The 128,868-nt window shown below is 43.4% G+C and overlaps 1 protein-coding gene and 1 long non-coding RNA gene across 3 annotated transcripts; both read right to left on the bottom strand.

Moving 5' to 3' along the window:
• Positions 1 to 8,030: 8,030 nt before the first annotated feature.
• Positions 8,031 to 30,977, bottom strand: LOC124051084. 2 transcript variants are annotated; one of them, XR_006841744.1, is made up of 6 exons: positions 30,787 to 30,977; positions 19,169 to 19,341; positions 17,702 to 17,814; positions 17,524 to 17,570; positions 16,393 to 16,454; positions 8,031 to 9,745 (listed from the first exon to the last, which is right to left on the bottom strand). It is a non-coding gene; the product is annotated as an uncharacterized LOC124051084 (long non-coding RNA). The 2 variants fall into 2 exon arrangements; XR_006841743.1 differs by having other exon boundaries at positions 19,169 to 19,275.
• Positions 30,978 to 41,617: 10,640 nt separating this feature from the next.
• On the bottom strand, positions 41,618 to 128,655 carry fut8b (fucosyltransferase 8b (alpha (1,6) fucosyltransferase)). Its single transcript, XM_046372286.1, has 10 exons — positions 128,448 to 128,655; positions 84,437 to 85,063; positions 69,142 to 69,260; positions 67,842 to 68,004; positions 64,227 to 64,341; positions 59,396 to 59,633; positions 51,785 to 52,031; positions 44,612 to 44,788; positions 44,355 to 44,505; positions 41,618 to 43,434 (listed from the first exon to the last, which is right to left on the bottom strand). The coding sequence occupies exons 2-10, from the start codon at positions 84,637 to 84,639 to the stop codon at positions 43,096 to 43,098; spliced, it is 1,752 nt and encodes a 583-aa protein (XP_046228242.1). The 5' UTR covers positions 84,640 to 85,063; positions 128,448 to 128,655; the 3' UTR covers positions 41,618 to 43,095.
• Between the last annotated feature and the right edge of the window lie 213 nt (positions 128,656 to 128,868).

Here is a 128,868-nt window from a genome sequence, read left to right as displayed (position 1 = left end):
TCGGTGATGAGTGAGGAGGGGGCATAAGAGGGGGGAAAGCAGGGAAAGTAAATGTAAGAGAAAGCAGCTCAGTCCTGATACAACTGTCCACATTTAAACAATGAGTGATAACCCAGCCCCTGTTTAGAAAGAGAGAGCGAGTGAACAAGACGTATTATAACCAGAGTAGGACAGCACTCTGTGGACTGCCTCAGTCTCGTAATTCACGAAAGGCAGCCACGCTTAAGAAAACAAGAAATGAGAGAAAGTAGGACTTGATTTACTGTCTTAGGGCAGAGTTTAAGCCACTCTAAAAGGCTTAGTCCTCCCCGATCACACCTTAATAATGGGCTGCCACTTGTCCAGAGTCACAGGCTAATGGTCAAATCACCATATGAATGCAGCTGCTGTGGTTTGCGCCTTTAGCTGTGGAACATTTTCATCATCACTCCAGTGTGAGGATCACTGCATGGGTTAACAGGGACCGACGCGATTTTATAGTAAAGTACCACTAGCGGCCAGCAGGTGTCAGTGCAACCCTCAACCCCGACTGCAGACGCCTGAAATGGGGATCAAACCTTGAGTGGAGTACTGAGGGGAGAGGCCTGCCTGCAGTGGACTGGCCAGCCAGAGCCGCACTGCATCAAACACAAGGTGGGTAAATTGCTGTTAATAAGCAAGAGCAGGCTCGGCTGGGCAGTGTGACATGGCCTAGTCCAGGATTTATGGATCCTCTGGCCCGCAAATACCTTATAACTCATGCGGTATAACTCATTTTTAACCATCAGCAAGTGTCGGGTACCCAGAACATAAATTTGTCCCACACTTTGTTGCAAGTAAGTGAGACTGTCAGTGTGTGTATGTGTGTGAGGAGACAAAGAAAGACCTATTTGGACTTGGAAGTCATAAAACACTTCTCTCTCCCTTCTTCGGAAAAATGGAACCAGTGCAGCAAGGGGAGGATGATGGTGACACTGTTTCAGGTATCAGGTTCAACCACCTGATTTGAGTTTTATTACACTGTTAAGCTCCTGTCTCTTCCTGCAGGTTATACTCCACTTGCAGACATTTAATTGCTCTTGTGGGGACTTTGTTTCCAGTGGCTACACAAAGACAGAAGTGTCTGCTTAACCGGATAAGTCAAGTAATCGAGTTAAAGATAAGGCTCAGTGCTAGTAAAAGCCACACACTGGTCAGAACAAAGAGCTTGTGTAAGAGACAAAACTGAAAGCATTACCGTTTTTTTTGCACAGTTAGTTACAAACTCCTGAAAGCACAATTTTCATTGTTGATGAAATCTGCACGTTATTTTCTGAATGAATTGATTAATTGCTTAGTGAACTGTTTAAAATGTCAAAAATGTAAATAATAATAATAATCATAATAAAACGCACATGACAAGTTCCCAGAGACCACGTGGCATTTTCACTTGCCTGCTCTGTCAAACCAACTGCCCAAAACTCAAAGGCCAATGACTGCCTGTTTCCTGTTCAGCTGTTTCCTGTTCACCAGTCCAGCTGTTGGCTGTAGCTTCATATTTAGCAGAAAGCCACGAGAAGTGGTATTGATCTTCTCATTTTACCGTCAGCAATGCAAGTAGACTTTCCAAAATTTCTTCAGCAGTGACCACCAACTTTGTGGCATTTTGGCTATTTGAACGGTTATCTAAATTTTTGCTGATTAATTTTCCACTTTGTAAATCCATACATTCACCTCAACTTCAAAGGTTAACTTCCACTGTCTACAAAAAAAGCTTTTTAATGCAGATCTTTATAACCAAATCGATTTAAAATATTGCCACATACACACGATCGACCTACAGTAAAATCTGTTGGCTGCACCCACAACACTTCTGAGCCAGTACTCTGGGTAATGGGCAGTGACAGGAGAATTAACCTAACATACATGATTTTGATGGTGGGGGAAACCAGAGCACCTGAAGGAAACCCACACAAACACAGAAATAACATGCAAACCACGCACAGAAAGGCGCCAGGTGCCAGGAGACATTTCATGGGTAGCGCAAGGAATCAGTAACCATGAGAAAAACATCTGCTTTCAACATTAATTTTAGGAATTTCAACAGAAATGCACAATGCTGAATATTAAATGTTCATGTAACTAGCCTATAAACACACCATAACCTCAATATGGCCAAGAGCTCGTTCTCTGTGCCTGTAAACCAGTGACAAGAAAATGCCACTGTCATACATCCATGCATTCACCATGGCAACAAGTCTCTTTCCATCCCGCGGATCAACATATGGGTGTGTATTGTTTCGGCTCTTGCGTGAGTCTGTCTTGTTTATGAGCGCTGCACCGAATGTGCCGGCATGTAAGGCTGTGCTTTCAGTCTCACTCTGCATGTCCACGTTTCATTGTGAACTGTGTTAACTACACCTCTCTGAAAGCTCACTTTGCACAAAGCTGGAAGAGCAGAATGAGAGCAGCGAGATAAGCACCTCTTTTGAATACCAGTGTATGAAAAGCACAGTTTCCACCACAAAATGAGCAGTCAGTCAGGAGCAGACAATGGTCAGGCGGAGAGAGAGAAAAAAAAAACAGATAGAGGGGAAGACAAAGAGACTGGAGATCACTCATATAAAAAGGTTGACAGAGGGAGTGGAAGAAAAGGGAGAGAGAGACGCCAAGCGCAAATATTATCTGGAGGTGGAGAGAGACAGAGGGAGGCAGGAGAGGAAAGAGCAATTAGCAAGAGATAAAAAGCATGGCAGGGAGGGTAAGACAACCTCCTATTACTCCAATTAATCCAATTTGAAAGAAAAAAAAAAGGAAATAAAGGACTTTGCGCACCAGAAAGGCAGATCCATTTCCCTGACAACAGTAAGCGTTAGAGGGTCATGAGTGGGCAGCCAGAGCAGGCCTCCTGCCAGGCTGAGCAGAAAACAGCATGCTGGCATTTCAGCCGGGCGGAGGGGAGCGCACGCCCTGTCAGTGGGCACATTAACACTAATTCAACATGACTTGTTGATATATTTCCATGGCGGTAATGATGTTAATGGCAGTATTTTAATGCCCGTGTGCATGGATATCAGAGGGAATATTAATGCCACCGGCCGCTGAGGGTGGAGCGCATTAATATGTATCAAGCAGGCCCATGTGCATTCGTGTATGGGTGTGTGTGTGTGTGTGATGTGACTAATACCACTCCAGTCTTATCTGCCACTGAATTAAACAAACCTTTTCGATGAAATAGTCATCAATTATCTGGCTCTTGGTTTGTTAAGTGGAACCTGTAGACAACAGCCTCAGTCTGGGGTATGCGTGGTACCAGCAGTGTGAACGGTCTACTTTGAGGGAGTTTGATCTTTCGTGGACATGAAAGTATTTGCTGTGGCAACCTGCCACCACAAAGTCCTTTACTGACCCAATTAAGGTGTTTCCTTGGCCACAAGTAGGCGGAGTAGTGTCCACTACAGACGAAAGATCTGCGCCACTAATTAACTCAGAAGCTCTGACACGTCTGTGATCTGCCTCACGGTCCTGCTCTTTTGAAAGCTCAGGTCGTAATGGGATTCAACCAAGAATCACGACAAATACCACCTGCTGGAAACTGACATCACTTATGCAGAAACTTGCAGGCCAAATTTGGTTACTTTTACTCACGTTTGGGTTTCTTTTGTCTCAAACACATGCAGAAAAGCAATTTATTTCAGTTTTCAGGCTGCGACTTCATTAGTCTTATCTGCAGCAGTTGTTTCAAGATGGGTAAGATTATGTTCACGTCCAGACACTTGCCATCAAAATACTATTTTCTCCACTAAACATGGTCTGAGTAATCCCTCAAATAATCGGCTCCATTTGTGATCAGATTACTGTGGTATTTCTTCCAATGGCAGTAATTGATTAGACCTGCATGCGATAGCACAGTGGAACAGATTGCTGCCCTCTGTGTAATCTACTGAGTCTTCATCCAGTCCATTTGACAGCTGTGTTGTTTGAAAAATAGCAAGAACTGAGGCTGCTGTGAAATCCCACCCTGTAGGGGCTTTTTAAGCCGTTCACTGCCTTCACAGCTGCACCAGTCTCAGCGATGGGAGTGTGGCTCTCGCTTTTCTCCCCAGCATCAACAATGAGCTATTTAGTGCTGTTGACATTTGGGGCCACATTGTTGTTTTGGCACCCCATTATCGAGTCTCCCCCTTCAGTAAGCACTCACACTGCTGGCACTTATCACGGTCGGCGTTGGGCTGTTACACACAAGCTGTAGCTTCCACCACAAAGTATAGATCTTGTTCATACATTTGAAACTTGCTAAATGTAGATACAGTATGTTAGTATGTCTCTGCATTTAAAAAGTTGTCTTACACTGCCCTGAATTAAACTGTTTCACACTGAAGCAATGCTTCCAAACCTTTCTGGTTTCTTATCCTTTCCAGCCAAACAATGTTTAATCACAGGCCCAACTGACAGGTAAGAGCATGTTGTCGTCTGCTCAGCTTCATTTGAATGGTTTTTAGAGTCCTTCAGAAGTGAAAATGTCCAGCATCTCCAAAAAACACAAAGATAAAAAAAATATTTTGTGTAGCAGAAATATTTTCCTGTTCTTTTCAATCCTGCTTTTCAGATTTATGTAATGACCTCTCGGGGAGTCCTGTGACCCTTAAGTTGGGATTTTGAAGGGAAATTTATGGGTGTTGACATACCGCGCACGCCAAGTTTATTACTGGGATCTGGGAACACACAACTTCTCTATAAAGAATAATAAATTTTGCAGCCTGTGCATACAACCACAGTCAGTTACAAATATAGAGCTGCCCTCCTCAGTGTAGCCTTACAGAATACAACAAATAAAACGTCGATGGACATCACTGCAGGTGCAACATGCCACATAAATGAAATAACCTGCCCCTTTAAATGCATAGTATGTATTTTCTGCCGCCAGAAAACAAAAGATGTAGTCTGATGACATTGTGAAATAGCGTGGGATCCTGGCATATCCATGACAAATCATTGGATGTTTCCCGGAAGACATAGCCACAGGCGACTAAATGAAACCCACTGTTACTCTGAATAGAAGAAAGAAAAGAAGAAAGAAATGTGTAGTCGTTTTTAGACATTTCACGGTGGAAATGTTACTTATTCTATCTTTAGGAGCAAAATACAGCATCACCAAGGCAGACAACACAGAGATGTATACACAACATAAGATCCACAGCAGCTGAAGCCTACGAATACAACTAAAAGTAAAAGACGGCCTGATTAGTTTTTGTACACGTTGTACAGTGCACACACACACACACACACACACACACACACACATACACACACACTCTTTACAAAGCAACACTACACTGCTGTTCTCATCTGGAGAGAGAGTTAGATCCATCTTTTTGAGTTTGTTGTTGCATCAGTCTGTCCTTCACAATTCGCTCTGGGTTCTTTACTCATTCATTCTCAACACAAAACAACCACTTCACTCGACTCCTTTTGTCCCGCTTCGCTCCTCAAAGTTTTCAGACGTAGAGAAGCTGTTGAGTGGGAAAAAAAAAAAAAAATGTTCGACTGAGCACACTTCACCGAAGGTAGAAATTACAATATTGTAGAAGTCATCACTGGATGGTATAGCATAGCATAACCTATCTATAACCCGCTATATAACCCACACAATGACAGCATCCTTAAATTTGTTTCATTGCTGAGCATTTTTTGTACCGTCCACACATGGCCCAGTCAGCGTACGACTGCACGCCTTTCACTCTGGACACTACACTGTATACCACTATAGAACGTCGGCAGAATCGGCGGCGTTATAGAAATGAGGTCAGGCTTGTCCGACTCCTTGCAAACGCGGCTTTAGTGGACATGCAATGCAGCATTTTCACACTCCCCGTCTTGGCTTCTGCATTGCTCCACATCTATAATCTACAGGTGCTCACAGGGCATACAAGCCTATTGCATTACATTTTTCCTTTTTCCACACAAGAGACTATGCACTGGGCACCTGTAAACACATCTTCTCAAATATTTTACACTGTAAAGTCACAAATGCAGCAAACTGCTTATTATAACCATCCTTTAAATGACCCTGTACAATGAAAACCTCTTGACATTTTAATATATACGCATATCATTTTCACACATCACATTGTGATGTTTGTGCAGGACCTCCTCTCTTCTTATTTTGACATTTTCTCCAGTAAGCAGATTAGATAGCTTGCCTGTCATAGTAGAGTTTGCTTGCGCACCTGGACAGGTCGCTCAGGAGGGGGAGGTTGATGTTTGGCAGTTTCCTTTCAGTTGACGGCAAGCGGCAGCAGCAATGCTGGTGATAATTTTATATGTTCCAGTGTTGTACTGAACCATGTGATGTAAGGGTTTCCATTTATTACCCTCTGATTTACTCAGACAGATTTTTTTTTATTATTTCTCTTTATATCTGTACGGTTCTTTCTACTTGACCACCGGACTGGATGTGATAAGCTTGAATTCCAAGCTTTCTGCAATGTGTCTGAACTCATCACCAGCATGCTGAGAATCCATTATCCGAGTTGACAACATCAGGAATAGCATGCCTTGAAACACTGCTTTCACGGCAATACTGGTGCTGTATCTGGTGGTGGAGAAATCTCTGAACACTGAAAAGTAGTCCATGCTCAACAGAAACTCAGAGGAGCCACTCTGCCCTGCTACTGTCCTCATTAAAAATGACACACTGAGATACCATCTCCTCAGTATTAGAAGACGTGTTTGACGAATTAAGAATGTCTTTGGCTCTTTCTTTACTGTTAACAACTGTCAAGTGTAACTCACTGACGTTGTTAATCATTTCTTCTCTCAGCTGAAGTGGAACGCTGAGCTTGAACATCACCCAGATGTGTGATGTGATTTCATTGCCGAATGGCCAATATGGCTGTGCTGTGGTTCTCCTGAAATTGTACAGTTTTTAAATCTGATTCTCCTTCATTTCTTCCCCCAGCAGATCTTTCTGCTCTTTCTCACCTTAATGCATCTGCGATTTGAAATGTAATTCATCAATCATTCCTTGCAAGACCAGTAGTGTGAACACTGGAGTCGAGCAGGTTAATCTGTTCAAAACTTCCTTTTGTGCTTCCTTCAAGTAGCACTCTAGTACGAACTACGAAGATATTGAACCATTTTCATGAACCTCAACACTTGCTCTGTGGCAGTGCTAGCTAGGTCACTGCTCTCACTTTGTCCTCATCCAGTCAGGCCAGTCAGGCCAGCGGCTCTGAGGGTGTCCGGTGCATTTGATCAACAATGATCCTTACAACACCATCGAGACCTCCAATAGTCTGTGTGATGGCCCCCTGAAACACCACCAGTGCTGATGAAATTGAAAATGGCAAGTGTGGGAATCTTCACTCTTAAAGGCACACAGCTTTAAGCTTTCAGCATCAAGTTGTATCTTGATGTATCTATTGTAATTAACATCTAGCACAGAAAAGCAGACTATTTGCATTTGGCATACAGGAAACTATGTCCTCAAAAGTAATGGAGAGTGCTCCTGTTTGATAGCTCGGTTCAAGTATTTTGGATTCATGCAAATACCGATTTGGTGTGTGAAAACAAGCATTATACCGTTAACCCACTCTGTTGACTCAGTCTGCTGCCATGCACTAAAGCCCCTTAACTACTCTGTCAGTGCTACTGGGATCCTCCTGTGACCATGCACAGCGAGTGTAGTAGTGTGGTCAGTCTGTATGTGGTGCAGCCCAGGTAAGCAGCCTAGTCTAACCAGAGATCATTATGTTATATCAAGATCATGCACCCTTTTCACAAAGCCTTGTTTCAGATAAGTGTCTCACATAGTATAGCCAAAATATACTGCGGAGTGATTTCAAAACTAGTGTTGCGCTTTTGCACCTTGTACTCACATGTTAGCTCATCTTATGACCAGACATGGCAACAATGTCATTTGCATAGTGTGTAGCTTGGCTTTGCGCTTCACTAAACTTTCAGTACAATCTGCAGATCACAGACTTTTAGGCACCTTTGAATGCAGGACTTTTACTTTTAACAGTATTTTTACAGTATGGTACCATTACTTTTAAGTCGATGTTCTGTGGACTGACTGCCCATGTATTGTTGTATATTGCCAATATGTCAGCGATCACTTTGGTGAGCACAATATTATAGTAAGCAGCCACAGAAACTGAAATTTTCTTTCAGAACTCTTCAGTTCTGTCAAGTGAGATTTCTTTTCCTTGGTCCTAATCCAGTGGTACTTAATTATGTAACACTATATTCTCTCCGAGCAGTAAAATACAATCATATTCAAAAATCATTGTGACAACTCGGGGTGTACAGCCAGAGGGAGATTACAGGACCTGGGCTCTGAAACAGCGCAGAGCACTCGGCACGGAGCCAGAGCATGTAAGGGTTTGAGCTTGAGGAGGAAGAGGGGCTGTTCAGGCCTTGAGAGGGCTTAGAGACAAGCATGCGGATAAAATTCAGGCAAACGAGACACGCTCACAGGTGGGATATGTAAAATAGACTGGCCTCTACGAGGAAAAACATCAGAAGTGTCTTTACCCACAAGTCCTTTTCATTCCAGGTGTGTGTCAGCCTCCACAACAGAGCCTCAGCTTGACGCACACAATTGCTTTTTGCCAAGTGAAGCAGCAAAATCCCCAGGCCCTGCTGACATGTAATGACAAATGTGTGAACACTGGCTGGGAAACCGGCTGCGATTTCTGAAACATTGTCTGAAATAATGGCGGCAGAGGGAGGGGAGAGCGCAAGAGAGTGCAAATTACAGCAAAGGCAATGGGCTGGAAAAAAGAACAGCCTTGTTGATGACAACACTCTGTGCTTTTGTGACAGAAGCCCTCACTTTAGCATCCATCTCTCAACTTATTCCATAAAACACTTCGTCAGCTCGAAGGGGAAATGGGCCGCTGAATGGCAGAACACCATAACAATTCCGGACTGAGATCTGAGGAGATACGTCTTGTAAGTTTTGTGTTGTAAATGTGTAAAAATGGGCTCTGTTGTTCCCTCCCAACAATCTGATGTGGCACTGGATTGAAATATATGTAAATAATATCTCGAGGTTAAGTGCAAGCTGTTTGCCTTAAATGTGCAGTTTAAGTGAAGCTTCCCTGAACTTCTCAGTGAGTGTTGCCCTTGTGCCACACTTTCTGTACAAAATAAACATGAAAATTAATTCCTGACGAGTTTTAAGTTGCAGCCCGGCCTTTCTCACAAAACTAATGGGCCAAGAGTGAATTATTGATGAGTGTTGATCAAGGAGAGAGCGGAAAATAGGTTACCTATTTGCTCTCACTCAAACACAGTGACATGCTTGAATATTTCATCATAAAGGGCAAATAGGCATGTGATATGGCAATAATATTCCAAGACTTTCCTTCTAATCGCTAATTTGAGAAATAATATGAACCCTGGCGTTGCTATTGACTTGTGTTCTCTTCAATTCACGAGACCTCATTCGACTGCTCCCTGCTCGGCACCAGTCTTATCTCTCTTTCCTTAACTCCTGCATCCCTCGCTCTTTCCTTTTCCCTGTTTGCTGTGGGAAGCGATGGCACAAGAGTGATGCGAGTGACCTTGGCCTGGTTCTCTGGGCTCCAGAGGACGGCCACGTCTCACAGCGATCCGTTCCTCCCCACCAATCCCGATTAGCAGGCGGGCAGCAGGCAACGGACGGGAACAAAGTGTCGCAGTGCAGAGAGGGCTGCCGAGGAGCTGGAGGCTGGATCTCTGGCCCAGAAGATGTGTAAGGAGGGGAGGTGGAGCGCTGCTGGGACAGGGGAACAACAGCCTGTGGGGTGGAGTGTGCGCATGTGAGGGGAGGGTTCTGCAGGAGGAGGATAATGGAGGCATAGTTCAACAGCAGGTCAAGGAAGACAAAGAGTCACAACTGATCTCAGTGGGCAAAGAGATGAGAAGGTGTAAAGGTCTGGAAGGAGGCCACAATCTGGCCTGTGCTGCTGGCTGTTTTACTGCTCTTCAGAGTCATCACTGCACACTGGGGTGACACACAAAAACCACTTGAAACAAACTAGTTCATACTAAATGTTATCTGACCACGTCTAAAGTTGTAAGTGTTTACCTCTTCCAAATAGCCACGTGAAGGAGGGGCAAAAACCTGCAGTCACAGACAGAGATGACAGGCAGGGGCTGGATGCTGTACTCAGCTGTACAGATGCGGAAAAGAAACTGTTTCAGCAATAAACTGCTAGGGCAGACTTTCTCTCTCGTGCAATTTTTTTGCTCACATTAGAGTTTGAATTCTAAAGATACAGAGTTACAGTTGTCCTTAGAGTGAAGTTTATTTGCTAAGAAGAAGAAGATTTTTCTCAAAAAGAGAGGAAACTTTTTGGCCATTTTGAGAGGCGTAAAACAAGCTGTGAACATGGCATTGACAGATCATCGCCTTTTAAGTAGTTTTGGCGAAACTGTTAGCAAACAGTTGGCTATTTGCACATGCAACAGATAAGAAGCTGCATTAGCATTTGTCTTATCTCTGATCACCTGATCAAGTCTGGATTATTGTACAGTGAGCAGATCATTACTGAGGTGAAGCAGAATTGATTGGATCACACTGTCTGGGATTTTCTTTTGAATAATAACCCGCTTGCACTACATTAATATGCACATTACACAGCTATTTATTGACAAAATATCATATTTTATTGGTTTAAACACAGGTTAATTGCTTCTGCTAATAAAAACAGTCTGTTAGCTGGAGCTGCGTCCATAAGAACATACACTGCATAGCCTTCTTACATAGCGTTATAATTCACATGTCCATTAAGCTAAAGTTGAAAATGTTAACTGATGAATGTTGAATGGTGAAGTGAGACAGATGCTTAAAATGACCACAGCATCTGATTGAGGTGTTCTGCTCCTTATTGTCCACGTCTGTTGAAATCTTCTTTTCAATTAGCCAGTCTTTAAGTGCTGCAATTTCGTTTAGTGTTTACTTCATGTCTGTCTTTTTCAGTTTTGTTGATTTATTTGTCTTTTGTTTTTCTGCCCTGTCTTTTGTTTTAAATATCACACTGAAGCCTTGTTTTAACCTTAAAGATTTTCATTGGTGATTGCAGCTAACTGACTGCCTGTTTTGCTCAAGCCCTGAGGCAAACTTTATGCTTTGCCCCCCTCAGCCTTCTCCATGCAACCTTTCATCGCAACACACACACACACACACACACACACTACATATGTAATGTATACACACACACACACCCAGCAGATGGGCTCATGCTATGACAGCCACCTTTCCAGTGTCCTTGACTCCGTCTTCATACTCCCCTCCTCCCCTTCCTGTAATTCTGTCCTCTGCTGTAACTCTTTCCTTCTGATTCAAATCAATTTCAGGGCGCTTCACTCGTGCAACCGCCGACAAACTGGAAGTTTTCCATCTCTCTCCCTGCCTTCTTTCAGCCCTGTCCATTTCGTCCACCCTCCTCCCATCTTCCCCTCCCATTATACACTTCTCTTACATGAAGCCCAGGCAATCGACCCCAGTGATAATCCAGTCTTTCATATTGGCAGATTAATATTGACTCAGAGCCCTGGAGCTGATGCTCAGCCCATCCTCCAGGTGCTGGAGCATGCAGAGTATGAGAGATGGAGCTTAATATACATTCAGCTAGTCCCTCTCAGTCTAGCACAGCTGCATGAGAAACATTGTTAAGAGTGAGGGCGTGATTGTGGTTTGCCAGCATTTCAGCTACACTGCATGCATGTCTTAAAATAAGACGTATTCCCTGGCATACATGAATGCTGATATGCATGCATGTGTGCACAACTGGACATGCTTATCTTTTAAACCCCTAGGCTGCACTGAGGCCAGGAATATACATACCGTGAATGACTAATAAAGGAAAGGCTACGCCACAAGGTTTATTTAAATATTCATCCATTTACTCAGTGCACCAAAGTGTGTGCAGGCGGCTGCGTCTACTTTTCCGGTGGAGTAACCCTGATGAACACTCATTGAGACAGTTTCATGGTGATTAATGAAGATTTGATGAGGGCAAATCAATGGCGTTCATTAAATAGAAATCAGTGAGAGACATTAAATCGAACGCTCCCCAACATGAGATAAAAATAACATGTGAATATGATACAAATGAAGAGTAAATCGAGTCCACGGCAGGGTGACATTTGAATCCACAGCCATGGATTTATTGACAAACTCGCAAATGTAAATGTGGAAAGAAAGAACAAAATGAATAATTGGTGTGTCAAGAATAGTGGTTGGTGAAAACTCATGACAGGCTTTTAGTTGTGTAGGCAATAACCTGCCTTATCCAACAGGCCACACACTCCTCAGTCATGAAGAAAGAACAGTTAGATAAGCCCTCCCTCCTTAGTTACTGCTGCTACGCTTTTCATACTAAAATGGTGCAGTTTACACATGACAACAACGTCAAATTTCCTACTCAAAATTAATGAAATAATGTCATTTTTGAAACTTGTTCCTCCTCAAGTTCTCTGAAGTGCTAAGTGAAACCATTATCTAGTCCCAGCTTCCACCCACTAAAAGAATACTGCTCTGCATACGTGATCCTCCGCTCAACCCTGACCTCCACCCTTTTTGGGACTTGCACTGGAGGTATACATTCAAGCCAGGTTCTTCTCTTTCACATGCACAACCTGTACCTTCTGTGTCGAGACGTGCCAAAATGGTCGTATCTGATGCCACGGGAATGAAAATACGTACATAACATGCTAACTCACTGCTGTAACGATACAAAAACACTGAAGCTATCGGAGATTACAAGTCCAAGGTAAAAAGTACAAGCATCTTCACCAGATGATGATGGATGTTGAAGGCAAGGAAATAAAAGGGTTGTATTGTATTTCACGGAAAAATATCAAAATCATACGTGATTCTAACCTCATCACATACGCCTCTGCACAAGGCCTAACCGAACAATTTGGTGTACAGGAAAGGATCCCATGGAGTGATTGTGTGTGTAGCTTGCTAATGTTATGCTGTGACCTTGGCTTTGCAAATAATTGTCGGTTAACTACTTTTGGGAGTCAGAGATGCTAAATTTAGCAGCTTAGCTTAAAGCAGACAAAATCACAGACGGAAGTTTGCTCTCATGGAACAGCCAAAAAAACCACCAACAACAACAAAAAACCCCCTCAAAATAATAATAATAACAATAATGACAGCACCCTTCAAACTCTGTTAACAAGCTTGTATTACTGTCCATGTTTACCATTTCTGCATGCTGACAAGACAGCATGAAACACCTGTAGAGATAAATTATGGTTGCTAAACTATTGCTGGACTGTTGCCATATATAGGAGGGGTATAGCGAAAAGTCATTTACACTCCTCAAGCCAAAGGCATTTCTGATGTATCAGCAAAGCACATGTTCTCCATTAAGCTGTTATCAAGCAATTAAATACTCGCCATGACTCCAGTTTTTAGGAGCAGCCCAGAATGCTTAATGGATTGCAGTTATTATTATTTATTTTTTTATTTTATACACAAAAAGAAAAAGAGATAAAATTCAAAACGTCACAGCACACATCTGATTAGTAAACAATGCGTGGCACTTGCACCCCTCCACCTCTGCCTGACCCCTCATCACAATCCCGATAAGCAAACACAAGCGAGCGACGGCACAGAGTTGAGTGATCTCACCTGGTGATCACTTTTACACCCTTGTCCTCAGAATTTATCACATCCAACCTGAAGTGCTGAATGACATAAATCTGACAGCAACGGGACCATTAAAACCAACCAGATTTCAGTGTTAACAACCTCCTGGCCATTACACCTCTGCCACTCAGAAATAATAACAGCAATAACAACCTGACAAAGCGAATGAGGAGCTTCTGGCAGTGATGTATGACTGATGTTTGTGTGACTGTGTTATTTTACCACTGAACATACGGTCGAAGTTCAAGTTGGAGCTGTTGGTAGCTTATCCAGTGTGTGGGCGCTACTTGGGAATTTTACAGTGGATAATGCACAGTCGTGTTGACATTATGATTGTACACAGCTGCACGGGGACAGTTTCTGTCCAGGGCTTCAATTTATTATCTGAAATTGTGACACAGATCTGCAGAGATGATTCATAGCTGAAAGAAAAACAGCTTTCTGTTTTGACAGGAGAGACGTGATTGGGAAAGGGGAGACAACGAAAACAAAATGTTCGGCCGTGTTTGAGAAATGGCTGACAAAGGGGGACCAGTCAAACTGACAACCAAAGTGTTCTTATCCTGGCTGACTTTTTGTCTCCGTGCTGATTCACAGCTTTTGACTTTCAGCACAAGTCTGAGTACTGCCGAGTGTCATGAAATTATAAGCTTGTGTCTATGTAGTTCCATCTGTGTTTGGAGTAGTTTTTTTTAAGTATCGAGCATTTCGGTTGATGCCATTTATCATTTCAACTGAGCAATGAGCCATGAGAGTCTGTTTTACTGCAGCTTAAGAACAGCTGAGATTGAATTAGGCATCACATAAAGTGAAGAAATATCCCTTTGAGCGGCAACTAAATAACACATTTGCTACAAACACACTTGCACCATAACGTGGTGATTTTCCGTCCTTGTGTTACTTGTGAAAACGGACAGTTGTAGCCATCAAAAGGTTTGCATTTATATGCTATTTTACATCTCTGTAGCTCATCCAATAAAAACTGAGGGCTTAAACTATCGGATTAATAGAGGCATCTTACAGAAATTAACTGTTTTTATGAAGACAATACAAACCTCATACAAATTATAAGGCCCTTTTTACTATTTGTTATTAAATCCAAATTGTCAGATGCAGCTTCGTGCTCTTAAAATTAAAAACCTTCTGTTTCTACACCACAGACTCCTACTTTTTATTTCTGACCAAAAGCATAACCAGGAGGCTGTTTTATTGGAGTACGGCACTAAAATCGGGACTTTGCATGGCACTGCGTCACTCAGGGATCTTTGTTTCAAGGTCCAGGATCGACAGAGAACATACTTAGTGTAATGATCCATTGGCTGTGTGCGTCTAATGAAGAAATAAATTATATGTGCATGTCTGCTCACTTCATTGGCTTGTTAATGAGCATATTTGTTTGCATGTATGTGGGAGTCCGCATGGTAGCGTGTGTGCTCAATATATAGCATGGGGAGCCTGCAGTGTAGCCAGCCTGAGGAGGAGGGGTTAATGAGCCAATCACAGTCCATCAGGGAAGCTATCAAGTGCCCAGACGAATCCACTGGTCATTCACTCTGTCTAGTTCTTCCTTTTACTCTTTCCCCAAACTCCTTTTCACTCTCTTGCCATACCTCCCTTTCTCTTTCTCGCTCTCGAACAACCTCCCTCCTTTTCCTCTTCTCCCACACTCCCCGCAGTTTAGTGCTAACGAGGATATTAGCCATGGCACTACACGCAGTCCCTTTCTCTGATCCATTTGGCAGTGAAGAGGTGAAAGGAGGATGGGTCTCACTTTTTGCTCTCTTTTCAAACCCTCATGGCTTCTGAGGTGAGCACTAGAGAGGAATACAAAGTGTGTGTATAGACTTCGGTGTGGAAAAGACAAAGGCAGAGGAGAGTGTGTCGCTACTGTAGGAGATCACTTTGGCACCAGTTCACATTCGAGGTCATGTAATTTCATCCATCTGACTGGAGAAAAGTAAAAACCTTTCATCAAAGCCAGCACTCACCAGGCCAAAATACTCAGGCTACTTGTTTGCAAGGAAACCCACTCCACTATCTTGCCATTTGGCATTCTTTGGTGCACCCTAACCCCCGCTGCAATATTTTCTGCTCTGAAACATGAACCTCATCCCAGTTTGGTTTATTTATAAGGTTTGCTTCCACGGGAGGAACTGACCATCTCCATCTGTAGACAGCTATACCTTTCCTCTGTGAGTGCTGGAGTGGTTTAACGAGCACTTCGGGTTCACCTTTGTACTCCCCAAAACACACACACATGCTGTAACACACAATGGGATGCAGTGTGTTAGTGTGGTGAAAACACTGTGGGGAGGTCGCTTTGATAGAGGGGTTTATGTCCCTCCCAGAGGGCCTGGACCAGTGCTCACAGCACAGCCACAGATCAATACTGTGCACATCTGTCAGGGTGAGACTACATTCTCCCAGTCCCATGACATCCCCCCATCCCATACAAATAGACTGCATGAATGTACACAAATGCATTTAAACACAGTCTTGGAGGGGGGCAGATGAGAAAAAGGAAATGTGAGAAGGAGTTCAAGGCCTGAGAAAAGGTTAGCACAAAGTGTTACGTTTTAGCCCAAGGAACAAAAGTCTGTGAGTGTGTGTGCCCTCGAAGGCACAATTTCACATCCGAACAGAAACTTATAGGCTGTTTTCTCTTTTGGAGACTCTGTTGTAAGGCTTCAAGTGACACTTTGACTTTTGCCTCCAGGGTATGTGCAACTTGACTACAATTTTAGGGCTTTGGTGGCGCAAAAGAGACAAAGACTGACCTAAATAGATGGTTGTGTGGATTGCTCTTTTCGGACACAATGAACTGCCACAGCTGAAGTACCTGAGGACATGCAGGAAAGAAATTCATCAAAAAGCAATCATCAGCACTAGGTGGTGACTGATCTAGCGTGGCATCCATTCATTATGTAAATCTCACAACCTAGCTTTCTTTATCATCAAAGACCCTCATTCTGAAAAATTAGCCACTCTCCATCTGTGGAAAAACAACAGAACACTAAAAGTGGACTGTTGCTATGGAAACTATGTGGGAGAAACCATTTTAGGGAGAGCGGGCGGCAGCGGTGTGTGTATGTGTGTATGCGTGCGTATGCGTGTGTGTGTGTGTGTCCCATCAGGCAGGTGCATGTGGAGAACATTGTTAGCAATCAACAGGTGTACTGGCAACAGCAATATCTGGGCCCCAAATGGAATGGTAAATTAGATTTAGGATGCCGTGACATCGGACAGTGGATTAGTCTGGCAATATGATGCCGTCTGTGTGAACCAAGATTGAGTATTAAAGTGAAGGTGCTGTACTCATTGTCACTGCTGCAGATGGACCTCATTATTAGGAGATTAGTCCGCGACTGCATAAAAAATAATCCGATTCACTGATGTCTATCAACATTGCAGAGCTGCAAGGAAGGCACGAGCTCGCACAGCCATTTGAAGCAAATGTGGATTCCTATTGAGAATGGATGAAAAAACTAAAATAATACAGCTGGGTATGAATATTGCAGGATATGAAAAACACCCCCCCCCCTCCCAACTCACAGCATCACACTTACTTTTAGCCAACTGCAACTAACATGGACTTGATAAAAGATTCAAAGGAGAGAGAGATAGAGACTACCTTCAAGGGCACATCAAACCCTGAACGATCATTTACATTCATGAATCAATAATCCTTGTCGGATGAAAGGGGGAGATAAAGGGTTGTCTCATCTTTGGTGTCATTTCTGCGTTGAGGGGCCTAATTTTCATTACTTGGGATGAAACGCACCAAAGCACAGGATACCTCCATCCGTCCAAACATCGGTCATCTCTGATGGCGCCTTGCCTTTTCATTTTAGAATTTATGAGGAGTTTTTATCCCCCCCCTCCCTCCCCCTCCCTTAGCCATAACTTACCAAGGTTTGACAGCAAACAATGTTCTTCATGCTGGCATCTGGGATGTCTGTGTGTGGAATACAAAACGTGATCTGTAGCGTCAGCCCATGTGTTCACAATCAGATAGGAAAGTGTTTAACACATTGACATCGTATGGGAAGATCAAAGTCTGGCCAAGCAGTTTGTCTTCCTCTGTACCTTTGGATCACTCAGTCTGTGGTTAGAGCCGGCTTCATCCAGGATTTGTTCTCAGGCCGTGAGGGATTATCAGCACGGGGAGTTTCTCAGTAGTGTTATGCTGCTTCTGTTGACTGACAAGGATACACACACAAGCATGCACATAAATACCAAGTGTCAGAAATGCATTGGAATATCAGCTTCAGAAAGCCAAAGGAGTTATATTCTGGGAGTCCAGGGTTGTAGGATAGAAGTTACATTCATTTCCTACAAAATATTAGCTGGCCGTTGATTGGTTGGAGAAACAGTCAGTCAAACAATCAGAATGTATTAAACCTAACTTAAGAAGGTCAACAGCTCTTATACTGACATTTTTTTGAATGTTTTTTTTGAATGATGTGAAAATGTTAAGGTCCTAACAATGGCTACCACAGCTTTCTTAAGTGAAAATTATGTTCATTTAGAAATGTTAAATATGTGGTGAAGGCACAGCTCACCCCCAAATCAAAAATACACATTTCCTCTTACCTGTAGTGCTATTTATCCATCTCAATATTGACGTATTAGTTGTAGATGTTTGAGGATACAGAAACGTCTACCTTCCCTCCAGTGTAACGGAATGGGATTGCACTTCGCTTATTAACTTCTTCTCACAGTGATGTCAGTGGATTAAGTTGATAAGGGTGCCCGGAGGGCCAAAACTGCAGCTAAATGTTGGGTCATGAACTAAAAGCATATTGTTCATACTGTGAATGTTGTCTTGATTTACATATACATCTTGCTGCACTTTGCTACTTTTGGCACTGGTTAGATGCTAAACTGCATTTCCTTGTCTCAGTACTCTGTGCAATGACAGTAAAGCCAAATCAAATCTAATATTTAAAACTCTGCCATTGTTACATTAATCTGGAGACTCGTATGCAGGTATGTTGGGAAACACTGAAATTAAAATTTACAGAAATCTTTCAAATGCTAATTTAAAGTGCAGAAACATACTTCTGGGACAAGTGTGTTCTCCCACTTTGCTACTCTCTATTTGTATACACGTGCAGCACAGCAGGTCAAACTCTGCAGCAAACCTCCAGATATCTGTCTCAATCCACCACCGTGTAATAAATCACTCTGTTGTGAAATGATTTGCTAAAACATCCAGATTTCATTGTAATATTCTTCCTGATTCATGTGCCATAAACCAGCACCATGAGCCTAATCTACCAGCCACCTGTGAGTCTGGTGGGTTGTGACAGGATAAGAGGGAGGGGGAAAGCAATATGTGTGGTGCACTTCAGATGATTGGGTGAGGAAGGCAATGAAGTGGATGTGTGCTCGTGTGTTTTGTGTGTATGTATGTAAGGGCAACAGATGAATGACAGATAGTGCTCTGTCACCTGTTCAGGCCCCACAACAATGTCATCATAAGCCAGCGCCTGAGCACCTGTCACACGCGATAGATGGAAGGCAGCCAAGCGGAAATACCTGTGTGTATACCTGAGAAGTGAACATTGCGGTCCTTTCAGCTCCTGATAAGTGTGGGAGTTAACAGCTCACTCCCAGCTTTTGCTGCTGCAGCTGGAGCCTCTTTCCTTCTCAGCCACCTCCACAGGGGGAAATACAGACATGCAGCGAGTTAACAAGGGGTGAGGAAGTACTCTGATCCTTTCCTTGGGTAAAAGTAGACACATCCCATTACAAGAAACACCTTGCAATGAGTTTTTTCTTTTTTTTCTTGCAATAAATTTTACACAAGCATTTGTCTGTAATTTCAATCCTTCATTGGAAGGATGTTTTGTAAAATTTGGATCAGGTCTGAACTCCGAATATGTCCCAGCCAGCACAGTGTTCAAGGTGATCTTATGAAGGATATTACGGTTTTGGGTCTCACTATAGAGCTCTTTGCTGGATAGCTTGGTGATCCAGAACACAAGGTAAACATTTCTCAGGGATCTGCTGTGGAAGGACTCCACTATAGAGCTCTTTGGATAGCTTGATGATCCAGAACACAAGGTAAACATTTCTCAGGGATCTGCTGTGGAAGGACTCCAGCTTTTTTCATATAAGCCTTGACAACTCTCCAACTTTCAGATCCATATAGAAAATAACAGATTTCACGTTTCTGACTGCAGGAAAGAACCTTGAAACAACTTTTAGAAGGTGAAAAGTGTTTTAAAACATGTTTTAATATAACAATCAAATATGAGTAAATCACAGTCTTGACAGATGCTCTTACAAATCTGTTCCTTGTGATTTAATAAAATTGTATTATATAATAAAAAGTCTGTTCACATTTAAGTCACAAGCCATTCTGAATTAGATTTTATTGCATTTCTATTTTTTGTGCAGACTCTATACTATCAAATATAATTTGATGATAACTGCTTCCTCAGCTGCAATGATGTCCTAAATATAAAAGTCTAGATGTGGCTTCATCCCCTCCTGTGGGTTTCAGGTGAGTGACACCATGAGGAGCATGGGATGATGGGTACAATGACATAAATACACTCTAAACTTCCACTTCCACTTAAAACTTGATTTTAATACTGTAAAATAACGATAATAATGTGGAAGCACATTGCCTCTTCTGTTCAACTACCCCTGACCATGTGCAAACACAAGCACTGATAATATCACTTACGTTTATTTGTGGAGCCCTTAATTATAGATGCAGGCTTCTGACTTCACAAAAAAAACCCACAAAAAATGAATAAAAGTAGTAGGGAGAACAGATAAACACAAATACCTATTTTTTTGCTGTGACTAATAAGAAGGCAGAAGAGGACTGAATTAAAGCAAAGGGACCATACAGCAGCACCATATGGTGTCTGAAAACTTCTTCACATTTTAGTCAAGACAGCATCAATTTTTTTTGCAATAATAAAACATTTGTCCTGCCGTATGGCTCTACTCGTGTGTTACTCCAGCACAAGTTTGCACACGATTTCCTCTGAGCTCACAATCCCCCTGGCAGAGATCCACAGCAGTTAAATGGATATGAACTCTTGTTGAATAGACAAACATGCTGAATTCACATAAATCTAAATCCTAATACACGAGGAGGTTGAGGGACTTAAACTGCTAGGAAGCAGGCAGTGGTGGAAGTAAAAAGGATGCAGTGCTGAGCTCTGGAGTATGTAGGAAAAGAAGAATCAAATCTGTTTATGTGGACTGCCTGCTTTTTCACTGGGGTTGTAGTTATATAAGACTGGAAGGTGCATGGAGCATGCAAGTTTAAAGCAACCTCTATGCTGGCAGGCTCCGTGGATGACTGCACTAAATATCTGGTGCATTTCAGGCAAGAAGTGGCAATTTCATGCTAATGTGACTTTAGTGATAACTATGACTTGACCTTTAGCCTTCACACCATTATTGTGTTTGTTACCACCCTCACTCTCATGAGGATATCTAAAAGTCCATTTGCCTTAAACCATTGCTTCACAGCTTTCCTTACACCAATAGTTTCCCTTAAAGTGATACAAAAATGTAATCTTCCCTTGTGAGATTGTTTTATTTGAATAGTTTTTAGAAGCCTCAACCTTCAAAACTATTCATTTATCGTTATTAAAGCAAAGTTTAAATTACAGAAAATTATTTATTTTATTTTATTTTATGATTTATTTTGTGACCCTCTAGAGGTGGGGTTCACCATCTTTTTCAACCTGTTTTGACAGTTGCGATCCTTTGTTGCAGAGGGTATCTGTCGCTGAGCTGTGCACATCTTAACCAACCACTTTAGACTGAAGATTTTTCATTCTGGGACAGCTTCATTTGAATGATAAGCAAGCTGCAACAGGTAAAACTAATCTGTGGAGCCTTCTTTCCCTTTCTGGTGCTCTTGTGAACTCTTGGACTATCCTTAGAGGGCCTCAGACCACAGGCTGTGAGCCATAGCTTTAATGGGCCTCAAAGTTGGGTGTATGGGTCCTGCCGGAAAGACTTAAAACACTTGGCCATTACACTTAGGTAGTCCCCTTAGGAGCTTGTAGCCCCTAGTCAATAACAGTGTGCCAGGTGTGGTCTGACTATAGGCTAAAATCAGTGGCTGCTTCTCTGTCCTGCATGTAAGGAACTGCAGTGGTTTAACCCAATTAAACTAATTCTGTAAAAGTGAAAAATAATTTGTACATCTGCCCCATGATTTGGATCTAATCCAAAATTTAATAGATTTTTTTTTATTTTTTATTTTATTTTATTTTTTTTGCAGGCCCATGCTTTGCTATTCCACCAAGTTTCATAAAAATCAGGCTGGTAGTTTTGATGTAATCCTGCTGACAAAAAGACAAACCAGAGCAAAAATATGAACTCCATGATGGAGGGAAATAATTGGAAGTTAAGTGTGAGTTTACCCACCCTAAGAGGTACAACAAAGCTAACAGGTGACACAAGATAAAGGGCCGATCAATGACGCATCTGCACCATCAGGAAATAAAGGTCTAATAAGTCACAGTCAGTGAAAACAGAAGTGCTGGTGAGCCATGATAAGCATCGTCACAACACTAGCAAATGTTCCTCAGGTGGTTTTGAAGTTTAGGGACCTGACTGCAATGAGACATTATCATCATCTGTTTTCATAGAGGTTACAATTTCCAGGAAGGTCCCGTCTGTGGATTTAAACTTGCTCTCTGCCTTGTACTCGGCTTATCTTTCTACGAGATATGGTCATACAAAGTCAAATACTTTCACTACACAAAAGAAAAAATGACAGAAATCAGAGAGAGAGAGAAAAGAGTTTAACAGCCTTAGCAGGGAAACGCTGCTGATTTAAGGCAAGGGAAAGACAGGTAGATAAAAACAGCCAAATGAGGAGATGGTGTGTTTCACACCAGCCTCAGCAGATTAATATTGATAACACACTATTCTGGAAAATAACCTTTCATTACATCTTTCATAAACACAAGCATTTTACCTCAGTGCAATTTCCAAACTCTTGTACGGGAAACTGTTAACAGGCAGATAACTGGTAATATGATGACCTATGCAGTAACCTTCAATAAAATCCATGATTCATATAACACTGTAGTGTGCTAACCACACCTGTTCACATATGGGTGTGATATTTGTTCAGAGGAGTGCAATTTTGAGTCATTTTCTCTTCCGTATTGACTTTGTAGGTTGGATTTCGTTGTATTGTACTAGTCCCATTTATGAAAGCCATCTGTGAAGCCCTAAACAGATGGAGACCTTTACAAAGAAACACACACACGTACTTCTGCACATGAGGGGTTGCTCCCCGAGTCATCCAACTTTAAACCAGCCCAGCCAACAAAAGCATGCCCTTGAACAAGTGAGACATGGTCCTTATTTTCCAAAAATGTCCTCACTTTGAAGGTCTTAAATTATTCACTGTCACACGCATATTAAAAGTTCTATTTGAATATATCAGTACATTCAAGTATATAGAGGTTAAATATTTAAAGAGGTTATGCATATATGTGCACACACACCTTAGCAAAAACATTGTAATGGCCTTTCCAGGAGGATTATGTTAACCTTAAACAGAACCTCTTCATGATTACACCAGTCTGAACCTGAAACTAAGTCTTAAACCTAAAATTCAACAAATAATCTTATCTTAACAATAGATAGGTCATTTTGTAGTGCCTTCCAAAGCTATTTTTATGCCTATTAAGAGAAGTATACAATTCAAAGATCATCTACTATATGGTTTTCTGATTTACTACCTCTAAGATTTAGTTTGGACAACTAAAAATGGTTCTGTTAAATCTGCTCTGGTCAATAGTGGGTGAAATTACCCTGTAGGGTGTGAAAATGGTCTTCTGTAGTGACAAATAAACAGAAATTAATCACCATCTTCATGCTCCTCTGCTCATTGGAGCGATTTGGCATCTTTCAGCTCATTGTTGTCCTTTTCTGGTCCTCAGCTTTGCTCGTCTGGCTCAGCATCACCACATTAAGTTGGTGACTAACTGGTGAAAATAGTGAAGCATTTATCGGCTAAAGAGCCAGATATTTCTCACAGGAGCTGGTGGAGACCAAAATAGAGCTACAGCAGAAGGAGAGCGACTGACTTGAAATTCATCAGTTGGTTAGAAACAACTCATTATAAACACTAATGTTGCTCCGTGTCCACCTGACTTGTATACATCGAAGTGTTTGCTAACATCATCACTATATCAATTTAAAAACATAGACTATATAACAAAATTTGGTGTGCTGCCTCCAAGTGGCCAAATCAAGTAAGTATATTGGTGTAGATTTAAATGTAGGGAAAAATCACAGGTAAAAGAAGCCGGTGTCAAGACTAAGAGGTTTGAAATTATTAATACAACCACAACAACATGACACAATGATGCTTGTAAAGTAAAGAAACATTAAGCATTTAAACAAAAAAAATGATGCTGGTTTTCTGGTAGTTAACCATAAAGCTTTGGGTTCCTGCATTGGAATCGACTCTCCTTAACGTGACTGTGAGAGCAGATTTCTTGTCCTTATGAAGCAGTTAATAAAGAGTCCTCAGTAGATGGACTCCCTTGTGTCCCCAGGCCTGGGGACCCAGCAGACGCCGAGCCTCTCTGTGAAGTCAGCACTTTAGTGTCAGATCAAATAACTGGATTCCCATTTGTCAGCAGAATACACGTGTACCCCCTCACTCAGCAGATCCCGGGAAGGGGGGGGGTTCAGGAGGGGCTTTTTTAATTCTTCTAACAACTAATGATTTGCCAAACAGGGAGATAGTGTCACTATAAGTTTTTTTTTTCCATTGTAATACATCATTCCCTGCTAAAGAACATGCTACTCAAGCATAGTTTTACAAATGGTTTGGAAACACTTTCAAAGTAGAGCCCTGCGGTGCTGTCACTGACACTGGTCTAGTTGTAGTTGCAAGTAGATGCTGGTAGGGCCAGCAGTTGCGATAGATCATTATTTTCCTTTCCCTGTAGGGAGGGAGAAAATCCAATATTGAAAATCTGAAAATTTAAATGACTCAGTGATCCCTTAAGGCTAAAGGGGGAAATGTTGTCTAGAAACCGTGAAAAAGACAAAGACAAGCGCATGACATGTGGGAAAACCGCACCGGATTGCTGCACATCATCCATACTGAGGGTATGAGCTCGATTAAAGAGTTCACACTGTTCACAATAACCTGTTCTCCTTAAAAACCTGGGTTTACATGATTTAGTTGCTTGATGTCATTTCCACACCTTCCTGAAGCCAGGCTGCAGTGGCTATCAAACAGCTAAATGCGTATCTCCATCGGCACCTCAGCACTCAGCAGCTAATGGCAGGTAGAACACTGGACCAAAGGTTCAGTCAACTTAAACTCTGACTCGGTGCGTCACAGTGTGACCGATGACCTCACAGAGAGGGATGTGAGTGGGAGATAAAGATAGACAGAGAAATACAGGCTTTATGCTTGTTTGATTCCCTGCAGGGCCTATGAATTTTACTCGGATCCTTTAAAAACAGTGATTAAAAAGTGATACTGATGATATTGTTACGGAGCTGTCAGGTTTGCCCATTCATCTGAGGCTAAATAATTTGGAAATTTTACCAGTCCATTAAAAAGAGTAACAATTTCTCGTTATTCTATCATTTTACCCTCTCCTCAGTTTGTAATTCTGTCTGGACTAACACTTATCTAAACTGCGACTTATCTTCAGGCAGCAGAAACACGCAATAAAATATAATTAATCTGCAAAACCAAGATACGGACATTACTTCTGTTCCATAAAATGGCTTATTAAATGTTTACCAAGTCACATGCGAGTAGCTCAGTTCATCCACAGCTCACTCAATAAAAACTTTCTTATTTTTACTCCTGATAATCTTGCTCATAAATACACTGTCAGATATGGTTTTGATTTCCTCAGATATACAACCACTGTTGAAGACCCTAAGATGGAAATTTTGACGAGTTATAGAGATTTTAATCAACCAATTTTTCATCAGTTCCTTAAGCCATCATTTCACACGTTTCCAGAGTGGAATACACTGTATAGAGAAAAATATTGGAGCATCTGACCAATACACCAACAGGGTCTTTAATGATATTGCAACTACACATACATCTTTGCAGCTATGACAGCTTCCACTCTTCTGTGAAGGCTTTTGGAGTGTTTCTGTGTGTTGGATGGGGTTGAGGTCAGGACTCTGTGTGGGCCAGTCAAGTTCTTCCACACCAAACTCAACCATGTCTTTATGGAGCTTTGCTTTGTGCACTGGGGCACAGTCATGCTGGAATAGAAAAGGGCCTTCAACAAACTGTTGTCACAAAGTTGGAAGCTTAGCATTGTCCAAAATGTCTTGGTATGCTGAAGCATTAAGATTAGCAGAAGTAAAGGGTCTAAAGAAACTCCTGAAAAACAGCCCCATAACAAGGTGTATCTGGATACTTTTGTCTATATCGTGTTTCTCAACAACAACTTCCTGCACATTCAATACAACTCAGCCTAAGTACCTTTGAGACAGACAAAGAGCCACTTTAAACTGATGAAAGTTGAGTCAAACTTGACATCGTGGAGCCGTGTGAACAAAGCCTTTAATTTACCAAACAGCCTTTCCTCCAGTGGCACCCCCAAGCCAAAATCTAGATTTTTTTTTGACCCACTAGTGGTAACGATCAAAATCCATTTTTCATCCACATAACAATTCTGTTTTCCATAGTCTGTAATGAGCATTGCAGCCTCATGGAATCATCAACAAGGTTAGTGGCTGTTGAGCTTTGTTTTTCCCAACATTTTAATTTGCTTCGATTGCTACATTTTATCGACCACATACTTGTGTTTATCTTCACCTGCACATGTTTGTGTGCTCTGCTGCCATATATGGCAGAGCAGACTAGTGCAGGTGATTCATGTGATACGTTTTGGCACAGATCTTGCATTAAAATCTCTTGTTACCTTTTTTTTTTCTCCATCATTTCTCCTGCTCATCTTTTGAGTTTAGTCTAGATATGAAAATAAAACAAACCAAGCATGTTCTCAACAGACTTGAATCCCAGCAGAATTTGTAGTGTAGAACGACTGCTGCAGGGTTCAAACACTACACTGTGTTATTAGCATTACGTATGATCATTTTTCATGTGCACCAAGAAAAAAAAACTTCAACTTTAGTGATGGGGATAAGAAGAGACACTTTATTTGTTGCCTTATGGCAACAGTGCATGAATATTGACTATGTAACCAAATTCTGTTCTACTCTAATATTGCTTTTGCTCATAAATATTTTACTTGATATATTTCTGAGCAGAGTTATCATTTATTAAAAAAAAAGAGTAGCTCTCTAAAGTATGCTGCCATACCATAGAACTCATATCTATACTTCTTATCTCTACTTGAAATAAATAAGACCTTAAAGAAATGGGCACGCAAATTACTATAAAATTCACATTTGAAGACTTTTAAATTGCAAGTGACAGAAAAACTTTAATTTCTCCAAAGCTTAGAAGCTTGGAAAATGCACCATTACAGTGCATGAATGGACTGCATTTCAGAGGAAATGGTTTCAAGCTTAAAAAAAAAAAAAAGTGAAATATTCTAGGAATGTTTTGATGAAAAATGCATCCTAACCAAGGCAGGTTTGTGTTGATGACAGAAGAAAAATGAGAAGTAAAATTCTTAATGTGAATGTGGATGTTTTTTCCAACATAAATCTCATAAACCCAGAAATAAATCTGCTTTTGTTACATGCTAATGTCCGAGAGGCACAGGGAGGCCTGGAGAACACGAAGCCCATTCGTTTTAGATGATGTCTGTGAAATGAGGATGGACACCACTGGATGTCCAACTCTGCAGGTAAAACTTGCATTAAAAGATGATCCATCAGATTCCGCTGTGTGTGAGACAAATGCTGTGTTTGACAGATATCATGAGCAGCCTCACAACAAACTGGCAGTGCTGTGATGTTGGCCGCGTCACTCGGCAGCCATTCTGCGACCTGAGAATTTGGACTAAAAGGCAAAATCCTGAGAAATCCTGAGGTTGGATGACAAATGACTTCTGTGTCGTCAACAGGATTTGGTGCTTCCTCAGCACAAGTTTCTCAAACAGATGGGGAAGTCATGTTTTCATCCAGCAGCAGGGCTTCCTTCTGTCTCAGTCTTGTTTTTTCACTGGTTTTCTTTCCATTGGGATTACTTAGTGCCACTATGCCTACAAGAAATTGTTTGTTAAAGGAATATTTGGCCATTTTGGGGATTGCACTCGTTTGCTGTCTTGCAGAGAGTTAGATAAGGAGGTTGCTGCACTCCCATGACTCTTCACTAAGTAAGTGGCCAGAGCCAGCAGGTGGTTGGATTAGGTCAGCCTAAAGACCGAAGTGCTAAAGTGCTACTGTCCAAAAGTAATAAAATCTCCCTGTATGTTTAATCCTTACACAAACAGAATTGTCAAAACAGTTTCTGGTTTTACCCTAAGATTCATTCTGTAATTATTTCTTGCAGTGACGTTTGGGGCTTCAGAGATGCTATTAGGCAGATTTTTATACCGTCTGACTGAGCCAGACTAACCGTTTTCCCCTGCTGCAGTATTTATGTTAAGCTAAACTAACCACATGCTCGCTGGTGTCATATTTAAGACCTTGGAAGTCTACAGTTACTGCAAAAGTAGATGGAAATGAATGGTCCAGCAAATATTTAAAATGAGGATTACGCAGACTTAACTCAAAATTATGTCCGTAATTGATGTAAATGTATTATTAATTCAACATAATCCGCTTGCTCACAATGTATCCATGATGATACATGAGATATTGGTTCACTTAAACATGTCAAACAGGATTTCCTGCAGGGTCAGGCCTCTACAGGGTCCGGCCGATATCTCACTGTATGTGTGAGAACGGTCTTAACACCTGGATCCATGTTTTGTAGTCATGTCCAAAAGGTCACAACCTGCGGTTAGAAATAAACTTGCTGTTGGTCAAGACAGCCCAAGTCGATATGTGTTAGATGACCTGCAATTGCCTAAGGGCCTCCTTGTGCCTTGAGTGCACTGGATATCTATATTACAGTATATGGAGTAAAAAGCCCCCCCATTTATTTGATTTTACTTTGTCTAAGTTTTTCATGTTGATATTCTCATACAAAACTGACAATAGAATATAATAAGTCAGAGCACCCTTTGGAGTTATTTTCTGCTTGTGTTCCATTCATTCTACTTTTGCAATGAATAATGCAGAAGTAGAAGTATACGCACTTGGTTGCTGCTGAAGAACACAGAATTAGCAACATGTTTGTTATCACAGATATTCTTCAGTAATTATATTAAGTCCTGATTTTGGCATTTAAATCTGCTATCTGCCTTGTCACTAGCACATCTCAGGTTGGATTCCGACAGATTTAAAAACACAACTTGGTCCCATTCTGCACACTCTGTTAAAACAGGTGATTCAAGGCTTTTTTATGAGCACCCAGTGCAAATTATGCTCATGCATGATCGCCTCAGCACTCTGTATTCCAGATCCACACCGGTTAAGCCAAATGAGTCAAAATGAATTCCATGATGAAATATAAATGTTCATTAACCAGTTATGAATCATGCAGTAATGGCAGTGGGGTAAGAACTGCATGCTGCCATGTCCCAGCTCAGTCTTCCACCCTCACTACTTTGTCTGCGAGTCTCCAGGGATACCAGAGAACTCATCTATCTGTAAGGAGCGAGAACAAGGTTTTTGATTTTATTTTTGGCGTGTATAAATTATTCAGAGTGCATCCCCCTGCATTTATCTCCGATGGAGGCTGGCTGTTCAGTCGTTGTCGAACTCTCTCCACCTAACTCTTACTCCATCTGTCTTTCTCCCGCTCAGTCGTTCCATCTCACAAACCCTAACTCCTCCTTTCAAACACACACGCACACACAGACACACAGCAGATAAGATCTGTCTTTACCTCATCTCAGAGGGGCCTTGGCAGGCACTCTCAGGAATATTGATTATGACACCCATGTGTGGCAGGCCTAGTCTGCAGCGGTGACACACAGCAGATAGAGCAGGAACAGCTAGACTGGGATTTTGGCTGCATGTTGTGAGGTCTGAGTGAGCTCGGGGCCCACAAGGCACAGCAGGAAAAGCCTTTACATGGAGGTACCACCATACTGTGGGACTCTCAGGGGCTTGGATTAGTCGTGGAGACTGTGAATGGTGTCACTGCATTATTAATCTAGAAGGAGGCTGAGGCTTACTTTCTGTCTTGTCCTACCCCACAGGCTAGACAAACCATTCTTGGCTCCCTCAGACCAGCTGGAATAAAACCTGTCAGAGAAAGAACAAGACTCCGCCTCACTGCGCTAAATGCTGCTGAGGTACTTTTGAGCAACAAATTTGGCGCCGATTTGTCCAAATAAAGCTGCTCAGAATCCGACAGTGGAACACAGTTGTAGCGCTGGGCAGGTCCCAGGTGGGAATCTCGTGTACGTGAAGTAGAGCAGAGCTAAAAAAGAACCAAGTATGCAAAAGAATATGTGTGCTCAGCAAAAGAAGAAATCCCTTGATGAAAAAAGGCTCAACTAAGTTCGTCCCGTGACAACCTCAAGACACAGTTCTGCACATTACTGCTTTGCATCTCATTGTTCAAGTTGAACTTTCGCATACAACATACCTGCTTACTGTCACCAGTGGGGTAGTGCAGGGTACAAGGCCTGTTTATTTTTCTGTCTGCACTGCATCATCCTGCTTAACAAGTACGTTTTTTTGAAGGAAAATTTTTAATGCAGGACATTTGCTTGCAACACTGCAGTACTGACACGTGTACTTAAGTAAAGTATTTCAGTACCTGTTCTACCGGTGACACTCTGTTCTATAAAGTGGGAAAGTGAAGTGAACCTAAAGCACATTGTCCTGTTTTTGAAGAAGCATGACACAAGCAGAAAGCTGCACACAGTTATGGGAAATTTAGCTCCTTAAACCTCACCTGCAGGTGGGTTAGTCTTCATTAACTCATGCTGTGCAGCCAAAGTTTGTGTATATGATGCATGAAGCAGCTGCAATGTTTGGCTCTTTGTTTTGAGGATTTCACGCGATGTGAGACGATGATACTGTCAGTGTGGAATAACATGGATTTCCAAATTTAAAGCTACTAAAAGGTAAAAAGGGAAAACTGCGTGTTAAGGGGTAGTTAAAGTGTCCAAGTAACAAAAACAAAACTTGTTCTGACTCACCACTGGTGGAATCGAACCTGCCACGGAGCTTGGTGTCAGCTGTTTTCTTAGTAGTAGAAAGTAGTTTCGATGAAAACAGTGAAGTGTATGTGGATTATCCAGGGACATTTCTGTATTGTTATCCTAAGCCTCTCACAGTTTTGCTCCATTCACAAAACTCTCCACTAGCACCACAAAATCTCCCATTTCAGTTTAATGAACACCACCTGTTCAGGAGTCATTAGCATAATCAACGCCCCCAAACTGCTATATAAGGCTGCCTGCTCTGCTCCCCCTGTGGGCAGGTTTTATTCACAAAAAAGCTCTGCCAAGAGTCAAGAAAAGAACTTAACACAGTGGAACTTGAAGTGCTGTTATCGCAAATCAGCATATGAGAAAAAGGGCTTAACACATTTAGCGCTGTCAGTCCTAATATGGAGACTAAGAGAAGAGAATATTGTGAGAGCTGTCAGCACTTGTCACCACAGAGCTGCGCGATGACAGAAGTAAAGAACCAATTGTTTGACATCAAGTCAAAGTAAAGCAAAATGGTCTGTAACCGAGATGGGAGATGACAGTCCTCAGTATCTCTGAACGGAGACCCTGAGGCAGTTACTGGAGTGTAAGAATTTTCCTAGCTAGTATAGTAAGTGTTGCAATGACGAAACACAACCTCGTTAAGTTTTCTTTTTATCTTAGCTGCTCTAAATCGAGTAAAATTTAATTGATTAAATTAATAGATTAATTCAAAATAAAAATAACTGGTGAAGTGTACAAGCCCTCTCACATCACTTGTGGGTGCAACAGATATATGAGCAGTCATTGCATGAGGCTCTGTGCTTCTGGAAGGATACACTGGCACTGAATTTTTCACTGCTGTGAGCACTGCAGTCAAAACTGCATTCGCCTCATTGTGTCCCGGTGGTGAAGAAAACAAAAAACAGGACAAAGACCCCATGTGTAGGTCAAGACAGTCAAGACAATCAAGACAAGACAGTTATCCTGTGATATTTTTCAGCTATCCTATGATATTTTTTCATACAGAGCAAATCCAGACTCAAGTCACAGACACATAACATTCCCATATGTGCAAGCAGTTGGTAACAGTAGCAAGGAAAAATATGTCTCGACAGCACCGGAGGTAAGAGTAAAACTGTGATTTTCTTATTTGTGTGAACTGTCCCTTTGAAGAGCTTAGCTAAAAAGGTGTTTGCAGATTGCAGTTTGTTACACTCACACTCATTACTGAACCTCCGCTGTGTGCCCCTTTGGCTGGCTGACATTAGAATTATGTCATATTGCATGGAAACTGGCGGCGTTGGAGTCAGCCTCTCAGTGAGTAACCTGTGATTAGCCGCTGAGCTTGTTTGCTTTGGGGTATTGCATATGTTATGGATGTTAAGTAAATTGGCAAACATCTGGGATGATATGAATAACCTGAATTTTCCACTAAACTTGGGAAATGAAATAACCCCCACTGTGTGGCTGATGAACAGCGTGCTCAGGCATCCTAATAAATACTTGCTCATAATTTCAACTTGCTGTCATGCTGAGAGAGGGCGACAGGGGCGGCAGGCGAGGTCTCACCGCTTTGAATGGGGCCATGAGAATAAAAACACCATGAACACAAAATGTGAGTGTCGGGTTAATTTGCTGTCTATGGCTTCAGTTCAGAGCGCAAATGGAAGCTGCAGTCAATAAAGTAATATTATTCAATGGTTAATTAACTGATAGAACTTCTTCTCTTTTTTTTGAACGTTTAGATTTATGAGGAACACAGACTGGCTGAAATGTGATTTGACCCTGATTGTAGTGTTAGTCAAGAGCAGAATTACAGAACGGTGACAACAAAACACAAATTTATATGCTGTATGTCCTTTCAGGAGAGTCCACAAAGGGGAGCACAAGTGCGCATCAATCTTGAGAACAATGTCACCAAGGCCAGAGGGAAATACGAGCTAATGCACCAACTGCAGCGCGAACAATGGAGACCTTGGAGGGAGACGGCAGATCGGATGAAAGACAGCAATAAAATGAAGCAATATGGCATTTTTCCAGGTTTTAAAAACAGAAAATAAACCCTCTAAATTGGACAAGATCTGATCTATGTGTTGCAGACGCCTTCCGCATTCAGCAAACATGTCCATCTTTACACACGTACACGCATTCACAGACCGCAGCCAGCGGCCTTAACTATTCCCGAGACGACGGTGGCTGCGATCACAGAGGAGCAGGTAAGTGTCGGGTCAAGGGCGAGGCCATCATCACAGGGAGACTGGAGCTGGAGGCAGTAATCTAACAGCATGTCTAATCGAAGCTTCAGACTTCACCCATCTACATGTTGGGTGGGGAATTATAAAACCTTCACCAGGCCGAGCATCAAAGGCCAGAACTACATGCTCGCATCTCACAGGAGAACATTCCTCACAAACTGACTTTAGAGGGACAGAGAGGCTGGAGACAAGACAGAATATTCTGCTTTAAAAGATAACAAAACAAGCTTAGATATCAGGTTTTTAGTTATCTGCCAAAATCAAAGAGTTATAGCCTGTAAACTGCTGAAAGCACTCTCCTTTAATCCCCTCGAAAAAGAGAAACAAAACTAAATGATGGAGAAAATATCCTCTGTAGAATTGCTCTGATGACTAACAGGGATAGGAACGCTAGGGCTTATTCATAATAAGACTTATAGGTAATACCTTTCATCTAAGGCTCATTTAAACACCTGCTTCCTTTAATATTAACTGGATAATTGTAGGTTGATGTCAGATACATGTGCCTGAATTAACATATGATTAAACTATGCATAATCAAACTGACACTGGTGCCTTTTTTGGAATTCAGGCCATTTAAGGTTGATTTTTTTTTTTTTGGTGCGTCTATTTAAAACAAATCTGACAGTAAATTTATCATAGCCGGAGAAATTTATGAACCAGTCCTCAGAGAGCACATACCTCTGCCAAGGCCAATACTCCACTCTACTATGATATGCAAATGCATAACCATAACCACTATACATGTCTTGATTAATTTCCAAAATGATAGGAATTATGTAAGTGTGGTCGTGTCTCGCTGAGGTCACATCATCTCAGCTGTGCATTTAGTATGTACGTCTAAAGTTGAAATCTTTCACAAACATACATCATTGGAAAGGTTTCATTATCATGTACATAAGCGGGCGGCACAGTGGTGCAGCACTGTCGCCTCATAGCAAGAGGGTTCCAGGTTCGAATCCCGGTCTGGGCCCTTCTATGTGGAGTTTGCATGTTCTCCCTGTGCCTTTGTGGGTTTTCTCCGGGTTCTCCGGCTTCCTCCCACAATATCAAAAACATGCACATTAGGTTAATTGGCTACTCTACATTGCCCCTAGGTGTGAGTGTGAGAGTGTGTGGTTGTCTGTCTTTGTGTGTTGGCCCTGCGATTGACTGGCGACCAGTCCAGGGTGAACCCCGCCTCTCGCCCGTAGTCACCTGGGATAGGCTCCAGTCCCCCCGCGACCCTGACAGATAAGCGGTATGGAAAATGGATGGATGGATGGATGGATGTACATACGCACAAGATTATTTTCATCCACCGCCCAGTTCTCTTGAATGCCACTGTTCTGTCAAGTCGAGGAAGAGGAGGAGGAAGAGGAGGTGTCAATCTGCTCATTCTTCAAAAGCAAGAAATAGTTTGTGTATCTGCCCTGTGATTGGGATCCACTCCAAAATGTAATGGGTCCTTTCTTGGCTAATGCTACACCTGTCCACCAAGTCTCATGAAAATCGGACCTGTAGTTCTTCTCTAATCTGATGGAAAAACAAACAAGTCAACTGGACTGAAAACATAAGCACTTCGGTGGAGGTCTTCAGCTGGTTGGGTGCCAGCTGGCAAAAGTGGCTGCTTTTCCATTGAAAGCACAGTCCATCACTTCACTGGTGTCAGTAGAAGAGATTTTTTTTTTAGAGCACTTCAATTATCTGTTCAATTAAAATTTTGCTTTTCTGCATTATTCATTTGAGACAGAGACAAATGTACAGTAGATGTGAAGTGGGGGCAGCCAAAATTAGCTCAGGCAGGGACGGACACGTTCGGTCGGCTGCTGCAGGGACTGGAGCTGTGAGCTGGTGATGCTGCATGAGAGATGGCTGTGTCATTTGGTCAGCTGGCCCACGACTTTGGTCCATACTGAAATATTACAACAATTATTCAGAGGACTGTAATGAAATTTTGCAGAAACATTCAGAGGATGACTGGATTTGCTGATCCCTGAATTTCCCTCCATTTTTTTTTTTTTTTTTGTTGTTGTTTTTTAGTGAAAAATCTCAACATGGATTGCCTGAGACGGGATGTAAATGTCCGTGGTTCCCACAGGATGAATCCCAGGGACTTCGGTCATCCTCTGACCTTTCATCTAGTGCTGCTTAAAGGTCAAAATATTCACATCTATTAGATAAGAGGTGAAACACCTTTAAGAACCTAAAGCAAGTTCAGCTGCCCATCACTTCAGCACCTCTGCAGGCCTATATACCCTTACCTGGTGAGAATTTTCACAGTGAAAGTTTGAACTTATCAAGGGAATTATTCAGACTATCCAATGATTGGCTCAGGACAAAATTTAGTGCAGACACATTCCTGGTTTCCAGTCAATGAATCCTACGTCTTCTCCTGCAGCTCCACAATGAGGTTTACATTTGTGGTTTAAATGTCTTATAGTCCAATGTGTAGGATTTGAGGGCGGGGGGTTAGGGGTAGAAATGGAATATAATATTGATAGAAAGGGAGAATTTGTGAAAATGGTCGTTATTAGCATGCTGACAGGTTCAAGCATCGCTGCACTTAAGCACAGCCTCACAGAGCAGCTAGCATCCAGTCTGGTCACAGCGGTCAAACATAATTAAACCAGGTCTTTCAATTCTTCTAATTTACTTCCCACAGAGATGAAAGCATAGTTTTCACCTCAGCTCTGCCAATGGCAACATGCACTCAAGACTTGGACCATAATCTGCCATCAGGAGAAACGTATTAACCTGTGCAATGCGGCTAATTGCACAGGCGCTCTTTAATTGTGCTTGGTCATCAGGTTTGGATGGGACAAAGGCTAAAGGGAGTAAGGGGAGAAGGAGGTCTGAGAGGCAGAAGAAAGAGAAGGACATAGAGGAAAAAAAGCCAGATGGACAGAGAGAACAAGGGCTCGCTCTTCTCTCAGCATATGTCCAATCACAAAAGAACTTTCTGTCCTTCAGCTGCTGCCAGGGCTATTCTGCCGTCGCACAGTGACACCATAATTACAGAGTAGGGACCACAGGAAGACAGCCACTGCCCACTTAGTCTCCACAGTGGGAAAATGGGAAAGCAAGCAGGGGCAATTATACAACTCCTGTTCCACATCTGAATTTAACCATCTCTGTCTTTACTTCAAATCTCCTCTGGATTGTCAGTGTGTTTTCCTTAAGATAGCAGACGTTTCCTCACATATGCACATCCAAGAAGGATAAAGCAATCCCTTTTCTTGCTGGAGGCTGCCAAATATGTTACAGCATTAAGATTTAATCACCGGTCTATAGACATGCCAAAGCCTTTCGAGCAATCAGTAGGAACAATATTTCTGTCATTGTCGTTGCCCCGCTCAGAGGTAGAAAGCACTCAATGACATATAATGTTTTTTTTGTTTTGTTTATTGTTCTGTAGAGGAATGATAGCGTCTCCAGAGCTTTTATTAGTGCACCTACTGTGATTAGTGTTTGACATTGTGCATGAATGGTTGATGTACTGCAGCCCAGGCGATTATTATCCCCACCACATTCATCTCGCCAAGTCCATTGATTTGCAATTAGGCCAGGGGTGATGTTACACATTCAGGTCTCCTTTTTTACAACCAGGTACAGTATCTTTTGTGTGCTGCGCTCAGCTATTGTTGTTGGGTCCCACTGTGTCGCCCCAGGCTCTAAGTCAGCATGGATAAAGTATTCAGCCGCTGTGGTGCTGTCGACTTGCACCGGGATCCTATGAATTGCTGCGTATAAGTATGCAGGCTGAGTGTATGTCCTCAGTCTCCCGCTCCTCCCCTTTTGTGAGGTACGCAGGCGGTTTTATCAAACCCTGACTGGGAAGACAGATGGCTTTGAATAGGGGAGCCTAATGTAAAAGTGTGTGGAGTATGGCGGAGAGGGAGATAAGCAGCAGCCGGCCATTTCTCTCTGGCTGCGTTGAGGTACAGGGCCTTAAATCACCTGTTATCTCCTGCAGCCTCAGCCAGACGCTAATGGTCATCACAGCGGGCTGAACCCTGCAGGCAGCAGCAGGGGGAGGCGCGGTGGTGAGGGGCGGGGTGGGTCTGGAGCTGGAGCCGTGGAGTTTCCTCTCCACCGCTGCTGCAGCAGGCTTCACAGAGGGGTGGAGGATTTTACAGCAGCAACATTAGTCTTGGTGCTGTACGTCCCATCGACACGAAGCCCATTAGGCTACAGTAAAGTGTGACATCACTATCAGTGCTGAGTTATGGGATCAAAGACTGCCTTTTCTAGGAATGCTGTGGTTTCTTACAATTGGATCTTATTTTTTGAGCTTTGAGCATCATTTGGAGAACATTTTAATCACTAAAGTAATTGGGAAAACAGCAACAGTGTGACAGCAAAGTCCAGCGGGGCAGGAAACACGGGACATGCTGACAGATTGTGAATAAAACCAGCAACAGCGTCGGTTGCTAATTACAAAGAGAGTAATTGTCCACACTAGACAATTAAGTTAGTCAGGGGGTCTCATTAGTTTATTTTTGGCTTCGCACACACAAATCATGTAAGTTTTAGGTCAGGTGTGATCTCCCCTTGTTTATCCTCCCGACACACTATCCTTAAGATAGAAAATTACAAGAGAGAATAGAGACTGCATGAGAGAAGGAGTGAATGAGCATGGAAATTAAAACAAAAAATGGAAACCTCATCTGGTCTGTCTGGGTAAGCCTTGCTGCAACTACACAGAGAGTGGTGCTGCATTAAATAAGTGATTAATTAACATAGATACTTCTTCTAACATGCTGAGGTACAGTAATGCTACCTATAACCCACATAATGACAGCATCCTTAGTTTTAACTGAGCACAAACTGGTAGGCCTGGTAGTTTTAGATATTTTAAAATGGAATTATTCCATATATTGAAAACATGGATAATCTGTCTGATTGCTCGTGTTTCTTCCCTGTCTGACACGTTCCCCGATCTCAACAATTACTGATACGAATGATGACCAAAACTATGAAAATAAGACCTACATTTCGTAAATGTACCACAATTATCCTTCAAGACGTTGTCGTGTGCTGTCACGATGTTACATCCTCTGCCGTCTTTACCACGAATGAACATGCACTGTTATGACATCATTGTCAGAGTGCTAATGATATGCCTGGTCTTCATCAGGCTGGTAATACAAAGCGCTCTGTCTGTTGTACAACAAAGGAAGCTGCAGAGAGTCGAGTGACTGCAGCTCCATTATCTGTGTGGCATCGCAGAGCTCTCAGACCGGCTGTGGTCTTCATCAAACTGTCAGCAGCTCAACTCTTGCAACTCATGAAACATGAAACTGAGCACAGCACTCTCTACCTGAATTAAATCTGCCCTTAATTAGTAGCTCAAAATGTAATTTAATTTAATTGTCCGCTGTTATGCAAGCAGGATAGTAGCAATATGAAAGTGTTGTGGACTGCTGTTAAATAAATACATGACAGATTGGATTCTCATCCTTTTTGTCTTTGAGTAAAAATAATCTAGGCACAAAGCATGCCAAGTGTGTACAAGTGAAAAATATGATCAATCAGTCAAAGCAGCCTGGCTGTCTGACAGCATAATAAATCTTTGCAATCTTTACCTTCAAATTAACTACAAGGGTCAAACAATTGAATTTTAATCCGGACGGACCCCCACCTCCGCGTTAAAGAAGAAAATGCAAGTTCCTAAATTCATTCATAAACACAGGGAATGTGGTAGCAAAATGTTTTTGCATTGTTTGAAGAGATGTCTGTTTTCCCGGTAACGAAGCAGCTCTCCAGTGTGTCAGCACTCCATTACAAACACTGATTTACTGGATTCACAGCAGGGATCACAGTTAAGTGCATTACGTGTGCCAAACCAAATGCCTTTGTTGCTCATGTGTGATGATGCACTCCTCACTGACTTACACTGGCCCTGCTCTGTGCCAAGAATCAGGGTTATAGAATCAAGCATCGAGACAACAGGTGGAATTAAAAAATACAAAGTCGAAGCGCAACCGATTGCTGAGTTGATTTAAGGTGAGGAGGAGACAGACTGACACCCTACAATCTTCTCTGGCTCGGGAAAACCTGACAGTCTCCTGTTCCTCAGCTTTGATGTGGGCCAGGTACCGTAGGGCAGACTTCACTCGTTACCGCTGTGCCAACAGAATACTGACTGGAGCCGGCCAAGACTACAATAATCATTTCCATTTCCTCTCCCTTTTTCATGAGTCAGTCAGAATTAATTCAGCTGCCCTTTACAAGATTAGAATTCCACAAGGCGATGGCGCACCCACTTATCTCTATATAATGTGAATTCCATCAGAGTTGCACAGCCACATTGAAATCTTGGCCCGTGTTCACTAAAGGACAAGTTCACAGTTTTTCTAGTTTGTCTTAAAACGCTTATTTAGTCACCGTCCCTGGCCATGATGTGACTCCTTCCTGAGGTGATCACAGCGTAAGAGCTGCTGGACAAAATCCAAAGGTGTACCCAAAACTTTCAGATTCAACAGAACCAAATTTAGAGAGGCTTCAGCAGTCTGATTTACTCAAACCGAGCGTGTATCTTCCAGAGTCTGTTCAGCCAGTCTTTCTGCACAGCATTGTGCAAGTCAGTCCTGAAACGTCTCAATAATTATGACATGGATGGCTGTGAAATTTCATAGACACTCAGGGGGCCTGGAAGAGGGATCCCAATAGCTTTATCATCGGGGCCACCATGAGGCTGACATTTGTGGTTCAGAGTGAAATATTTCAACTACTGGATCGATGACTATGACATTTGCTAAAGATATTCAAGGTCCAAAGAGGATAACTTCTAATGACTCGGAGATGACACTCATTTTTTGTTGAAGTTCCAGACGTTAGCGCGTGAACAGTTTTCCATCCGTCACCACTCGAGCAGCACTGCATCGTTCAGTCGGCGTCGGGTTTAAGAGAGAGACTTGAGTGTAAGATTAGAAAAGTAACCACAGCAACGTTGTCATTTCCTGCATGCTGTTTTCACTGTCACATTTCACAGGAAGTTCATGAACTCAAACATGACACACCACCACAAAAAAAAAGTTAAAAGAAGAAGTTATTGCAAATTTGACTACGGGCAGTGAGAAAGGAGTCAATCGCCTGTTTTCACTCTGTATTCTTGTGTTAAAAAAGTTTAATGTTTGTGTAAAACCGGACCACCTCACCTGAGGAGCAACAGATAACTCGGTATAAGCCTAAACCGTGGCTGTGTGATTAGGACTATCACAATATCCTTTAAAGCAAAGCGGTGGAAAAATCAAACCTTCTGACACTCCTTCATTTGGAACTGGATGAGGCACTCAGATTGTCCAGTTTCCCCTTTCAAGACCCTCCTTGATGTGGGAGGGCTGCAAGTGGCCTTTCTTTGCTCTCAACGTCCCCCACGACAATTAGAACCACAAAGAAACCTGCCTGCTAAAACCTTGACTGCTCCCTATCAGGAGCAGAGTCCAATTAACAGAATAATTAACTGAACTAACGTCTCTCTTAAACGACTGTTACAGGCCGCTGTGACAGCAACGAGTGTATTTTAATTAAAGTGCCCTCCAGTTAGCGTGTGCATTTATAAAGCCCACGAGGGACTCTATCCCAGTGAAAAGAGATGTTCAGTGAACTGCTGCATGCTGCATGTGCATTGTGAGCGCTTTATCAACATGAGCTAAATTGGTTGCAGATTGTTGTCAGACAGAGGGAAAAAAAAAATAGCAATAAAGCTATTACTCTCCCTCACACACACTGAAACACTCATCTCGGCTACCAGTGCCGCAGCTTTCCTTATGGGTGTCCAATGAAGCATGCAGATCAACGTTGAAATTAAAGAGGGATCTGTAATGAAACTCCCAGAGCCCCCTCAGTAAGAAAGTAACAAGACAGCCCATAAATAAGACACAGAGAACAAGATTGTAAACGATTTAGACATGCAGGAAGTAGGAAGTGGGACACCAGACGAGAGCAGGAAGTCCTCTGCTTGCTTTAATGACATACCTGGCTCCATGGGGAGAGATGTTTGGTATTTGGGGCAGAAATGCCATGTAGCTGTCACTAGGAATATTCAAATGAAGGACGGGAACATCTCTGTTGAAGGCACTGATCTTGCTCTTCAGTTTGAAATGTAAATCAAAGACAGATTTAAGAGGGGGTTTTTTTTGCCTCTGAAAAGACTTGAAAATGGATACACACTCTTATTGAATGATTTATAAAACAAACGACTGGTACCATGTGAAGGTGGGAGGTGGGAACTCTCATCCCGGGGTGTAAAAATGATATCAATTTTAGATGCAGGGTCCTCTTTTTTTTTCATGGAGATATCAAAAGATGAACTTAAGGTAATGACTTTTACTCTTCAAAAATAGATGGATGCCCTTCAGGAAATGAACACTTCAAATACGAAAAAAAATAAAAAAATAAAAATAAAAGCCTTGATTTTCAGTTTGGAATGTACGTAATGTAGTTGAGGCAAGAGCAGCTTGATTGAACGAGCAGGTGTCACCCGTTAAGAGATGGAGGAGCAGGTGGTGAACAGAAAGGGACCAAAAAGGAGGGTGGGTGGGTGTGAGGGTGTGGGTGTGGGTGGGGTGGGTGGAATTAAATAAAAAGCCGTGTTGGTTTCTCAAGTTTATTCGATCTGTGGTTATCAAAGACAATGCCCAAGAACATAAGTTATGAAAAAAAGCCTTCATGACGGGGACTCTGAGTTTGATATGACATAGCAATATCATTTTTAAACATAGGCATATTTTTTTTCCTCATTTATTTTAAAAGAGCGATGTTAAAAGTAAATAAAAACAAAACAAAAAAAAAACCAACCAAACAAACAAATGGACAGAAAAGACAGCAGAGATGCCAAAAAAGAGGACATTATTCTCAGTGGAGTGCTTCTTTTGGTGAGCCTCGGGACGGCTGCTGTGTCTGCGGCGTGTGTGCGTGCACCATGAGTTCACCACACTCCACATTAATCTTACCATTGTAGAGTGACAGGAGTTCACTATTGTTCAAAGTGCTGGGGAGGCAGGAGGCAGCTGAGGACAGTCCCCACCCCCCGCCACCGCCACCGGCGGTCTCCCACTGACCTCACCAACACGATTCATCCGGGAGGAAAAGCCAGAAATAAAAAAAACACACACTGCTCACCAGTAACCAGGCATGAGGTCGAGACATGGCCCCTTGGACTTCACACAGCACACACACATACACACACAGGCATGTCTGATCACACCCACATTTACACATCCATCCACTCACACACACACACACACACGCACACACTGTACAGTATACAACGCACAAGCCCCACACACGCAAAATTAAGACCGTTAAAAATAGTCAATAAAAGCACAATATGGTATTTTAAAATTAATTGCACGTGTAGAGACAAGATGGAGGAAGCACAGTGAGTGGAGCAGCAGGAGGAGGTGTTGGGGGAAGGGCAGCGGTGAGCATGGCAAGAAGAGGATACAGTACATTCAGAAAACAAAAAAAAAGGAGAAAAAAGGGGGAAAAGGCAAGATTAGAGTCAAAACCACTGAAAAGAATTAAATAAAAATCAAAACACTTTTTTCCAGTTTATTTATTTTTTTTGTTTTGTTTTTTTTTCAGTCATTGATTCGAACCAAAGTCTGGGGTGTGCCAGTCTTACAGTAGTCCCAGTCCTGTCTCTGGAGAGCGAGCCTGGTCTGTGAATTTGAAGTGTTTTCTTGCTTTATTTAAAATCAATGTTCTACATGTCTACAGACCCAACGTCAGGGCATTGGGGGGTGGGGGGAGGGTGGGGGTGGTAGGGTGCAAGTCTTCCATGACCTGACATATGCACGGGCATTTACACAAGTGTGCGCATACGTACACACACACACACACACACACACACACACACACACACACACGCTTGCGCGCTCTCACATAAACACACAGAGTGCATTTTCATTCCCATCACCCCTGGGTACAGGCTTTTTTCTTTTCTTCTCAGCTTAGCGCACTAAGTACGCCCCTCTCTTCTGTACAAAAGCAGCCTCCTTCTCAGGAATCGGAGTCTGCGTGTTTCTCCTCACTCCTTCTCTTCTTTTATTTTTTTTCATTTCTTCCTTTACTTCTTTTGAGAGTTGAGCAGTTTGTCTGCCTCGGGGTATGTCGGGTACTTCACGGTCTCGATTTTCTCTTTGACCTTGTAGGAAGGGTAGAGGCCGGTGCGACCCAGTTTGCGGTTGATGCCTTTGGAGTATCCGTCCCAGTGGTTCCCGGCCACGCCGATCACGTCGCCGGGCTCCAGGGGAATGTCCTCGCTGTTGCGCGGCTGGTGGGGGTAGATGGCGATCTGGTTGTGGGCATTTTGACCTCCAAAGTAGTAGATGTCATCCAGGGAGTAGAAGAAAGAGGAGGCGTCCGGATGAAGCACCTGCATGATTTCGTAGGCCACACGGCAGACCTGAGACAGAGACAGAACTGGGGATTATTTTCATTCACTTTTGTTGGCTTCAAACACCTGGCGGGCCACACTGAACCTCATGACAGGCCAACTTTGGCCCATCGTCCTGACTTCGGGCAGCCCTGACTTAGTAGCGTATTTGTCGAGATAACAAAGTCAAGAGCAGACGCCGTTAAAAGGAACAAAAGGACTTCTCACTGTAAGATGTATAAATTTTGTTTCACTCCTGGTGAAAGAGGGATAAAATGTGCTAAGTGACTCATTGCAGTGAGATCTTTGAAGTGGACTAAAGAGCCCAGAGTGTGAATAGGAATTATGTGGCTCACACATTATTTTTTAAGTTGGCAGGAAGCTCGTTCACTCTGAGGTACAGATGATCAGAATAACGGACGACAAATGCCACTGTAACGTCAAAGCGGTAATAATTGTTTCGGTGCTTTGAAACGTGTGAGTGTAAATGGGACCATGAGGTTGTTGACAGTCACATAATTGTGATTATCAGAGTGGTTCTGCTTTGGCTTGTGACAAACCGGAAACATCAGGTGATTATTGTCTTTTCCACGGCTCTAAAAGGATATTTTAGCACCAAAGCTGTCATGAGTTTGACCTGAATTTGTTTTCTTAAATCCTATTAACAACTCAGAACATAATCAAAGTATTTTTGTTTTTATCTGATTGATTTCTATTTGTAATTCTCTATCTGCTATCAAAGGTGTGCTATTAAAGCAAGATTTATCTCTGTGACGTATTTCTCATCTTTTCCTTAACTGTAAATGAAGTCTTAATTCTTTAGTATCTCATTATTATTAATATTATTAATAATAATTTTTCAACAACAAAAAAGTTTTCATGCAAAAACAGCCAAGAATCCCACTTGCCACACGCCGTCTCTAAATGTGGACTGAGGAGAGTGGACGCACCTGCGAGGAGAAGGTGCAGACCAAGAAGTCAGTCTGAGACAGGAAGTGGATGTCCAGGATGACCCCTCTCAGAGAGTTCTCAGTGTAGCGGTTGTGAAGGCCTGCCGACCACGAGATGGAGTTATCACTGATGAACTCGTAGTCTGGATACCTGGAAGGGACGGTCGTAAGATACAAGGAGGTGAAAATTAATGGATAAAAACTTTCTCTCTCTCTCTCTCACACACACACGCACACACACAGTTCTAGACACTGACTTTGTCTTGGCTTCCTGCAGCAGGGAGGGATCGTCAGTGGCCAGGTAAACTCGTTTCTTGTCCACGTGCATGCGTCTGGCCAGAAGCTGGAACTGCTCCTCCACATGCAGCATGTACTCCTCGATGGGGTGGAAAGCCGCCTCCGTCCCAACTTTGTCTGTCCTCCTCACATGGACTCTACAGACAGACGTGGGTACAAAGACAGCGTTACAGACTCGTACCTTACACCTACTGTTCATTCCATTTCTCAGGTTTTTTATGTTTGGTTTCATATCATTTTTGATGAAGTCAGCGTTGAATTTTGAAGATGTGTACTCGAAGCTATTGGGGAGTATTGACAAAGTTATGGCGGTGGCCCTCAAGCCCTCACACTTGAATGTTTAATATAATGCACTCAGGCACTTAGCTGATGTGTTTGAATGGTTGGAGAAACATGGGTCTTACAAAACACAGTTTCAAGGTAATGAAAATCCCTGATGTGCTGAACACTTTGAGAAATCAGTGGCAGGTGGTGAGCTGCGCTGTGTCGCCAAGGAGGCACCAAAACATCTTCGAACTTCAACGCTGGTGACCACAAGCAAACATTTCTCCATTATGATGGACAGACGCCTTACAGTTACTGCACCGCGGGTCTTCCATTTCCAAAAACTTCCTTTTACACCACAAAACAAGGTTTGTTTGTGCTGTAAAGCAAAACAGCTTTGGAGCCACCAGTGCGCTTTATGTGTAAGCTGCTTTAATGCTGAGCCGCACACCCATTCCAAGCATGAATTACAAAGTGAGATATCCAGAGAAAAAATAATAATAAAAAAAAAATAAAATAAAAAAAGGTGTCTTGTCTGCTTCTCCCGAGCAAATTTCAGTGTTTAGACATATTCAGGAAAGAGGACAAAAAAGAAAACCTTTTCTCAGACACAAAGGATGTGCTCTACCACAGTGTTACAGGCTGTCCTAAAGCAAAGCACCAAAGAGTGGACGATCTACAAATGAATCATAATTAAGGAAAACAAGGTGAAGGAAAATCACTGCGGATAAATCAATAACACTGAAGACCTCTGATGCACGCAGCTGTTCGTGTTGTTCGCTCCTTACTGACTGTTTTAATACAGATGAAAATCTGTATCATTTAGACACCAAGAGTATTATGAACAACGAAAGAACAATGAAAAGATTAAAACTTCTGTTTAGCTGACGTTCCCACAGCGTTGCACAAAAGAGGAGAATGCTAAATTAAAAAATAGAGAAACACAGTACCTTCTGACTAATAGTTGTTTTATAATTTCAGTCCAGAAAAGTATAAGTGACCTGAGATCATTTTTGAACCACAATGGCTTCCAACTGGGCTCTGAAATTCTTGGGAACCCATTTTTCTCTTCAGGGTTTAAGAACAGTTTTGCGAAAACAACACCTGTTAATTCCAGCTTGTTAGAGGCATTATTGCGCATTATAGTTAACACTTAAACAGCAAACTGTTCCAATTTAAATCTTCACAGATTATTAATGCTAAGCTTCCAATTTCTTTCACCGGGTTTTTCACTGTTGTTGATAGGACCTCGTTTTAACTCCACAGTCTGTTTCTTCATCGACGTGTATTCATGTGTTGTAGCATTTTAAAATACTTGCTCACAAAAGTGGCTCTTCTCGCTTTCTTCGCACTTCAAATCGACTGTTCAATTGTTGGTATAAATACAGACAAAAAGCGCGATGGGACAAAAGGCTAGGGAAAAAAGGAAAGTCAAACGGTGACAGAGATGGGAAGTTTGAGAAAGCCTGAAATAACCAAGAAAACGTTGAGTGTTTTTTTTTTTTTCCATTGTCCTTGTCATCACTCCCAGGACAAAGAGAGTGTTGTCACCAGCTTTACATATGAGAAAAAGAGCACGGCTTGTAAACATAATAAAGGATGGACGAGAACGGGAATATTTCCTCTCCTGACACAGAGGCATCCTTCAAATTGATGGACGCCCAAACACAATTTTATTCCATCCACAGCTATTCAGTTACAAACCTACCCAGCCACATCTGCATTGTGACTTCTGGCCTTGGGAAGCAAATTAAATTTGAAAATCTGAGAGGAAAAAATACATTTTTCAACCTTCACTTATTGAGGGAAAATTGAACGAACATGTACATCCACCCCCACCTCCACCCCATTTCTCCACATTCATGTAGTTCAATCTGGGAGCTACACAGTACAACCATGAGTCCACTGCTGACCAAGGAAGCAGGTCCACTGGACCTTCTGGGGTCAGGAGTCTTTTTTAAGAAGAGTATTTGTCTTTAACTTTGCCCATCCTGGATTTCCCAGTTGCTTTCGAGCTTCAAACAGCTTCTCTGACCTAAAGGCTGCCTCTAACTCTTTTGCGGGAATGAGGTAGTGGGAGAGAAAGTACAAAAGAAAGAGTTAGAGGTTCAGAGAAGGAGAATAAACAGGCTGTACCTAATTTCTACCACTTGCCAGTGATCAATCAGAGATGCTCACCGGAGAAACAGACCCTTTATTTACGCGGCAAATAAAAAACAGAGAATGGAGTGAGAGCAAGTGGGTGACAGGGGCGTCGGAGTCTTTCATTCGGCTTCGTCTCTCTGATCAGACAGAGGTCTCGACTCCAAGCTTTTCCAGCCTTTGTCAGGGTCCCTCTCTCCTGCTCCCTCGCTTCTTTCATGTCGACGGTTTTTTGTTCCTGTGAACCCTCTTTTTGTCTTGCCCTTTTCTCTCTCCGTCAGAGCAGCAGAGGCTCCACTGATGCATTTCTTAAGTCACCCCTCACCCCAGCACCCTCCCACACTAGTGCCACAATAATTCAATTCATTTCTTTCTATTCATATGGCACTGACAAGGCAGGACAATCCTCGTGGTGGGCGTAAAAGCATATATTAAAGACATCAAACACACCCACACTAGACACAGCAAGTGCTGATTCTCAGCTGCCTATGACAAGGAATACAGCAACTCTGGGCAACTTTCTAACTGAACCTTCTGGAAAACAGCCCATACCATATTACAGCTATACTTGCTGTAAAGTCTCAGATATTTTCTACAGGAGACCAAACCAGAGCCAAAACAGAACTCTTAAACAACCACAGCAAGCTGAGGACAGCACAGGTCAGCCGCTGTAAGGGGCGTGGCCTTGTGGAAATGTAGTGAGTGATGTGGGAGGAGAGGAGACGCCGACACACGGGACAGTGTGAAAGACTGACCGCTGCTCAGTGCAGCTAGCAGTCACAGCTAACCAGCCGTGAGGAGCTGCTGTCAGACTTGGCATACATGCGTTAGAAACACAAAGTCCGCTAGGGCTTTGACGTGTCAGAAGCTCATCCTGTCTCTTTATGGTACCTGTGTGGTAGCTGTGTAGCGAGCGGCTAAAAAAGACTGAGAGGCTGTCTCTGCTGTGTGTGTGTGTGCGTGTGTGTGCATCTGTGGGGGAGTGTCAGTACATAGCAGTAACTCTGCTGTTTATCGTGGGATCATCATCATCAGCGCAGTCTGATGGTGCTCCTATAGCTGTCAAACGCAGCCTGAGCCAGTGTGCCGAACTGAAAAAGTAGAAGGGTAGCAAAAATACTGTAGCCTCCTGTGAGGTCATATCATTTAAAGTGCAGTCGTATAATTTACTTTACACCCCACAAACATGTTTAAGAGTGCAGTATGTCTTCACTGCGGCAAGTGACAGCAGCAGCCACAACCCATACAGTCTGTGGTGTGAGCAACTCTCAGAGCCTGCGGGGTCTGATAAAAACAGATGCATAAAACGCAGAAGAACTGAACGCTTCCATTCACATGATGGGTGTCAAATGAAGTGGGGGAAAAAAGTACCAAATGAGGTGCTCTACTGGTGTCATATCAATTTAAGGGTCATGGAAATGGCACTAGTATCGTAATTCACTTTTATTACCAAGAAACGGCTTCATGAATAATACTCATTACTGATTTTAAAAATTGCCTGGATTTTCTTCGTTAAGTGGCAGTAGTATCACTTTAAAACAATTTGTCATCCATTTTGTCCCCATGCACCCATATTTGTTCTGTTTCCTGCTGCGGCATGTCAGCCACTGTGGTTTACTGTAAATTAGGCTCTAATACAAAGAGCAACAGCTTAGAAAATTATTATTGTCATTTCTCCTTATTAATAGAGAGTAAGTAAAAAGGGGGGAAATAATAATTATTAAGATTATTATTATTATATTAATGATTACGACAAGACAAGACATTTTAATAAGACATTTTTGCGCTCACTGATGCTGTGATTACAAAACATATTTATCTGATGCAAGATATAATTAAAGATAGATGCAGTGAATCCACCTCTTGGTAACTGCATTGCCATGGCAATAAGGTTGCTCTGGTGTCTGCAATAGAAGCACTAACCCCACTTTCTCTCTCTCTCTGACTATCTTTTCTACCATTAAGAACCATTAAATGCTGGCAGGATGGAGCTGTGCTGATAGCTGCTTTTAGTCTGTGGCTTGCAGCCTTCCGGCAGCTCACGTCCTAAGGGAGCAGCAGGGGGAGAGCGGTGGTGGTAGTGGTGGTGGTGGTGGCGACTGAGGCAAGTGGGGGTCGGCTGGCGGTTGTTGGGTGCTCTGGGGACAAGCTGCCTTCCTGTCCCTCTTGGTTCTCTCTCCATCAGCCCCTGCAGCTCCCTCTGCTGCCGCCCTTGAGCTTCTTTCTTGAACTGATACTATGGACCTCTTTCAACTCTACTTTTACATCTCACATTCACTCCTCCTCAGTTTTCTACACACACACACACACACACACACACACACACACACACACACTTCCTCCACAGTGCTGATAGAAGCATGCAGGCACTTTGCTGTGCAGAGTGGCTGTATGAGGAGCTGAGGAGGGAAGGGAAAAGAGGGAGAAAAACTTTGTTCTACACAGCACATTGTTTCAATAATGCTTTCCCGAGTGATATCAGGGAGTAAAAGGGTGGTGATATACGGGAGTTGGAGGGGGTGAACACAAAGAATACTGAAAGACAGGTGAGTAACACAATGAGAGGAAGAGAATTGTGGGTAGGGATGTGCGCCCGGGGAACATGAGGGAGAGGTTAGTGTGAAATATAAAAAAAAAAATCTCTAAGTGGGATGAGCAAATGAAGATGGAGCAACGATCACAAACAAGAGTGTGTGAGAGGACAGGGAGACTGAAAAAGTTGGTATGAGTCACAGACAATAAAAAAACTCTATGAAAAATGAGTCAAAGGGGGCTTGGAGAAAGAGACGACAGCTGCGTCGGTGATGAAAGGCAGAAAGGTAAAAACCAAAGAGAAGATCATCTGAGAAAAAACAGAGAGAGAGAGAAAAAAAAGGAGAGAAAGTGTAACAAGAAGGAGTGAGAGCTGAGCAGAGCAGGACAGGAACAGCGAGGAAGAACGACGACGATCGCTCGCAGCCAAATGTTAAGAAGAAGGTGAGAAAAAGAGGAGCTATGAAGGGCGAGAAGCTGGCTAAGAGACTATGAACATATAGATGTGAGAGATTAGAAAGGAACAAAAGCGCTAAACCTGGCTCATCCACAAACTATGAAAATGTAACTCTTAGCATTTGTTTTAAACAGCTTCCCTTACCAGGCGGGTGGAATCAACCTCATGAGATGGTGCAAAAACTTTAGACAATCTCAGCAAAGTAGCTGAAAGTCATTTCACATACTTTCCCTTAACCGACTGCTTATCAGTCATCAAAAGCACTGTCCTAATATGGTAAATTCTCTCCCACCTTGTAGACCAAGTAGGTTAAACCAGATGAGGGGAATTATGTGCAAAGTTTTTGATCCAGGTTTGAAATGCCGCTCAGAGGCAGGCGAAATTATTTTGGAGAGAAAAAAGAGGCTGGCGGACAGCACTTGAAACGCTCGCTGACAGAGAGCCTGACAGGGATACAAACGAGAAAAACAAACAAGTAAATAAACTGTGAAACCAACATCAACCCATTTCTTAGAAGCTGCCATCTAAAGTGGCTTATGGATTGCGACTGCATACATTCCCACAAGGGGTGGCCCCCATGGGAACTGAGCACCTCACACTGATGAATACTTTTCCAATTATGTTAAGTCCCAAGTCATTTTCAAGCTGTGAGAGCAGAATCTCTGGGGACAACACAATGCTGAGTAGTCAAAGCCGAGATGATATCAAAGACCGAAATCAGTGGCAGCCTGGAAAAGTTAGTATCATCTCATGTGCCCTGTTTAAGTCAAGTTTAATGAATATCAAATGACCCTTGTGATTACTTATGGTGGAGCCGCTGGACCGAAACCTGGAGAATTTTGTTATGTTGCGGACATTGTCATAATGTCAAAGAGTGTCGCTAATGTATATGTTTTTAATAGCTTTTTGACCACAGTGGAGCTCAATGACACAGAGGAACAAGCCAATGCATGTCGAATCACACAAGATGTTAACTGTTAGAAAGATATCATCACTTTGAGTTTTTTCAGAGGATTTTTTGGCAACAAAGACAAATCTAGAACACAGCCAACCTTATCCATTAATTAACAAAGATAAAAGAAAAGGTGCCAGCATGCTCATTTTTAATGTATTCATTAACTCTATTATAAGCTTCTCTTCCTTTGTCTTGTTCGGTTTGACGGATTTTAAAAATCAGTCTGCTATTTATTCAGAATTCAGCATTTTAAACGCTTTAACAGCGGTATCAGATCAGGATTTGACATCAACGGATCCTCAGTATTAAAGGACTTGGATTGGACTACAGACTTAATCAAATCTCGTGGCGACATTAATACATGAAGCCAGACAGAGTCAGACATATCATCACCAGCACACAGTGATGACTACAGAACGACGAAATTTCTTTAAACAAGTTGATTTGCATGAATATAAGTAAGTAAATGAACATGCAAAAGCCTTCCAATAATAAATTAAGGTAGAAAATTAACCAAACAAAACACTCCCATCAAATTAAGTTACTTTTAATACTATTGTATTAACCTCGTATTAACCTCAAGCAAAGCAGTGTTTGTATTCCACCACAGCCCTTACGGCTATGTCTTTGTTTTCTTCTTCCTATGCTTTCCGTTAGCTTTGATTGTGAAGCACTTTGTAATCATTAATTGCAGATATGCTACAGAAACAAAATAATTATTAGTGAAATGTTTTAAGCACAAAAAAAGGAGAAGACAAAGAAGTGATAGCTGAGTGTCCTTACCCGATGATGGGGTGTTTGAAGCCCAGCCTGGCGGTGCTCTGCTGGATCTCCTTCTCCAGCCACGCCTGTGGGCGCACCAGGTACTTGACAAACTGGGACACCCACCAGACGGAGGGGTCGCCGTGCAGACGGTGCAGGCGTGGGGCCAAGTCTTCGGGGATCGCCAGAGGCAGGTAGGGGGGCCGAGGGTGGAGACTGTCCACTATGGGCAACTCCACAACCTGGACGTCCTTGTCATGGGCTTCTCCTAGATGGTTCAAAGATTAGCATGTTGGGTATAAGATGCTTAACATTCTTTTTTTTTTTTTTTAAATTATCCAACATGTCTAATACAGCAGCTCTAGTTCAGGGTTGTAACCAATGCTGTAAGTATGTTTATTATGATTAATTTAGTTTTGTCTGTTCATGAATTGTTTTGCCTGTAAGATGTCAGAATATTGAGAGACATGACATATGATCCAGGAGGACTGCTATGAGGTACAGTATATATCCTTGATTTTAAACACCAAAGCACTGTACAGTGGGTCATAATACTGAGACATTTTTGTGACAGTAATTATTTCATCTGTTGTTGGGACTGTCCATCTACTGTTGGGACTGTTGCAAGGTAAATGAAGGAAAAAAAAGCTGTTGGTGTCATAAAGTAATCTAAGATGTGCCTGCACAGACCAATGCAGCTCTTTGTCAGTTGAAAGGACTCGTTCAAATGAATAAGTGGGCTGTGTTCTTTCATGGGGGGCTGAAGTGACGCAACAAGATATTTTGTAGCATTATTTCTCAGGCCTATTATATTCATTGCTGTTCTTTTTCCAGCATGAATCCAAATCCCACAGCCTGTGTGAGTCCAGCTGTTGTGATTGACAGCTGCTCTTTGCCTGTCCTTGCTTAAAGGCCAAGGTAAGCTCCTTTCTATCAAGGCCGTAAAGGGCCAGGGGCTGATCCAAGGACCTGGATTGGAGAGGGAGGGTGGAGGTGGGATGGGGTGTGCTGGGGCTGCGTGTGTGTGTGTGTATGTTGGAGAGGGGTGGTCTAGCATTGGCTCCTTCAGGTTACTTGGCAGAAGCCCTGAGTGGAGGGTTGAGCATGGCTGATTGCGAAGGTCGCCTCTCTGGGCAACAGAAAGCCCACGCGCACTGCCAGATCTCTACAGACATTAAGCCCAGCTGTCCATACAGGAAGACACACACACATGTGCATGATACATTAATGCATGTGTGAACAAAGCTGGGAAACGTACAAACCAAGCCTGCTAAAACATGTACCCACCCACAAAAATGTGCATGGAAATGCACACAGATGAAAGGGGTCTTATGAACTGTAGGTGATCTAACAGTGACAACTAATGACTAAAACAATAATAAAAAGAAAGGTGCATTCTCACACACACACACACACACAGCACTAGCTAATCTCATCTCACCAGAAGGGATATGCCTGGCAGACAAAACCTTCACTCTCTTTCCATCTTAAAACCCACGGAGAGTTTTATTTGGTCCGTGTGTGCGCGTGTTTAAACCCCCGATTTAGGTAAAAACAAGTTTGAGGCCCGTGTGCTGTCATGCTAAAGGGGGCTCGTGAAAAGCCACAAATAGGCCCTAATGTGGCTGCAAACATATCCATGACACACTTCCAAATAAATGGCATAATGAGTCATTAAAAAAGGCCTTTCACAGAAAGGTACACAAAAATATGTTAAAAATAAGGGCTAAAATAGAGACCTCGATTTGTGTGTGTGTGTGTGTGTGTGTGTGTGTGTGTTTGCCTAAGCATGAACTGAATATAAATTGGTAGAGGCATTAAATATTGAACAGAAAAAATATTCCCAGGCCTGTCTTTGCTTATATAACAGCACTGGCATGATTCATATAAGGGGGAATGGGCATGTTTTGAGGGCTGCACTTCTTGGCACAAATGCACAGATATGCAGCATGTCTTCCTCCCACAGCTACTTAATTTGATCACAAAGCTCTTCTAAATTTCATCACAACTCCAAAGACTCTGCAAAGATTTCCTGTACGCATCTTGACTTCAAGCATATAGGCCTGCATCAACACAGAATTCGTACTGTATTTTAAGCCTATGATGTATACTGAGACTAATAAATATTTCAAAAGATTAACACAGCTATGAAACCGGAGAACCAAGAGCGACATCATCCAGACACAAAATACGGCGCCTCTCCATTCATAATACATTTGAGACTGAGTTTATGAACTTTGAGAACTCTTGTTCCAGTCTTTACATGGCAGGGAACATTATGTTTCTTGTGCTGCTCTCAGACTCACTCATAAGGCAGTAATATTGCTACAGAGAACCTCAAAGGAATACATTCTCTTTGGCAAATTAGCTCTTTGATCAACGAGCCATTGTTCCACAAGAAGACTGGTTTCCCCTTTGTGTGTTCGGAATTTTGTCTGTTATACTGGGCCTGTGAGATGGTACTACTGCTTTCTCATGCTGTCCATTGAACATCAAAGTTGTAGTAAAACAGCAACATGCACCGGTGGGCCAAACAGACAGTAGGGCTGGGTATTGCCAACTCATAACTTTCCTTTGGTACTGACAGAAATGTGTCTGTAGCGCAGAGAATATAAAATGGTGAAGCACTAAAAACTGCCATTAGAGTCTGTTCACATTCGCAGTCGTAACTCTTAACTTTAATTTGGCAAAGTTTTTTGTACATCTGCCTGCTTTTAAACAATCAAATCTATCTATTAAGAATTTTGGTTTCTTTGGTTAAATTAGAAAAGGGTTTTTGTTGGAAAACATGTTTATATTTCTCAGTGTAGCCTTCCAGTGTAACCGAAATTCAATGGTTACATCAACCAAAGTTTGGGCACTGTATTCAGCCTTAGCAACCACTATCGACTCCCATGAGAAAGACTATCCATCCTTTAGTCCTTCCTGTAAAATCAACATACAACTTGCTTTCCCATCTCAATTATTTTGGACTCTTTTTCTGGCACCATGTAAATCATAAAGGGTTATCCTTTATGTTATGTGGATTTTCTTACAATGTTTTCCAATTTGCCATTTGTGGGAAGAACATCTGCAGGTTGCATAATGACTTTATCACTATCTTTGATTTTATCCCTTGAGCTAAATGTTTTCCTGAGAGAAATCCCCTGTCACAGATGAATATACCACACATCCTCTCACTCTCTATAAATGTCTCACATCCTAGGAGAACCACTTAAGAGAAAATGAGCTAACCATGTAAAGATAAATGAGGAAAGGTGCAATCTGGTGGGGCTGCTACATAAAATATTAACAAAGTCAATCTCCCACATAAACACAAGTTTAGGTAAATTATACAAAGAATTCCCCAGTATAGAACAGGAAAAAAAAGTAGTGACCACATGTTTGTGTGCAGGTGACCTCGAAGAATTACATCACAAAATGATACAGCAGAGACGAGATGAAAAGGGTCCTGAGTGTCCTGAAGGTCCAAAGTTCCCTACCATCCAGGCATTATGCACAATCCCTATACCATCTCAAGTTACTTGCAAACACTGGTTATTTTATGTGATAACATAACATATTCAGGGGGTTGTATTGGCACCATTTCAAGTTTTCAAGAAATCAGTACTCGCTGCATTCAAATATTGTACTTGTACTGGGGTGGACAAACAGCCCCCTAATTAATCAGATATTCAATGTATATCTACTTATTAATCCAAGGATTTGGCATCCCTTTGTGGTCCAGGGCCCCAAGGAATGTTCTCGCCTGCTCTGTTAATACAACAGACATGACAGTTGTAGCCAAGTAACCAACAGGCTTACATTAGCTATGTCTAGATAGTTAGCTGGCTTGGTCAACAGAAAATACTCCACATTGCAAAACATTAATGAACAAGAATTTGGAATGCTAAAAGGTCTGAGGAGAGGAGTGGAGATTGCTGTGAGCTGGCTGTTGGCTGCGAGCAGCCTGACGGCATGTATGGATCTATAGGAGGCTGTCTCTGAGACAGTCACCAGAGACAGACATTAGATAGTGGAAAAGGACACATGAAAGGCAGCAGAATAAGAGAAGGGAGGCACTGGGCGAGCAGGAGATAAGAAGGGAGAGCCCAGGAGAGCAGAAGTCAAATGAAGCGATAGGAGAAAAATGAAGAGCCGAAAGGATGCAGCGATGAGAACAAGAAAGCAATGAAAAAGAAACTGATCAGTCAAGGAGGGAGAGGGGCAGGCGCAGTCTCATAGCAAAACCTCTATATCGTCGCCGATCTTCAGTTACAAATGCTTTGGCTCCGCCAGCTTAACACATGCAAACATACTGTAGGATTACTCATTTATCTTATCAGTTTCAATTAATGCCTCTGTGTAATCTCATTCATAATGAATCTACTGCTACATCTTTGCATTAGTAGGTAGATCCATGTCCTCCCAACAAGCACATCGATCTTTGATTTAAGGTGTTCTGGTACCAGGCATACATATGAACTACCTTATGCGTGAACATGGTGTTCATTATGGACAGTCCATTACTGAGCAGAATTCTAATAACATGAATAAATAACAAGAAAAAGAGTCTGCAGCCCCGCATGCAGCAGTGCTTGAATACTACTGTCAGCATGCTATTATCCTCAAAATAAAAAATGCTGATGGAACATGCAGAGGAACAACCTTTACCACGTTCACCACCTCTTAGTTTGGAGTGTTTTTTATCATAACATCTCCTCACCAGCACTCACCATGATGTACAGCTAGTGCTATTGGGAATGTCATTCATTTTGTGGTGAAGTTTTTGTGGTACATTTCCAAAGGGCTGGATCACTAGAGTTATAACAACTTATCCCGAGAGGAACATGAATATCTGTACTAAATTTCTTGGCAAACTGACCCAATAACTGTTCAGACATTTCATTAAAAACCAAATGGGAAGCTCATAGTCATGGTAGTGGTAAATTAAGGGGACCACCAAAGTCATAAAAATACACTATCTGGGGAAAAACCATCCAGAAGATATTGAGCTATTTCACTGGATAGGTCAAAACTTTGATCTGCTGGTGTCACTACATGCAAAGTCAGGAAATCACCAAAATCAGTAGAATTCATCCTAAGACGATCGTGGATATCAGAACAAAATATCACGGTAATCAATCTAATAATTGTTAAGATATTTCAGTCTGGACAACAGTGGTGGACTGATTGCCTCTACTTTCTGAGGCGGCTGAGGTCCTTCAACATCTGCAGGACGATGCTGAGGATGTTCTACGAGTCGGTGGTGTCCAGTGCCATCACATATGCCGTTGCCTGCTGGGGCAGCTGCCTGAGGGTGAGGGACACCAACAGACTCAATAGAATCATCAAGAAGGCCAGCCATGTTGTGGGAGAGGAACTGGACTCTCTGACAGTGGTGTCTGAGAGGAGGATGTTGTCCAAAATAAGGACGATACTGGACTTTCCCTCTCACCCTCTCCACAATGTGCTGATCGGCTACAGGAGCTCGTTCAGCAACAGACTCATACTGCCACGATGCACCACAGAGCGACACAGGAAATCATTCCTGCCTGTCGCCATCAAACTGTTAAACTCAGCACTGTGACGGACACACTCACTGTTTATACAATGTACATATTGGCTACTTTTACACATTGCACATACCTGTATTTTTAAATTTTCTTAAAAAATTTTTGAATACAGTTTTTGTAAATACTACTGTACTTGAGATTTTAGTTTTTGTTTATCCTATTTATATACTCTGCACTTTTCTCCTTTCTTGGTCGGGAATACTGCATGTGCAATTGTCTGTAGAAACAAGAATTTCCCTCCAGGGATTAATAAAGGAATTCTGATTCTGATTCTGATTCTGATTAACCAACTGATGCACTCACTGACTGTCAGGCAGACAAATCCTCCCAATCAACTCCCTCCAGGTTTCTTTACCCCTTTAAGTGCATACTGAAATCCCCTAGAACTATGATGTTCCGAGGCAGCGGACCCCACTCAGACACCCATCAGGGTTCTGAACTGTTGCTTGACCAATGAGCACAGACAGCCTAGTCACACAGAGGAAACCCTATTGTTCTCTTTGACTGTGTCTTGGTTCAAGAGAACCATTTACTTTTAACTGTCACTCTCCGTAGGGGTGGATGGTATAAATGTTATGAATATACCCTAAGGGTTTTTTTTTTAATCATTAAAAATTAGACCCTAAAATCATAGATTAGATAGATTTTAATAAAACCTATAAATTCAAATAAAATTGTCACCAGAAAAATCCACAATGTCACCCCCTGGTATCTCCGAGATAATTTTCAAGTTGTCGTACTGCAGTTTTCCTTTTCTTTAAGTTCTAGAATTAGGTCAGAAAGTCAAAATAAAGCCATACCCAACAAGCATAGCTTTTGGTTGGTAAGAAAAATCTGTTTGGCCAGTCAACAATGAATTCCAGTCAATGCAGTGCTTTACTCCCTCAGTTTTATAAAAATTAATAACCTGTATGTTACCATCTGTGCTTCAAATTAAACCGTGATATAAATTTCAGGACATACTGGCCTAAAGCACTCTGTGGCACTACAGTAGCTATGGTTCCTTTTCTGGTAGAAAAGCCTGTTTTCCCAGGATTGTGTTGTCCCAGTGGTCAATGGATCCTGGCGAGCACACAGGACAACAGCCTCAAGTTACTCCTGAACTGAGCCTGACCAGGCTGCATGGGTACAGGCTCGGCCAATGGGCATTTATAGCATGGCTCAAAGACGGGGACGTGGGAACATGAAGTATGTACCATGAAGTTTGGTCTGAAGGCTAATTACATGCCTACATGACCTGCTAGTTTACACCCCTCTGAGGCCTCTACTGGCAGATACATAATATTTCTTTAGGAAAAATAAAATAAAAATTCTACATAAAATAAATCAGATGGATTCATACACATGACTTGCTTCGAGACTGGAGTAGTGGGCCTATGCTGTCAGTCTAAATATGTTTTTTCACTTACATGTGTTAACAAAAGAATAATTTTCACATCTGACAATAGATTAAATATTGATGCCGAGGTGGGTTTTCATCATGGAAATGTTTACATTCCATGATGAAACCTTTCAGTCTGAAAATATACGAGCCTTCGCTCAGCCTGGAGCTGCAACAGACTCTCTGTCTCTCGGCAAGTTAAGATACCACGCATTTGCTGTAACTGCTTAATTTGTTTATGTTATCGTGGGCAGGTTGGGATGAAAGATTACCTCAGTGCACAGGAACTGATGCATCAAACCTGTGCAGGGAGACTGTTAACCAATATTGGACAACACTTGCACCTCCACTTGCAACTATGATCTCAATCACACACTACAAGCAGAAATTTGCTGTAGGTCAGAGGGTTGTTAACTGAAAATCAAGTCAAAAGATTTTTGGCGATGAAAGCTTTGAAAAATAACCTGCTGCGACTACATAAGGTGCCAAAATGCTTTAACGAGAATTGCATAGTCTTGCTTAGCCAGGGAATTCACACTTTGTTTTCGCTGTAGCAGCACAAAAGAGGGGTCTGGCAAACCAGATCTTTCAGCTGGGACAGTCAAAATAAAAAGCGAGGGTTTCATTATTAAGAAACCACTCAGCTGTGTGTAACTCATAATGCCAGTAGGCGTGTGTGGGTGCGGGTGTACCTACCTGACCAATGTCCAGTGGTGGCACCAGATCGATCAGTGCAGGTGTTGCTGACGGGCAGGAAGACGGTTTCCCATCCGCCGGGGGCGTAGCGCCAGTTGTGAGACTCCAGGATGAGCGTGCGCTGGGTGCCATAAGCAATCATGAAGCAGTAGACTACATGGTGGAGCTGGCAGCCATAACCACAGCCCTTATTGATGTTACACACCAGCTTTCTCGCCTTACTGCAGTCTGGGGGGTTCTAGGAGGAGGAGAGGAAGGAATGTTTCAACATTTTTTATTGCTTGACCTTCATCTTGTATCTTTCAGAGCCCTGCTCTCTCACTTGTAATAACACATGGCTTATATTGTTTTATTTGTTCCCTATTCTTGTCTGTCTCAGACTCCACTTCGCTCTAATTTTACACCTGTTCACTCTATTTCTCGGTTTGCCTTTTTCTCTTTACCTGCCAGGTTTTTTTTCCCCATATTTCTCTCTCCCTGATAACCTTGTAAATTCCTCTTTTACTATCATTTTCCATCTCCTTTTATGACCTCTTATTGTTAAAGGATAAAACTGGTGATTTTCTATATTTTCATATTTTATGGCAACAAGTGTGTCTGTCTGTGTGTCTGTGCACTGAAAAGCCTGACACAGCTTCTCTTCACCATTGCTGTGCAAACTCTACAGAAGAGACGTAAGTGTGAAATGAGCATTGCTGTGGTAGGTCTCTTGAAGTGGAACCCACACGTAACATACAGTCTATTGTCAAATGCACTATTTTCTTTTGCTTGAGCTTTTTTTTTGCTTGAGTTTTCAGAGTTTTGGCAATTAATGAGCCTTTAACAAAAATAAACTATATATATGTGACCAGGTGTTTAAGATTCAGGTCTTCAGTGGGAACCCATAGGCTTGGGGCTGAGAGCCAAAGGGGGAACAGGGGAGTATTGCGAGATGGACTCATTCGTTGAGTCTGGTGTATTCTGGGGATTTTTGACAATAACAAATACATACAACACAGAGTATCACTAGATGTATTAATATCCCTTCCTCCTTTATCTCTTTTTTGTTGCTCAATTCTCTCATTCCCTCACTCTTCACTGCCCCGCTTTTTTACTTCTTACCCATTTCACTCTCTATTCAATTATTTTACACACATCCCCTCACACTTTGTCTCTCACTTTCCTATTTTCCTGCCACACTTTCTTCCCTCATAGCCCCCATTTCATAAACTAGCCTCAATATCACACAAAGTCTGAGGGGAAGAATACCAAATGAGAGGCACTGGCGGAAGAAACAAGGAATTCTCTTTTCAGCATTAAAAAAATAGAGAGAGAGAGAGAGAGAGAGAGAGAGAGAGAGAGAGAGAGAGAGAGAGTGGCACATGCTGTGTTGCCGATGAGTCGCCGGGCGGTTTGTGATTCGCCTGTCAGCCGGTCTAAGCGACTCCACAATGCTCGTGCCAACCAGCTTCCTAAACAGCAATTACCGGCTGATGGGAGTGTTTTCCTCATTAGGCTGCTGCAGCTGTGGATGGTTCACAGTAATCAGGCCGCGCGGCACCCACCGGCTAACGCTGCCTATCTCACACTAGCAGGAGAGGAAGAGGAAGAGAGGGAGGCGGAAAAAGAGAGGATAGGGAAGCAGAGAGGAAGAGAGATGAGAGGATTACAAAAACAAATGGAGATGAAATGAGAAAGAGGACAGGAAAAGAGGGACAAGGAGAGAAAATAAGAACGGAGAGGAGAGGCTCCTTTAGGTGCTGAAAACTGATTACCACCACTACTGTTCAATAAAATGAACAGAGTACAGAAGCGATCGAGCTGACAGGACAAGCCACACAGGTCTTTCCTCGGGAGCTACAGGCTGCCGGTTCACTCCTAACCCCACAGGTGTATGCTAACTTACTGCACTAACAATCTACTACAAAAGTACACGCGTGAAGCATTTCTTTCGACAGTGCTTGGCTCATCTGAGCGCACAACGCCTGCATGAGATCAATGTCTGACACGAGCGATGTGGCGTGGAGGCCACCGCTGGTTCTCTGGTTGAAAACGATGGGGCTGGAATGACTCCGAAGCACCGAGAGACTCAATTCAAGGATAATGACGGCATATGCATGCACAAAAGCAGCCTCTGAGTACCGCTCTGTACTGTAGGTTAAGTGCCTGTTTAAATGGTGTGCTCTTAGAGCGTGAAACATAGAGGCAGTGGCAGAGCGAATCAGTTCAGGGAGACCACAGTGATATTGTTTATGTCAGAAATGTGGGACAACTGGATATGAGAGATACATAATTAGTAAGTGATGCCCATAATCAGAAAGGAAGATGAAAGGAAGCTGCGCATATTTTAAAAAGTCTAAAGTAAGGTTTTGTGTTAGTAAATGTCTGTTTTGCTCCCATCCACTGCTGGCAGATTTGCAGTTTATCCACCTCATTTAAATTGGTGCATTTTCTACATGCATGCCTTTCGAGGAAAACCACCTGCAGGGCACAGCCTGTGACACCTTTCATGCATGAAGAAGCAACAGGGCGTCATTTGCAGTGACTGGGTAGCCAGTGCGAGCACCAACATCCACAGTAACTGAACTGTAAATGAGCTCCACCATGACAAAAATGAAATATTATTATCGTAAAATCGCTCAAGAAGAAGAAACAAGAACTTTTTACAAGTTCAACAAGACTTTATTTTATCAAACCCAGTTTTTGTGCCTTTTACTGCCAGCAGAATTTCACAGCAATGTTCTGTTTTATCCTATGCATTCTTTAAATGCCTCTATATCATTACTTGCTGAAGTTGCCTTTTCTACTGCTAGATTCAAACTGTATGCCTGTGCGCAAAGGCTTCACGGAAAGAGATGCACGTACGCATTAGACTGAGACGTGGACAACAAAAGCCTGCGCAGATTTCACATGATACAGAATACAACAACAGCATTTGATCATAGGTTCACTATCACGGCGTCAGAACACAATGTCGCCGGTCTTCTTTAGTCTTCAGTACTAAAACAATGCGGTGTGATGGATGCTCTCACTACACTTCTTTGCTTCAGCTGTAAACAGAAGACAAGTAAAAACAAACAAAAAAAATCCGCACCCTGCACTAATAGCTGTCAGTAATTTGACTCGAGCAGCGCTTCAGTCTTACAGAGATTTTTGTCAGGCATCGTTAAAACCAAACACCGTTTGTCGCTGCTGTAAACCAGCCTTTTTACACCTCCACCTCTTTGTGTCCAGCTGTTCACTGTCTTTTAAAATCTGTTTTGGTCTGCACCAACTTATCTGGCCCCTTAAACAAGACCTGCTCCTTTAAAGTCACTAGCTTTGTCTGTCTGCCATTTGGTGACTCACAGGCAGAGTAGAACTGCTTTTTAAGCTTTCAGAAGCGACGAGGGGGGTGATGCTGAACCAAAACATTAAAGCTGAGGAGAAAAGAATCACCTGAAAGATGCTGTGAAGTTCCACAAAGCTGAGGCGAACTACAGAGTCAGGTGATGACTCTACGGACACGGGTTCGTGAGCAACGACTTTCACATGCATGCAGTCATGTGCTCTGTTGCTAATATGAAAGTGCTGATCATAGATGCCTTGAAGGCCCAAGACCCACCCGCTGAGTGATGCAGAAATGTCACTCATGTCAACTTGCTCATTGCCAGTTAATACGAGTATATAAAGGCTCGTGGAGCAAAAACATTTGAAAAGCACGATTAACAAAAATTCTTCTGAAGACGCCAGCCATGTTCACTGAATGTTGAGAGTGGACAGATGGAACAGACGCGGAGATGGAGTTAGTTAAACCAGGAATGAAGGGAGAGGCTGTTGTGGGTGGCAGAGACAGCAGGATAGGAGGGAGGAGTCTGTCTGTGTGTGAACATATAGATGTGTGAGTGAGAGAGACAGAGACACGTGCCCACACACACATACACGGAATGCCTTGGCATCAGTCTCGCGGCTGAGTGTGTGCTGGTATGCGTGTGTGCACCGATTGCTGGTGTGGAGGTGTGGGTGAATCCATCTGTGCACGACTCCGTGTGTGTGTGTGTGTGTGTGTGATGAATTAGTGACGGCAGCTGGTGGAGCGGTGTGATCCCTCAGCGGTGGTGACAGCAGCTGTTAGTGGTGCTGTCTCCGCCCAGCCAGACTGACTGGGTCCTCTTCATCAAACACACCGGCTCATTAATGCTGCAGGGCCCGGCGCCGCGGCACTGCGCCCGGTGCCGCAGCACATCACCACACCCGAGAAGCCGGCAGCACCAGGAATGGGGAAGGGGAGCGGGGCAGCTGGGGGTGAGTAGATGGATGTGTGGTGGATCTCAGGCTGCGTGCGTGGAGCTGTAAGCATATGTGTATCTGTATATGTGTATGGTGTATATGTACATATAAGTTTGTGTCTGACTTCGCCCAGTGTTCACGATTTTGCATTTCTGCATGTGCGCTTCAGCCGAGCTGTCATTTTACACCTCTGCATGTGTGTCTGTGTTCTGACGATCGTGTGTGTGTGTGTGTGTGTGTGTGTGTATGTCTCACTAAACCGCTGACAAGCAACAAGAATCCTGCTTGTCAGATCTGACTGCTGAAACAGTCTGCTATCACACCCCTCACCTGCTCCTCGTGGTAGCTGATGCTGACAGTTATGGATGGTGCAAACGAGACAAGTAAGTGTGAAAGACGCCCTGAAAAACGCATATGTGCATTATGTACGTGTGAGGGAAACATTCGCATAAATGCTCACCATGTCTTTGCGTCTACATGTGGCAGTGTATATGACTCTGTGTGTGTGTGTGTGTGTGTGTGAGAGAGAGGGAGAGAGGAGTACAAGGCCAGTTGGCTAAGCAGCAGGTGTGTCTGTAGGTACCTGCAGGTAGGTGATTCTGTTCTGGACCAGATCCGACAAGTCTTTTGCTTCCTTCGTCCTCCACTCGCCCACTCCGTCCGCCTGACTGAGGTAGTACAAGTCCGTCATGATGGACCTGCAGACACAGACACATTTCAAAACTTTATTATTCAAATAACAATACACACATGGAAGCATATTCTCCACATGTGCACTAAGTTCATATTTAAATGGTAAAACTACACCGAAGGCCCCATTTTCAGGACATTTTTCTGTTTCTCTCATTAACAAAGACAGTATCCAGCCCGGTCGTTAGGCTGTAAGGTTTTAAATGACATCGAAATCGTACTACACAGAGCATAAACAACTTGAAGTGATGATGAAACATGACCTTGTGTCCTTAACCAACACATCAACAACTCTATCATTCCTTGCGCTTTATTCCCATGGCAGCCATTTGCACTGTGTGGGAAGGATTCATTAATGAGTTCAAAGTCATGATGCAACTAAAAGGGGAACTTTTTGGGAAACCAGTAAGAGAGAGAGAAGCTTCAAAATCTGTGTTCACTACAGTGACCTTAGGAGTTTACTCTTGATCAGAAAACACACTTACACACACAGTTCCACACAGGAAAGCGTGCACATTTAAAATGCTGCGTTTGGATTCAACAAAGTCAATTAAAACTCATAGTGGATAGGATACTGGAAGAGAAAAATGTATTCTAGGGGTGCAGGGCTAAGGAAATATGAATTTAGACCATTGAGAGCACAGCAATCATTCATTTATTAATTTAAAGTGTGATGAAGCACAGTGAACAGGATGATACACCAAAAGCAGACATTCCCACCTGGTTACGTGATCAATAAACCATTCCTAAACTTACAATATCAAAGTATAAAAGTACACAGAGCATCTTTGTCAGTACCGCCAAACCCTACTTGCACATTCAGACTAGATACGTCAGCATGATCTAAGTCTAAGTCAATTTGTAAAATTCACACATCTTGCAGATCTTGTCTTAGACCTTATTTTTGCCAGGTTAAGCTTCCCATCCTCACATAGAATCAATGAACTTTAACCAAGACAAAACTTAAAGCCACACTGAAGTGAGCTTATGAATCATGTACTATAAGCACTGCAGCAGGTAGATTTTGAAAATGACTCAGCTTTGGAAAGTTGGAAAGGAGAATTCAGCATATGTTGGCAGTATACTGCGTGTTAAACATTACCAAGGCTCAACATGCTTTCAGGATATTTATAGAAAGACTGTTGTTTCTGTCACACTGACTAGCGACAACGGGGTCCTTCTGGTTGTTTAGCTCTTTTTTGGATTAAGTCTGCCATCTGCAAGCCTCTGACAGAGAATTTGTGCCCATGTCACACACTGCCAAATATTGTGACTATCCACTTAAAACATGCCCAAGAGCTCTGATATATGCAGCCAAGGGCAGATGCAAACACATCACACACACTCTCACTCACTCACTCTCACACACACACACACACACACACAGACACACCACATTTATGCAAGCTTAATTTATTACTCACTTCTTTGACCCAAATCAGTCACATCCTGTGTGACTGAGAGTTCTTATGCACATATTCAGTAGTGCATGCAAAGACACACACATACACACAAGGCAGATAGACGTGCCATGTCCCATTTCAACAGTGCAGTAGGATGAATAGTCCCTCTCCCAACGAATAAGACAGTATCATCACTCATCGTCCCATTTTGAAGCTGGAATCACAAAGTGTGATTGGATGTCAAATGCTTGTCCAGAAGTGCGTAAGGAAGCCATCACTGGCCCTCTGCGGGGAGGAAAAGCAAACCTGGCTGGCCGAACGACCAGGAGTCAACAGACAAGCCCTGAGGGATTTGGCAGTGAGACAGGGACTGCAGGACATCGCGGCTGTCTGGTGGTCCCTACGTACGGGGGTTGTGTGTGCTCTTGGGTGTATGTAATTGTTTCTGGTCTTGGGCATATGTAAAGCTGGTGGGCTTCCCCAGCGCTTCTGATTGGCTCAAACAGCAGACGCTGAGGCTGCAGCTGCTGGGCTTGGCAGAGCATCACTTTTCTCAGTACTGATGCTGCACCACTGGGAGAGCGATTAAAAGGTTTCGGGTTCACAATACTGCATGAATATAACCAGGACAGGTAAGACAGAGGACAATCTATGGCATATATGGTTCTGCATATGTTTGCACCATGTGCTCTGTTATGAAACTTATAAATCTCCCGAAATATAGTCACTATCTCAACAATGGTAACTGTTCTCTGGCCAAAATTCAACAGCTCATGCTTGATTTTGTTTTGTTTGTTGTTAAGTAGATCAGAGCTGCAACAGTAAGTCATAATTAATTAAATGATAAATAGAAAATACATCTGTGACAAATCTGAATACTGATTTGTCTTTTTTAGCAAAAACGGCAAAAATTCTCTGGTTCACACTGAGAATGTGAGTTGTTACAGAATGTAGTGATGCAATGTATTTGACCTTTAACACATTGTGCTTCATGGCAGATCTCTATGAACTTTCACGATATTTCATTTCACTTCATGCCTATAAAACTTTGTTATACTGAAAGCTCTACATTATGCAGCGATCATTTTCATTGGGAGAGCAGGTAAGTAATTGCATACTTTTTTGATGTGCTACATTTTTATTTTACTCTGGAAATTTTCCGAGTCAAGGACCTTCCACGTTTCCTGAACAGAATTTAAATGAGGGAGCTGCACATTTTATTTGAGTCCAACATTTCATTGCTCCTTCCACCTCTGCCCCTATCTGTGCTGGCCAGCACATACAAAGAAAGCTGGAGGGGTGGGGGCCTCAGACGGAAAGTGAAAGCCCACGAAAGTCTGAGACTATATGAGCATGTGTGTGCTTACGAGGTGAAGAATCAGTCGTTGGAAAGCTGCTTAGGCAGCAACGACTAAGACAATGGGCCCGGTAAGCCACTTCAGCAGGATTACAATGAACCACTTGGCTAAGTGACACCAGGCCTGTCTTCATTCATCTGCTCAGCGGCCCGCCAACCAGGTGACAGTGAGCGTGTGGCCTTTGACCTTTGTTTCGCAGCAGTCACTACAGGTTCTCCTGCAAATATCCTACTCTTGACATCTAAAGCTGATGCATACAGGACACTGGTAAACTGTAGCCTGAGAGTCTCTGCAAAGAGGAAATCTGTAACATGGGGGATGTGTGAAATCTTAGTTTCAATACTAATAAATTACGTGGAGAAATATAAACATTTAAACATCATTTAACAAAAGAAGCAAAAGTTCTTAAATGTTCAGTGTTACACATTAAATAAAAAGACGTTCAGCATCTCCAGACTGCTATTCCACTGACCACCGATCGTCAATTTCAAGAGTCCCATCTTGTTCTGCGTGTAAGCAAAAACATATAGACGGAATAATCTAATGAAAAATAATCTAATGTACATGATTTTGGACTGGGGAAGTGCACCTTGGGAGACTAAAACTCCACACAGCTCAGTCTGCTTTGACCTTTTCTCTGGAAGCGATAATGTCATTGAAACAAAAACAGTATGTTTTTTTTACTCATTTCAGTGTCAGCTTTGTCACAAATTTCCACTTGTCGTTTTCAAAAAGCCACATGCCCACCTCTCTTGGTTTCCCAGGTCCTGCAGGAGCGTGTCTGCGTACTTCTGCCTCTCGCTGGGCTCAACATTGGTCAGTTTCTTCACCTCGCTGCGAACAAAATACCAGAACTCCTTAACGCCGTTTTCCACTCTCCTCCGCAGCTCCTCCTGAGTGGGCCCTGGGCCTGTGGGGGGCGGTTAAGAGAGAACAGCTCACAACAAAGCATAACCAGGATACTCAGCTGACATGACATTTGAGGCACAGGTATGATCTGAAACAATGAATCGATGATGTTAACTTCAAAGCACCTCCATGGGACTACAGCTGGGAGGAGCACCGTAGGAAAGGCGGCCAAGAGGTCTTTTGGAATGTCTGAGCATTAGATCATTAGATTGTGTGAGGCTAAATAGGCTAATGGCACAAAGCAAGGTTTTTCGGAACATAACCGTTAAAATTTTCCTCTTTCATACCTTGTCCCAGGGTGTTGCTTTGACCTCATTCAGAAGCACATGATCGCTGTTTTTGTGTCTCGTGGCTCCCTCTCAAGTTTTTTCTCACACAGTTCTAACAACAGGAAGGAACTCTATACCCCACCCAAGCCAAACAATGTGGAGTAACCCACATGGATAACACAGCTGCCTGCTCTGGTTTCTGCAAAGAGAAACAAAACAAAACAAAACAAAAACAACAAAAAAAAAAAAAACAGAAAGAAAGGAAAAAAAAAAAGTCGAGGAAAGGGTAAGACAGCCTCAAGCAGGAGAAGGCGGTGGTGGTGAAGAGGGAAAAGCTCTTTTTTTTTTTTACCTTTCTATCTTGCACTCTCTCCTCTGTTCACACTCCCTCCTATGGTGGAAAAGAGCTGGAGGGTATTTTTAGCTTTTTCTTCCCCTGCGGCAAGATGGAAAGGCTGACCCTGTGCTGCCCTCCACGTTCACATGTCCTTCTTTATTTTCTCTCTCTCTCTCTGCCATTGGGGCATTCACACTGCTTCCACTTCATTCACACATTTCCCCGCTCACCTGACAGCTTTCCTGCCCCTCTGACCAATGCTTAGAGTGGCAAACACACACATAACCCTGCCCATTCGATGGTGCGGCTCTGCCATCATCACAGGTCCAACACTGGACTAGACTGAGCTTCTCGCTCCAGGCAAAAGCTCACAAGAGCCTTTGACTTTGTTTTAAACCATATATATATATATATATATATATATATATATATATAGTCCTGCACTGCACCTTCCAAAGTCAGTCTTTTCATATTTTCAGGCTGTGTGCCCAAACCTTCCTTGCAACCTTTCAAATGGCTCTGCTCTGCTCACCGTCTCCAGTGAGTTTCTGGAAGCTGTGGATCTTCTGTTTGGCTCTGGTTAACTGGTCCTCCAGGGAGCGCAGTCTCCCTGCAGCCAGGGACCCGGCTTCTGCCTGACCCTCTGGTATCCTGGGGGGAGAAAATACATACACAAAGAGAGGAGGCGATAGGTGAGCTTGGGAGCATGTGCACATCAATAGGATGAAGAGAGTGCAAAAATGTCCCACTATTCAGCAATACTCCCCTGAAACTGTAGAACTGTATCCCAGTAAACAAAAAAAAGAGAAAGATAACCGCACTCACTGTAGTGATGCAAGTAAGCATTACTTTTTGTTATCAAAGCAGCTCTCAATTGGCTGCGATTAATCTTTGGTTTTGAGAGTTTCGATTTGGAAAAACATGGCTGCTCTGCAAACATTGAGAAACTCCTCTCACACAATCAACCAAAATCAGTCTCTGTCAACGACATTTTAAAAAGTCATTAATGAGGTGCAGGACTTTGGAGAAGCAGTGTGAACGTTTTTCATGCCAACATCCGCTGCTTAATCTGATATGTACTGTATCTTAGTGGGTCGACTCGATTCTCATTTGGATGTTTCCAGACTTTAAAGTTGCAGTGAGAACTTAGTTGTGACGGCTGGCATCTTTTAGCGTTCACCAGTGAAAATTCTTTTTCATTTGCTGAGACACCACAGTGGAGCCTCCTGGAGCCCTGTCCCAGTTTATTTATTTTAAGCTCAAAAGGGACTCAAAGTACTGGATCATTTTCCATGTTTGTTAGGTCCAAACATCCAAGGATCATATCCAATGACTAGTCTTTGTACTGAGTGTCAAATTATGGAGACGAGAGGCAGCTGGATGCAATATCTTTGTGACTTTGATCTAAACTGGCAATAGTTGTTTGCTTTAAAATATCATTATGAAGCAAATGTTGATCTCACAATGTTGACTGGTTTCCTATAAAACTTGCTTCCCCAATACATTTTTCTATATTTTCCCTGGGCAGGAAATCTCCCAGGAACGTTGGGCTGACCGGCGATCCAGTCAGGCTGGCGGCCTGGCACCATTTCTATCTTCCTTGGCTCCATTATAGATTAAATGAATAAACAAACTGGTGTTTTTGTCTTGTGTTGTTGGTAGTTGCTACTCTGAGAAAAAAGGAAACCGATCCGGTTGTCTTTGCGACGGCAGCGGCAGTAATACCACTTAAGGACAGATGGGGGAAAGTTGTCTATTTCAACTGTAAAAAATAATATAAAGGAAAAAAGAAAGAAAAAAATTCTCCCTAGACTCAGTTTATTGAATCTAAGAATGTCTCTATGTTGAAATGGGCCAACATTTTAACTATACAGTGGATACAAATTTTATTTGAAAATATATTACAATAAAATTCACTTACTATATCAAAGCCATTCAAGGGCAGTAAACAGATTAAACACAATTTATTACCATAATTTGACCATTTAACTGTAGCCACATTGGAAATCCCCTTCGTTTATTACTGTGTGCTGATTGGTGCAGCAGTGGTCATGGTGGTCTGTTCTTTCTTATATGTGTTAAGTCAGACTAATAAGATTTACTGTCAAACAAATCATGCACATGGCTTGCAAACAACTAGTCATTCCCTTACACTGTTTCCTTCCATTCAGGAATAACTCAGCTGTAGGGTGTCTGTGGCTCTTTGTGGCTTCTTCTTGATAAAACAGGCGCACGCATGACTGAGATCTGTGCTCAAAAGCATCAAACCCAAAAGCCTGAGAAAATTTACGGCTGATAATCTTGCAAAGCCTAATTGCTCATTATCGCTGAAATTATGTTTGGGCAGCCTTTCAGTCCATTTAATGTATTCCACATTAATGTAATGGGCTATTTTCAAGTGCATATACACAAATCTTTGTTGATCTTTGTTGAAACAGTATGTTTTCAGTGTTCCATCTATTAGCGCTTGCTAATAAATGCAAAGATAAAAATAAGCATGCTTACAGCTCTGCGTCAATGAACTACGAATAACTACTGCATGCATGTGATGAAAACAGAAATGAGCACTCTGTCATGCTCCAAACGCAGAACTCAAATCAGCCAAGCAGAAAAAAAGAACTGTTACTGACATTACACCAAATCAATTCCTCTACATAAAACTATTAAAATGGAATATGTTCGAATGCACAGGGGCATTGGTGAAGTGCCGCAAAGGCCATGTTAATGAGTCATCAAGGCATGCAAACTCAATTTGCTCGCTGAGTGAGGAACATCAGTCGCTGGCAGGCATAAAGATGAGACTTTCAAAGTTGCAACAGCCCTTCTTGCTGCACAACTCCCCCATCACTGTTCAAGCCTCGGCCCCTGAGAAGCCCTGGCCTCCCACTTCACTGAGCACTAACTGAGCATTGTGCTTCAAAGCCATGAAAATAACTGAGGGGGAAAAAAAGGATATCTTAACTCCTATATTATGTAACCGTGTGAAGGACAAGGAGAACCCTCCTCATACCTTTGTGGTACTGCAGGTATTTAAATGTATGCCTTAATCTTCCTTTCTATGTGAAATCTGTGAGGTGACCATTTGAGCTGCTTGACACAGATATAGTGAAATAAGATCCCAGGTGTATTTCCTTTCCAACCGTTAACGTGACTATCGGTTCTCAATGTTATGTCTATTCAAACAATATTCAGCAGGATTTCTCAAAGGCCACACCCTAACCTGTTAGTTACACCATTGTACAGGAAGTAGGACTATTTCCTAAGTGACATAATTTCCCAGAGGGGTTTAAGTACTGCTAAAATTGTAACATGAAGCAACATGCTATCTCCTTTAACAAGGCAGAAAAAATAGGCTCGATCAGCACGGGCGAATGAGTGAAGATGCGGTACAGAGGTAAGCTAACATGCTCCAAAGAGACATAAACTGCTGAGACACATTGCTGGTGCAGGCAAAACAAAGGCATCCCCAACCAAGATATGCAGATATAAAACATATCCAAACACTCAGTGGTATAAAAACCCACAGACACATACACACACATACACAGGAAGCAGACAAACATTGTACACAAATACACAAATGATCCCTGACGGTATCTCTAGAGGACCCGAAGCGGAGACTAGACGCGGCAGCTGGATTCAACAGCGTCTTAATCAAACGATACAGGAGAGGTAACAGATGAGAAAAACTCTGACTCGAGGGAGGTGGGGCGGAAAGAGATGTGGGGGTGGGGGTGTACTGCGGTGTGAAAGACAAGCTATGAAAGCAGGGGGCGATGAGCCACACCGGCACCGAGCACTGAGCCGGAAAGCAGGTGAGGTTCAGCATCTATCCCAGTTTCCTCTGAAACTCTGCCCCAGCTGTCGCTCCATCAGCTCCTGCCCCTGCACCCGGTAACCGTGGAGTTCACAGAGTGATCAGAGAGCCGGGAGGAGCAGTTTGAATGGTGAGGTCCTGGGTGGCACTGCGGCGCATACATATTTCTGTGGTAAGATTTAATATACTGAGGTTGACTTCAAAAGAAAAGCCCTGTCCTGAACCTGGGAAGGCATACATATGGATGGAGATGTAAAGTGTTCTGGAGGTGGAGATGAAAGCAGGCTACATGAAGGCAATTTGCCTTTACATTAAATACAAACTTTGATTCATTGCTCCTGTAGGAGCCTAAATGCAGTTTATTTTAGTTAAAATAGTTTTCATGTAAAAGATACAAATTTATAAATAAGAAATATAATTTGTAATTTCATGATTGGAAAAAGATGTAAATACTATTTACATATGTGCATTTCAGTGATGTATATTGGTAAGAGAGCGCTTTTATTTTGACATTTAGGGGAACCACCAGTGGGGTGAATGTGACCTTGGTTGCCATGGGAGCGGGGTCAGTTGGACTAGGAAAGGAAGATTGGAGTGAAATAGTTTTTTTTGACCTCGTTCTCGCTCTTGCTTTCGCTCTCGTTTTTTATCTTAACGCCTGCAAGTCTTAATTTTGTGGACATATTTTATGTTTTGTAATGTTGCTTTAAGTTTTCAAGTAAACAGTTAAAATCAAGAAGTGGATTCGTGGATTTATTTTTTGGAGCCTGTTGATGCAAGAGAGTCAGACGAGCGTCAAGCTAAAACTTCAATAAGGACGATAAGAACCTACATTTTCAGTCAAAAAAACTCGCTCTACACGGACTACTGGATGCCAAAACCGGACTGGATGATTAAGGACAACGATAACAGAAGAACCCTGCACGGATTTGGAGGTTTGTCATTCGAAAGAAGACGACGACTGTAAGTTAAAAAGCTGCTACGGATTGGCCGTGTTGTCAGTTAGGATTCAAAAGGACGTCTATCTGCCGAATGTCAAAGTGGAATGCAACGGAAAGCTGATTATTAAACAGTTGCAAACGGATGTAAACGTGAAAGATTTAAACTGTCATGGAACGATCAGAATATAAACGAGCAGTAAAAATGACAGAAAAGGGTACGGAAGATCATAAAACCAGGCTGTTGAATGCACGTAAAGGCAAGCTAGCCCAGCTTACTAGCATGACCAAGCAGCTCGAGGAACTGATGGCGGACGACGCGAATGCTGACCTCGTTAAGAACAAGCTGCGTGTCGACTTCGGTGGTTTGCAGACCGAATTTACAGACATAAATTACAGTTTGCAGCAATATATGAGTGAGGAGGAATTTTTGGAAAACCAAGCCAATTATTTTGAGCCCAAACAAGCCTCAATGACAGATTTCTTTTGGAGATGTGAAAATTGGATGAAAGACGTTATGAAATGTGATGAACAGTCAAAGAAACAGGAATGTGGTTCAGAGCGAACTGGTAGCAGGTCTGTGCGCACGAAAAGGTCCAGTTCACGACGTTCAACCATAAAGTCAACTTGCTCAATCAAAATGAAAACTGAGTTGCTGCGTGCATCCCTAAAGGCTCAGGCAGCAGCTGTAAGGGAAAAATTGGCCATCGAACAGGAGGAGGCAGAGCTCCAGTCAGAGCAAAGGAGAATTAAAGCTAAGAAAGAAATGCATGAAATTCAAACAAAATTAGCTGAAACAGATGCACAATTGGAGGTTTTACAAAGATATGAAGATGAGCAAGACGGTGTGAGCAGCTGTGAGTCTGATGCTCCAGATGACAAAGGGGCAGTGCAAAGCACTCCACTCACATTGCCACAACATGACACGCCAGCTCTGAATTATTCCCAATCCCAATCTGATGCATTTAATCAAAGCTTGCCTGTTAGACCTAAAGTAAACGCAACTGATGCAAAAAAGAATGAAAGTGAGGCAGTTGTGCTGGATAGCTTGTGCCAAGCCATAACACAACAGGCTAATGTCACAGAGTACTTAGTGAGGAATCACAAGGCATCTCTACTTCCTGATCTCACTATTAAAACATTCAAAGGAGACCCATTGGAGTTTAAATCCTTTATTAGATCCATTGAACATGGCATTGAAAGCCGTACTGAGAATGACAGTGATCGTCTGCAGTTCTTGTTGCAATACACAAGTGGACAGCCACATGAGTTGGTGAAGAGCTGCATTCACATGCCATCTTCAATAGGATACGCCAAAGCAAAGCAAATGTTGCAAGAATATTTTGGTGATGACTACAGGATTGCAGAGGCATACTTAAAGGAAGCAGTGGACTGGCAGACAATCAAACCAGAAGATGGCGCTGCGCTACAGTCATTTGCATTGTTCTTAACTGGGTGCTCCAACACAATGGCAGATATTAGCTACATGGAAGACTTGGACAATGCAGCCTGCATCAAGGCATTAGCTAACAAGCTACCCTACAAGCTGAAGGAATCCTGGAGAAAGTACGCCTGCGACCTGCAAGAAAGAACAAAGGCAAGAGTCAAATTCAAGGATTTTGTTGCGTTTGTGAACAAACAAGTGAAGTATTTACTACACCCTCTCTATGGGAACATTAAAGACAACACCATCAACACAAAAGACTCAGTTCGACAGAAGCCAAAGGCACAAGAGAAAGACATGGCAAAATCCAAGAAGGTTTTCACAACATCCATTGCTTTGTCAGCAGAAAACAAAGGCAAGAAGGAAAACGAATGCTCAACAGATAACAAAACAAAATCGGTGGATGCCCATGCAAAACCATGTCTACACTGCAGCGGAGAGCATCACAGTTTAGCGGTCTGCAGAGGATTCAAGAAGAAGCCACACAAGGAAAAGCTAGAGTTTTTGAGAAGTAAAGGGCTGTGCTTTGCATGCTTGAAACATGGCCATATGAGTAGCAGCTGTACGGAAAAGGCTCAGTGTCAGGAGTGTGCTCGTTCACATCCGACACTGCTGCACATCACTTTCAAAGAGTCAAAGGAAGAAATGTCGAAAGACAAAGAAAGCAAAGATGAGCAAGCCGTCACCAACGCTCTTGTTCAAGCATCTGAACTATGCAGTGTCACCGGGGCCGGTAAAGAAGATTGCTTCCTATCCATCGTTCCGGTCCAAGTCAAGGCACAGAAAGGAACCAAGATAGTGACCACATATGCATTTTTGGACCCAGGCAGCTCCGCTACCTTTGCTACAGAGTCACTAATGAAAGAGCTGAAACTGAATGGACGCCGCACAAATATTTCCTTGCGAACCATGGGGAATGAATCTGTGGTGAACACACGCATAGTGACAGGACTGGAAATCAGTAACCTGGAAGGTGACCAGTTTATTGAGCTTTCAGAGGTGTTTTCCCAGAAAGCCATTCCTGTGACGAAGGATAATATCCCACGCCAAGAGGATGTCAGTAGGTGGCCTCACCTACAGGAGGTGAAGCTTCCAGCCGTTGAAGCAGGAGTAGGACTGCTAATCGGCGCTAACATTCCCAAGGCCATGGAACCACTTCAGGTGGTGAGTAGCGTGAACGACGGGCCATATGCTGTGAGAACAGCGTTGGGCTGGACAGTCAACGGACCTCTTAAAGGAGGAAATGATGGACTGAGAACTAGGTCACCGGCAGTAACAGCTAACCGAATCTCAGTAGCCAGGCTAGAGGAGCTTTGGCACCAACAATTCAAGCTGGACTTTCCCGATGCGGGACAGAGTGAAGACATTGAAATGTCAAAAGAAGACCACCAATTTATGAACATGGTGTCTCAGTCTACACAATTGAAAGATGGCCACTACAGTATTTGCCTTCCATTAAGAAACAAATCGCTGTGCATGCCAAACAACAGACCAGTAGCAGAGCAACGTGCACTGAACTTAAGAAAAAGATTCATTAAGGATGCAGACTATCGTGCAGAGTATGTTGCATTTATGGAAGACCTTGTGAAGAAAGGCTACGCAGTTCCAGTCAACAGTGCTGAATGTGAACCGCCTGAAGGAAGAACTTGGTATCTGCCCCATCATGGAGTCAGACACCCAGTCAAGCGCAAGCTGCGCGTTGTCTTTGATTGTGCAGCAAGCTTTGGAGGAATATCACTGAATCAGCAGCTTCTACAGGGACCAGACCTGACAAGTTCGCTAGTTGGGGTCCTCACACGGTTCAGGCAAGAGAACATCGCTGTCATGGCAGACGTGGAAGCCATGTTTTACCAAGTGGCAGTGAAAGAAGAAGATACAAATCTACTCAGATTTCTCTGGTGGCCAGAAGGAAATCATGAGGAAAAGCTTGCCGAATTCAAGATGAAGGTGCACATTTTTGGTGCGACCTCGTCGCCAAGCGTTGCAACCTACGCTCTGCAGAAGTGTGCAGCTGACTTCGAGGATGAATTCGGGCAAGAAGCTGCCACCACAGTGAAGAAGAACTTCTATGTGGATGACTGCCTCAAGTCAGTAGTTGATGAGGATGCAGCAGTCACTCTGTGCTCCAACTTGCGAGGCATGCTGGCAAGAGGTGGTTTTCGGCTAACCAAATGGGCAAGCAATAGCAGAAAGTTGCTCAACTCGATTCCTGATGACGAGCGAGCTCAAACGTTTCAAGATCTCGACTTGAACTTGGACAGTTTACCCATGGAGCGAGCATTGGGAATCCAATGGTGTGCAGAGACGGATCAGTTTAAGATCAAGATCAACATCAAAGACCGTCCACACACCAGGAGAGGCCTGCTCTCGTTCATGAGCTCGATCTTTGACCCTCTGGGGCTCATAGCTCCAGTGGTATTGCCCGCCAAGAAAATTCTGCAAGATCTGTGCCGGCAAAGGTACAGTTGGGATGACAGCCTGCCGGCAGATGTCATAAAGGAATGGACTAAGTGGACGTCTGACTTGCAACAGCTAGAGGGGTTTGGCGTTGACAGATGCATCAAGATGGAGGCGTTTGGTGCACCAGTCTTTGCTCAGCTACACCACTTTGCTGATGCAAGTGAAGATGCTTATGGAACAACTAGCTACCTTGTACTACGCTCCTTAGCAAGTGAGACCCAGTCCTCTTTGATGATGGCGAAGGCACGGGTAGCTCCCTTGAAATCCCCGACCATACCAAGGATGGAGTTAACTGCAGCTTCAGTTGCAGTAAAGATGGACAAGCTGTTGAAGAAAGAGCTTGAATTGGAACTCCATGACTCAGTATATTGGACAGATAGCACAGTTGTGCTTAAGTACTTGAACAGTGAAAGCTCCAGATTCAAGACTTTCGTGGCCAATAGGGTGTCAGCCATCCTGCAGCACTCTCAGGCTTCGCAGTGGAGGTATGTCAATACCAACCTAAATCCAGCGGATCTTGTGTCCCGAGGTCAGTCGGTCGAAGCATTCTTGGAGTGTGAAAGCTGGCTTTCCGGACCAGATTTCCTGCACTGCGAGGAAGACCAATGGCCAAAGAATCCAGATCCTGGAATGATACACGTGGATGACCCAGAGGTCAAAAAGGTTCAATCTCATGCTGTACAAGTGCAAGACTTCAAGGACCCGCTGGACCAGCTGATGCTGTACTACTCATCCTGGACAAAGTTGAAACGCGCTGTAGCCTGGTACCTGAAATTGAAAGATCTGCTGAAAGAGCTAAAGGCAAACAAAAGGAAGGAACCAAGCTTGTCAAGCAAGGAAAGACTGGACAGATTCAAGAAAAAATTCCAAGGAACAAGACTTACCTGTGACGACTTCACGAAAGCAGAGACAGAAATTGTAAGATACACACAAAAGAAAGGATTCCAAGAAGACCTGGAAATGCTAAATGAACGACAAAGGGTGAAGAAATGTAGTTCGCTTCGCAAGCTGAACCCAGTGGTACAAGACGGACTCATGAGAGTGGGAGGTAGGCTGAGCCGTGCTGCAATGCCAGACGACTGCAAGCAGCAAGTCATCTTGCCAAAGGACTCACACGTCACAAGGCTCATTCTTAGACACATTCATGATGTAACAGCACATGCGGGAAGGAATCACATGCTGGCTCAGTTGCGGCAGAGATTCTGGATCCCTGGAGCAAATGGAGCCATCAGGAGAATGTTGTCTAAGTGCATCAGCTGCAAGAAGCTGCATGGCACAGCTGGCAAACAACTCATGGCAGATTTACCAACATGCAGAGTTCTGCCTGATGATCCTCCATTCACGCGAGTTGGCGTTGATTATTTCGGCCCATTCCTGGTGAAAAGAGGAAGAGGACATGTAAAGAGATACGGTGTCATTTTTACGTGTCTTGCTGTTCGAGCAGTGCACTTGGAAGTTGCGTCCTCGCTTGACACTGATGCATGCTTGAACGCAATTAGAAGATTCATAGCAAGAAGAGGACAAGTCAGAGAAATGTATTCAGACAACGGGACGAACTTCAGAGCAGCCGAAAGTGAAATGAGGAAAATGATAAGTGAATGGAACACCAACAAGATTGAGAGGCACCTACAACAGAAAGGTGTACAGTGGCACTTCAACCCTCCGACAGGTTCCCACCACGGAGGAACCTGGGAGCGGCTCATCCGCTCGGTGAGAAAGATTCTGAACGCCACAGTAAAAGAGCAAGTCATGGATGAGGAAAGCCTACACACTTTGTTGTGCGAAGCGGAGGCCATCATAAACAGTAGGCCCATTACCAGGGCGTCTTCTGACATCAATGATTTAGAGGCCTTAACCCCTAATCACCTTCTGTTACTGAAAGTCAAGCCTGAGCTGCCTCCAGGAGTGTTCAGCAAAGACGATCAGTATACAAATCGAAGATGGAAGCAGGTTCAATACCTTTCGGACATATTCTGGAAGCGCTGGTGCAGGGAATACCTCATGCAACTACAAGAGCGCCAACGATGGATAACGCTGGAGAGAAACTTCTGCGTCGGTGACGTGGTGCTGATTGTCGACGACACATCTCCTAGAAACTCCTGGCCGCTTGGAAGGATCACAGAAGTTTTTCCAGATCGGAGAGGTATCGTTCGGCAGGTGAAGGTCAAGACCCGGACCAACGAGCTCTTGCGCCCAGTAACCAAGCTGTGCCTGCTGCAAGAGTCAGAGACTGATTAATGGACTTTCACATATCCTTTTCATTGGTGATAGTGTGATAAAGTTGTGTGCTGTACTTCAAATGTTATTTAGTTTTGACTTACGTGAGCTTAAAGTTAGATAATACAAAGAGTGTGTTATTAGGCTCCTTTGATTTAAATTTGAGTAATTGTTTCAAGGCATTGATAACAATTAGGGGCCGGTAATGTAGGAGCCTAAATGCAGTTTATTTTAGTTAAAATAGTTTTCATGTAAAAGATACAAATTTATAAATAAGAAATATAATTTGTAATTTCATGATTGGAAAAAGATGTAAATACTATTTACATATGTGCATTTCAGTGATGTATATTGGTAAGAGAGCGCTTTTATTTTGACATTTAGGGGAACCACCAGTGGGGTGAATGTGACCTTGGTTGCCATGGGAGCGGGGTCAGTTGGACTAGGAAAGGAAGATTGGAGTGAAATAGTTTTTTTGACCTCGTTCTCGCTCTTGCTTTCGCTCTCGTTTTTTATCTTAACGCCTGCAAGTCTTAATTTTGTGGACATATTTTATGTTTTGTAATGTTGCTTTAAGTTTTCAAGTAAACAGTTAAAATCAAGAAGTGGATTCGTGGATTTATTTTTTGGAGCCTGTTGATGCAAGAGAGTCAGACGAGCGTCAAGCTAAAACTTCAATAAGGACGATAAGAACCTACAGCTCCTATTCTCTGCATATAAACATCCGTGTGTGTGTAACATGTGCATTACTACACTGTGATGCATCAGACACTGGACTGACATGTTCCAGCATTTCCCGGGAATGCGTTAAGCAAAACCACTTGACTCCAATAAGTCAAACTAATAAACCAGAGAAAGTGGTTGCTGAAAGTATGCAGCAAGTAAACATACTACAAATACATTGTCTGGTGTTAGCAGGCAAACTCGCTACTACTGCTCATAATCAGTTTGAAAGACATTTTTGGAGAGATAACAACAAATGTGAACAATGCCACGCAAATAAATATTCTCTGACTCTACTGTGTTGTATGCGTACTAAAGAAGATGTGTGTGTCTGTTGCGTATCCTTCTACGCTGTGCCAAATCAGTTGATCTTGTTTTAAAGTCTCCTTCCTTTGCTGTATCCACGTTTTGTCTGCTGACTCAAAGAGTGTAATTCCATGAAAACTGATTCTGAATGGTGCATTCACATGCTTTGACTCCTCAGTACATCCAAAGCGAGCCAGCTCCACTCTGCGCCCTACTTGACAGAGATGTCCTGACCACAGGCCGCTCCCACAATGGGACTAGTGTGTGTGTGTGGTAGCGGCCCGTCCCTCGTCCCCAACGTCCCTGAGCGGCAGCCGGGTCGATGGGAGTTCAGGTCTGGAAGCGGCAGCGGCATCTGTTTGGTTGGGCCGTACTGGGTTAAGACCATTACAGGATAAATGAGTCTTTTCACCGTCTCCTTGAAAATGAGCGGACAGAAGCTTCGCCACATCATTACGTTACAGTTTCAGCGTGCTTAAAAGATAGGGGCCCAAATGAGGCACCCAAACAGTACCATTTGTGAATCAGATTTTAGTGAAATGTCCTCATTTCCCATTTCCTCCTTGCTGCTCTTTACTTAGCACACTCCTCATACCATCCATCATGCTCCCCTCCTCTGCATCACCCCCCTCCCAGCCTCCATTCCTCTCTGTTGGCACGCCTAGGGGATCGATCAGGTCCTCATCGCTCAGCCCAGCTGTCACTCTCACCCCTCGCTCCCTCTGATGCCACACCATCAGGCTGGCGCTTGTCATTGTCTCTGCAGGGGCTGTGGCTTCGTGCCTGAGGTGACTGACAGCTGCAGAGAGGGCGGAGCCAGACGGGCTGAGCGACTCGACCTCGTGCTCACCTCTCATTAACGCTGTTGGGTGATTGGTAGGTTGGCACGCTGCCTGTCACTCAAATCACTGAGGAATGGCCTGAATAACCGAATCACTGGACTGAATCTGTAGGCCAGCCAGGTGATACTAATTTGAATCTTGAGCATTGATTGATAGCTTTATTCATTTCACAGGACTATTCCATTCAAAAAAACAAAAAAAACAAACAAAAAAAAACCCAGAGCTGAAAAGCAGGTAAAACACTGAACGAGCAGGCTGAATAACTATCGTCATCCTTTCAGTGATGCCACACAAACGTGCAATTTGCGATCAAGGAAATCGATATTCCGTGCAAACTGCTTCAGCATGACTATCCCTCTCTATCATAAAATGAATGAACAATGTAAACAAGATCCCTTCAGGTAGATAATGAATGCACAACGCTGCCCAATAATGCACTACACATCCATCTAGTGCTGCTGTGGTGTGATGGCACTAACAAAGTTAAATCCTACTCTGAACTATAAATCAATCGCAATGCAGCGAATGTTCTTCCACGCAGCAACACAACACAAAGGTGTAATAATGTCAGTTTTATGGGTTTGAATCTCTCTGAGGCCACTCATAAAAAACCGAATACACTAATGCGGAGGTTAGGTGGTTCGAATGAAACCTGTCTTATTACCGTCAGCGGGACATCCGCAAAGACCTGGTTCTTACACAACATTCAGAGAGTCATGTTCTCCATCCAAATCTCCAGAACGTCGGCTGAGTGGGTTGGGCATGCATCTGAGCTGGTCGATCAGTGAGCTAGTGAGTTGTTACATAGTCAGTCAGTCTGTGACAACCTGCTGCCTGGAGACTGGCTCAGTGCCATGCCTCCGTCAGCACTTAGGTAGTGGAGTGAGGCAGGAGGAGGAGGAGGAGGGGGGAGGTGGAGGGGGAGTGAAACGAGGAACAGGAGGAGGAGGAGATGGACAGAGAAGGGAGGAGCCGTGGCAGGAATGATGGGCAGTTTACTAACAGCCACTTTGAAACCATTATGCTCTAATATAAGGCTAAGAGACACTACAGGATGAGGGAGTAGTGGAGTTCCCTCCTGGGTCTGTATCTGACCACTGCCCCCACACACACACACACACACACAGAAGGACGCAAAACTGAACAGAGGACGAACCAATCCCTGTCCCTGTCGATAACTCACAAAGCTTAACCTCAGCAAGCCAGTTGCCTGCTTTTGGCTTGCTGTGCTGGATACTTAGCTGAAGCTTAGAGGGACTTGAGAAGGCACTGTAGCGCTGCCCCAGTAAACAACTGTGGAGGCTTCGGCCCCAGATCAACAACAGAACTCAATAACAAGCAACAAGCGTGCAGTGTGTCGGGGACCCATCTGGACACTGGTCGACTGAAAGCAGCACTTGTTTTTTTTATGCCGTGAATTCCACCTTTGTGTTTGAGCCAATTTTGAATAATTACAAAAGCAAGGGATTTAATCAGGGACCAGCTGTCTGAAGCAACGTGTTTTTATGTTTGTGTGCACTGATGAGGGCCCTGCATCAAAGTGAATTGGAATATCACAGATGAGCAGCAATTTCAGCATCTGAAGCTCGGGTTCTCTGTTAATATGGCGCACACAAGTGTGTCCTACACCGCCACTGCCTTCCTTTCACACGCATGCACAACCATGGAAGTAGACATCAATGTACAGACCCACTGTTAATGTGTACAGAGAAACACTGTCGGCATGCAGAGGTAAGAGCAGAACCATCTGTCTCTCTGTTACACAGCTTGAACGTGTGAATGATGCTGTGTGGTTAAATGGGCTCGTACAATGTGCTGCAGTCCGCCAAAATACCACAATGAAATCCGGTGAGGTGTGTGACAGTCTATCCATCTGTCTGTCACACACAGCATCTCCGACACCACTGATCAGCTTTTGATCAAACTTTGCAGCAACATTTGTTTAAGTGGATGCAGTAAAAGATGCTGATTTAATCAGGTGCTGATTAACTTTTCAGGTAAAACTAAAATTAATAAAACAACAACAACAATCTCAATGCCACTTTCTGGAGTTTGCAAAATTACTCTGATTGGACTGCCAGGGAGTTAGAGGCTGTACTTAATTGCAGGTTTTTGCAGAAACTTTAGGGAATGATGCATTGCACCATTTTTTTCTCACTTCAAAAACAAAATTATACTGACCAGACAAGCAAAAGGAGAGCACTGCATTTGTTTGCTCAACTATGTGAAAAATCTCAGACCAAGGGAACTGATGCATTTTACCAAAGCACTCGAAATTTGATCCAACATCAAATTGCCCTGCCCTGCAAATACAAATCAAAACTGCTAAACTATCCACCTTGCTACTCATGTGGATATTCAGAAAGATTCTTGCTGTCTTGCCAGAGCCAAGAATAAAAATATGTTGAGCTGATGATTATGTGATGAGCTCATACTGTGAGTGAGGTTTGTTTCTGAAATACTCTGCTTATCTTTCATTAATTATGTTTACTCGAACACTAATACGCTGATTGTTGGTCTTTGGTCACATGTGGGCTGTGATGTTGAAAACTTTTGTTTTTACACGCAGGTTCTGTATGTCCATTCACATACAGCAGAGCACTTTTTTCATCTCTGTGTTGACTGAGTCACGTCAGCGGTTCTGGCTGCCTGAACTCTGATGCATTCACCACTCTGCTGGATTTGGCTCCTCTGTTTAATGAGCAGTAATGGAAACCAAGGGCACTAAAACACTTTATTCTCTCCATTATCAGTGTTGTGTCAGACTTTCATTTTTGATTATTATATTGCTTATCATAACTTTTTTTTGGTTTGTTTTCCTGACTCACTAGTACTACGTAACTGAGTTGAGGACTCATATGGCAGGCAATGACCAGAAATCTGAACAGGGTGTTTATAGGTCATATATTGGTTCCAGTACTTCAGCTAGCACATTCGGGTTTCTCAAAGCCTGGTAATGACTTATGTGGGTTTCTGAAACTAGGATATGATTTCACAACCACATCAACGGCATACTAGTGTGTGTGTAAACACAGCTATTTTAAGAAAAAGTCGGCTGAGTTCTAGAAGCATCTTGTTACCTGAGCGATTCGGCCATGCGCCGCAGGTCTTCATTCTGCTGCTTGAGTCGCTCTAGCTTGGCCAGGATTTTGGAGAGCTCCCGGCTGGACCGCTCCGGGTGCTCACTGTCTCTCACCAGGTGACCGCCGATATAGAAGAGGAGCGTGCCCCAGGCCAACAGCACCAGGGTAATCCAACGCCATGAACCCGCCCAGGGCCGCATGGTTCCACCTCACCCACCCGAAATCGCCTCTTGGTGAGCCTGTACACCCACCAACCCACCGGCCTGCCTGCCGGACGTGTGCACACACGCGCGCACACACACACTCACACACTCTGTGCCCCGTCACCACAAGTGCCACAGCACCAACGTTGGCATCGGCATTTTTGCATGGATGGTCTTCAGTAAAAAGACAGATGGGAGGGAGGTGCGTGCGTTTGTGGCCCAGGAGAGTATAAGAAAAGGCAGCAGGTGCTTGTCCAGCGATCAACCAGCCTTTCTTGTGCGTGCTAAAGCATGGCTGGCAGAATCAATGTGTGTTCTGATGGCCTGATTAGTGTCCTCTCCCGTCCGCACAGCTCCGTGTTGACCAGCTTGTTCCACACCGTCTTCCTGTCCCACGGGACTCTTTTATTTGCGTTGTGTCCTGTAGAAAAAAGGACAGAGATAGCAGTCAGTTGAGCTTCTTGTACACCATTTTGTCTCACAAATACTTTATGAGCTTGTTGGTCAAACAGAAGCAAATTAAGATCACCGAAGAGCTGGGCCAGCAAGCCAGCTCAACAGACAAATACTTGTGAAGAGGGGAGTAAAACACAAGCCATGACTCGTATGGTGCCACATAGAAAGAGACACAGAGAACTGGATGGACAGAACAGATACAGACACTGCAGACTGGTCATAACCCTGTCTCAGCAGCCTACAGGATTGATCAGCATGACACTGCAATTTGCATTTACTTAGTGATGTGCAGCTCCTGAACTATGCTGCATTGCTGCCGAGGCAGGACAGGGATGTTCCACTTTCCACGTGCTGCCTGCTGGCACATTACACACATACACACACACATACTTGTATATTCTCTTAAAAGCTCCCTCTAACACACAAACACGCCATCACACAACTGAGAATACATCTTTTATTTCCTCAGCACTCCATACCACATTCCTCAACCACAGCCTACCGCACACCCACTCCCCTCACTCTTAGTTAAAACACGACTAAGCCTGACAGTTAATGGATTTGTTTTGAGGCAGCTAAATCCCACAATGTTCTCCCAGAGCGTTTTCCTCCCTCCCAGGTGCCCGTTGCCATCCCCATAACCCCCATGACAACAGTGCAACATTGTCAAGGTGATATGGTGAGCTCAGTGTAGCAGAGGGAGGAAAAAATCCCTGGATCATCACTTCCCTTCATCCCAAAGCAGCGGGGGAGACGGAGATGGACGCGTGCCGGGTTTATGAAGCAACCTTCGCTGTCAACTCCCCAACAAAGCCCTGCCACACAACTGAGAGTAGTCGTGTGATGGGATGAAGACTGACAGTGTGTGTGTGTGTGTGTGTGTGCCATCATCTCTGACTATGTACCACGGTGTGCTGGAATAATGCCAAACATCTTAGATTTTATGTGAGTGGTGTTGGTGGTGGGGTGGGCTTGATTGACACACGGAAGCGTCTCTGGTGCTTCTGCCTGTGAGCATTCAAGACAGAGGAAAGTGTTCCTGCTGGGGTTCGCCTGGCAGCACAGAAGTAGGTTAACAGTAGCTCATCATGTTTACCATGGCAGCATAGTTGATAAGTAGGACATAAATGGTGCCATGCTGTAATACCATAGAGACTCTTCATGCTTCACTGGTGCAAGCTGCCCAGAATAAAGCAGCTGAGATCACTGAAACAATGAGGGGCAAACTATTCTCCTTCATTTCTTATTGAATGATGTGGGATTAATGAAATCTGTGCAGACATTCCCTCCCTGCCGGTGCTCCTGTTGTGACTAACCTAGGCTGGCACGAGGGTGGCTCCTCTTTATGCATGCAGCACAAGGATGTGCTGAGCTGTGTTTTATTATGGAAAATAAGAGCTGCGAGAGAGTAGCACTCCACCAGCTAATGCACGACTGGGACTTTACTAAAAGGCGGGCTACAAAAACCCTTGTCACTGTGTTTGAGGAGCCATAATGAGGTTTGTGTTCAGTAGACTAAAACTGATAAATATAAAACTGTTGGATGACTCAGGCAACTGCTTTATGGAGATAGTGCTTCTAGCTGGTTGTACCAGTTATACCTAAAAGTCAAGCTAAATTAGTAAAATGCTAATTGTGTATTAATTGAACTATGGGGAAATTAACATTAAAATTGTTGTGGTTAATGGCCAACACGGGACCAGTGGGGGAGGAAGTATTCAGATCACTTATTTAAACAAATGTACTAATACCACACAGCACAAATACTCTGTTACAAGCAAGTCCTGCATTCAAAATGTTATTTAATAAAAATATTAAAATGAAAGCAGTCAAACAAGCAGGATTGGAGATTGGTTGAGGGGAAGCTCATATTGTATATTTGTATTGTATATGCTGAGTACAGCATATAAGATTGCCTTTATAAGCAAAAATTAAATGAGCTTGTGTCGCATGTTAACTATTAATCAGAGCGAAACTGTGTTTTAGATAATCAATATGACAAAACAAAACATCACAATACTCAAGTGTATCAATATTTTCTTACATCCCTATAAAGAGGGCGTTTAATAGGCAGGAAAGATATGAAAATTCTATGGCTTTACATTAATGGAATTATAGGATTCAGCTTTTCTTTCATCCTAGAGACTAAATGTTGGGATATATCCCCCTCTTCTGCTTTAATGCTTTTTTAAATTTATCTGATGCAAGCCCCCCAACTTTATCATGCAATACCAAATAGCAGGGGACTCCTTTTAAATGCCTTAAAATGCAAAGCAACCATCATTTTTTTTAAATGAAAAATTATCAGCATAATCAGATATAAAAGACCAAGTAAAGCACCATAAAGATCAAAAGCAAATTCACACTTGTCTAGGTTGTAGAACGGTGTGAGCTAATTTGGTCACACAGGAGCACACGTTGTATAGAGGTTAGATAACAGCACCTCAGATCAGCTGTTTGCAATTAAATACTGAAAGCGCTCAGCAGACATTGTTAGATATGTACTCTACAAAACCTACTTGAATTATTGGTTAATTCTGTTTAGAAATTAAAGCCATCAGAAAATGAGCGAAGAAGGTTTAAGAGATTCTTTTCAACAGGCTTTTCAGCTTAGCCTTCGCTGTGATGTGAAGTGGCAAAGGAAAAGAGAAACTCACTCAAGGTCCCTCTTTGAATAGTCTCAGACTGCTGTGTTTTATAACTAAAAGAATGAGGAGACATCAAATGAGTCCTGTGTCAGCAGAATGTGGCCTGATTAAAGAGAAAATGATACTCTACTATAATTTATTCCACTGATGAAGATCTCGCAATGTAATATTCCACCACTGATATAGCAGGGTGCCGAGCCCTGAAGATTTTTGCATTTTCTCAAACCTCTCACATCTGCCCTTGAGTCGCCACGAACAGGGGGCTACATAAATAATGGAAATTATAATAATGTCAGCTAAATAAATATATAAAGCTTCCCTACTGTGGCACAATCATTTCTAAGTTGGACTGTGTGACAGATATGCTGACAGTGGGATTTTAGAGAAGTTGGGCATGTAGTGTCTCTTTTTTTATTCTGCTTTATTCCACCAAGCCCCATCCCCGATCGTCCTCCAAGTAAAGTGGAAAATGATTACGAGGTCATCGTTACTCTGCGCAAAAGCAAATATCAATGTTTCCTTTTAAATGTACAGTTCTCCTCCCTTTTTAATAGAATGGAAGGAATAAGTGAAAGTACAGGTCGTATTTAACTTCTCGTGTATTGTCGTGCAGTGTAGCACCTGGTCCCTGGAGGAACGTTGTCTCATTTCATTGCTCATTGTACTACTGTAAACAGCTGAAATGATAATAAAAAAACCTCTCGACTTGACTTTACTTGTCTTAATAAATGGAACCACTTGTCTTTTCCACCTGCACACTCGCTCCCCAAATGTTATCATTCTCCCACAATGCCCTTCACCTTGCTGTCACGGCATTGGAGAGGGAAGGGCTGCAGCGATACACGTGGTGCAGTGGAGCGGACTGTCGGCCCTGTCACAAAACGCCCCTGTGCTTCAGCAACATGCCGGAGCCTGAGGGGTCAGCAGAGATGACCTGTTTTCAGTCCTGCTGGTTAATCTTCAACGTGACTCAGGCTGCAGCAGAGGTCATCTATCAGCGCGCCAGTCTCCAGGCAATAAGCACCGCGATGAGGTCCACCACTGAATTATGCATGGAGGCTCAGCTGAGGACGGCTTCTATTACATATTACACCATTACGGCCACTCTAGCTAGGGGACAACTGGAAGGGGGCATCATCTAAGGATATGAAGCAAGATGTGGTACATGTTATAGCGTGTGGCATGTTGGCAGAAATATGATGAGTGTGTCTGAAGGTAGGAGGAGATCAGAAAGAAATACATATGGCATTAATGGGACGGCAATGTGAAAAATGAAGTGAAAAAGCTGCTTCACATCTATGGCTGTGATGTAGAAATACTGTATCTATTTCACAGAGGAGGCTGAATGTGACCAGTGAGTGGACAGGATCTGCATTTATTTATTTGCTTATACTGTCAAAATTGATGAAATAAACTAATGTTGAGATTTTCCAATCCTAGCATATGACCAGTTTGATTTGAGTTGTCTGATTCTCAGTGTCAGGTTATGAGAAAAAGGGGAGGGAGCAGCTTGTAGGTGTTTGGACTACAGAAAAGCAGCGAGAGAAATATCAAATCAACTCTAGCAGCAACTTTTGACCATTATTTACCCTGAGATGGTTTGCTGAGCAAGCTGTTCTTGAGAAAAGGCCTTCTTTATAGCCATAAAGTTACACTCATTTCCACCTGATAGCTGCCTGGTGCAGCGACAGTTTCCCACAATCGGCCACTGAGCAGGTTTTCTGGCTATTTTCTCAGCTGGTCTGGAGGTTCAGTCCAGTGACCCTTCAGCCTCTACCCCAGTTCCCCAGGGAATGGCTCTCACTAGTGTCAGGAACACAGAAACAAAGACCCGACACAGCAGTGGATATAACAGAAACAGAATAAAAATCATAATGTAATCACGACAAACAACACGAATGTTTCAGGAGGGATTCTAGCCTGAAATGTTTGCTCCCTTGTTTCCTGCCATTTGCGACAAAAACAAAAACATGACATTAAATGTTTGAGTGTGACTGCAATTTTTTTTCCAGCAATATGAATATCAGCAATCGTGTGCCTCAGCGGCAGAGTCCTCCACTCACAGCGCTCCTTTTCTCGGTTGACTCAAAGCCGAGATGCAGAGATTTTTGGGGCGCACCTGGCATTTTATATGCATGCGTTTACCCATGAGCGAGTGCGTGGGGGTCTGTCGGCTCAGTCGGGTAGGCCCAACTGCACTCACACACGCAAATACATATAGGAAAGTGCTAAATATTTCATGAGCTGTTGTTTATTTCAAAACATTTCTAAGCTGAACGTGGAAGAGTCCATTAACTCGGGCTAAATGGCAGACAGAAAGCCTGGCACTGGAAAAAGTGTGAGCAAAAAAGAAAAGAACAGATAGATAGCAAAGGCCTGTAGCTCATAGACAGCACAGCGAGGTCATGTCCTCAGAACTGTTTGTGGGAATTTGGTGGTTTTAACACCCTGTGAGGGAGGTTATACAAGTAAAATACATTTGGTTTTTTAAAAAGCTGACTGATACTTAAAAAAAATCTAAAAAGAAATTATATCAGACCTGCCATTCTGACATTTAGCAGGTTTTAATTTTAGACATGCAAAATGGTTTCTGAATGTGGCTGCCCCCAGATCTCAAGGGGTCCCAAAAGCCCAAGGTTGCCTGCATGTGAGTTGGTTTTGTGGAATTTGTCAATTACAAATTTCGGCAACAAAATCTGATGCCTGTGCCAAAATACAACATCAAATCAAATGCTGCACATTCCTAAATTATGTTTAATCAAACTTACACCAATTAAGTATTACACCAGCACAGCTGCATTGATTGTACTTGACCTCATGGAAACTTACAGTAGTACACACCATATATGTACACTGTACTGTGCACATGGCATAATTTTGACAAGGTTACCACAGGGTATAAAAGTCAAATATCTGCCAGCTTTCCTCGAAGAGTGTTGTGTATTCACAGAGCGAAACACCCCCTTCACTGAGCGCCAGCTATTTGAGCAGGGACGCCACTTGAGCACTGAAGGCAGCCCACCTCATTGCAACTTTGGGATTAAGTCTTGCACAAGTGGCTAAAGGTCTCAGAGAAGTTCTAGCCATGCGACCGCTGAGCTCGCTGCAGCTTGGCATTCAGTATCAGAACGAAGTACACAGCCTCTCCTTCAAGGTTATCTCTGTGGAGAATTCGCTGACAGCAGGATGCATGTGCACGCGCCCTCACACACGCACGTGCACTCACACGGTGACACAAAGATAGGCACCCACACACACAAAGTCAGTGGGACAAATACATCTGATCAGCCCGACGGGGGTGGGGTGGGTGTGGCCTGTTTGTGCTTTCAGTTTATGCAAACAAGTTTTTAATTGGGACAGAGGGACATATGATTAGCAGTAAAAAGCACCAATCATTCCTGTGTTTTATTGCTTTTTATGTCCAAATAAAAACGTGGGCTTGGGTGGGGGCTCCACCTGCCAGCCCAATCTGTCTCCTGATGAGTGAAGGTGGATCTTGGGGCTCAGTCGTGGTCAAGGACAGCATTGTAAATTCACCGTGTCAGTGAGGGTGATGAACTGGCTCTGCAACGGCGTACGTGCGAGCGTGTTTGAGAGAGAAGGGAAAAGAGCAAGAGTCAGTGCCATTCAAGCAGCTGAATGCATTGTGCCCAGAGCGTGATACACGCAGGACATTATGTGTCAGCGTGCGGGAGAGAGTCTCAGTGAGTGTTTATTCGGCGATAGAACGGTTGCAGAGAAATTGTGGAACTAAGCATCATTTCAAATTGATCATTTACTTTGTGTTCAGCGGTGTTCAGAAATATAATCTCCTGTGAAAGCCAGACAGTGCGCTACAAAGGCCGCTGACTGCCACTAGCATTTGCGAGAAACAGAAAAGGGGAAGCTCAAGGTCTGTGCTATTCATCTACCTTGAGCTATATTGCTGCTTGGATCCACACACACAGACACACACGCAGACACTTCCTTGTCTGTTCCAGTTTCTGTTCCTCGTAATGAGTCCCAATGACGGCTGACCTTTCATGCCCTGGGGTGCCAGGGATGAGCTGGAGAAGTGGGGCCAATGTTGGAGGGTGGAAGGGGGCCTGTGGTGACCCCATACAGAGGGTGCCAACCTTCATTCAGTCAGTTTAAAGAGGCCTAATGACTGACTGGATACACAAGAGAAAAGAGAGAGCGGAAAGAAGGAATAATAGCAGAAAATCAGCGGCCAGAGAGGGATGGAGATGAGGAGAAATAAAGAGGACAGGGAGAGAGAACAGATACTGTTGCACTGTGCTAAACTGTGATTTTTATCATCTGAATATGCGGCGAAGCATAATGTAATACGCCTGGATCCACTGAATATGGATTTTGCTCAGATTACAATCAGACCTTTGAAACTAGTCTTGGAAGTGGTCAGGCTCACGCCGTGATTACAATACTGCGTAAATTGGCTGCAATCCACAATGAGAGTTCCATAAAAGACTGAAAAAAGATCTTCTAAACATGAAGCATTTTACTTAATACATCCATAGGAGATATAAAAGGCATTCCAAGGGTAAGTGTGGATGCACAGCTGTGTGAACCAAAGACTCTTTGTGATCAGGTATCAAGAATCACAGCGAAATGGCCTAAAGCGTGACCACGGTCACAGTGACAGGACTGGCAGCAATGCAAAGGGAGAAAATCGGAAATGGCACCGCAGTGAGAACAGACAGCGAGGGAATGTGTGTGAGACTGAAGCCAGCAGTTAGGGGACACGAGCAAAAGTGGTAGACAGCGAGGAAAAATTGACTGTATCTCCTACTGCAATCTCCCAATAAAGGCCAAGATTGACGAGAACAGGGGGCTCGGCGGTCTCTTGTGCAATAAGTTACGTTTCCAACACGATAAGCAGCGCACACCACCCCTCAACACTCCCTACCTCACTCATCTTCTGCGACAGAATTTACGAGCAGCGGTTAACTCCCATTATACCCTAGCTCTGGGCAAAAGTAGCCCTCCCACCTGCCACAAGTCAAAGTGCCCTCTCCGAGGCCGAGGCTCGAATGATAAAGCAACAACTGGGGGAAAGAAAAGATGGAGAGGAGAGCTGTGGCAGGAGAGAGAGGCCAAGGCTGTAGCAATAGAGGAGGAAGACTAAGAACAAGGAGTGATAACAAACAGCGTGAGAACGCCCAAACAGCACAAACACCAAGAAGCAAAAACAGTCACAGACAAAGACAGAGGAGGAGGGGGGGGATAAAAAAAGCTGTAAGGTAGGAAAAGTGGGAGCCAGGGAGGTGGTAATCAGAAGAAAGATGGCGGCTGTAGACACAGACACAGGGGAGATGAAGAGCATTCCCTGAGGGGGCCCGAGTCCTGACTAATACAGAGAAGCAGTTCTATAAACAGCAGTAACACACATCTCCTACCGATTCATCGCTGTCTGCTACATTACCTCCATTCTCTTGTCTTCAACCCTTAGATCCTTTGCTCTGTGACCTTAAATCTCCACGCTGTGAAAACACGTCAGCAGTCAGAAGTGACATATTTATTCATTCTCTCTGCAGCCTTAAAGTCTTGTTTTTTTTGCAAGAGGGAAAAAATATCTGGCAGCTGCAGAGAGACAGTTGATTACATGGTAACTTTCTTCAAACAACCACCTTCCTCTTGAAATAAAGCTCCGTTCCATATATGTCGAAGGCATCTCGCATTTCTCTAAGAAGCATTAAAGCTGACTCCTGGTACCTCATTTCAATGCACTTCAATACATTTTAAGGCCGCAGATGCTGAAAGTGGCCCCGGTGGTTCGGTGACAGACAGGGTGAGACCTCCATCCAAGCAAGCAAGTCCCTCACTCTCAGCTCTTCTCTACGTCAACTTCACCCGGCATGTTTGCTTTTCCCCTTTGAGTTTCTTCCACATGCTCCAGTTTCCTCCCACACTCCAAAGACTTGCTTGAGAGTGGAAATGAAAACTGCATGCAGTGGTCTGTCTGTATTGGCCAAGTGATGGACTGATGACTGGCATGAATAAATGTTAGAGCGGCCTACGAATTTAATAATTGACAAGTTGAGATGGGTGTTTTTGTGCCATGCTCCTGCTTGACTGCTGTCCTCCTCTCAACTCTATTGCTGTATTCTGGTTGCCGGCTTCCTCTTAACTCCAATTCCTCTTCTTCATCTTTTCAGATTTTTGTTCGAGCTTGACATTAAAACCCAAACCCACTGGGACCTGCCTTGAACAGACTTGGGTAAGCTTGCACTGAATTTTTCATTTAATTGCTTCGCTTTGGGTCAGGTTTGTTTGAAAATGTTAAAATACTCTTCCCTTCATTTAATTATGAGAAATTTCTTGGCAATGTTGGGATTTAAGAGGCTTGGATATAACCAAGTTTGGGACACCTTGGACACTATTTCCAAATTAAGATCTCATTTTTGCAACTCATAACCTATGTTTACCAACCCTTTGTGTCCCTTTTCTTCCCCTCTCTTTAAGGAGACTTGCCTCTTTCCTGTCCCTCCACCACAGCAGGCTGCATGCGCCACAACACAAGTCATATTGACAGAACTCCTCGTCCCCGTCAGGTTGTGTTTTCTGCTTGGGGTCCGTACTTGTTCGTTTTGCCTGATTTCTCCTCTGTCTCTTCCACTCCGACTCTATGTCTGGCACTGTGTGTCTGCTCAGCCTATCAGCTTCCGCCTGGATGCTCCTTCCACTCGATGTGACCTGTTTGTAAGTCTTTTGTAGTTAATGTATAGATTGTGTTCCATGTGTAAACCCTCAAGTGGAAAGAATTTTTGTTATTTTTTTCTATTTTTTCTCTGAGATGCAGCAACAATGGTTGACATAATTTCATTTGGTCGGTTCAACAAGAGTTCATTCCAATGTTGTAGGAAAACAATCCTGTCATCAGGCTGAAGTGTTTCTGCTTTGCCGGAGACACTAATCACATTCACTACATTCAGCTTTGACTTGTTTGACTCGGATATACCATCGGTTGTTAGTGTAATGAAACTGACAATTACAGGCTACAGTGCAAACATTCCCGTCGTGGCTTTCCATAAACAGAGGCTTTTTTAGTGTAGTTGTTTGGGCTTGGCTCTAAATGGTTCGACTCTGCATTCCACCAGGGGAGAATAAAAACACTCAGTGAAAAAAAAAAAAAAAAAGAAATAAATAAAAGTCCTGCCTCACCTCAAGTTTTTTAAAATGCGATTAACAAGAAATACTGGCACACTGTCATCCCTGACCCCTGTGAACGGATCCTGAGAAAACAGCCTCCACACACCCTGCCACTAAGCAGGACCTGTTGCGCAAATCACATTAACTAAGAGCCAGATGAAAAAACCCAATACACAGCGTGCCAGGCTGTGCTAACACCAAGCTGATGCAATCACACCAACAAACACAATCCCACCCTTTAATACTCCATCCCTCACAGAGAAAGATGCAGAAATGAAATGTGCTGTAGGAACAGAGAATATTTCTTTCTAGCCCTTTTATCCAGTGCAGGCACCACTGAGGCCTTATTAATACTCAGTAAAGCCAGACCAGGAGTTTACACAACACGACTTTGTAAAAGCTGAAACTGGAGGGACAGCCTAAACACTTCAACTGCTGGCGGATCATTGTGATCCAACTGAGAGCAGCTGCATCCTTGTTTCAATAACACACCAACAACACCAACCCCCCTCCATTTGCGAGGATCAGTCGAGAGACAACCCATGGGGAAGACTCTGTCGCACTCGGATCTTTCATGTCTGCCATGTTGCACATCAGACATGATAGCAATGTTACACATATGTAATGTTACATGTGCGTCTTGTCAGTTAACGTAAACAACAGTCCTGATACTCATCCTGACAGCGCAGGGAAGTCCATCAATCTTCCTCTGGGGAACCAGTTTGTTGCTTATTCAGTTCCCTTGTGCAGTGATTGGACTTTCACCCCCTCAGTTGCTTGCAGCTCCTATTCTCTGAGTCTGTAACCAGCCACTGTGCACAGCTGTCATGTGTCTGGTGAAAGCGGTGTGACTGACATTCATTGTTTGAGACTGAATATGCATTTCTCCCTCCAGGACTGACGCATGCCAAATGAAGGACATTCCCCTGATTGATGACATCTATTTATAATAGAGCTCTCTTTTCGCTCTTGTAAAGACTTTCTCTCGATTTGTCTCAGTCTGCCATGCGGACCTCTGACAGGCCCAGAACGAGAATCCACCGTTGGGTAAACAGAGGGAACTGAACTTGAATGCGGAATCGTTAGTTACTGGAAAGCCCTCACAGTTACCTAACTTTCCATTAGGAGGGGAAAAAAAATTTCAGTGCAGAAATTATGCATGTGCACAGGGAAACGGGGAGGAGGAGGAGGAGTACTCCTGAGCACCAAGGTTAGATCGCAAACATAATCAATAATGCACTGCCTATTGTGTTTCGGCACTGCAGTCAGCTCAGCTCAGTTCCATTCAAGTGAATGCACAGTGCCGTACTGGCCAGGCCTGTGCCAAGCCAACAGTCCAGATGAAAGATGGGTCTTCTACAAGGCAATGACAGTAGAAACAGCAAGGAAGGGGAAGAAGAGATGATGGCCTGAGCAGATGAGGGGGAACGTGGGCGGGCTTGGAAGGAGAATGAGGCACAGAGGGAATGCCTGGTTGCCACTGCTGCAGATGTTGTTTGTGAGACTTCACACAAAGCTGCACTCCATCCGCAAATCCACCAGAAGGGGTAGAGACTCCGGCTCTCAGCTGAGGCACTAGATAGTAAAATAATGATGATGACGATAAAAACACTACTATCTGCACTAGCACACTGACAGTATGATGCATACTTCATTTGACACATTTTTTAATTGACACAAACAACTAAAACAAGTCTTCCTTGTGCCTGTATTTGCACTCCTTTTCCAGTTCTCTTGCCGTGGCTCACAACATTTTTCCCTGCTGGAGCGGGTCGACTATAGCCAAGCCAAGCAACGAAATGTTTCCTCAAGGGCTGATCTGCCCCTCAGACATCATCAATGGTTTCAGCTTCAACTCAAACCAAAACACTTGCAGGTAAAACTGCATTTGCGTCCTCTCTATTTGGTCCGTCATACTAATCACTGTTTATGAGCCCTTTGAGAACGCTTATTACTGTACATGCAACATCCTTATCCACACATTTATTACCACATGACAACGCCCAAGAGATACTCCCATACTTTTCCTGTTGACCATGCAATAGGAATAGTGACTAACATGCCATTCCAACTTATTGCTGTTATATTACCTGGTAATGCAGATGGCTTGTGTGTCTCCCTCTGAATTATTGATCTCATGTGTAAAGTAAACGCAATAAAGGGACTTGATAATGTCTCTCTGACACAGTGCACAGGATATGAGTGCATGTAGATAAGTAATCATAGATAAACACAGAACATCTGGAAACTATTAAACACACGAGATCATGGAAACTGAAATGCGTTCACATTTTTTTTTGATGTATTTTGAGATAAAAGTGAGTATTATTTGATTGTGTTGGAAGATCCTGAGCTAAGACATTTGCCTTCTCTGATTCAAACAGCCGCTTGGTTTAGAAATTCTAATCACATTCTTGTGAATAAATGATCTTGGAGAACCAAATAAACCTATGAGGTACATTTTGTACAAAGTACGCATTGATCTTAACACTGCTCAGCTAGCATTGATCTAATGCCAGGTCTGCGAACGGGCAATGTGCTAGGTGGATCCTGTGTGCTTGTGTGGGAGGCGGTAATGGTCTGGTTTGGTCTCAGTCTGTCCGGAGGTAGACCCCCCCCCACACACAACGCTCCCTTCTTGCCTCAATCTGTCGGATCTGATCCTCCCAGTGTGTCCTCTGTGGTGCCTGCTTCTGTTCCCCTTCCTGTCGGTGAGCTGAGGGCCAGCAGAGGAGAACGAGCTTCCAGCATCTTGGCCTGGTAGCCTGGCTCCCCACAGCCTAGTCATTACTGCTGGCTAACAAGCAGAGAGCGAGGGACGTCTGTGGCTGCTCTTCCCCTTAACTAACAAAGAGAAAGACCTCACGGGTAACTGTGGTAGCAGCAGCACAGAGGCACAGGCTCATGCTGGAGCCATAATAGTGCTTTCTCATTATACGCTGTCTCTTGGGGGGAAAAAAAGATGTACATGCCGCTACAGGTCCTTTCAACTAGCACTGTGGGACTACAGGGGTAGAAAGGAAGGAACATTATGTGCGCGACCTGTCACATGCCAGTGCCTTGAATTACCGTCACATAGTGACGCTTGTGTGTGTATGTGTGTACAGGCATGTGTTCTATGTTGTCCTCATGTGCGCTCCGCTGGATGTTTACATGCTTCCTTAATGTCATCTTTTATTTTTGTTGGTGCAAGGGACGTTAGATTTGACTTGATTTGATTTGATTCCGGTGGTTCCATCAGAGCCAGAGGCGACACAGGGCGAAGGCAGGACTCACAGAGCCCATGCATACACGAGGGTACATGGCTCAAACCAAAGCGCTCCCGCACAGTCTTAAAAAAATATATCATCTCAAACACAGAAACACACAGAGGCACAAGCTGCTTTCTTTAAGGCCCACAAACTTGTGGGATACACAGCGTTTCCCAATAGTTGGCAGTTGACATCAGAGACGGGGGATGAGGCGTGGGATATGTTTATTAATGATTTGTAAAATACTCTTATATCCTCGGCCCACCGCTTGGTTGACAGTTGTTTTCATCAATTTTCAGTGGTGCGTCCATATTGAAGTGGGCTGTATTTTGGCCCTATTTTTTTGTTGACATTTCATTTAGCCAACTTAATATCTCATCTATGCGCAGGCACGAAAAGTCTCTCAGTCTATTATAAGCTGATCAGTCTAGAGTTTCTAACTTGCTCAAATTTACTCATGATCATTGCCAGCTTTGTGAAACAAATATACAGTCAATTATCTGCATAGCATCTTGCACGGGATATGGTTCAGATGTAGTCACTGTGTTGAATATACAGCCTAGTGACAGCTCTCTCCTCACAGGAGATGAACAAAATACCAAACAAAATCCGTGTCTAAAATTCTATTGCAACCCAGTGCAACACCCTGCAACATATCTACTTTTGTGAAGGTTACAGTATATTTTTTTGTTGTTGTATTGGATTGGATTACATTATGATGTCAGTGTTTTCATTATTTTTCGATTTAACAGAAACACCTTATTGTAATGCAATACACTGTTAGGTGTTATTTTTTTCCCCATTGGACAAAATAACAGAAGCACCACACAGTACAACAAACTGTCTTGACCTCAAAACTGAATGCAGAGTTGGATCAAAATCTCTCTGGCACAAAATGAAAAAAGTTACAGTAGTATTTATTACAAGGCTATTGCATTGGATTGCATTACAGTTAACAAGGGTTAATGTAACTGTGTCCACCCCCTGCATCTTGCATCATAAGTACAATGTATTATGATGACTGTAGTTCAGTTAGTTATTTTTTTTTACTGAATCTTATTATCTGCACAGATTTTCATGGAAAAATACAGCCAGAGCTGCTTCAAGTCACAAATGCTGCATAAAAAGGCAGATCCAATTCCTTCTACTTGAGATGCATGTTTCTTGGTTGTTAGAACAAAATTTTGATGTTTGGATTTGGCTAAAGGTGCTGAAAAAGAAGCGATGGTTTAAAATTACAACCAAACAAAAAGTAGTGTGCTGCACAGTAACAAATTAAAACTCTTCTAAAACCACTTCAGCATTTCTACCTACACTAACCAACAAGACAAAGGCAGCTGCTTGCAAGCATTTTTCTTGTGTTCATTATAAATGCACAACATTCAGCTTCAGTTTTTTCTGCCACAGAGCAATCAGTGTGCACAGTTGCTGAATAAAGCCTGAAAATACCAAACCATACCCAAAATTTAGCTGCTTAACAGCTGCTGTTCCCTTCCTAGTTCCTTCAGTTGCTCATACACCAGTGATACACAGTAGACACCAGTTACCGCCTCACAATCCGGACATGCTCCCCCATATGTACTCAGGTCACGCAGCTGATCTTTGACAGGTTGCACACCGAGGCTTGTGCAGAGCTGCCCTGAGACCAGAGCTCTGACCCTTGGTAATGGGTCTCAGGGGGTGGGGACGTTGAGGGGGGGGCGGTTATTCTCCTCTGTACAGTGGTAAACTGGCTTGCTAATCCACTGAGACTCACTCCCCCACATTGCAACCTCTCATCACCTTCCCTCCCTCATCCACCCTCCACTGCAATGAAGCAAAGTGACGCTGTTGCCAAGGTTACTTGGGGATGGGAGGGTGTGGGGTTAGGAGGTACAGATGAGGTGGTTTGTTATCTGCCTACACGCCTGATGTGACACGAATTATGATTGCGTCCTGGTGGTATGGATGGTGATGGATTGATGGAGGTATAGGAATTTGGTACTGGCAGATGCATAAAGGAGGAGTAAATATGTACGTTTCTGAGAAATTGCAAATATATCTGTGTGTGTGTGTGTGTGTGTGGTGTGTGTTGATGTGTGCATATCTAAGCAGAGCAGAGGTTGGTGAAGCTTAGCCGACTCTGTGGAATGTAAACTAGCCACTGCAGCACTCCTGCCTGGCCTCAGTCAGAAGCTGCCCCACCAGGGATCCAGCATGCTGTTCGAAGACCCCCCCCTTTTCCTTCCCTCGCACAGCCCAGCATCCAGCACAAAGGGCCTTTCCTGTTTAGAACTGCTCACCTAGCACCCACCTTGTGTTCCAGTTGCTACAATGATTTGCTCGCATTGTCTCCACTTGCAAGCAGGTGCGGATAAGTAGAGTTTGAACAAAAAGTGAGCAGTCGCTTACCACGCATTATCATTTCACAGCTATTTTATACCTGCGCCTCGCACAGCCGCAGCCATCTCGCCAGATGACTGCCCTAGGGAGGGTTCAGTGCTTGAATCTAATCTGATGACAAATGATTCGATTAGCTTGGCCACTGATTAACCTCTTCCTCCGCGTTCAGTGCACATATAGCTGAGCAAGTCTCATTTCTTACCCCCCACCCTCCTCCTCACCCTCCCTTCACTGGATGTACCTCTACAAATGTCAGTGTTGGCTGCACGTGTCACTGACTTGATACATAGTGTTGTCCTGCGTGTGTGTGTGTCTAACAGTGGCTCCGCTGCACCCATGGCTCACCAGCCATCTGCAGCCCACTGAGGGACACACAATGATGACGGCTGAGTCACCCATTAGCCCAAATTAGAGCCATCCTTCCACCATTCAAGACAGGGCCGCAGGCAATGCCACGCAGTCAAGGCCATTACGGAAAACACGCGCTGAGCTGATTTTGCTCTACAAATACCATTAGCTGGTGCCCCAAGATTATAAATATCCGAACTCCCAATCTGACGAAGAAAATGGGTTCGGATGGGGAACCGTGTTACGAAAATCCTGCATCAATGTCATGGACTTCTTCACTCGTTGCCAGAGGGCAGAGAGAGAAGGGTAATGGCTATGACAAGATGAAGGAGCAAAGAAAAACAGCAGCAGTGAGAGAGGGTGTACATGGACAGCGACGGTTGTTGCTGGGGGAGTTTTGTGAGGAAGCTGCGTTAGAGACTGATGTTGCGAAGATAAAAAATAAAACTTTGTGTTTAGCAGAGACACCCCCCCTCCCCCCGCCCCCCCGGTCAAAACAGTTCCATACACAGCAGCTTTACATTACTTTAACACCTCACTGTTATCACTGTTAGAAATCTACGATAAAAAAGAATTGAAAGTTTAGAGCTTTAAATAAGCACTCTGCAAAATGGCTGCAAAAATGTCGGGCCATGCTGTTCAAATGGCCTTGGTTTGGTAAACAACTGTCCTGCATGTGGTCCAATTTGTCAAAACAACATAGCCACTTCAGGCCTGGGGAAATTGCCATTTTGCCCATACAACCTATTCCAATCCACTCATGTTTCTGTTTTGCCACAAACGCACCCCAACCCACCCGCCTCTTTCACCATTTCCTTTACTTGAGGCTTCCTGTCGTATGCCATCAACTGTTGCCTAGCAACTAAATATTCACCCTGCAGAAATCGGCTGGATTATTATTTCTTTCCAAGTTTCACATTCTGAGAGGGAAAAAAAAGATATCTTTGTGATTTCAAGTTTACAAACCCAGTGGTGCCCGAGCAGTATTATGTGCTTCAAAGGAAATGCACAACCCCCTGTCACATCTGTAGAGGGAAACAGTGGCAGAGAGACCACAGACATTTCAGGACATATGTGTGGATTATAATAGTGTTAATAACGACTGATGCACAGATCAACTGGCGAGGGCCAGGAACCGGTCAGTTTCCGCGCTTTCGTCCCAGACCAGAAACCAGCCAATCCGTATCTCAGATTCCAAGTCACTCTGTTTTACACATGCGCCACACGTCTTGCGCACAGCGCTGCAGGCAGGAACTCGAAACCGCATGGTAATGCTGCATTCAATTTGTACTCGTAAGACGTAACTCAGGACCTGGAATGACATCATGTCCGAGTCGGATGCCTTTTATTTGCCACAACACAAGACAGCTCGTTTGTAACGTTATTCAGACATCGTTGTTATAGCAACATCGACCAGTTACAAGCAACACCAGCTGATAAACAACACATTACGCGCCTAACAAGACCACAGCTACATGGCTATAGGCAAAAGAAAGGCAGTGGTGTGTATATGGCTGGAGAGGCGAGTGATGGCATGTGGGCACTGATGCGGAAGTGTACGCAGAGTTAGCCATAAGTTTGAGTTGACTGTAAATGTCCAGTGCAAGTCACAGTCAGTTGGTAAATAAAAGCTATGACTTCTCAAGACCAAGCAAAGCTCCCGTGTGCTGTTTCACCACTGTTTGTAAAGTGAAGGGGTTCGCCCCAAAGCAGAAGTTAGCTTCAGCCCGGGAGGAAAATCCCACCTGTTCCCTGACCACAGCCTGGAAACTAAACCCCGGAATTGGCCAAGAAAACTGCAATCGATGCACCTCTATTAATAACCGCTGAAATCTGCAAATGTACCAGGTGTTAACACATTACAGATGATCTGCTCTGCATGTGATGATGTCACACGAATACAAAACAGAGACGAGATTTAAACTTGCAGGAGTTTTGTTTTTAAATGGACAGAAAATTTGGAGACACAGAAGTCAGTTTCTGGAAGAGATCTGAAAGTGTTAAGATCTGAAAGTTCCAAGCAATAGTTAAAAAGTTCACCAACTGGATTTGACTTCTTCTTGTCTGTTTGTTAAAGCAGTATTGAAGTACATGCTATCCCAGTTAGAAAACTTTTAATTTCTACTACATTTATGATACTTTCATTTTTCAACTGACTTGCTATGTATCAAAACAAATGCTCAGGCAATGAGAGTATTTTCCCCCTTGAAGACTGAGCGTGTGGCTGTGGCTTGCTGGCAGTGTGGGCTGAACTCTGGGCTCCCAGTAATAAGTCTATTTATTCAAAACAACAAAAGGCCTTCTGTGATATATACCATAGGGTGGGGGACTCACAATACACAGTCAACATTGTGATAGTGTAATCAGAATGTGTATCTGACCACTGCAGGATGGGTCTCATGCCAGAGGCCACAATGCTACCGATTTAAAAGAGCTTTTTCATGCTGATTGTTAACTCAGAGATTTGTATGAAAAACAGTGATGGCTCTTTTGTTACTCAGCAGAAGAGCATGTTTCTTTACTACTATAATGTTTATTTAATAACACCTACGGGGGCTTTATTTTTGCCATAGGCACAACAGTAACGCGGCTCCATACAAAGCAGAAACAGACTATTACAGACATAATGTATCGTCAGATATAATGAAGCATAAACATAGTGAGAGCGTATTTTATCTTCAGAAATGCATATGCAATGAGAGTTTCTTTAGAATCAGACACATTTAAGTAAGGGTGATTACAACTTTGAGGGTACAAATTATACGATAAAGCAAACTAATTATTAATTAATATACACAAATTATTCATTTGAGGCTATGAATCACAAATTTAGACACACAAACTGCAAATAACTTTAGCAACATCTGCTGGGCTCTGGGAAATGAAAACGTTCTGACGCTGAATTGGAATTTTCAAGTGTTGTCTGAAGAACCTGGTGGAGGCCAAAACGTATCGGTCTTAGCTATAAACTTGCTGTCGATACTACAAATTTTGCGAGGAAAAAGGTGGCATATCACTGACATTTTAGAGAATCAATCTCTCTCTCTCTACATGCCAACTGGGATGTACTTGAATCCATCTTTTCAGTAAAATTGATTGTACAGCTTCTATAAAAGGACTTAATGATCCATAGGAGAGTTCTGACACTTGCAGTGGATGCATTTGCACAGCCAACCATTGTGACAATGCAGTGTACCAACACAGACAACTAGAGGGGCCTGTTCTTCTTCTTCTTCTGTTTTAATAATTAATGATGTTCTTCTGAGACCTAAATGAGTCTGCTTATCTGATGTCAGCTGTATGCATGGCTGCTTAATAGGGACATGCTCCATCAGTTGTACGCAAAAATATGAAAATGACCTATTGAAGAGCAGGTTTGGGGCAAGAAAGCAGATCAACAAGAAAGAAAGGATGTCAGAAGTTCACATCAGGCTTCCCAATAATGTTATCATATATTACTAGTGATGATAACCGTAATATTAAAAAAATGAAATAATTATGTTCTCTTAAAAAACACATATGACAATATCATGCAAATAATCCATTGCAGACGTTATGCCTGGTGGATCCCTTGAGACAAGACACACATTAGCAATAAACATGACACCAGAGATGTCAAGATAATATTGTTGTGAATTCTTTTGCAGTGATAATGTGAAATCTGATAATGTGACAGCCCTACAAGGATGCCAACTGCTCATGGAGGACATACCTTATGCTCTTCAGCTCCTGGATAAATATGGAAGTCAGCAAGCCAGCACCACTGAGGGCGTGAGGGGAAAAAAACCAAAACAAATATGGCCACATCAATTGGTGGCTGTTACAGAGGCCCTCCTGTATTTTCACTTATTCAAATATTTATCTGAATTCACACTTGGCTTAATTTGATGAGAGCAACCCAGTCTTGAATGGCTCTGGATGCAAAATGGTAATTACTTTTAAACCAAGCTGGAATAATGAACTTGTTAGCATGCTCAGCCTACTGGAATTCATTATCCCGTTCGATGCTGCACTCCTGATGGAGCGAAACCAAAGTGCTCCAAGGGAACTCTGAATCAAACAGACATGTTGGCTGTGACATGTCCAGCAGTCACTTCAAAACACTCATGTACTTACAGTAGAGGCACATACATCAACTCATTTAATGAGCCCAATCGTTTTGTCTCTGCTTCCTCGTGCCTCATGTGATTGCACACGGACTCTTCACGGAAAAACATGATCTGTGCTGATCTGCATGATCTGATCAAGGGAAGGCGAAAAAAAAGAGAAAATCTTAACTTAGCCTTTTGAAAGAATGTGAGTGCATGACAGTTTCAAACCTACAAACAGGACTTGATAAAGGCTGTTAATATCAATGTCACAAATAACCGAAAAAGTTTTCTTTTTCATTAAATGGAGGGAAGGCAGCCGTTTGACTGGAACGAGAACTATTTTTGAAGCAGTTAAGTGCTGTCTGGGGAATATCATGCTTGGCTAAAAGGACATTTCCAGCCTGATTTGAGGGGTTGTTCATATTTTAGATTTTCTGTTAATGTAAAATTAAGTTTAAACTGAAACATAAAATCAGTTTTCACCAAATCTCTTCAGTGCTATTCAATCCCGGTTGTAAAAGAAAATAACCCTCGAGGCTTTGAATTTCAGTAATCCATCTCAAAACTGCACCAAGCTTTAAACTTGGACATTTTGAAAAAAAGAGGCACATTTGAGAACAATGCAAGAGTTGCAACGGGACAGGAGGAAGTGCCTCTCTTCCTCTTTCTGTTTCTTTCTTCTAAAGATAACTTTTTGTGGTTATCTTAAAGGTTTAATCCTGTTTAGGACAAACCAGAGACATGCTTTCACAAACTACAGCTGGCAAAAGTAATGCCTGATTTCATATAAGCAACTCCACAAATAACCCAAAACTATTGAAGTGAAACTGTCTGTCAAGAAGTTATCCTGGCTCTTATCATTTAAATGAAGCAAAGTGCGCTGCACTCTTTCCCTGCTTTGCACAGTCTTGTTTTCTTCACGGTCTTCCCTACCAGCTGGGTCAAGGACAGATCAGGGGCAAACACGCCTCCAGTCAGCATTTGTCCTTTTTATCTGAGGAAAATGCTTGCAGGCACTCTGCCTGTTTGTCCAGCGTTTGAGTCAATCACACTACCAAACAGGCTTACAATCAATGCACACATTGCTGATTACATTTCAGATGGGTGTTTGGGAGGTAAACATTTGAATGACAGTACAAACAGACAGTACTGTGACAGACACTGCTTTGTGTCTTGCCAAGTCTGTCACATGCCACCGAATGTAGATTCACAATCACATTCTTCTGCCATGATGCAGTGATGCCGTTTCCTTGTAGGGACTGCTATTTATGCAACAATGGTTCACTCTAATGTTGGCAGTTTACAACTATGAACTAATTCTATCATTGCCCTCTGCGGGTACAAGCACTACAGTGGCTAAACACCTAAAATCTGTAAAACATAACACCGGTTTTACCAGTATAATTCAGCAGCTGGAAGTAAGGGAGCTTTATTTGGGCTGTAGTGTGTGTGGTGACAGCTAAAGAGATTTTCCCGACCAAAGCGTTTAATGGAAGCAGCTGGGCAGCATGTGGGTTAATGTAATGGCTTTGCATGTTGAGCAGAAGTGGTGCTAGGCTCAGGCTATCAGAGAGCCATCGACGGAGCAGAGCCGCCGCTCCATCTCTCTCACGCTCAGTCTCGCTGGTCCCGTATCTCCTGCTCTCCTTTTTCACTCCCCTCTAAGCACCCATCAATTGAGGCAGTGAAGCCATCAGTGCCCACGCTTAGCCTGCCTGTCTCATTGCTTGGACAGACTTGTGTGTGTGTGCCCGTGTGTGTATGTGTGTGTGTGAGAGCTTTGGTGTTTGAGGGTGCTTGTGTGTGGAGGCCCTTGATTGGACTCTACAGCAGAGGCTGGATCATTAATGAGCACTGTCTGTCACAATCCCAGTCCTCTTTGCAGATCTCTTACCCATCACTCTGGGCTATGGATCAGTGTGGCCTGATCTAAATGGGCTCCTTTTTTTTCCCCTCTCCGCAGCCTGCTCTGCTGGCTGGGGATCACTGAGATCAGTGAAGGCATCTAATCCTCGCCCCCCTGCCCAACTACCTTAAGTTACAGCTACCTCATGTTTTTCAAGTCAAAATCAGGTCCAAAGAGAACTGGCTGTTGTATCTGGATCATTCTGTGAGATTTAAACACCACTCCTCAGGAAGATACACCTCAGTAATACAGCGTGGGCTTATAGGTTTTTGAGTTTTGAAAATGACACTGAACAAAAGCACCTACTTGTACTTTAATAATCTAACACAACACAGTTTGCACTCTTTGTGCCCATTTGCCACCCAAGGATTTTAAGTTAACATCAGTATTAAGACAGGAAACATTCCAGCACTAACTTCTATTTATCTGATGAAATAATATCTCAAATTCTCAAATACTTAAAAAATTCTCAAGCATAAAAATGCTTTGGGGTAGCAATGACCCACTTATATTTCACTACGATGGTGTTTCCCTGTGTTACCAGAAAAGCCTTGTGTGTCCTAATATGTAACCTAAACTGTAACTGCATTTAAAAATGGTAGCTGAAAATCTTTATTGTATTTTATTTTTTCATTTCATTGATGCGCATGCGTTCTGACCGAAGAGCAAGTTTTGGAGCGCAACCAAATTCTATGCTGGAGCATGAACAGAAAAACTTCATGAACAAGTTAAGAATGCACAATTGTGGACTGTCAAATTCAGCAAAACTTGAGCTCAGTCTGTAGAACAACAGCACATACCCAAGAAGGACCCATCCTCATAATGTCAATCTGAGAAACATCCTTCCATCCTTCCACTCCACATTTGGAAACGGTGCTCATTATGAATATGCAAGGTTAGAGCAGAAGCAGGCTTTTGTCCTCACTCCCATGTTTTATTTAATGAGCCTGGGGTTGGTTTGACTTTATTTGCATGTGCTTGTTATAGAACCACACAGTGCCACTGCTCATGCCCACACACTCCCCAATATAGGGACATTTTGATTCCATTTTTCGCTTGACTTGCCTGTCAGTTTACGCAAGCAGAAGGACCATGACTCAATTTTCCACCAAGGAGGATGTTGAGGCTTTCATTTGTGTGCCCTTTTGCATCAGGGATGGAGGTTCTGCTGCTTCGAAGTGTACGTGTGAGCAATGAGCATATGGACGCGTCTGATCTGAGGTGTGCTGTTTGAAGCTCAGTATGTGAGGAAGCAGCGGCACCCCTGTGAGTGAAAGCTCTGAAGAGAATACTGCTGATGTGGTCCTGCTCTCCGACAACAGCCAGATACTACCAAGCGAGGAGACGGCAGGGATACAAAACTACATGAAAAGGTCTAAAAATCTGCAGCCAGATAGAAGGTGTCTTTGATAACACAAAAAAGACAAAGACGTGAGACTCCCTTGTTTCCTTCCTGTTTCTAATTTGAAGATGACATGAAGGAAAATGTGTCTCATATCGTTCTCGGCAATTAATAGCCCCCGGGGCAGAAATGTGTCCCACTGTGATGATGTCAGCGCTCTGAGGAGTGAGGGACAGGTCAGTGCTAACGTCACGGACATCAGAGGCCCTTAGAGCTGTGGCGAGATGTCAGCCCGGCTAGCGCCTTCACCGTGTGATGAGGCCCGGACAGACGTTCAGGGGGGCCAAACGTGACAAGGCGAGCAGAAACAGGGATGATTCAACCCTGCAGTAAGGATGGAGGCAGGCGGGGAGAGACAGAAATGCAAGGAGAAGGGGGAGGAAGGATACGGCGAGCACATGGCACAAGGGAAGAAAGGCTGGAAGGGAGTGGAACAGAGAGAAGGGGAGAGGACAGCGGGAGAGATGATCATGATAGGGACAACAAATGGGGAGTTTATATATATGGTACTGAGGAATTCACAAGGGAGGTGAAAAGAGGAATACATTAATAGAGAACAGCACGGAGTGAATGAAGCACGTTAATGAAAACGGGTGCTGCTGAGCACCGAGAGCGAATGGGAAATAGCCTTGAATGGCGAAACGTCGCAGCAATAATGACTGAAAGGCGTGATGATGAGAAGCGAATTACAAGGAGAGCAAGTGGACTGAATCAAAGTTGAAAAACGGAAATCAGCAACAAGTCAAAGAGATGATACTGTGAGCAGAGATAGCCTGGGTGAGGACAAACCTGCCCACCCCCACCCCTTCCCCTCGTGTCCAATCTGTTCCAGTGGAAACAAACAAACGTGTGCTTCTCCTGAAGAGCTCCCGAAGAGATTTTGAGCTGCTGTATGAATGTGAAACAGGGCATCGCAGAACAAGAGCGCACATCCTTTGCAAACTTTCACTGAATAATTTAATGAGCTGTGTTTTGAGAAATAAAAGTCTGATTTTTTTTTTTTTCTGTTGCTGACTGATCCAACGCCACAGCAATTCAATCTGTGAGCAGTTTGTGAAAGCTTTTTCATTTTCTCTTATAAAACAAATAAGTGTCTGGTAGGTCCTTCACAGAACCTGCTGATTATTCTTCCTGGTTTTTATTTTAAAATGGTGTATTCATATCGCACCACCAACAATGCTTTGTTCAAATTTATGTTTGTTTTGCCATGCTTTTAAGTTCTTTCAAAAAAAAAAAAGTCATAATAAAAAATGCATTAAAAAAGATAAATATATCTCTTTTGTGTGGTTGAAGTTGGTCAACAAGCCTTAAAACTTGTAGTTTTTTGTATTAAAAAGCAAATAGAGAAATGAACATTAAAATGTGAAAATGTTAAAGGACCATGTTTTTGACAGACCAGGATATCAGACATATTTCATATCCTTAAGGATCGTTTTCGCCTTCATCTGACAGCTGTCGGCTATTTGGAGTGTTGTTTTGTTTTGGCCTCTTCCTACTGTAATTCCCTTCTCCATGCAACTTGGATGGTCGTTAAATTGGGCTGGAAATTCATAAAATTAATGAATGCTAATGAGGACTTCTGTGGAAGATGACATTTTTTTTGTAATTGCGTACTTTGTTAGAGGGAGCAGGGGGTGTGGGACGGGGTTGGAGGATATGTGCAAAAGGTATGGCACTGACACCATGGCCATCTGGAGGGCTGGTGGGAGCTGAGGACCTAACAGAGAGAACAGACTGACACCTCAAACACACACCTGAGCTGAGGCCAGTGTGTGTGTGTGTGGAGAGAGAGAGATGGATTTAGTACAAGGAATATCAACATACAAATATCAACAGGATGCGCCATTAAGGCTTCTTAATACAACCGTACGCATCCGTCGGCAGTCAGTGTGACAGGAGAACAGCAAAAGGACAGACGTAGATGGTAAACTTTCTTGCAGACAGAAGGAGGCATTTGGGTGAGGGTTAGTGAAGGAAAACACAGCTCTGTATTGGTTCGACTCCACAGTGTGGACAGTAAGGCCAGCTGGCGAGACCAGTCAAATCCCTTGCAAACAGCTCGCCACAGCATGAAAGGGTGACACTGGACCAAAACAGCAGAGCTGCACTGACAGTATCTGTAGCATCAGGTGTGGTGGTGATAAGGCACCTTATACTCTGCATCTGAAAACTAATTATTCTGTTTCAGATATCAGAACTTCCTAAAATGTGTTTTTTTTTTAAAATCCTCCCTCTCAGTTTTTCCATTATAAAGAAAAATAACTTGTGTGAAAAGTCTTTATAGTCAATGTAAAAAACTACAAAAATTAAATCACAAGCATTGAGTTTTACAGCAAAGTTATCCTGCATGTATTTATTTGTTTGATAAATACTTTAATTTATCCGGCTGATAAATTTAATTTAATACTATGATTGTTTGTACAATTTTATAATAATAATAAACTGCTTTAATAAAAAGCAGGGAAAAAGGTCAAATGTAACTTCTTTATTTTAAATGTAACCACCCTATTTTGAATTTGACCACTTCTCTCTTTTAACATTTTAGTTTTATGAATAAAAGGTTACTTTTTTATTGAAATTAAGAGTGTGAAAACCTCTATTTGTGTTAATTGTACATTTTTGACTTATTCATGTTATTACTGGCACTAATACGACCAGACAAACTAACTGTGGATTCACCCTGAACCAAAACACATTTGTGCTGCAGAGCTGCTCTCGCATAGCTAGACCTCAAGTTTTAGTGCTGTGATGGCTTATCCTTTTTTATTAACAACTTCCTCGCTGTCTGCACCATTTATTCACTCCACACTCTTTCTGTTGTTGTGCCACATACACAGTAGACAGTGCGACCGAACAACCTGTTAAATACCTGGCTGTGTGCATGCCACTCAGTAAGCTGTTTATGAGCCAGGTCCTCCATGTTATGTGCTTTCACTGCAGTTTCCGTCTTCAAGAAACTATCAAACTTTTGAGAAAGTGTCTATCTCCGGTACATATCTCTATTGTTTAATTGCCCAGGCTGAAGGCCAAAAAAACTCATCATGCCAACACGTCCTCAATTGCCCACGTTGCTATTTCACAAGAGCTGCTGTTTTTCTTAGGGTTTTTGTATAATTATGTTGCTGTAAAAGAGACCGAAAACTCAGCAGTGTTCAGTTTGGCTCCAGCTAATGATTATTATCATTCTCAATCAAAAAATAGTGAATAATACTTATTTTCCAGAGCCCATGGTGATGTCTTACAATGGCTTATTTTGTCTCACTAACATTTAAAACCCAAACATATTAAACTGAGGGCTGCAGCAAACAATTGTTTTCATTGCTGATTTCAGATGATTATTCTCTCCATTAATCGTCTGGTGAGTAAAATGTGAAAGAAAACCAGCATATCGTTGCTTAATTTTCTGTCGACTTAACATGTCATTTCAGGTTTATTTTCCAGTTCCAATGGGCTGCGGTTTCCTCGGTATCCGTGCACCACTGCCGCCACGGAGTGCACAACAAATGCAAAGCTGCAGTAAGTGCACACAAATCTGCTCGCTGCCGTGTTTGACCGTTTCGACTTCCGGCAAGTTCAACTTAGCTGTTATTACACTGCTGCCCTAAGCATGGTTGGAACAGGTCTGACACAGTCTGGGTCTATTGCTTCTTGCAGTGTTGCCCACATCGTAGGTCAATGCGCACACTAACACAATCATGTATAAAAACACAGTAGAATGCATACAAAGACATACAGAGTGAGACCCCTGGGCTATACAACCACTCTCCCAGCCTCCAATATAATATATGTTGTTTGTTTGCTGGATCTGAACTAGCCAGCAGCATTACCCTGATGCAGCCAAGCATATCCTGCACTGGACACACACACTCTGTCAACGGCAGTAAGCAAGCAGAGTACTGCACTGCCACAGATATGGAGCAACAAATCTATACCTCTCGCAGAACGGGAGGGTGTGGACGAAGTAGAATTTGATAAACAGCGAGGGTCAGGAGACAGGTCAGCACACCATTAAGTTATTCTGACAATTTTGATCCATTGCACACAATACTGGGACGAGGCACTGGGCGTCACCTAGGAGGGGTGGAAAAAAAACAAAAAACAAATGGAAAATAGGAAAAACTGGCAGGAAGCATAAAACAAACAAGATGCTGTCTTTACTGCAGGAGATGAGAGGAGATAAGAGACATCAGAGGGAGAGCCTGCTTTATCAGAATGCAACGAGAGACCAGCAGGAGAAACGCACTCCCTCCAGGGAGAAGAGGGGAGTAGAAAGGATGGGCGATGTGGAGGGAGTAGAGCTGATGTAAAACTGTATTGTAAATCATGTAGAGCTGCATTAAAAGAAAATTAAACAATAACACATTTTGACTGATTGCAAGATTGTAATACCTGTAATGAAAAAAAACTGTGCGGGGAGTCTTTTGGATATCTAAAACTACAGTGTAATGGACCATCCTAGGAAATGGAAATGGAGGGTAAATGAATGGAGAGTTAATAGTCTGCCCTTTACTGTATATTTCTGATTTTTATTGTATAAAATGATCTCCAGCTCAGCGAGTGGAGTTCAGGACTCAGTGGGAGGGGAGGGGGCTAAGGCCTTTGTTTTAATTAACAGTTCCATTATGAGGCAGCTAATGGTTTGGTAAATATAATGGGGTTATAAATCAGCAAGCAAGATCAATCATTTGATTGTCACTTTGTGAAGCTAGAGAAAGTTTCAATTTAGTCATGCACATGCACGCGTGTAGGTACAGTATGAACTGTATGTGTTTGTGCTGCTAAATCAGCACAACACAGTGGCTATTCCTGATATGGGTTTTCCATTAGATTTCTGTGTGAAAAAGAAAAACTGACCTACTATCAGCTCTTAGCTGTATATAACTGAAGGTCATTTTCTGTAAGCCAATGATCCTGATGTTTGGCAGTCCGTCATGCTTGCAAAGTAGCTGTTAACAGCTTGTAGACTGTAGGTCAACAGTCTAAAATGAAAGAAAAAAACTCACTGTAAATGACAAAAAGACTATGTGGGGGGAAATGATTTCTGCAGCACTTCAAGTCCTCAAGGTATGCAGAATGGTAGTGGTTTCAAGATAACCTCATGTACAGTGGAGTCATTCGGATGAAGTATTTCAAATGTGTGTGTGCTTGAGGCCTGCATGTGGGCATGAGCTCAATGAGCCAGAAATGGTGCCAGAAGCCTTTGAGGAAGGAGCATGTGTCCGGCATCCACCGCTGTTGTGCTGGGTCACAGATGTCACCTGCTCCGGCAGCCTGCCTCACACCACTCGTGCTCCCCCACCACGAACCCACTTGTAAGCAGCACTACACTGGAGGCAAACACAAGATGCCCACAGTGTTGTTACTTACTTGGGTTTGAAAATTATTGTTTTGTTAGAAAAACAGGATTTAAACATGGGGTCACAGTCGCTTGTATACAAAGAGAAATGTTATCCAGAGCTACCGGCTATGCAATGTTGCCACAGCCTTGCCAAGAAATGACACTGCAAGTTCAGCTGAATTAAAGCACTGCTGGCTGGTGGGCTGGTAGCTTTAAATGCAGCAAATCAGGCCTGAAAGAAGCCTGGCAAAGGAACGCATACTTAGATAATGTCAGCCACATGAAAGAGTGTGAAACCACCATCCTGCAAAATAAATGAACTACGAGACAAAGCAGTTTGTGTGTGTGTGGTAAGAACACATTGACTTTGCTAATCTTTCAAAGGAGCTCCCTTGCAATGCTGTGGTCATCTTTTTGAGAGGGCCTGAAATTCCTTTTGCACGCCTCACCACTTGTTTGCTTGAGAAGCTGAGAATGCTTTACCACAGGAATCCTCCGTGGAGATTGTTGATGTGTGGCTCTTTCTCTCGCTCTCACACGCACACATTAAATGTGCCCACCCACACATCACTGACATTTCTTTTCAGAGCTTCTTTAAATTACCATGCATATTAGTGAAGCATTGCACAGACCCCCTTTTTATTATTCCTCTTAATCTTGTGTGTTTACGGGGTCAGCAGCTGCCTCCACTCCACCCCATGCCCCCACCTCCACCACCCACTCCGGCGTCTCTATGCTCTCCAGCTAGCAGAAAGAGACAAGTGGCTACCACCAGGCTTCCATGGAGCCCCTACTGCACTGTGCCGACAGATCTGGATAAGACAGCGCGGCATGCCTCTGCTGCACGCCTGCCTCCTCTCCCAGCACTTGCCGCCAACCAAACCCACTTGCTACCAACTGTGACTCGCTTCTCATAAACACCAGCCAAGCAGTTCTTCATGCCAGTCCAATGTGTCATGATTTTAATTAATAATGGATTAATTAATAATGGATGTCTAATAGTTTATGATTTCCAACAAAGATTTATGCATCAGTGTGACATCAAGCAGCATATGAACCCCTCCTCCCCCCTTTTCTTTCCAAAGCCTGATTTAAAAAGGTACCACATTCCAAAATTTTAATAACTTTCCAAAAGTGACAATCTGAATAACATGCCCACTTCAAGCAGCAATTGGTCGGGTGTGTGGAGTGGAGAATGTGTGCAAGATTTGGACTTCTCTCTCGAGCTCTCTTCTTCCATTCTCCATAGAAATACCCCTGTCACTTTATGTGTAGACTCGTACAACCGGGTGCAACACCATGAATGCCTTGGAGACTTCCTGGCTGTCAAAAAGTACATGTGCCTCCATTGGAACTATTCATCTTGCCGTGTCTTTCTCTATGACATCAAGCTTTTTGCTCCCACCTTTGACTGTGGCTATTCGGAATAGGTATAAACATTTTTGACATAAGACGTGTTAGGATGACACCTTGTGTCAGGATTGGTCGAGTCGCTAACGCAGAAATTTTCTGAACCCCGATGCAGAGTCTAAAAGGAGCAGGCAGGCAGGCGTGGAGGTCCAAAAACAATGGTCTTTTATTAAACAAAACTAAACTCAAAAAACACACTTACTGTGGCAAGAAACTAGGCATGGCATGGCATGGCAAGGCAAGGCAAAAACAACAAAACAGTCCTGGCATGGCATGGGGAAAAAATGCAGATCCTGGCATGACATGGAGGAAAAAACACAGCTCAGAACAAGGTGACTGGGAAGACAAGGACTAAATAGACATGACAACGAGACACAGGTGACACACATCAGGAGGGAGAAAGTAATCAGGAAAACTAAAAGCAAAGCTACATGAAAACAGGGCACACAGGGGAAGAGACACTTTCAAAATAAAACAGGACATGACAAAAACCTTGAACATAATACATGGAAGCACAAGACAAACATGGAACATGGCACATGGACAGAAATCAAAAGACAAAGCATAAGCAAAAAACACCAGGCATGACAGAACCCCCCCCTTAAGGGACAGATCCCAGATGTCCCTAAACAGAAAAAACAGATAACCAGGCTGGGCGGGTGGAGGGGGACCAGGAAGGAGAGAAAAATCAAGGAGCAACAAAACCAAAAACAAAGTCAGTGATTCAGTCTGGGTGTAGGGCATGGACCTGACCTGAAAACTCAGGCGGATGACCCTGGGTCAACACCCAGGTGGGGCTTGATGCATCAGGGGGTCTGCCCAAATGCTGGGCCAGGACCCAACATGAGGCCTCAGGCGGTCTGCCTGAGTGCTGGGTCAGAACCAAAGGCTGATCCATGAGCCGCCTCTGTGGCGACCTGATGAGGCGTGAAGACCTGAGGAGACGTGGAGACTTGGCGACCTGATGTGGAGACCTGACGAGACATGGAGACTTGGCGAGACGTGGTGACCTGACGAGATGTTGAGACTTGGCGACCTGACGTGGTGACCTGACGAGACGTGGAGACTTGGCGGCAAGACGTGGTGACCTGACGAGACGTGGAGACTTGGCGACCTGACGTGGAGACTTGGTGACCTGACGTAGAGACTTGACGAGACGTGGAGACTTGGCGGCGAGACGTGGTGACCTGACGAGACGTGGAGACTTGGCGGCGAGACGTGGTGACCTGACGAGACGTGGAGACTTGGCGGCAAGACGTGGTGACCTGACGAGACGTGGAGACTTGGCGGCAAGACGTGGTGACCTGACGAGACGTGGAGACTTGGCGAGACGTGGCGTGAAGGCAGACAGACCCAGAACTGGAACAGACGGCTGCGATCCATCAGCTGAAGCACGGGGCCCCGGCGTAGCTTGGGGTGCTGGCGGACCCAGACCTGGAACAGTGGGCTGCGATCCATCAGCTGAAGCACGGGGCCCTGGTGTAACTTGGGGTGCTGGTGGACCCAGACCTGGAACAGTGGGCTGCGGTCCATCAGCTGAAGCACGGGGCCCTGGTGTAACTTGGGGTGCTGATGGACCCAGACCTGGAACAGTGGGCTGCGGTCCATCAGCTGAAGCAGGGTGCCCTGGCGTTGCTTGGGGTGCTGGTGGACCCAGACCTGGAACAGTGGGCTGCGGTCCATCAGCTGAGGCGAGGAGGGCGGAGACGGCAGACAGTCGCTCCATCAGGGTCTGGAATATGGCGTCAATCTCCGCGACGGTTGGCGGCTCGATTCGCGGACACCGCCCCGGCAGCGGGGAGCCTGTTGCTGGATGCAGGCCTCCCCGGGGCCTGAAGCGGCGCATCTGCTCCTCCCACAGTTCCACCAAATTGGGAGGCCGGGCCGCCAGTCCGGTGCCCGCATAAGGAGACTCTACGGGGTTCATCGTGGTCAGAGCGTTCTGTCAGGATTGGTCGAGTCGCTAACGCAGAAATTTTCTGAACCCCGATGCAGAGTCTAAAAGGAGCAGGCAGGCAGGCGTGGAGGTCCAAAAACAATGGTCTTTTATTAAACAAAACTAAACTCAAAAAACACACTTACTGTGGCAAGAAACTAGGCATGGCATGGCATGGCAAGGCAAGGCAAAAACAACAAAACAGTCCTGGCATGGCATGGGGAAAAAATGCAGATCCTGGCATGACATGGAGGAAAAAACACAGCTCAGAACAAGGTGACTGGGAAGACAAGGACTAAATAGACATGACAACGAGACACAGGTGACACACATCAGGAGGGAGAAAGTAATCAGGAAAACTAAAAGCAAAGCTACATGAAAACAGGGCACACAGGGGAAGAGACACTTTCAAAATAAAACAGGACATGACAAAAACCTTGAACATAATACATGGAAGCACAAGACAAACATGGAACATGGCACATGGACAGAAATCAAAAGACAAAGCATAAGCAAAAAACACCAGGCATGACACCTTGTATGAATTAGTTTGTTTGAAGTATAGTGAACCCTGTGCTTGCACGCACAATCAACTTCAGTAGGGTTTCAGGGTTCATGCACACATTCAAGGACAAAACTTTCTGGTAAAGGAAGCCGGAACCAGGTAGATAACGAACGGTGAAACTATTTGGTATAGCGCATGCTGTACAAGCTGCTTGAACAAACATGAATGCTGAACTTGAAACTTGCTGAAACTTGATTTCAGCTATGAAAAGATAGCCTTGTTAACTTTAGCTCTTTGAGAGAAGGCCAGAGTGTAACCCCTAGGAAGATACGTTCGTTGTGGTGGCTTTTAGTCAATGGACATGTGTAGCTAATGGTAAACTTCTCTTATCAAGTTTTGAAACAGAGTTCTAAAGTTAACATTCAGGTAGGGTTAAGAATACAAGGTCAAAAATCATGAATATATGGCTTTGTCTTTAAGAGAAATCCAAGGGCACGGAGAGGGCTCACTCAAATATGAGGGCAGGGGCGTAAGCGCAATGTGGAGGCCTGGTGGGCGCTAACAGCCCATGCTTCTAATCCCAGTTAAGACAAGCCAGGCAGGCGAGCCGACACAAAGGAGCTTCGTCCAGTGTTAGTGGGATTAAAGCAAAGCCTCTCCTCTGTTGTTATGTTAATCCACAAGACAATGATTATCTGCGGGGCAACGTTGCCACGGTGATAAACATGGCTCAAGAGTGCCTCAATTAGGGCACCGATTGCCAGAGGAGAGCAAAGACCGAGTGAGGCCATTGATGCCACTATGGACGAGAAAAAGAGCTCGGAAGGCGATTTGTTATTTCAACCGAGTGGATGGGTCAGATTTCAGATAGAAGGGCAAACTTACAGATGAAGCTTGACCCTCAGCTTGACCTCGGCCTGGCGGGACCCTCTCCATTGCCGTAAAGACTCCCCCACTCACTGTGACAAGTACTTCAATAGTGAACATGTAATTAGCCCCTAAATACAGAGGGAGTACGTTAATCTACATCAGCTGTAGGGTACTATTATGACTCTCAATAACATGTTCTCTATGCTGTGCAAGTGGAATAATTATGAGTATGCCAAACATGGTTGCAGCTCGCCTCTTTCATCCTCTGATGTGACAGCGGAGCAGTTCAGGTGGTTGCACTGTTTAAGTTTTTGTTTAAACATCAAGAGTTGGAGGACAACCATAACACTGGATTCATCTATAATAATCCTTCATTTACTCCACAAATCAAAGTGAGGAGGCAAAGCCCTCGCCGTGTGTTTAAAGCTCTTCGCTGAGTTGATGTGCCAACTTCAATTCTTTGCTGTTGTCACAAGATCAAAGAGAAGTAAAAACCAGGCTAGAGGAGGCTGTTTTCTGTTTCTGGAGCAGCTTGTCACACAGCTATTTGACAGATCTGAAAACCTGGTAGTGTGGCTGGCACTGCATGAGTGTCTCCTCAATCCTCGTCAAAACTAGCTCTAGGTCACCGATAGACAGAATGCATCCCACTGGTTCAGACTACCTCCATCCTGTCCATCCGGTGCTCAGCGACTGTTTCCTGCTGCCTCCATGAGGGATGTTTCATCACGCTGGTATGTGGTCAGTCACTTAGTCTTACTTTCTCCCTCCCTTTCCTCTCCCCATCTGTCCCACAGCTCCAAAAGCATAATAGACCTTGGACTGCTGTGTCATCTCATTGAGTCCTATTAGGGACTCTTATATCTGACTGGCATGTTGTTATTGCTCTCCCAGACCACAGCTAAAGCTGAAGAATGGCTCTGCCAAGTGGGCCCTTTAAAGCCCTCTCTGCATTGATGCCACTGGCACTAAGGAGCAGTGGGGTGGCGGTGGAGAGTCGACCACGACAACATGAAAAAAAGAAGTGGGATGGGCAGTGACACCTTGTGATGCAGCACCCCTGGGGCTACATGACAGGCATGTCAGATGCAAATGGTCTCATGCTGGTTTGCCATGGGTTTTGCCATAGGTGAATGCCACTGCTGTCACTCTCACAGATACTGAAGGAGGGCTCAATAAGCTTGCAGCAGCAGCAGGATGCCAAGTAAAAAAAGTGCTGATTAGGAGTCCAGGTTACAATTTTTATGCATATCAAATCAATATTTTAAACCCCATTAACCTCATAGTTGTGAATCAGGACCTCCATCATTTGGATCAAGTAGTATATGTAAATTCTGGTGTAAAAGTCAATAAGTTGCAGCGATTATTTCAGCATGTCAAAACAATCAAGATCAAACAGCATTTAATTTATTTCACTGCTCGTCACAAATTCAGGTTGTGGCTACAGGTTGTGAAGATGAATTAGCTTTGCTTAATTAATGCTAATGTTGATGAATTTGATAACTATTACTAAAAAATGTGTTTCTGGGATCTCGCCAAACAAGTCAGTCAAATTTTCACACAGCTTTCAACTCACCCTCAACATTATGGTTACTGTTTACACAGCAATAAGCAGTTTTTTACCCCACTTCTGCAATTATTTATTTGTGAAGTGATGTAGTAAAAATCAATTTGCCCCTTTCTGATGGAAATCCCCTGGCAGCAAAAGGGGTTTGTGGTGTCTTGAGAGTAGTACATGTTACTTTTAACAAGACATGCACATTACTTATATGAACTGCCGCTGCCTGCAACCTAAAAACACCTGTCACGTACCTTGTACAAGGGCTGAAAATTGATATTGACATTGCAGTATGAGAGAATACAATATCTATAATGCAAAGCCTGCAACATGAGCATAATAAATTCATTTTATAAGTCAATCAATACCTGAAAACATTGGGCATGAGATTTTTCTGGCACACAGAACTCTTTAATAGCCAGAAATATCATTAAGCAACGAGAAATTGGACATCACTGAGAGGTCTGGTGGGAGATATTCCGACTATCATCCAAACGGGAAGCTCCTGGATATGTTTCAAGTCACATCTATTAAGTTAATTTAACCTAAGAATCTATTCTTCTAATGTATTGCAGCTGCACTATATGTCATAATAATGCTGATGTTTTGTCCACACTGCAGATTTAACTTTGTGGCTCTCTTGTGTCCTTGGGTGAGCAAATTGCACAGGTATGAATTAATGTCAAATCACTGCCAGTATCACAGGGTAATGTGAACACTTCTGTGACTCCTCCATTTGTGCAGTGAGCATACAGATGTTTCTGCCAATTTGAGGGGTCGGCAATCATCGAACAAAATTAGAAACTCAAGAACTGTCCACCAAAGAAACCACTATATGAATTTAATGAGTGGGTGCATCCAACTTAGCCTAGCCAAAGCCAAATTATCCATATGGTGATGAAGCTGAATCTGCAAAACAAAACAACATTTTAGCTTTGGGAACTGAATTCATTCATGTGTAATACTTACAAATTAACGCACCATTAACAGTTAAATGGTTTGAATTCTAATAGTTCTTTGTAAAATATCACACTGATCCTTTGCTGATGTCCTCGATTAAATCCATCTCAGCCCTATAGCAGAGTTGTGAGGAAAGAAAAAAAAAAAAAAGAATAATCCACCCTCAGATACCCTTACACTGTTGAAAACCATCAATATAAGATGAACAATGCGTTTCCAGGCGTCATTCTGTGATTGTTATAATTACTGTTTTGTTGGACCCACTTTCTTTCAGCCTTCCTCTTCTAATTTGACTTCAGTTAGTGATTTCCTATATTTCCCAGAGTGCTTTTCAACAACCCCCGGAGACAAGGCCTGACAAGCTCAATGGAACAAGCTGTTTTATTCAGCTGTGAGTTACAGACCTACAGTACATGTAGGGGGAAAAAATCTACTAAGCATATCAGAGATTTCTTTTGGATTAGTAGCAATATGCACTTTCATCAGAATGCAAAATGTCTTCTTACTGCTTGCATCCCAGTCTTTCGAGGCTACTTAACTGGCTGTCTGCCAGCGCTATCATCAAAGGGTTCAAAATAAATTCTTTTTGTTTATTTCTGAGGGGTGGATATGAAAATTGTAAATTTACAGTCAGGAGTCAAAAAGAGGAAAATATGACACGGCACCTTCTACACAGCAGTGGAAAAAAATGTGCCATGAAATCTAAACTTAAAACTTATCTTTTGGCCATAACTTTCACTCGCTTATTCTTTTATTACTTTGGGCCTCACACCTGATAGCTCTATCCTTCCTCCAGGTCATTCTCAGTCTCAATTAATCTTTTTAATTAAGCCTGCTACCTACAGTCTATGTTTGTCCTGCCAACAAGAACACAGAAACCTCTATGAAAACCTCTGTGTCAATCTAAACTTTGTTGTTGTCCTACAAGCAAATGAGCAAGCAGTCTTTTCCTACTTTCTCCTCCTTGTCCTCTCTTTTCACTCAGGCTTCTCTGTGTTTGTCTGACTATCGGCCATCCTGGAACCTCATTCCAGGTGATTTGGATCTGGCTCTTCGTCCTGCAGGAGATTCAGCCTCTCCTCTTTCCCTTGTGTGCATGCTGTCATTGTCTCTCTTTCCCTTTGTGTTACCTTTCTTCTGTCTTTTGAAGGGTGTGCTTGAGCTTTGCCTCTTGTTTTTTTGTGTAGTCTGTCTGCTTTCCAGGTCTCCATGGTGACGAGGAGGTCATGTGGCTCAGGTCCTATCTGTTGGTGGCACCTGGAAGTTGTTCGACATCCTCCTGCTCCATATACATCATGCATGTACACCTCAATTTATCTATAATTTTTTTCATGATTGTCCACACTGTGATTTTACTATGTTGGTCTATTCTGTACACACGTCCATCTATTCATCCTGGAAGAGGAATCTCTTCTCTGTTGCTCTTTCTCTTAAGGAGTTTGGAAGTATTTTTTTTTTCTCCATGTATGCATCAAGGGTACAAGGATAAAGCACAATGATCCAAATTTGTGATCTGTGATTTTGGGATATATAAATAAAGTTAACATGATTTGACTATAGTGAAGTTTATCTTTATATTCCACACACTGGATGTTTGTGTCTGCAGTGCATGAATGCAAATTTTGCTGTATCTTCACAGTGTGACTGCCGTCTGATTGCTACCTTGCTGTCTTCCAGAGCGCCACGCTGGGCCAGGTGACAGGACTCCTGCAAAGGAAATCCAATCAGGCCAATCCTCTACGATCCCTCGCAATCCTCTCAGCCGCCGCCCTACACCACAAACCATCTGTGACACACACTGCACATGCCATACACACTTCCAATGAACTCTCTGATAGACATGGAGACGGACACATGCACATTAACCACCCCACCTCCTGTGAACTTGGCATAGCCATTCAAAGGCTTGGTGCTTAGCGAAACGCCGAAACCCAGCTACGAGGACTATGCAGTGCAGCTGACCCAACATTGTGACCTCTCAATAGAGGTCACACAGATGAATTTACTGCTTGGGGATCAATAGTGTAACAGCAAAAATCCACAAACACTGCTTCACCATGGCAAACAACCCCTCCAGCACGCAGGACTGGCACCAGTGACACAAATAGCCACCCGCCTCTGAGGAAGATAATACAGGGCTTTCATCATGATCCAGGTCCCACTTTGCAGGGGCCTGGGGATGAACTCTCTCTGGACCCGTGTAGAGGTCACATACAGGATGCCCAATACTGGCCAGTACTGGATCAGATACCACTGGCTAAATGGAGGCCATTGAATAGACCTTGTGTGTGTGGACAGAGGCTGAGTGGCTGCTGGGAATTTGGGCTTCCTGTTGAAAACAGAATAATATCTACAAACCCCCTTGCAGAGGCTGGCCTGTCACACAACCTTTCTACCCAAGTGTGGGAAATGCACCCATTCTGTCAAATGAGCTCATACTCTTCTTCTCTATTCGTATGTGTGTGCCTTTGTGGGCTTGTGCATTCTGGCTGCAGAGTGAATTTGGGCTATTGTCACTGTGATCCTAATGGCCAGCATCTGGCTCTCTGGCGCTCTTTTTTATTTTCTGGGCTGGGGAGAGTGAGGGGTGGAGGGGTGGGAGTGAGGTGGGTGAACCGACTGCTTACGCCTCAAGCTGCGCAGCTGTCCCAATTACTAACTCTCTCTTCTCTCCTAATTTCCCCTTCGTACCCATCTGCCTCTCCTACACTTCAAATCTCAGTGCCACCCATCCGAAGATGTCACTAGTAGGGACTGCATTTTCAGGAGGCCTCCCATGATAGAAAGATCCCTTTAGTGGCCAAAGTAGGTTTGGATCCTGCTTCAAGTTTGACACTGCAGGGGTCCATAAGACCCGGACCGTGCTGTATTTTCTCAGATGGGCACAAATTTTTAGCAGCATCCGTGAATCCCTCCAGCCCCTCTATGCTTGCTCTGATCCTGGCCTGATCTGTGGACTCAGAGAAGCTGACAAGGCTGTTTGATGGGCCATGGGCACTGAGCATCAGTGGATGTTGTGGGAAGCTGGATGGTTGGCAGGGAGAGGGGGGCTGTTTGTGTCCCACAGTGAGTCTCTCCATATCTTCTGATGAGCTAAAAATTCTCAGTGTGTGTCATACCCATGTGAATTCAGTTCCTCATGCAGAGGATGCGCCAAAAACTTCACTGCATTCTTCTTGTTCTCGTATTCACATGAGATATGGTTAAAGAAAACTAGAATAAATGCACAGATAGAGACAAATCCATATATGGGTATATACACAGACACAAATAGATGCAAATGCAGAAAAAAGGAAGGAGAGAAGGAGAGAACTTAAGCGCTGCACGTGGATGGGTACATGCCCATTTCTGGACGGCTCCAATGAGCCGGGAAGAAATGTCGTAAGACCCACTTCCCTGCTCAGGCTGCTGCAGCAATAACTCGCCGAGTTACAGCAAAAGTAAAAACACATAAGTGAATGTGCACACACTCACAAATACACATCCTTTCTGATGTAAGCACACTGCAGGCTGCATACCTCCCTGCAGGGTCAAACAGAGCTGGAGCGGCACACTCTTCAAAGGGGAGTCCAGGTCAGGATCTCTGATTGGTCTACCCCTCCAACACACATTCACACATCCAAGACAGCTATGGCTAAGGCATTATGTGTGGATCCAGTCCCCACACAAATCCAATCTGATGCCACATGGCTATTGGGCCGAGCTCCTATTGTGCCTGTCTGGCTGAATTCCTATTCTTCCACCCTGTCTTTAGACATTCAGCTGAGTGAGACAGGTAGACAAGCAGCGAGACATTTAGACAGGCAGACAACAGGGAAGGCCTGCTGGGGCTTTTTTCCCTGCTGCCGGAGAACACTATCAGCCAAGATCTCAGCCAAGAAGCTGAGCTTCAGCAGCCTCACAACCCAGCCCGATTTTCTCCATGGAAACCCGCCCCACACTCGCCCTGCGATTGGCCCATACAATCTCTAGACAGACACTCCGTCTTACAATACAGATAATAATGGCCCTCCAGTAGGATGAGAGCACGAGAAGAGTGATGGCAGAAAGGCCTCTTTCCTACAGAGCTTGCCCTTTAGAAAGGCTGCATTCAGAAAGCTTGCAAGAAATTAGATACTACAAGTATGTTCCCGCACATGACATGCAGTTGGTTAACGTACAAGACATCCCAGAGACTTTCCACAAAGTCTCTGATGTGTTTATTTTCTTATCTCTTTACCGGTGTCTTAAAAACACAGACTGTAGAGGAGACAGAAGATGGACACTAAATGTTTAAGTCTCATGTGAAAAATGCCAGACAAATGTCAACAGTGGAGATGCACTTGCTCACTGAATCATTATTTACCAGTTCTACTTTATTTTTCTCATCATGACAGACCAAGGCTTTAATAATAAGACTCCAATGAGTGTGTGACCAAGTATCCATATGTAACGCATGTGTATTTCTGTCTTTCCCTTCCTCAAAGCAGGAAAAACAAAGCCAAAAGCTGCTTTTCAGTGGCTTCTGGTGTATTCACAGTACATTGTCTGGAACTGGGGAACAAAAATACCCTGCACATGGATTAACAATACAAACAAAACAATGCTTCCAGAGGAGCCTTCCTCTTTTGGTAGCATTGTTACTGCAACTCGCTACACACATTGCCATGTCTTGCATGGCCTCTTCACTTCACTGTTCTTTGTGTTTGTAGCATGAAGCCCCAAAACTGAGAACATATCTTCAAAATGTGTTGTTTGTTTCCTCCATAGTTCAGTTCAGCCTTCTCTTCTCAACTGTCTGACGTTTCAGGAAAAAAAGGGTATATCTGGGACAACCGTGAGCAAAAAAGGAGATGTATAAACAGCACGTTGAAGCCAGTATCAAGCATTATACACACACTGTACAGTGCGCCAAAACACTGTGATGCTTGAAATTAGAATGGCTTTTCATGCAAACAGAGGCACTTGCTGTGCAGGTGACAGACTGGTATTGCAGACACGAAGTGAAAGGAAAAACAAATCCAGCTGCTATTTTAAACAAAATTCCACTTGGCAGTGGCTTGCTGTGCTAAACCAAACAGAGAAATGCTTGCCACGTGACAAATGTGCACGGTGTTAAATACAGATAAAACTATGAAAGGAGTCACCGCCCATTTTTGCTCACCACACCACATCTAACCTCTTTGGCAGAGCAACACTAATATGTTTAATGAACTCATTAGTCAAAAATGAAGACAGACAGTGGCAGGAGGCATGGAAGGTACAAGCACAAAGGGCACAGACAGAAAGCGAGAGGGAGGGAAGTGAAGTAAAGGGAAGAGCTAAAGTGTGTGTGTGTGTGTGTGTGTGTGTGTGTGTGTGTGTGTGTGTGTTGGGGGGGGCTGCTCTAGAAAGCACATTCTCCTGTATTATAGATGCAGTATCATGTGTTGCAGTAACAACATGGTAGAAAATGCAACATTTGTCTGAAGCAATCAACTCAATGTGCAGAAACAACTCAACCTTCAAAAAACATTTTACCTGCCAAGTAAATTTCAAGGGTTAGATTGAGTGTAATCACTGCTATTCAATTTACGAGCTTAATCAAAAATTACTCATCCTGTTATGGACTGCACTTATTTGCACTTGGCTGATATGAATGGGTCCACCCATCACCATTCCTATTCATTACAAAATGGTAAAGCTCAGATCACAGAAATTTGTTGCCAAAGCATGAGTCATTATGCCTCTTGTAAAATTACTGGCTCCTGACAGTTTAAAACAATTAAAACTCATACAGGCATCTATCTGAAGCAACACATTCATCCCCAGTGGAATCCAAGACAGACATCCCCTGCTATGGCATAGACTGCTGTCACCGCAATATATATGACTGTTTACTTATTCATGAATGGGTTAAGGCGACTAACTCAATCAGTCTGCTTCCATTTACCAAGGCTGACTTTATTAGATAACATTAATGATGCATTAGTTGTCCGTAAGTGTTGAGTTTCTCCTTAGTCATCAACTGCAATTCAAACAAGAACACAATGGATATTGGCTGCAAACTGATCAAAACTTGTGGACAGTTACGCACAATACAACACAATGGGATAATCATTTATTGTCAGACAATATGCTATCAAAGAAAGAAAAATCACACAGTGCTTCACAGAGATGAAAAATGTCTTGTAATACCAGCTGCAGACATTAAGTGATATGAAGTACTACAGCCAAAGGGGTGTGGGGGGGGTTAGCTTACGTCATCCATATCGCAAATCGATTTCATTCAAAAGCAAGATATTGCACTTATCTTTTCCACTGAATCTGTCATATTGAATCAGATTAAAGGGCAGCCTTGCAGTATACTGTTCCTTGATATGCTTTGACTTAAGCTTCAGCCCTGAGATAATGACAATATTACACCCATCCATTCAGTGAGCTGCACATTCCCCTCAAGTCATTTGGTGGTACATCACTATGAAGGCATACGTCTTCTAATGGGTGGCCCTGTTGGAAACTGAACCTCTAGTCTTACCAGCACTGATGCCAGACTCCATCAGATGAGCTACACTGAACACAGAAACACATACGCTGTCTGTATATGTGGGTGCTGCCATCTATGTTATCGTCAGCTGTGTAAAGTGTGTACATGTGTGTGAGTGTGAGTGTGTGTGCGAGAGAAAGAGAAACAGAGAGAGAGTGAGGGGGGAGGAGGGGATGGGAAGCAGAAATCACCCTGCTGGTTCCCCCTGACTGTCCTGGTGTGATGAGGAATGGACTAAGCTGAGCCGTTTTATTTCATAATCACACACACATCAGAAGGCCTTATTACAGATTAACCACACCTCCAGATACTGAAAACAAACGCACGCCTGGCCGGGGTGATAATTACAAAGCAATACCTGACACTAGCAGCGGTGCACTGAGGCTGAAACACAGGCAGCCGCTTTGTCTGCTCGCCACACTCAGTAGCGGGGAAGACACTGAAGGATGCACACAAGTGTCCAACAACCCTCCATGTCATGGGTCTCAATGTTCAAATTACCAATGCGAAGTCATGTGCACTTCGCTCTCATCTACGGCGAGAACTCATTTAATATGCCCACGGCAAGCAGAAAACAAACGGACACAGACAGACTGCTAGCTTATAGGCTACGCGCCTCTAGCACTGTTGATGCTTTTAGCCTTTAATAAGGCTGCCGAATCAAATCACGTTAACACTCGTTCATTCACACGGCTCAGTGCAGGTAATGCTGCGGTATTAAAACAAGAGATTTCGTGTTAACCTCCGCGGTCCTTAACGCGGATACCCTGTGAATTGTTTTGAACATCCTCACTTGCTTCTTCTCCAAACACGAATAACCAACAAATACGAACATCGGGCCGGTTTCTGGGGATGTAACGTAACTTAAGTATCAACAAAACACTCCACTGAAAAGCGGCAAAAAATGTCTGAGTAACGGCGTTCACATAACGGAACTAGAAATTCCTACCCACCGTGACCGCTATTTGGTCACCGTGATCTCAGCAGCGACGCAGTCAACAGGCCGGGATGTAGCGGGTGAATCTATGGGCTGAGCACTGCCTCCGTTACTGCCACATTTCCGCCATGCAGCGGGGTTATTGTCGCCTACCTTGGCATGATACACCGGCTTCCAGCGGCATCCGACCGGACCTGTGGAGGCTGGGTCTGTCGCGGCAGCTGTCGAGATTTGTTGCTCCAGAAAACTGAGTAGAAAGGCTGCGACGGAAACAGGAACTGGGGGATCTGGAATCTCTGAATACGGCAGTCGGAGCTGCTCTGTGTTAGATGGCCGGTGTCAACGCAAACCTAAGAGGGGGGGAAACCAATATCCGGGCAGGACTTTTCAAAGTAATATACCGCGGAGTCACTAACTACAGTAACTTGCGGATACAATGTCATGTTTCTTGTATCAGCAGCTAGACTTTAGTCAGTCTGTTCGTTAGTTAGTTAGTTAGTTGCAGTTGACTTTGACTGATAAATTTTACATCACGTAAATAAACATCACGAATAAAGACAAATGAATTTGCTCT

Source organism: Scatophagus argus, chromosome 19 (assembly GCF_020382885.2).
Source record: "Scatophagus argus isolate fScaArg1 chromosome 19, fScaArg1.pri, whole genome shotgun sequence".
NCBI classification, from domain to species: Eukaryota; Metazoa; Chordata; class Actinopteri; family Scatophagidae; genus Scatophagus; species Scatophagus argus.
The sequence above is the reverse complement of the archived record's forward strand: the minus strand, read 5'-3'. Positions and strand labels throughout refer to the sequence as shown.

Excerpts from the sequence above, each read along its gene's own strand:
- fut8b (XM_046372286.1), bottom strand. The coding sequence starts at position 84,639 with ATGCGGCCCTGGGCGGGTTCATGGCGTTGGATTACCCTGGTGCTGTTG. Across the intron at positions 44,506-44,611 it reads CTGCAGGAAGCCAAGACAAA|GTATCCAGACTACGAGTTCA; the intron begins GTCAGTGTCTAG and ends CGTCCCTTCCAG. Across the intron at positions 43,435-44,354 it reads TCTGCACCTTCTCCTCGCAG|GTCTGCCGTGTGGCCTACGA; the intron begins GTGCGTCCACTC and ends TCTCTGTCTCAG.